This window comes from Polypterus senegalus, chromosome 2 (assembly GCF_016835505.1).
Source record: "Polypterus senegalus isolate Bchr_013 chromosome 2, ASM1683550v1, whole genome shotgun sequence".
NCBI lineage: Eukaryota > Metazoa > Chordata > Cladistia > Polypteriformes > Polypteridae > Polypterus > Polypterus senegalus.
In genome coordinates, this window is record NC_053155.1 from 79,585,020 (window position 1) to 79,729,198 (window position 144,179).

Genomic DNA, 144,179 nt, shown 5'->3' on the forward strand with positions numbered 1-144,179 from the left:
CTCAGGGATGCCCTCATACAGATCTGGGAGGAAATGCCACAAGACACCATCCGTCGTCTCATTAGGAGCATGCCCCGACGTTGTCAAGCATGTATACAAGCTCGTGGGGGCCACACAAGATACCGAAAAGCATTTTGAGTAGCAGAAATTAAGTTTTTGAAAAAATGAACTAGCCTGCCACATCTTAATTTCACTCTGATTTTAGGGTGTCTACACAATTGAGCCCTCTGTAGGCAGAAAACTTTTATTTCTATTAAAAGACTTGGCATCCTTTTGTTCCTAAGACATTGCCCTGTTGTTATTTGCATAGATATCCAACTTCATATTGAGATCTGATGTATCTAATGTGTTTTTTAAAGTGTTCCTTTAATTTTTGTGAGCAGTGTATATTATTGTGTTATACACTCGTTCCTGTAATTATTATTAAACTAGCAAAATACCCGCGCTTCAAAGCGGCAAAGTACTGCCTTAAAATTTTTATTAAGAAGAAAATTAAACCTTTTTAAACTGAGGGAAAATATACCAATAATTATTTGTTAAGGTTTTCTTTGTATACCACATTGTCAGTTCAGCCCTCCGGTTGTAATATGACCAAGTTGTGCACTGAGCTTACTCTTGAGCATGCAACATACAGTTGGCCATGTGAAAAGCAATCTTGTCTTAAATATCACAGATTGGATTGCGGCTGTCATAATCGGTTTGAGTTTCATGGTTTGTTTCAATTACGACAGTATTTGTAGGACTTGTGCTGAAGAGACGTTTGGCATCTGTCAAGCATTGTAAGCACACAACCAGCTTCATCGATAACTTCACATCCAGCTTTTGAGAGTTTAAACATTCAGAAACATCAAAGTGTCCACTACTGAAATCGTCACCTGTGAATCTAAGATGTTTAAGAGGCATTAGCGGTTGTCGAAAGGTGTAAAATATTTGGCCATTTTGGTACACTTGAAAGCAACAACCGAACAATTCAGCGGCAGCCATCAACATGCAGATCCATAGGTGAAGGGCTTAAGCATTTCACTCTTCTAGTGCTCCTGTGTAGAATAATTATCTCCTGTACCGTCATCAGTCCACACCTTGAACCTGTCCCAGTCATTCAATATATAAGACACAATGTTCCTCCGGATATCAAGAGTGAGCATGATATGGCCGTGCAATATGTGACAAAGACAAAGGAAAAGGTAGGTGCCATCTCCGGGCATGGAAACCACTCGGTAAGTGACAGTTCTTTGATCGATGGTGATCACCTCGATAGACATGTTAATAGGGGTACGGTTGGAATGATAAAGGAAATGGGTACCTGAACAATGTAAAGTAAGTCTAAAATACCTACACAATAATTATAATCATAATAAACAAACAATAAAACAGTGGAGAAGCCATGGATTAAATAAAAAGGCTGTAGTTATCAGCAGGAGACGTGATGAAGCAAGGAAGGGAATATAGAGACTGGAGCGACGGACAGCCTTATATAGGCAGGCAGCCAACAACGTGGGAGGCATTGGGATGGGGGACCCAATCCCAGCTCACACGGTGGCCGAGCTGCAGGCTATGGACATATATATGTGCGTAAGTAGGATTCAGTTAGCGTTGGGAACCCGCGTACCAAATATTTTGAAGATGGGCCCATAAGTAACAAAGACCGTTAGAAAGTTCAATATGGCGACTGACAGTGGCGTCATACCACCGAAAAAAGTACGTACATTGGTTTCGGTTAGCGCAGGGAAGCAGCCTACAAAATTTGTGAAGATGGGGCCATAAATAAGAAAGTTCAACATGGCAGATGTTGTCGACCGTTATGACCATTACGCGTAGAATTTCGAAATGAAACCTGCTTAACTTTTGTAAGTAAGCTGTAAGGAATGAGCATGACAAATTTCAGCCTTCTACCTACACGGGAAGTTGGAGAATTAGTGACATTGGAAAGTTCAATATGGTGGCCGACAGTGGCGTCATACCACCGAAATAAGTACATACATCGGTTTCGGTTAGTGCAGGGAAGCCACCTACCAAATTTCGTGAAGATGGGGTCATAAATAAGAAAGTTCAACATGGCGGACGTTGTCGACCATTATGACCGTTACGTGTAGAATTTCGAAATGAAACCTGCTTAACTTCTGTAAGTAAGCTGTAAGGAATGAGCCTGCCAAATTTCAGCCTTCTACCTACACGGGAAGTTGGAGAATTAGTGATGAGTGAGTGAGTGAGTGAGTCAGTCAGTCAATCAGTCAGTGAGGGCCTTGCCTTTTATTAGTATACAGTAGATTTACTGTCACAGTATTCTGCATTCTTCTATCTTTATGCTGCTACCTACTATTATGAAGAGCTTAAATGTTTCCTTTGTGATGGACAGTGCACATGGGCAAGTGTACTGGCTGAAATGGGGCAAGGTTCCTTACCTAGACTGGAGGCCAGCTGTTCTGATGTATGAGAAGAAAGGTGAGGATCATCCTGCCTCAGCTCAGAGATAGGCAGGAGATGCCAGGACAGAACTGGGTTTTCTGGCATCCTGTCAGTGTTGGACCAATTAGTAATAACCAGCCAGTGCAATGGAAGGACAAGGGGAGACAACCGGTCAGGACTAGATTTCCCCTAATACCTTAGGTGGCAGTATCTCTTAGTAATGCTACCTGTACAGACTCCCGTAAGGCATGCTGGGAACTGTAGTCCCATTGAGTAGGCTTGTCAGGTTTCGTTGGTGCCCCCAGGGGGTGCTGCAGGGATCCATGATACCTAATTTGTGGGGTTTTCAATTGACCCAAATATGCTTCCAACAGTCTAGCCATAACACCGGAAGGACCCTCTGGTCTAAGATAAAAGATACCACTCAACCTAATCCAGGCGAGTTGAAGTTGAGTGGAAGAGGACATCACTTGCCTAGAGGAGTGAAGGTGAAGAAAAAGAAAGAAAAAGAGAGTTGAATCTGTGTTTATGATTACAAAAAGCCTTTTGTAAGTTATTTGTACAAATACACCTTTTATTTGAACCCAGGACTTGTGCCATGTTTGTTGTGGGGTTTGGGATTCTATAACACCCCCCTACTGGTCACACCTTCCACCATTATACTCAGGTATACCCATCCATGACGCCATGATGCTATGATTGACTTAGTTCTTTGTTTGACTTCATTGATGCCATAAAAGGCTGGATGTCTCTAAACTTTCTATAGTTAAATGTTGATAAAACAAAGAGTTTCTCTAGCTGTGAGACAGCAGTGTCATCCACTGTGCCTCCGCTCCCAATTGAACTAATCATTTAGAAAATACTTGCACATAAATTTAAAAACTGTAAAGTTTTAAGTTAAGGATGAGTTAAGGATGGTATGAATACAAGTTATCATAAGCAGGAGTTTTGTAAAGCCTGGAAAGTACCAAAATAAAAAATACACACGCAAGAAAACAACATGATGCTAAAACAACAAATATGAGCCTGGTGAATTTGATGTAATCGGTGCATAAGTACCAGCCACGCAATAGAAAAACACCTGGAGTCAGGCAAATGCTTCATGGAGCTTCAAAAGGATTTATATTAGGCAAATCATTGCTTCCAATCATGCTCTTGAAGGTATTACTACATGGGTGGAGCTTGTTACCGGACCAAAAGGAAATCTTTTAATGTGGCACAGCATGTTTGTTACATATGTACAGTATTTGAAGTGGAACCATATTACTAGCAGTACTCAAACACTTTGTCCCCCATTCACGAAGAGGTTCCAGTATGGTACGGTACGCACTGGTACACTAAGTGCTGTTATGGTGTATGGGAGAATAATTTAGAGGTAACAATAGTTAAGTAATTTGGTTTGCAGTGCACATTAAAATACATAAGCATTTGTTTTAGAAATGTAATTAAGAGAACTATTGAAATGGTTAAATGAATAAAAGACAAGGGGTAAGATTTATGTAATACACAAAATGTATCAGGAGATGATTAAAAGATCAGCAGATGTCCTGTAAAAAATAAAACTGACCAGTTGTCACATACACAGAGATATCAAGGTGTTACACACGTGTGCATGGGAGACAGTTTACGGACTCAAATAATTGTGTCTCCCTGTCGGACCAGGGGTTGGTGCTGATCTCTGACACTATCTCCTCTTTACCTCAGCAGATCATCAGAGCAAGGGTCTCCAACTCCTGGAGAGCTACTGTGGCTGCAGGTTTTCATTCTAACCCTTTTCTTAATTAGTGACCAGATTTTGCTGCTAATTAACTCTTTGCCTTAATTTTAATTGATGCACATCTTAAGACTCAGACTCCTTAATAATTTCCTTTTTACTTAATTAGCAACCAAACAATATTAAGACACAAAATGTACCAACACATAAACAACAACCTGCGTCCATTACACAATAACTGAAAATAAAGAAAGGTGAAGGCCTCCTCAGTCATGTTGATCTGCTCATGTCCACAAAATACTTTGACAGAGCTCTTAAAAAAGAAAATCAACAGTTTTGGAAATGTCTGCCATGGCAGAATGAGCACCATGGAATTAAATAGCAGGTTTAATTAACAAAGAAAATTGGCTTCAAATTAAGAAACTGAATGAAATGAAGTTGGTTGGAGTTTGAGGCCCCAATTTAGTTGGTCATCTGTTGGCTCACTTCACATCAAATTTATGTTTAGGTGCCGTTTAAGGAAAAAATAATCAATTCAGCGGTCAGAGTCTCAAGAAAAGTCAATTAAATTAAAGGGAAATCGTTAATTAGCCACAAACACTTGTCACTAATTAAGAAAAGAGTTAGAATGAAAACCTGCAGCCATAGTAGCTCTCCAGCCCGGAGTTGGAGACCCCTGTCCTAGAGACATCACTTCCACTTCTGGTCCCATAGAGCCTTCTTGTTCTTGGCTGCCAGACATACTATAAATGACCTTCTTGTTATTTCATTTTCATTTCTGTTCTGTTCTGTTCTCAAGTCTGTAAAGATATATTATTGCTTTATTTTAAAGTATAAGGTGTGGAATTCCCAACTCTTTAAGACTGTTGTCTAGCAGTCTTTGTTTTACAAAGGATAATAGCTGAATGTAAAGGATATAAGAAGAATATAAAAAGAGTGTAATAGAATAAATTCAGTTGTTTATAAAACAGACCTCTGTCCTTATTATTCTGACCATGATGTAACAGACTGCTGTGATGAACGCTTCGTCTTCAGCATTCCTGCCTGGTTTCTGACACAAGGACATTTTATCAAACTTGTCCCAGTAGAGGATAAGTTTCTTTCTTTAAATAATATGTTGATTTCTTCCGTAGTTTTGGTGCCCAAATGAGGGATGGTCCAATTCCTCCCAGAGAAATAACACCCAGCAGATTGGAATCTCAGAAGCAAGGGTAAAAAAGTATAGTGGGACATCATCCAAAGTTAGGACTGCTCTGCTCCCATCCACCTGGGACCTGACTCTGGAGGATGCGACTGTCGAACCTGAAGGGGTGTTCATTTGTTATTTTGGGGATAAGGCAATGGGTTTAACCCCAAGCCATTAGAATACGTTGATTTGGGGGGATATTGTGTATCTCCTCTGTATTGTCACTACACTTGCTTTGGCAGCGGAGTCAAGGAAATGGAAAATTCACGATTTCCGCACCCAGTAGTTCTCCTTCTTATTACTTGGTTGGTACTGCCAGTTGAGTGGGTCTTCTTTTTGTTGCTTGGCCAAGGAGGAGGGGATTCTTCTTGTTATTTGTTCACCAAAGGGGAAGGAATACTAAAGTGGCAGGGTGTTAAAGGTTCCAACCAGTGGGAGGATGAATCCTATGGAGATAAGGTATAAATTAGAATGAGTGTGGTGTGAGTTATAAAGACAATGTAAAATAGTTGTATAGATTTAGGAATAAGATGAGATCACTGTATAATTGTAGAGATTTATATTAAATGCGAGATGGGAAGGTGCCATTAAGGGTAGGGCATTAGAGGGCCATGCTGTTCATAAAAATAGCTAGGTGATAGTCCTGCTCTGTGGTAAATACTGGGTTATCAGGTTTAGTGTTATAAGAGAAGAGTATGTGAGACCTTTTGTCTGCCAAAGAGAGAACCTATGTTGTCTCAGGGATTTGCTGGCATGCATTGGAGACTGCCGGTGAGTATGAATAGTGCTGGCACTATTGTTTGGGGGAGTTCCATCGATTTTGCTCTGGGTTTGACTGGAGGTATCAGTAGAAAGTATGTGGAAAATTGAATTGGTCTTTAGTGTATTTTTGTATATTGAATAAATATATAGTAACACTTTAAAAAGAACTGAGTGCACTGCACGGTTACACAGGTGAATGATTGAAAGTATGTTTGAAAAACAAAATGGATGGTGCAACATACAGCTTTAGTTATTTTATAAAGTGACACGGTTGAGGAAGAATGCTTTGTGCGCTGAAATGCATTGAAAAAACACTCCATGATTTTGAAAATGCTGTTCTCTGCCTCAGAAATGATCTGTGAATAGGATTTCTTTTTCTGAAATGTACTTGTATTAAATTGAATGTTCAAGCAACTTTCATGCAAGTGATGTTGAGATCGAAAACAAAAGTGAGGTACCTGGATCACCTGATCAGTCCCCAGATGATCAAAGTGATGAAGACGTTCACGTAGATGATGTGCCTATGGCAACGTTTGCCTGGGAGGACTACTCAGACATAGATCTATGGGAGGCAAGCTGGCTGCAGGACCAAACGTCATGCTAGTGTACGCTACAGATTACTAGCCAGTCCATTACTTCAAGCTTTTTTTTCCAGAAAGTGCCTTTGAGCTTATGAGTGATGAAACAAACATATGCTGAAAAGTTCTGTGATTATCTGGCTGAGCTTTTACCGTATTCTCGTGTAACACATACTACAAGCAGTGTAACATGGCAAATCACGTCATTGCCTGCTTTGAATGTTACCATATCTTGCAGGACTATGTTATGTAATAGGTATGTGAATTCACATACTGTAGAGGCTCACAGAATATAAAACACACTGCCATTTGTCATAAATAAGCATTTTATATTGATTTATGTATGAAACCATTGCTTTGTGTGCTTTCCAGAAAAGTGTTTTTGGAAAAAATATTCTGCCTTGGGCCAAAAAAAAAAAAAATTAGCTCTAAAGAGTTAATGAACTGCTGGGTGTACTTTAAAATACCCCTGTGAGCTTCACTGTAGTACGTCACAAAAGTACTGGTTTTACCAGGTCAGTGGTTTTTCAAACCACAGAGATGGTAATTACTGTAATGTTCTAGACATAAGTATCTCATTTCCCAACAGTGAGCTTTATACAAGGCAAAAGTATCTGAAAACCACCCTGTCAGGGTTTCTTCCCCGCCTGGGGTTAAGCTTAATTCTTGTCAGTTTTTTCAATTTTTAACTCTTTGATTTACGTATGTTGTTTATGTGTTACGTATGTTTTTACTTTAACATGGCCTTTTTATAACTTCACTTTAACTTAATCCTGATACTCTGTATGTTCAATTCATCATAATAACTATTCATAGTGGCTCCAAAATCCATACTGACCCCAACTCTCTCTTCTGTTTCTTTTTCCGGTTTCTTTGTGGTGGCGGCCTGCGCCACCACCACCTACTCAAAGCATCATGATGCACCAACATTGATGGACTGAAAGCCAGAAGTCTACGTGACCATCATCATCAGGTCCTTCCATGAAAACCCTAAATACAAAGAGGACTGTTTGACTTATGTTAGGTAGATTGCCCAGAGGGGACTGGGCGGTCTCTTGGTCTGGAACCCCTACAGATTTTATTTTTTTCTCCAGCCTTTGGAGTTTTTTTGTTTTTCTGTCCACCCTGGCCATCGGACCTTACTTATTCTATGTTAATTAATGTTGACTTATGTTTATTTTTTATTGTGTCTTCTATTTTTCTATTCATTTTGTAAAGCACTTTGAGCTACATTTTTTTTGTATGAATATGTGCTATATAAATAAATGTTGATTGATTGATGTGCATTATTCTTGGTTTTTGATTTTGTTGTTGTATGGAGGCTGCCTGTGTTATGTTCCATGTGTTTTGTGGTTGGTCACACAAGAGGTGGGGCCACCTCCCCGTCACCATTAGGAAATGTCTTCCACCATATAAATCCAGAGGGCCTTTTGTTTTCCATAGGAGTTTCATTCTTAGTACAAGCAGTTTTTTTTTATTTATAAATACTCTTTGTTTGTTTTATTACTAACTGGAGTTTGACATTGATATTCCCCTCTAGTGCACATTTTTGGAAGTATTTTTGGGACTACGTGCTTTTGGACTCCTAGTTCACAACACACCCCATTCATCCATTTTCTCATTCCACCTGCTCCAAATCAAGTTTGGGGAAGTCTAATTCTCCTTTCACACCAATACGAAGAAATCAGGAACCCAACCTTGATGGGAGGCAAGTCCATTGCGAAGCACTACATCCTCTGGTCATGGTCAGAAAGTAAAATGTTTATCCGCCAGTGCACTGACAAAACAATAAGACTCTGACCTAGGTGAAAAGACGTATAGTAATATTTTGTGGAAATTCACATTTAGGTTAGTGTATAATCCTTTCGGGGTAGCTAGACCCTGGTGGGTATTCTTCAGTCCTTTTGGTTGAGGAAACTGAAAACAAGATTGGTCTCATTTAAGAGGTTCAGCAGTGATAGAGTGGAGGCATATTAACTTTAATAGAATATAGTCAATATGAGTCAGATATTCCAAGGTGAACATTGTTAAGAAATATTTACTGTATTAAAGACAGTAGACATGCGATTTGAGAAATTAAGTAGAGGTGTAGTTAGGCTAATGGAGAATATATCTGCAAATAGTGGTGAAGTGTTGAAGTACAACACTGTATGCCCTCAAGAGAGCTTGCATTGAGTTGCCTCGATGAAATGTTTCTTTCTGTGGCATGCAAAGTAACACATTTTCATGTACTCTTCTGGTAATAAGATATGCATACAGCTGTGTAAACGCACCACAGAATTATTGCAAATGTTGTGGAGCACAAGCGCAGCTCTTGTTGAGCCTTCATGATAATTTTTCCCAGGATAACAACATGTTGCTGTCTGATGAAAGATGTCCATGACACCCACAGGGCGTTTACTATTATTACTTCTGGCTCACTTGAAAATTTGCTGTGTGGAATTGGAGATTGAACCAAAATAAATAATCATCTTCTCAATTAACACAAAACAAATGGACTATGAACATGAACACATCTTTAGTAGAAGAGAAGAGTGTCAACAAGTAACAAACAAATACTTTGGTACTTCCACTGAACCAGAAATCCAAACGTGCACTCTGCTGCATTCTTTAAGGCCAAAAAATGCTAAAAGACTTTTTAAGCAGCAAAACCATTCAACCTAGTAATGCTCTCGTTCCTGAAATAGATAGTGTGACAATACGGGTTGGCTTCATGCTCCCTGTTGCATTCGGTAGCTACTTGAACCCAACATCATCGATAGTCATGACTGGGATGAGCTTTGCAGATGAGGACAAACACACGCTAAGTAAGGGATAGGTAAAACAGTGATATAATGTTTTTATTAAAACAGTGTCCAAAGTGCAGTGCTTCAAAAATTCAATAAATAAATAATTAAAAAACAGAAAGTGTTCTGTGGAGGTTAAAAGCTAACAAATAGAGAAGCCATTGAAACGAGGTTAAAACACAGCAGGAAACTATCCTTAAAAACATGAGACCTGGTACACTCCTTTAAAATAGCCATCTCCTCAGCTTATCCTGACCAGACGTTGTAGCTGAGGAGACAGCTATCTAACAGGTGACTACCATCCTTATACGTGTCCGGCTCCCTGCCACTCCATGGCTATAACACAAGGCTGGGGTCCTCAAAGGCCATGGTGCTCACAATGGGGCTCCCCGTCCGACCTTCACTAACTCCCACTGCCTTCCCGGATTTCTGCTGTGAGCCACCTGCAACACCTGGTCACTCCAGCTCCCTAAGTCGCTCAACTGGAGTGATCCTCTGCGACAATTACCTGAGTGGTGGCCAGCTGCTCCCTTGAGGGGCTCTCCTCATAGCTGCCTGCTTCCTCATTCGCTCTCTTTTGCACCTGCGCTGGCCCTCTCTCCTGTTTGCGTGCCTGCTTCTTTTTCCTTCTTTTAACCTCTGCTTTGTTCTCCTCCCATTTGCCCCTTGCACTGCCTTTTTATATGCTGAGAAGCAGCTGCAGGTGTGTTCACCTGATTGCCACCCCAGGATCATAATAAGACAATCAGACTGTCTGCATGTGCCGGCAAGCCAACGCACAGTCGGCTAACTGCCTCCCACCATCTTCTCAGACAATTCCTTGCACCTGCTCCACTCCCCAGTGTGAGCGCATCCAATTATTTATTTATTCAAAATTGGTGCAGCACCACAAACCACTCATCACAGATAGATAGATAGATAGATAGATAGATAGATAGATAGATAGATAGATAGATAGATAGATAGATAGATAGATAGATAGATAGATAGATAGATAGATAGATAGTGTACAGGTTTGCAGAATTTATAATGAGTAATTGGAATCAAAACAGGTCAAAAAGAAAGCTAAAGTCAAAAGTAAGCAATGAGGAATCTAGATGATATAAAAGAGTTCATAACCAAAGAGGGTTTAAATTAACCACACAAACAGAAGAGGAAGATTTCTTTAAAAGTCCACAAACTTGGACAAACTAGGAAGTGTCCAATGCTGACATGTATACCTTTGATCCCATTATAACAACATGTCTTTATATAGCACCTTCCAATACAAAGTATAATTCGAGGTGCTGTACAAAATGGTACTAAATGGAAACAAAGAAAAACAATAATCAAATAAACTAATTATACTAAAGGTCTGATGGTCAGTGGGAAGACAAAAACCTCTGGGGTTCTGGGATCAAAAACCCACCAAAAGCGTGCAGAGAATTCTATTGCATATTATATATTGTGACAGATTAGGTCTGTATCGCTCCCTTGAACCCCTGTCCACGACTCTAGACACCAGGTAAAAGTCCAATAATCGACTTTATTAATTTGCCACAGTGCACAAAGCACCCTCTCCTCCACTATATTTATACAAATCAATAATCAATAACAATAAACGATCCTACTCTCCCAGACGCGTTGCCACCCTTCCACCCAGCTCAGCTCACCGTCTGGGAGCTCCCACAGTCCTTTTATCCTCCCTGACCCGGAAGTGTTCCCAATCTCCAGTCCACTTGATTCTTTATCACTTCTAGGTCAGGTACAAGTCCTTCTTCTCACCCCGGAAGCACGTTGCTCTTCCTATGACGCACTTCCGGGTTATAGGGCACGAATTAGTCTTCGGTCCTCCCTGCAGCTCCCTCTTGTGGCCACTGTGGTATCCAGCAGGGTCGTGTATAAAAACTACATAGTCCATGACTCCCTGTTGGTGTTCGGGGCACCTCCATACTGCAGGGAGAGCTCCATCTGGCGGCCTGGGGGTATTGGCTGGGATGACAAGCCGGCCCAAGCCCACAATATCTAAGATACAAAATAGAAAAATTCAGTCAGTGTCAGAGTTAGAGTTAGCCAGTGTAGTCATCGTCAAGGACCAGATCTCAGTGTTCTTCTTCTTCCTTAGACGTCACGTGCCACCAGCCTGGGATGTCACACGTCACACACTCCTGTTTGACCTTACCTGGCAACTGTCTGGCAACATAGATAACAAGGATCACCGTACTGAGGCACTCATAATAAAACCAAAATGGGGTGGCAAGAGAATAATATTCATTTTTAACACAACGAAAAACTGATCTGTTCTAAAAATAAATAAAATGACTAGATTTCTTGACCTCTAAAACTCCTAAACAATGTCTCAAATATTTTTAAAGGCCAAGGAAACTCTATGAAAACTTTAAAAAGAAAAACCAAGTAATGATGGATCAGTAGATAGAGATGAAAACTAAATACACCAACTTTCAATTGCATGCCTTTAGATGTCAGGATATTTACAGTAACTAACATTCATCTAGACCTTACCAGTCCCTAAACTTAACTAAACCGAACCTCAGGTGATAAACAGCACATCAATTTAAGGGCTGTTTTATTGTTTTGTTTTCTAGTCTTTTTTGTTTTTCTTTTGCAAAAGTTTGTTTGTGTTATTTGTATTTTTTCCCAGATCTTTTTCCCTAAATCACTCCAGGACCTTCAGGTGTTACATGATAGCTCTGTTTAAGGCACCTGTTGCCATTACTTAAGTTGTGTGGCATTGGCTAACTTGTTCTTCAGCTCTCTTTTGTGAATCCCCATTTGGACATCTGTTGGTCTTTGGACTGCTTTAATTTTTTCAGGTTTTTGATTTTGGATTTAGTGTACTTGTTTTTTGTTCTTTAGTTTATTTTCTTTTCTTTTTGCATTTTTGTAGATAGTTTTGTTTCTTTGTTGCATCTATAAATATTTTAATTTTGGTTTGAAATTTCTTTATTATACTGTACATTAAATATTAGTAGTTTTGGGGTGTACAAAAACATGTTCAATCTTATTACTTACATATAAGCTGAAAGCATAATTAGATCCAAGTGCTTCTAATCAAGTGCACTTGAGTAGTTGATGATCAGTTGTAGTGTTACCAATAAATAAAAAGGTGAACCTATATCAGTTCAGTCTACAGCACTGAGATTTATGGGAGCAACATGGCAAATACAAAAGCAACAATCTCAGAGAAGCATTTGTACCTGCCATAAGTCTGGGAAAGGTTGTAAGGCAAACAATCAGAAGGATTACTTACAGTAGAAATAGAAATTAGTTGGGGTTGTTGTAAATGATACAATTCATGACTTTGCCATCAGCAAAAAATTGAAATGGTATGGCTTTCATGGAAAAGTGAAAGAAAGAAAACTCTTTCTCTCCGTAAAGAACAAGCTAGCACCGCTTAGGTTTGCAAAATTGCTCTAGATCAAGGGTCCTCAATCATGGTCCTGGAGGGCCGCAGTGGCTTCAGGTTTTTGCTCTAAACCAATTGCTTAATAAGAAGCACTTGTTGCTCAAGTAACACTTCTGATTCACTTTAGTTTCCTCACTTGTTAAGATTTTGAATCCTTATTGCTAATTTTTAGTCTTAAACAGCTGTATTCTTGGTTTTTAATTGCTTCTAATTAGCAATAACATGCAAATGACAAAAGAGACCAGCATTTCTCCATTTAGCTAGTCTCCATTTATACCTGTGTGTATTTATCATGTACTATTGGGTTTAATTAAATACTTGGAAGGAAAGTGAAGAGAAAAAACTGAAGGACTGAGAATTACTCATCCATTTTAGCCTTCAAATCATTTGGATGATATTCTTAGAAAGGGGAAGAAAAACTAGGATATGAGAATGACTTGACATAGCAGAGTTAAAGCACTAACAAGCCATGAAATCAAATTATTGGAAAGAATTGCTTTCTAATCAAGCAACCGGGTTAGAACAAAAACCTGTAGCCACTGTGGCCCTCCAGGACTGTGACTGAGGACCTCTGCTCTAGATTCATGCTCTCTGAACAGGCAAGACCAAACTGGAATGGTCTACTTATTTTGCACAATGACACATCGGTGAAAACCCAAACAGTGTGTATCACTAGCATAGTACTGACAGAATGATGGTTTTGATTTGTTTTTCAGACGCTGGACGTGGCTGTTTTGCAATTACTGAGTCCAGGATGAACTCTTATCTGTACCAGAGTATTCTGGATAATGCTATAAGGACACCTGTCTAACAGCTAAAACTTTGTTGAGTTCAGTGGGATAAAGAATCTGAATGCACCAGTCAACCTACAACTGAGTGGATATAAAAGAAAAAGATCAACCCAGATCCAGGTCTGGATGTTAACATCATTAAGATGTTGAGGCAGAGCCTTGAGAGAAGTGAGTATAAAGAAAGGGTCTTCAAGCTGCAATGAAATGTATGAGTGTTGTATGGAGGATTGAGCTGAAATTTCACCAGTATTACATAAGGGACAGGAGCTTATGTAGAGGAAGGATTACTTCAAGATATTGCTGCTAATGGTGGTTCTACCAGTTATGGTACTTTCTCAAATGTTGAATCTGTATTTAGATTATTTTTGTTAAATAAAAAATTTTCAAGTAGAATCTGTGTTTTTAGTCACCTGAGATTAGATTTGAGGACTATATTATTAACACTTATGTTGTGATATGTAAAACTACAGTTTTCAAAGAGGGTGAATTTCCTTTTTCACATCATCATAGACTTAAAAGAAAAATATCCAATATAACTTATTTTTGCTTATTAAGTGGTTGCATGGTGAGGGTGGGTGTCTGTACACAAAAAGTATCATTATTCATCATCTTCATTTTCACTCTGCTTATCCTTATGAGATTTGTTGTACCAACACGATTAGCTGAGCCACCCTAATTTCAGCAATTTCTCCCAACCCCTCATAGGGAATTTCTAGGCATTTCCTAGACAACCCAAGAAATATAATCCATCCCATGTGTCCTAGGCCCGCCCTGCCATTCCCCCAGACCTTCTCTCGGCAGGCCATGCCTTGAACACTTGCTGTGGGAGGTATAAAGGAGATATTCTAACTACATACCCAAACCACCTCAGCTGGCTCTTCTCAGTTCAGGTAAGTAGTGGTCTACTCATGTATTGTCTTTATGTGGCTGGGTAAGACCAGCAGTCATGCACAGGGACTTCATTTCAGCTGGTTACTCTTGTAGTCTTATTCTTTTGGCTGCAACCTGATCACAGATGAATGTGAGAATGACTTACTGAATGCTTTGCCCATGGACGTAGCTGTCACTTGACCAGTACAATTTGGTGCAAGTCTACAAAATTGATGCTGCTGGCCTGATCTGCTGGATCACCCCTCACTCTGACATCTTCTCTCAGTCTTGTACTTTTTCTCTGTGCTTTTTGTGGTAAATTAATAATGTTCAGGTTTTCTTCTTACTGAAGTAGGTAGACAACCTCTGGGAGTTCCCTAGATAATCTTTCCCACTGCACGTGATTTAAGCAGTAGTGAAATTCCTACTGGGGTGTTGCCTCAAATATACGTAACCAGGATGTATTTAAAGAAGAAGTTTCAAGTTCTGCTACTTCAGTAGTAACAGACAGACAGAAAAGAATGCAGCTACAGCGGTAAGGAAATGGGGAAGATCTGTGTATTTGTCATGTGCAGTCCTATCTGCTCTTCTCTCTTTTAATGTTTTTCATCTTATTTATTTGAATGTGATTGTCCTTTTCCACCCCACAGTTCAGTTTTAAACTTGAGTTGTTGCCCTTTCAATATAGACAGCTCATAGCCAGTAGATTTACTTGAGTGGGTGGTTGAGAGGCTGTCACTGTTTATTGTAGCATTTAAATGTAAATGGCTGTATTTTGTCAGATGATTACAGTGTGAGAGGGTTTGCTAATGACCTTATGCCAATTGAGATGGGTCAGGCACCAGCATCCTAATGTCTGAATTTCTTTGATGTTCAAAATGTAATAACTTAAATTTTGAGTGGGTTATTATCAAAACAGCAACAGATTTTATTAATTTGACAAGTTAATGTTTATAAGAAGTCTGCTGACATAACGGAAAGTTCTGGCATGGCCCTACCAGGCTATTCATGTTAAAAATGCCACTGGTAATGATGTCTTCAAAGTTCATTTAGAAATGTGAACTTATTTGTTAAATCTCCAAATGTGATGATAAGTCTTGATTGAAATGGCTGAACACAGATGGAGTAAGGTGGACGGTTGTTGTAGAATCAGTGAGTTGGACAAGAGGACGGTGGGTGTACAATATGCCACTATAGGAGTGAAGGGCAGTACACCCACCTTCCATGTTTTGAGCTGGCAAGAGTGAGCAGTATTCATCTTCTGTGGGAGGTTACTCTTTATAGTATTTCACACTCAAGTACTAGTGATTTCCAAAATTTGCACAGAAATGCCATGGCCACTGTATCATTGCCCAGATGGCTATTCATTACTTTTAGTAAATGAGATCCAAACTAATCAGCGCTGAGAGATTTTCCTGTCATTAATTTGACAGGAAATTCTAAACTGTCATGTGATCTTTAGGCTTTAAGTTTAACACAACATGGAGAAGAATGAAAATGCACTGAGGAAATCCCCAGCATATATTGCTGATGCAGGGCTCAACTCGTGTGCATACAGGTCTTCTGGTCCAAGGGGAATTCAGAAAACGGTATTATTTGTTCTTTGGTAAGACGTTCTTCATATGTTTCCTGTAAAGAGTGTCTTACACTAAAGGCTGCCCGCTTGTCTAGTTAAAAATACTGTACATTTAAAAGCATCTGGGCATTTAATCAAATCAGTAAGAGATATAAGAGAGAAGATGCAGATAAAGAGAAAATTAAGTGGAAGGAGCACAAATCCATTTGCTCTGATAACATAAAAAGTAAGTTTATCCCACTGTGAAAGAGATCCATAATTTGAAAATGAAATTGGTATGGTTTCAGCCCAACTCTTTCTAGATTTGATTTACAGAAGGAAAGCTCACTGTGCAATTTCCGGTTTCCTGAATATCTTTCTGGGCTGTTCTAATCCTGTTCTTTTTTAAATTTAGATCCACGGCCCGGGCTTTCATCCAGTCCAAAAAGTGTGAACTGATCAGTTGCTTCCAGAATGATTCCAGCTATATCCTCCAGAAAGCCCACTCCAAGGATCTGCTTGCCCAACATGAATATCAGAGGATTAAGTCAACAGCGGACCCTGTGGAAAGAGCTACTGATCTGCTAGATGTGATGCTGGTTCGGGGTGAAGACACCTGCAAGGTGTTCCAGGATATGCTAGCAGAAGTTCTCGACACATACCCACAGCTCTCCAACCTGTTGGAGCAGCCACCAGCCCCACCAGGTAACAGGCTTAAGTCAGTATAACATGAAGGTTCGATTGGGAGGTTAAAGAGGCAATAATCAGGATGCCATTTGGCCATACTCCTTGCATAGAACTTTGGCTGTGATACAGGTGGTGCATCTCCAAAAGTTCACATCTAAATGTTCTACCTTTTGACTTCTTTGCAGATCCTTCAGATGCTTCATGGATTCCATTTCCTACAACTCAATTTGGTGTAGGTAAGAATCACCCTATAAATTAATGATTCATCAGGATTGTCCAGACTTGACCAGTAGCTTTAATCTGTGTTTTTATTGTGGACTTCTATGCATTTTTCTAGATTCTGTATTCTATATTGATGTCACACCTGAAAGTTGCCAGGAATCCCTGCTTCATTTTAACGATTCTTCAAATTAATGATTTACTTCATTTGTTTTCTGGGATTTTAACAGTCAGCTATTAATAAAAAGATACAGGTTCTAATCACAATGAACACACACAAATACAGATGTTTGCTCTTCTGTATTAATTGAAACTTCCAACTAACGTCACTTTATTTTCATGATTATTAACTTAATCGCAAACAAAATATTAAATTCCTAACCTCATAGGTTTTGCAAAGTCAGTAGCTCTGCTAATACCCCTTCAAGCTTAATGTAGAGCAGACATAATCAGACGTGGGATTTAGCTCATATGGCAGTAGTCTGTCTCTGATTAAGCAGTTAGTTTGAAATTACAGTGCAGTTGCTCTCTGTAATGTGCCAATCAACCACCACATTAAAACCACAGACAAGTGAAATGAATAGCATTGGTTAGTGAACAGTCAGTTCTGGAAGGTGATGTGTTGGAAGTATGAAAAATGGGAAAACTTAAAGATCTGAGTGACTTTGATTAGGGCCAAACTGTGATGGCTAGAAAACTGGGCCAGAGCAGCTCCAAAATGGTAGGTCTTGTGAGGAGTATTCAGTATGCAGTAGTTAGTGTCAACCAAAAGTGGTCCAAGGAAGGACAGCTGGTGACCTCTGACAGGGTCATGGGCGCTCAAGGCTCAGAACAGCTACTGTAGCACAAATGTAAAGCTGGCCATGACAGAACACACAGTGCATTGCAGCCTGTTGTGTGTGGGGCCTTGTAGTATAAATCATTATAGAATATAGCTTGTTATGCTTTGAATCAAACAACCTTTCTGCTAACCTTCAATCTATCTCCATATCCCTAGCCCTAAAAAACACTAAAACAAATCCCTCATTAATAATCAAAAATAAAGAACAACAACCAGCTTTGAGAAGAGGACAAACATTTGCAGCTCTAAATGATCACGTATACTGAGCACATAGGCATGGCATATACTCCAGTGGCTCCATTTGCACAAGACCTTTCTCTCATGGGGGATTCTGCATACTTCCAAGAAACACTATTCCCTCTGTCTGCAAGTAGACAATAGCAGTTTGAAAACTGAATATTCTAGAACCACTGGAACAGTGAGTTGGGAAAACAGCTTGTAATAGTATCACACTGACCTTAAAAAAATTACAGGATGCACCCTGAAAAACTCTGCATGTGTTAAGGTTTAGCTAGAGTTCCCTTCCCAGCTTTATTCTCCATCTTTGTTTCTTTACATTTTTTTACAATTTATTTTGGACAACTCATTAACATAAATCCATCCATCCATCCATCCATTATCCAACCTACTATATCCTAACTATGGGGTCACGGGGGTCTGCTGGGGCCAATCACAGCCTACACAGGGTACAAGGCAGGAAACAAACTCTGGGATGTATGCCAGCCCACCGCAGGGCATTAACATAAATAGCATTGTTAAATTATTTGTATTAGTATTTTATTTATTTTTCCTTGCTCATTTTCTCTCTTTTTTATATTTTTTGTAATTTTCTTTGAGTCTTTTATTTATGACATTGTTTTTTGTAGCTGTCGCCCTCAGCTTCACATAAGGCCAGTGTTGCTGCAACGTTAGTTTCCACTGCTGTTGTTCAGTTCTCTTCTTGGGAATCATCTTATGATTTTTGTATGCTTTTTTTATATAGTGGACTTTTGGCTTATTTATGATTTGCTAACTGGTTTTTGGCAGTATGTTTTGTGTTTTTCATCTTTTTGAATCATTTTATTGAGTTAACATTCTTATCATCATTTTACCAGTTATTGTTTTTTAGTGTTTTGGCCAAGGACTTTCATGATTATCTTCTCTTTCTTGAATTTGTAGGCTTTACAGACCAAAATGCCTGCTTCTTTAATTTTTGCAGCTAGGCTTACTTTTTATTGATACGGCCTACATTGACTGTGTGGAAATACCGGCCTAAATTTGGGTTTGAGGTCTACTTCTGTGTTTTGGCAGCTCTGAATTCTAACAGTATGCTGTTTTAAACATGGCTACACCTGTAGCAGCTCTCCTACACATTCCTGACAAGACAGGCAAACTACACAAAAACATCAGTTTTATTAATCAGATGAATACAAGGGAGGGATTAACAAAAGGGAGATTACACTGTGTAAATAAACAAAAGAAACAACATCACATTGCCATCTTTGTCAAATAGGGCAGCTTGTTCACTTGCATTCCTCTCCAGGTCCATAAAAAACACTCACTTCTGTCAAATCCTATTTGACTGTCTCAGTTCTGGCTTCTTTTAATTACATTTTTCTTCAGCTTTATAATTTTTTCTTAGAGACTCCACCTAAAAACAATATTTTCTTTTTGATGTTACATACCCTATGTGCTTTATAGTGACAGTCAAGGAAAATTTTTAATGTCATATTTTCCTGCAGAAAGGAGGTAAGAAAGTTTATGTGTCAATGGCCACGGTAGGTGACCAATGTAAGACAAAGCAAACAATACCAAAACATCCATGACTCATGTTGCATAATTCACTTATCAGGCCATCCACTCATTTGCTCACAATGTTCCAAACATGTCATTTTACTTATATATTTTTAAATAAACCTCTTACGGAAAATGAGGAAGAAACATGCACACGTATACAATCGAGCGTCTGAATTGAAGACTCACCTGCCTCTCCCCCTCATTTATTGGCCAAGCACAGAATTATGGGAATGTGTTGTACTGTTTACAAAACATGCTGCTTTATCCAAAAGTAAATGTTATTAATATTTGAGTAATAAATATGTATTTTTAGCATGGTTTGAGCATTCAACTGGAATAACGGACACGTGGATTATGTAAAATGAGTAACGAGAATTTTTTTGTTTCCGTGCATGGTTTTCACATCATTTGTTGTTGTCTGCCATTGGCATCTATTAGGTTTCATTATATGATAATATTATTTTTCTCTATTCTGCATGAAAACATGAGATTCAATTTATTTATTGGCCATCACTATAAACCACTTGGTGTAAGTAACATTTAAATAAACCATTGTATTACTTTTAAGTCTTTCCTAGGGTTTTAAAGACTGCACTTTTTATTTCACTTTTATTTTGTTCATCTGTTTTAAGACTTGCTCTTTTATTCATTTCTGTGCCCAACCTACTAGGATTGTGTCATATGATGTCATTGACATGACATTTCTTAACCTCCTTAGCGTTAGACTTGAGCATCACTCAGGCAGCAAAGAAAACAGAGCTAAAAGCGTTAGTCCCAAGGGTCACTCGGGCAGCTGTAAAGACGCATCTCACATAAGCGTTAGACCCGAGGGTTACTCGGGCTGTAAAAGTGCCAACAACATCAGTGTTGAGTGTTGCTTGGGAAACAATATAAGTGTGTCCTGCATAAATGATAGGCCCAAGTGTTAAAGAGCAAAGGCGCAGACATGTCTTCTCCTAGGCTGATAGTGGTGTCTTGTAAGAAACGTTTTTTTAACAGCCCAAGTGTTGCACGCTCTTGACAGTGATACGAGTAGTGATGACAAAGTGAATCTGCCATCAGGCAGTGAAACTGAAATGGACAGTGAAATCGAAAATGTGATTTTGATGACTCCAAAAGTGATGCTCGTGTCAATCGCATGCTAAGGAGGCTACACCAGCATTGCACCTCTTTCAATTGTCCGAGCGAACATTTCTTAAAGAGTCTAATTCCTTGTTCTTCTTAAATTTCTGGCTTAGGTATTTTGTATGACAATTGATCGTCGCTCCTTCCTATTTTGAACGTGGCCTGCTTTCTTCCAGTCCTATTTACTCTGTTTCCTTCATGGACGGCTAACTCCATCTTGGCAGAACACTTTTCCACTCACAAGGTGATCCTTTGCCCGATCCCACCTCTAGATTTACATTGTAAATTTTACACTTTCTGGCTTTAAACCTTATCCCAGAATCATTTCCAGGGTCAGATTTGGCTCTTCTTTTGGAACTGTTTGACCAAGCTTTTGGTCCCTATAGATTCTCCTAGTGTTACTGCACCCCTTGGCCTTCAATTGTCTTAATAAGTCCAGTACACATCATGCAGCTCTGCCCTAATCTTCTCAGCATGGTTCTGCCCTCTGTAGACCTGGAAGTCTTTTAACTTTACAACCCTCTATGCCTCACTCTATATATGAATGGTCAGATTCACTTTATTTCTACTTGAGTCGCCCACCTTGTAATGTCCTGAAGAAATGCTGCTGATTTCCTTCCAGGTCACTGTTCATTATCTCTTTCTGTTCTTCCCATTCCCTTAATTCTTATAGGACATCCATTAAATTTTCAGGGTTTACTGTGACTCTGCACTTCCTTCTGTACCCCACTGTCGATCCATGTTTCCTGCTCCATGCCTTGTCCACCAGGCAACACATCGCAATGCTTCAGTACTTTTGTTTCTTGCCAATTGTTGCATGCAGACCTAAACACGGAACAAAGAAAGAGAACTATGCAAAAACTGGAATTTACATAAGGCTGTAGCTAAAAAGCTGGGCTTGTCCTGATGTAGATGTAGAAGCTACTCTGTTTGTCATCGACTATGTGGTTTCTGCAACCTGACACAGCTTGAGCAGTTTTGCAAAGACCAATGGGAAAACACTGCAGTACCCTGATGTGCAAAGATGATAGATTCCTGTCCACACTGACTCAAGGCTGTAATGGCTGCCAAAGTTGCATCTATTAATTACTGATATGAAGGGGGGTATACTTATGCAATGAATTATTTAGTGTTTTATAGCTGTAATTAACTGAGCGATCTGTTTTCACTTTGACATTAAATCATTTTCTGTTGATGAATGCCAAGAAAAGGCAAATTAAATCCAATGTAATTCAATTTTATATAATAATAAAATGTTAAAACTACCAAGGGGTTGAATACCTTTTTATAAGCACTGTTGGCTTCAGGAAAACCATGTGTATTGTGACTATAAATGTTTCCAGGATTACAGTGCTGTTCAAGCCAGCTATGTGTGTCTTCTTTGAAATATTGTTTTTCACTTTCCATTTTCAGCTGTTTCACATACTGTACTTGGTTTTGTATGGCTGAAATAATACATCATCACAAATTTAAACCTTAAGCTTTGCATGGCTATTATTAATTGAATGTTTTTCTTTGTTCCAGTTGGGTGCTCTTACACATCTTCAGGTCTGAATATTACAGTTCAACCTGCCATCCAAAAATCGCAACGATTTTCATGCTCTGACCTGTTGTTAGATCATCCCCCAAGAAGCGATGAAGAGTTGACCACTCTGAAGCTCAAGAACAAGCCCTTAACACCAAGTGGTTGGATAGTTTGTTGCTTGACACAGTGCTTCTATAAAAATGACAATGATTGATGCAGTGGGAATTAAGCAGCCCTGTTCACATCCTCAGAGTCTCAGTCAAAGCAGTCTGTAACAAGCCACAGGTCTGAGAGCTGACAACCAACGAGGATGGAAGTACATTTCATAAACTGTGGTCATAAGGAAAAAAGGGAAATAAGTGTCTTTCGACTGTGATAAGAGAAAAAAGGCTTATCTGTCCTTTGTCTTGTGTTTACTATACCATGACAGAATGGATAAAGAAAAAACATGGACGGGGACTGCAGATGAACTCACCATACCTGGAAACCATTTGCATAGGCATCAGTTCTGCCGGGCACTGTGTTAATTGGTTGTAAGAATGGAGTGAACTTGTGTTTGAAAATCTGAGACTGGATCGAGGAGTCATATGGCAATCATGTAATTTGTCATCCCCTGTAACTCCTAATGGTTTACTCTGACATGCTCAAGGTGACAAGATCTAGCAGTTGACATGCTCTCAGACAGAATCATGTTGTAGGCCACTGACTGGCCTTATACAGTAAGTGATATCAAGTCAGAATTTCAACAGATACTAAAGCACTACATTTCAAGGAGATGACTGAGTAGCTGGAAGATGCAGAATATGGACATTAAATTAGAGATGTATACCAAGCAACTGTTGTGGTGGGGGAATATTCTACTCTAAAATGCAGATTTCCAGTAATGCCAGTCCTCCCTTTATTTTGCAATTCTTTCCTCGGCACAACTAACCTCACGGGCACTGAAGCTATCTCATATTTGTGGCTAACTAAATGGCCTTTCAGAATTTGTATTATTCCACTTGAGATTCTGAAGCTTATATCTAATGACTGGGAACTTCACTGTGGTTGCAGGTTTTTTATCCCAGCCAGGTCTTCAACTGAAGTGTTTCAATTAAGCACATTGTTCAAATAGATTTTTTTTTTCTGCCAGGTAAATCAGCCCTTCCATTTATACAGACAATGCTGATTTTGTATTACTGACAGTAATTGGTGGAGGAAATGTAAATAAGAATTTCATTGCTCTATGTACAGGATGGGAGCATGTGCTGATAGCACTTTGCCACTTGAGAATAAATTTGAATTTCAATTAACTGCATGTCAGAGTCTAGTCATTCAGACTGAGAAAAAAATGAAAGACTCCTTTCAACCAGACTGGTATGTCTTTGGGAAGAAAAGTCCTTACATGACCCACAAAAAAAAGGGTGTTTGGATGAAAGCACAATTTAGAAGTCCCTTCAATCGAGAAAAGAGCTATAATTCAGCAGCACTAACCTCTGCACCGCAATGCTGCTCTAAATTAAAATAATGAGCATGGAATATATTCTTAACCGTCCACCTTCTCCTCTGAAATGTTTATTTTAATATCAATATCTGAGAGACAAGGAAAGTATTCTAGCATGCTATAGTTGCTGAAATATTTTATACAAAGCCCTAAATGTGGCCTAGACCAGGGTACTTATTGGAGTCTGAAGACTTAGATCTGATACAAGACAATCATAAGGATTGAAAAGACATTGAGACATTGTTCTAAAGTACCAACCTGAGATGAGAAATGGACTCCATTGCCAGTGAAGACAGGAAGGTATTCACCTTCCAAAGCCATGGTGGAAGGCTTCCCATTTATCCCAGTTTCTGAGACGGAAGTTCTGATAGCTAGTGTATGAAACTTTACTGTAAACAAATCAGTACTACACCTGTGTAGGGAGGTCCTTGTTCTCCAAAGATGAAGAGAGTAAAAGATGCTGGGCATTCAGTCTGTGACATACAATATGTAGTGCATGAAGCAGTGGCCTGATGGGGGCAAATTTCAGCCTTTAGGAGAGCGTGTAGAAGTAACTAATGGATCACCTCTGCTTAATTAACTTCCAACAAAAATTACAAAGTAGAGGGTAAAGAATCACAATTTCTAACTTATTAATATAAGTATTAATATATATTTAATATATATTGTAGCGACCCGGCAGTCAGCGCTGCCGGAGTGATGCATTGTGGGAAGGTTGTACGTTCACTGATTTTGTTAATGTTTTTCCTGTTGTATTTATTAATTTCTTAACTTGTAAATAATGTTGTGTTTGTGTTCAATTAGTTGGGTGGGTTTGGGTCATCGCCGTCCGGGTTATTTATTTTGTAAAAAGTACGGTTATGTGAAATGTGTCTTCGTGCATGACCTTGACAATGGCCGTGCAATAATGTCGAGCTTTGTTTACTGGCTATCTGTGAATAAAGAGATACAACAGGACAGAGCTGTATTCATTGCTAAGATTTCATCTAAGCAATTAATGCCAAGACACTCGTAGTCGTGCGGTGTATGGGACACGAGTGCTCGTTACTTAAAGAGCTGGGTACAGCTGCGTGCATAACGCTGGCAATCCGCTAGCCGACAGCTTGGGAGAGGTGCACGGCAGAGATCGGCTTTAAAAACTTCAAGACTCGACCACGGGTCGCTACATTGGTGTCAGAAGTGGGAGACCAGGCTGTTTAGAAGACGCCGTTATGGAACAGAGTCTTGAAGAATTAGAGTGCCATCTTAGAGAACAGCGTTACGTTAGAGCGCCTGATCAGCGGAGCTGTGCGGAGGAAAGCGGCAGACCGGCCTGATGGTACCAGTATTCCCCGGACAGTGTTGCGATCTTCTGAGCACGGCCAGAGGGGGCCGTCGGCTGCCGCAGCGATACCCCAGGTTACCAGTCGGACGGTCCGCTTCTCACGGTCACCTGCTAAGCTGCCGCGATACAGCGGATTGACTCCTTTAGAACCATACCTCGCACAAGTGGATCTGGCGCGATACACAATGAGTGGAACGCGAGGAAGCCTCGACACACTTGGCCCTTGCCTTGGAGGGTCCCGCACTTCAGGTACTCATTGATCTGTCATCGGAAGAGTGTCGTGATCTTCAGGCTCTCACCGCTGCTCTCACCCGTCGCTTTGGACAAAGAACTTCAGCAGAATGCAGCAGAGAAAAGCTGACTAGCCGACGTCGGCATGAAGGTGAGAGTGTAGGAGCCTTTGCCGCTGGCGTCAGGGTATATACGAAAAGGTTACCCTACTTTCTCGACAGCAGTGAGGGAAGAACTCAGTCTTCATGCTTTCCTGCGGGCCTCACACCAGAGCGTCTTCGCCAGCATGTCTGTCTATCGTCACCCGAGATTTGGCGAGGCACTAAAAGAGGCTGGCGGGTTGAAGAAGTACTACAGGCTGAGTCACCGACAAGGCGAACGCCACACCGAGTCTACTAACAAGAGCAGTTGAGCGAAGGCGGAAGGGGACCTGTCTGAGGTAGTGGAGGTCAGCCGCCCAATCAACATCAACCCCGACAGAGACAACGAGTGGACTGCTGTTTTCGATCGCGGAGAACCAGGGCACTTTGCCAGGGATTGCCCTGCCCCAAGTCCGTTGCCTCGTACAGCATCACCGCGGGAAGCGACATCGGGGTGAGGCCGTGAGGGGACCCTCGCTCCGTTTTCAGCACCCCTCAACAGAGACTGCTTCAAAGTTGGGCTGTGGATTTTCCACTGGACTATACCTAGACTGCACTATTGATGGACGGCCATGCAGTGCTTTAGTGGAAACGGGGTCCACTATTTGTTTGCTAAGAAAAGGAGTGTTGCCAGAAACAGCTAGTCTTCTTCCAGAGGGCTGGACCCCCACAAATAGCGAACTACGCACTGTTACGGGTGAGCGGACAGTAATGCCCGGAAAGAAACTGTTATCTGTGTTGGTAGGGACGAGCCAGACCAACCACGAATTCTGGCTTTGGACATTAAAGATCAGTGCATTATGGGGTTGGACTTGGTGGCCCACTGGGGAGCATGTGTTGATGTGTCTAGGGCTGTCCTCTGCCTAGGTAATGAGACTGTGTCGCTCCAATCGGGCTGGAACCGTCCTGGAAGGGCTGCTGGCTTGGATTTGCCTGGATACCACGGCTCACTGGCTCCCGACCGTTGTTGGAAGATGCAGAGACTCAAGAGGACCCCCAGGAGAATGTTGCAGCTCAGACCAGTGCTTCCCAACGGTTTTCCTCACGCGACCACCCATCAGCTGAGACAGTTGCGCTGTAGAGGTGGGCGTCGAAGTGGGGAACATCTGAGCAGCGCCACAGCAGGAGCAACTTCAACAACTTTTGAGAGACTTTGTGGACATTTTGCGGCTCGAGAGGAGGACTGTACTAGAGCGAATTTAGTGAAACACCACATAGACACTGGCCATGCGCTCCCATTCGTTTGCGCCCCACCGATTGCCTCTTGCGGCGTCAAGCTGCCGAGGAAATGATTTGTGAGATGGCAGCCAAAGACGTTATTGAGCCTTCGGACAGCCCCAGGGCTGCACCAATGGTCATGGTACGGAAGAAAACGGGGGGTTGGCGCCCCTGTGTGGACTTTCGGAGGTTAAGCGAAGTCACTCGAAAAGACTCATACCCACTGCCACGCATCGATGATGCATTGGATTATGTGGCTGGATCCTGTTGGTTCAGCACCTTGGACTTGCGCAGTGGGTATTGGCAAGTGGAACTGGCATCAGAGGACCGACACAAAACCGCATTCACCATCGGACAAGGGCTGTGGCAATTCAAGGTGATGCCGTTTGGACTGTGTAACGCACCGGCCACCTTTGAAAGACTGATGGAGCGGGTCCTAAAAGACATTCCCCGAACCCGATGTGTGGTCTATCTGGACGATCTGTTAATCCATGCCAGAGACTTTGATCAGGCTGTCCACAATTTAAGGGAAGTCTTGACAGCCATTCGTAGCGCCGGGTTGCGGTTGAACCCCGCGAAATGTAACCTCCTCTCCCGACAGACTCAGTTTCTGGGACATGTGGTTAGCGAGAGTGGAGTGGCTAACGACCCAGCGAAGGTGACTGCCGTGAGCAACTGGCCCCCACCAGCCAACATCACCGAGCTGCGGAGCTTTCTGGGCTTAGCCTCATACTACCGGAGATTCGTGAAAAACTTTGCAACCATTGCTAGCCCCTTGCACCAGCTGACGAGTAAGGGCCAACAGTTTGGGTGGACGGAGGACTGCGCCGCCGCTTTCCAACAACTAAAAGCTGCTCTCACCAGTGCACCTGTCCTGGCTTACCCTGACCCCAACCAACCCTTTATTTTGGACACTGACGCTAGTAATGTGGGGGTTGGCGCAGTACTCTCACAGAAGGGGAGACCGAGAGAGAGTGGTGGCCTACTATAGCTGCAGCCTCAGTCGACCGGAGAAAAATTACTGCGTTACCCGGCGGGAGCTATTGGCAGTGATCCTGGCAGTACGACACTTCAAGCCTTACCTTTTGGGCACTAAGTTTACGATTCGAACTGACCATGCTAGCCTTACATGGCTGTTAAATTTCCGGCAACCTGAGGGCCAGGTGGCAAGGTGGATAGAGATACTTCAGGAGTATGATTTCGAGGTGCAACACCGACCAGGACGGCAGCATGCAAATGCTGATGCCCTCTCCAGGCGACCATGCATACTCAACGACTGTCGATATTGTCGTCGGCAAGAAGAAAGGGGTATGGGACCATCATCAGCAGCAGCCGGGCTAGAGGACACTGATGGAGCAGGGGAACCATTCACCATCGACCAGTTACGGCAACTACAGGCAAACGACCAAGTGCTAGAGAAGGTAAGGGGTTGGCTGGAGACCCAGGAATGCCCGATTGGCAAACCGTGTCTTCCCAGGGGCCGGAACTCAAGTTGTTACATTCGCAGTGGGGCAGCCTGGAGTTGCACGATGGTGTGATCTACAGAAGATGGCAGGCACCAAGGGGGGGAACTGACCGTTTGCAACTTCTGGTTCCCCAGGCTTTACGTACAACGGTCCTCCGTTGGGTTCATGGAGCAGCTGGATCTGGGCACTTTGGAAATGCAAAGACAGTGCGTCTGCGGCAGCGATTCTATTGGCCGGATGTCGACAAGATGCGGAGATGCACGTCCACTGCTGTGACGTTTGTACTGCGCAGAAAGGACCTGGCCAACGCTCTCACGCGCCACTACAACAGTATCTTGTCGGGGCTCCCATGGAGAGGATTGGGGTAGATGTACTGGGTCCTTTCCCTATCACCGAGGCCGGAAATCGTTTTGTTTTGGTGGCGATGGACTACTTTACTAAATGGCCGGAGGCATATGCCATTCCAGATCAAAGTACCTCCACAGCCGTTCAAAAATTGCTGGATGAAATGTTCACTGCACAGCGATCAAGGGCGGAACTTCGAGAGCTGTTTGTTTAAAGAGGTGTGTCAGTGGCTGGGGTGAAGAAGACCGAACCACTCCCCTTCACCCTCAAAGCGATGGACTGGTCGAACGGTTTAACCGCACCCTGGCCGCCCAACTTGCAATCCTCACTAGTCAACACCAGAGAGACTGGGATCAACATTTGCCTCTGGTCTTGTGGGCGTATAGGACGGCCGTTCAGGAATCGAGTCAATGCACACCGGCGGGGCTGATGTTCGGAAGAGATGCGCACGCCGGTGGACTTGGTGTTTGGCTCGCCCCCTGAGCCTGAGCTTGTTGGCGGTCACGAAACGGACTATTTCCGACGATTAAAAGAGCGGCTGGACACCGTGCATCAACTGGCCAGGAAGGCCCTAGTGGGAGCTGGAGCCCGTCAGAAACGGGCATATGACATTCGGGCTCATGGTCCAACTTTCAAGCAAGGGGACAAAGTGTGGGTCTTTTGCCCACAAAGGAAACGGGGGTTGTCCCCAAAACTGACACACCATTGGCAGGGACCGGGAGAAATTCTGGACATGATTTTGGAAGTTGTTTTTCGAGTCCGAATGCCTGGACGGGGCAGACGGGTGGTGCTACATAAAGATCGTTTAGCACCATACCACCCATTGGCCCCAGCACCAGAAGGAATTGGAACTCAAAGTGGCTCTCCAACCTCAACACTCGGTGTCGAGACAGACATTGAAAGTCTCCAGACTGAACCTGACACGAGTAGTGGAGAGTCAAGCAGGCCAAAGCGTGTTCGTCGCCGACCAGGATATTTATTAGATTTTGAATGTAACGACTAGGGTTGTGAGGACACTAAACCCTCTTGGAAGGGGGCTATGTAGCGACCCGGCAGTCAGCGCTGCTGGAGTGATGCATTGTGGGAAGGTTGTACATTCACTGATTTTGCTAATGTTTTTCCTGTTGTATTTATTAATTTCTTAACTTGTAAATAATGTTGTGTTTGTGTTCAATTAGTTGGGTGGGTTTGGGTCATCGCCGTCCGGGGTTATTTATTTTGTAAAAGTACGGTTATGTGAAATGTGTCTTCGTGCATGACCTTGACAATGGCCGTGCAATAATGTCGAGCTTTGTTTACTGGCTATCTGTGAATAAAGAGATACAACAGGACAGAGCTGTATTCATTGCTAAGATTTCATCTAAGCAATTAATGCCGAGACACTCTGAGTCGTGCGGTGTATGGGACACAAGTGCTCGTTACTTAAAGAGCTGGGTACAGCTGCGTGCATAACGCTGGCAATCCGCTAGCCGACAGCTTGGGAGAGGTGCATGGCAGAGATCGGCTTTAAAAACTTCAAGACTCGACCACAGGTCGCTACAATATAATAAAATCAGTTTGTGCTTTCTCTCATTGCCTATTTTATATTCGACTCAATTCATTTAAAATTTTACCGTCATTGTACATTGCCTGAGCATCTGTACAATGAGAAAATAATGCATGCTAAAAAATAACCAACAATAAAAAAATAATAATACAGTAACTCTATTATAATGAAAATATCATGGGTCGAGTCATGCTCTTCTTGGAAGACACTTTAATGTCCCGTGAGACAAGGCAGTGAGACAAAAGGACAGCTGCTGTATAGGCTTTTAAATGATCGACGCGCTGTGTGACAAGCAGAACACGCAGCTCTGCAGCAGCAAGCCAGCAGCTGATCCGTCCATATCTCCTTAGCATGCGTTCAGCCCCCTCCTTCACAACGTGAGCAGCAAGGACGCGAAGTGGCTGGCACGTAGCGTGCCCCGGGTGGTGTATGGCCGAGGAGCAAAGCGAGCACCTTAATTTAAGGAAAAGTGTCTATTTGGTAGTCTGTGTGTCCATCCGGTTGCTGTGTTTCTGTTGTTCGAGAGGATGGCATATCACAAACATTTTTAGTAATAAAACGTGTTGTATTTGTCATTCCAGCAGAAGGTGCATTACAAACATTGACACTGCTTTTACAAATCCAGCACCAACCGGCAAATAACAGAGACATATGCATACCATTTGTCACTCCAAAACATAGCCCATCACAAACAATAACATTGCTTTTAACTGTCCTATGCCAAATCGCATATAGCAGAGACATATGCATTGCATTTGTCATTCCAACAGATGGCACATCACAAACAATAACATTGCTTTTACAATTCCCATACCAAATACCTTATAACTGAGACATATGCATTGCTTGGTGCACTGCAAACATTAATGCTAGAGCTTATGGTGATTACTTTGATTTCATCCCTTCTTAGATGGGTAGCACAGCTAATAAAAATATAAAAAGAGAACAAAAAACAATAAATGTGCAAGTATTAGCAGGTATAGACAGTACAGAGTTCCAAGGAGTTCCTGTTAGCCATTGTTTAGTATTTAATTATGTTGCAGTCCTGGGAAAAAACGCTATTTCTTAGTCAAGAGGATCAGGCCTGAATACTCCTGTAGTGTCCTTGTGAGAGACAGAATGAAAACAGTACGTAGTGGGCAGAGTGGGTAGGATTACAAATGATACAGATCCCTCTCAGCAAGCAACACTGTGTAGGTCCCTTCACAGATGAAAGTGTGATGCAGTTTTAACAATCCTTTGCAGGGCTTTCTGATCAGAGACTGTGCCAAACCACACAGTTATGCAGCTGGTTAGAATGGTCTCTGCTGTGCATCTGTAAAAATTGACAAGCAATTTAAAGGACAGATGAGTTTCTTTCAACTTCCTTAAGAAGTGAAGACATGGGTGAGCCTTCCTTACTAAGGAGGAGGTGTTAGTTGTCCAAGTTAGATTCTCTGTGATGTAAGTGCAAAGGAAATTAAAGCTAGACACCTCTACTTCAGCTCCATTGATGCAAACAGGGTTGGTGTACATTTTATGGACTTCCTAAAGTCCAAGATCAATTCCGTAGTCTCTGAGATGTTTAGAGTTAAATTGTTATTTGTGGTCCATGCCACTAGATGATGAACATCTCTGTAAGCCATCTGATTGTTCTTTGAAGTTTTGCCTACCATAGGGTTGTCTCCCACAAATTAAATGATAAAATTAGATTTGTGAACAGGGACACAGCAGGGGGCTCAGCACACAGTCCTGTGGTGTATCTGTGCTCAGAAACAAGGTAGAAGACATGTTTACCCATCCTAGAATTCTGGGGCTTGTTGATTAGAAAGGTCAATATCCAATTTAGACTTAAGGAATGGAGTTTGCTAACCAGTATGTAGGGGATGATTGAATTGAATGCAGAACTATAGTCAATTAATAGCACAGCTGTTTTGGAGGTCCAGGTGAGTCAAAGCAGAGTGAGGTGTGGTAGATATGGTATCTTCTGTAGACCTATTTAGGCAATAAGCATACTGGAACTGGTCAAGTGTGACAGGGATGCTTGCTTTGACATGGGACATCATGATCCTTTCAAAACATTTCATTATAATTGGTGTATATAATGTTTATTAAAAAGTGTATAATTATGTAATTTAAAAAGGAAACTGAAATCCCTTTGAACCCTTTTAAACTGGGAGAACCATCCTGGAATATTTCACTTGTCAGGAATACCCCTGGAACTTCTGGGGAAATCTTCATAAATTTTCTTCTATCAACCCCTGTTGTTTCTGCAGCCCTGAACCTCTGCTCAACTGTAAAGTATCAAGTAGCAAATCTGATATACTCTGCCCCCCATATTAGGTATCACAGTGCCATACTTAATATTATCGGTCTCCCTCCTACTGTCTCTTGGGCTGAATGACTAAGTTAAACTTCACCCCTCTTTGTTATACATCTGCATCTGTTTCCCTATAATACTAACTGCTGGTGCATTTACTATAAATTATTGACCTACCTCCATATGTCAGCACTTTTTCTATTATACAGTAGTTTTCTTATTGTAATGGTATTGTTTGGTCCGGCTCCTATTTTGTATCATCATTTTGAACCTAACTTGATACGTCCCTACTTAGTGAAATTCTTGCTGATTCAACCAGCTTCACCCAAAACCTTTGAAAATGAAGGTTTTCTCATATCTCATCTAATAGTTAAATGTAATTCTTTAACAGATGGGCTGCATGGTGGCACAGACTTAGTGTCCTGAGTTTGAATTCTGCACCAGGTCATTTTTTGTCATGTTTGCATGTCTATGTGGGTTTTCATATCCTTAAAGATATTCAGGTTAGATTGATGAGCAGCTCTAACTTGGCCTGAATGACAGTGTGCACATGCGTGTGCCCTGTGGTGTCCTATCCTATTTTCCACCTTGGCCAGAGCTTCCAGGATAGACTATGGCCCCTGCTATCCAGATTTGAATTAAGCATGTTTAAGAATACATGTATGTATTTAGCAGGTGCTTTTATCCAAACCATTTACAAGTCGCTGCTGCACTGGACAAGCAAGACATGGAATACATGAGTATTTAACCAATTATAACTAAAGTCATAAGATTTTTCTGTAAGAGCATCCACACACAGTGGGATACTGTCATATCCAACTATTTATAAAAAAATTGGACCAAACAGTTCTCAACATTCACCACAAGAACCCCTCTTTCAGTATCATATCAGCCTTTACTCATAAACATGGTTATGGAGAGCTTTGTCACATTGCCTCCTCCATTTGAGACTTACCACAGTACAGACATTCAGTGCAAAATAAATGTAAAGATGCATTGACAGCTTTGGTTTTGAATGTAGCCAGAGGGCAACAAGGTGGCATGATCAAGCACAATAAAACAAGAATAGCTTTTAAAATTTGTCTCATCATAAGGGCTCAGAATGATTAAAGTCAAATAACTAAGCACACTATAGCAATTCTGAAATCAATTTGCCTTGACTTAGCAACATTAAAGGCAATGCGTTGCTAGTTACAATAAAATCACAGCATAAATAGGACCTTAAAAGTCATGTTCTGAAAATAGGAAATTCAAAAGCTCTTATACAGAATGTCAGTATTAAACCTTCCATGTTGATTTATTTGTACACCAATAAACACTATTTTAGCCCACCTGAATGAGTACTGTCTTAAGGCATTCTGGATAGAGTAAAATTGTTTCTCCCTAAGCTATGTCATTCAGTCAGACATGAGTTCTAACTAAGCTATTTAATCTGTTCTCTCATATGTATGCAGAACCTTGACAATTTTACTGAAAGCTGGGTGTCAATTTTGTCTTGATAAACCTAATATTTTAATTTAGTCAAGAGCAATCTAGAGTAATTATTGCTAAGCACACCAAAGAGCTAACTGCTAGCTTTAGTTTTCTTATTAACCCAAGTCAAATTTACAGAAAATATGTCATTTGTTACCCAAAAGTTTCTGACTAAGCTTGGAAGTGAGGTTAAGTACATTTCCTTATATTAGATAGATAGATAGATAGATAGATAGATAGATAGATAGATAGATAGATAGATAGATAGATAGATAGATAGATATGCATACACAATAGTCTGACCACACATCAGAATGACTAAAAAAAGGAAAAAAACAAAATGAAAGAAAACCTCTGACTTGGCAGTCACAGTCACAGTCTCAGTCCCAGTGAGGCATTATTGAGACGTATTGCTGTTGGTATAAAGGAGCCACAGTAGTGTTTTTTGACACACTTCTGCTGATTTGTTGGCTGAAAGTCCTCAGTGTTAGTGTGTTAGAGAGAGGATGTGTAGCATTGCTCATAATGGCACTCAGTTTTGTTTTAATTCTCTCCTTTGCTATAACCTCCTGGGGATCCAGAGTGTGTCCTAAAACTGAGCTTGTCCCTTTAATTAGTCTGTTGATTTCAGTGTGCCCCTCTTGAAGTAATGTCATCAGCCCAGCACACTACAGCATAGCAAATCACACTGGCAGTTCTAGTAGATGTGAAGGATGTCACTTTCCACATTAAAGGAGCACTGTCTACTAAAAAACAAGTGTCTGATCTGCTCTTTCTTATACAGTTCTTCTGTCATTGGTGCAGACCCCCAAGTACATGTAGAAGTGGACAACCTGTACATCCAACACCTGAATAGTGACTGGACATAGAAGTTCTTTGGTACGGCCCAAGTCCATAACCAGCTCCTTGGTTTTGCTGATGTAAAGATAGAGGCAATTACCTTTGCACCAAGATACAAAGCTCTCCACCTGACTATTATACTCTGACTCATCCTCCTTATCAATACACCCCATAAATGCAGAATCATCTGAGAATTTTTACAAGTGACATGACCTGGTATATTTATATTTCATGGTGTATAGAATGAAGAGAAATGGAGACAGGACTGTTCCTTGTGGTGCTCCAGTGTTGATCACATCCTATCAGAAACACAGTCCTTAAGCCTCACACACTGCAGTCTTCCTTGACAGGAGATTATCCTGGACAACACAGGCTCATCCACCTGCATATCTCTGAGGTTACCACTTAACAGGGATGGCTAGATAGTATTGAAGCCACTGGATAAATCAAAAAAATATTATCTTCACAGTGTTGACAGCTCCAGGTGAGAATAAGTGTTGTTGAGCAGATAGATGATTGCATCCTCCACTTAAGCCTTTGTCTGATTGGCAAACTGAAGTGGGTCCAGGTGGTCTACCACAAAAGGACATGTATAGTTCAGGACCAGTCTCTCAAAGGTCTTCATGATATAAGACATAAGTGCCACTGGTCTGTAGTCATTCGGTGAAGAAACATCTGCAGTTTTTGGGATTTTAACAATGCTGGATGTTTTCCACAGCAGTGGCACGTTCTGGACTTTTAGGGCCAGCTTGAACAAGGTGACAGAGGATACCACAAAGTTGGGCAGCACAGGCCTTAAGAACTCAAGGACTGGGTCTTTCGGAGCCTGCAGCTTTTCCTGTGTGTAGTTAATTTGTCTCCTTACTTGTCCTTCAGTTATGGACAGCACTTACTGATGGTAAGAGGAGGACCCTTCATTGACCATACAGTATATATTTCAACTCATCTAACAAATGCTAGTATTAGGAATAAGTGCTTTCAGAATTTATACTGGTGTCTAAGCATTAGAGGTGATGAGATAATGTTTTAATTTAGTTTTAGTAATTATGGAATGGTTAAAGAGCTACTAGTTTTGAATGACAATCAGAACTGTATACTTAATAGTTAATATTAGTTTAATGGTTGCAGAAGCTTACTACACTACATGGTTTACTATCTGGTTATGTTTTTGTCTGATTAAAAACAAGCATAATCAAAACCAGATACTGAATATGAACAATTTATTAATTTTTTAAATATTTTCTGTGTCATTTGTGCTGAACAAACGTGTGCTAACTGTTGACACCTTTCATTTTTTCCTTTAATTGCTCAGAAAGGGTCAATTTGTAATGAAATTAGATGAATTTTAATGTTTGAGGTTTTTTTACTCTAAATGTCTATAGCACACAACATATCCTGCTCCAAGACAATGTGCTTATAATGAATGCCTTCAATATTGCATTCAAAAATCTCCCATACTGGGTTTATTTATTTTCTACCAGCCATATTGATTGTTTTATAGGCAGAATTTTGCCACCTGCAGGCCTGAAAAGATATAAAAAATCAGAAAGTAGATTGTACTGTGTTCCACTGAGCCACCGTGCTGCCCACACATAAGAACAGTAAACCTATAACAGCCACAAATCGACAGAAACAGCATCTGAGATTAGGAAAAATATATACATTATATAAACCTGTTTATCCAGAGCAGGATCGCAGGAAACCTGAAGCCTGCACCAGCAGATTTGAAAGCAAGGCAGGAAAAATCCATAATATGCAATATGCATGATATGGCTGATGCAAAGAACAAAAAGAATATATTTCATCTATCTGTTTTGAGAGAGAGAGAGACAGGGAATTTGAAAAAGGGGACAGACATTTTAAAACAAGATGCTGCTACTGGATTATTTTCACAATATCAGGTATTTTAAGCTGTGAATATAAACTAAAAAAACATTAATGAATAAACATTACAATGTTTAGTTTTTCAGCAGTTGCCAGACTCTTTTCGCCTACCTATCTGTAGTTTAGTAGAGACATTGCCAGCTCAGAAAATTTACATGGTTTGTGTCGCTTTGTTGTTAAACGACTTTTTAATGAGCAAAAGTGATTAGTCAGCAACAATATGCTGATCTTGTATGATGACCTAGTCAGTCTCTTGATCAGTGCCATTTTATTTTCAGAAAGGATGTTTCCTGTGCAAAGTGGCAGCTAAATTATTTTGAATAAAATGCAGTCACCTGAGAAGTAAACTGAAACATTACTCACTCGTGATTTTTCTATCCAATCCATACAGTAAAGGTTTTGTTGACCAGCACATTCCGATTTTAAGCATTTGAATTACATGTTGATATACAAGAAGCGCAAAGAAAGGCAGCATGTAAGTCGCTTTCTATTTCATTCGCTTTACGTGCCCGTATTCAGCTTACTCTGTCACCGCAAAAGCTGTGTGAACACCCGCCCTCTGTCACCAGCCGCCATTCACTTGATAAATATATGCGGGAGGCTCGTGAGGGATGACTTTCTGTTTTAGAGTCAAAAGTTACAAGGGCTGAAGACTAACAGCAAGAATATTCATTCAAAAATGAAAACTAAAACTATTTGTAGTAAATTATTCTTTTATTTCAGTTAGTCTTTCCAGCTACTTTAATAGTTTAATTTAGTAGATTTAGATTTAGATTTTATTTGGATTTTGGTAATTATTTTATTTCAGTTTACGACAATGTTTTTTTAGTAATAGTTTAGTTTTAATTTTAGTTTTCGTTAACTTTAATAACCTTGGAAAGAACCCTTTTAAAATGAGCTGGAGCAAATGCCTGCAGCTGCCAAAAACCCAAGTGAATGAGTCCCAGCAAATGCTACCAACTGGATAAACATCTAATATGAACTTCAGGGTTCCCATTAGCATGTTTTTGTTAAATATCCTGCCTTTCCAAAAGTGGTTAAGATTAGTTAATAATGATATTAGTCTTTACTGCAAAGTTCAAAGTTTCTAAAAAAAAGAGGCATCTCCATCTGCATGATTGGCTGCACATACGCTAATCAGCAAGCGGAAGCACAGAGCGGATCAGCAAGCAGAAGCACAGAGAGAGCAGCGGCATCTCCCACAGGCACGCAGCCCTTCACAAGCACCCGAGCAAGTTCACCTGGCAGCTGACCAGTAGAAATAACCGGCAGTGAGAAATTAAAGTTGATTGCTCAGCGGGTGGTGGAAACCTAAAGCCGACGGTCTCGTAGCGATTCAGCTGAACACGGAAAGCGCGAAGCACCTATAAAACGGCAAAGATGACTTCAACATTTAATGTAAGTTCTATCTGCTCTCTGCCCATCGAGGGCACGTTTATATGTTGTGTGTCCTGCAGTATGTACAGCTCAGGTTTTCCGGCCGACAGTGCAGATAGCTTCACCTGCCAAAAATGTTTAGTTAATTTAGAGTTGGTGGGAAAATACGCGAATTGGAGGACCGCGTTAGGAATCTGATAGCGATTAGGCAAACCGAAAATTGGATCGACTCGGTCTGTTTAGACAATTCGCTACATCTGATTCGCTTCAGTCTCTCCAGGTCCCACTGTAGTCAGTGCGGGCGAAATCAGCAGCACCAATTCAGCCACAGGGCAGTGGGTAACAGTAAGACGGGGTCTAAGAATCCAAAATTTAGTCCCCAGCACCCAGGTCACCAATTTGGACCCAGAACAGGTTCTCAGCTCTCCGCAGCGCGCCTGTGGAAACTGAGAATAATAAAGTGCTCATAATTGGCGATTCCATAGTGCGGAATGTTAGAATTCCAAACTATGTTAAACCAGCAGTTAATGTTAAGTGCCTTGCAGGGGCCAAGATTTCTGGCATAAAGGCCGATTGGACCGTGTGCCGACGATGAAGTATCTACCTTATTGCTGCATGTCGGCACTAATGATATTTATTTACAGCAATCTGAGGTATTAAAGCGAACTTCATCTCTATGCACCAAAGCTAAAACAAAATGTCGGAATTTAATTGTATCTGGTCCCTTACCAAGATTATATAGAGGGATGTGATTTATAGCAGATTGCATTCCTTTCACTGCTGGCTAGAAACCTGGTGTGCAAATAAAAGCATAGCATTTGTGAACAATTGGGATGATTTTTGGGAAAGGCCTGGATTTTTCAGAAGAGATGGTCTTCATCCTAACTGGAGGGATCTTATGTATTATCCCAAAATATGGCAGCAAAACTGCCTGGTTGACTGATTAGAGCACCATCCAGGCCGCAGTCATGTGATCTTAAATCACAGGCTGTTGTTTATCCCACCTGTTATTTTCCTGAAGCTGTTACCCATAATCCCTGTTGTGGGGCATCCAGTAAATTTAGTCTTGATACAAACCATAAATTAATTGATAACCAAAAATAAGGTGTATAATTAGACCAAGGGATAAAACCAGACACTCCACCAGGGGCATCTGTAATAGAAATTTAATTCAAATTAAAACAAAAATATATCAGCAGTTCAGAAAGAACCATGCAGTTTTAAATGCTGTTTATTGAACATTCGTCTCTTGGCACTAAAGCTGTTTTGGTAAATGATATATATTAAGTACAAAATCTGATCTGTGTCTTCTTACTGAAACCTGGCTTAGTAAATGTGACACTGTTCCCTAGCTGAGGCGTCACCAGATGGATACGTTCCTTCATAAGTCTAGAGATTCTGGTCGAGGAGGAGGCCTTGGAATAATTCATTGTAACAAAATGCAAATCACTCCTAAAAATTTAGGCAACTTTACATCCTTTGAGGCATTCATTTTAAATATTAAAACAGATTCCAACACAATTATAGTGCTAGTCTACAGACCACCAGGGCCATATTCATTGTTCATGACTGAATTTAGCAACCTTCTGTCTGATTTGGCTATAAATTATGATCACGTAGTTCTGATGGGGATTTTAATGTACACATTGATGTGGAAACTGACACTTTTAGCAAATGTTTTACTTATTTGTTAAATTCAGTAGGATTTTGTCAGATTGTCAAAGGTCCAACTCATAATCATAACCATACATTAGATTTAATTATAACTTACAAAGTTCAAATTCAAAATTTAAATATTACTCCATTAAATGTAGTTATTTCCGATCACTTCTTAATTACATTTGATTTAGTTCTGCCCATGCCAACGCACTCATAGATTAAAACAAAGACAGTGTGACATCTAGATTGTAATTCTGCTTCAAAATTTATAGATACCTTGAGTAAGTCGAGTGTAATTGTGGAAAACCATTTAGATCAGTTAACATCAAATGTAAACGTGGAAAACAATTTAGATCAGCTAACATCACATTATAATGTGACCTTGAGAGATGCTCTGGACACAGTGGCTCCCCTAAAACAAAAGTGATCAAAGCACATAGAAACTCTCCCTGGTTTAATGAAAATACTCGAGCTCTTAAATTAGAGTGTCGAAAACTGGAGCAGATGGAGAACAACAAAGCTACATGTCTTTCAAATTGCATGGACAGAGAGTGTTAAAAAATATAAAAAAGCCCTCTTTAAAGCTCGCTCAGAATACTATTCTACATTAATAGATAGCAATAATAAAAATCCTAGGGTACTTTTTAGAGCAGTGGCTAAATTAACAAATGGGAATTCAGATCAACAGTGCAAAATACCAACAGATATTAGCAGTACAGACTTTATGAACTTCTTCAATGAGAAAATTAAAAATATAAGATCCCAGATCTCAGCATCACAGTACAAACCAAATACTAGCTTAGCAGACCCTGCTCACATTGCATTCAGCACTTTAATAATTTTAATCCTGTAACTGAGCAGGAAGTCTTAACTTTAATTACTAAAATGAAGCCCACTACTTGTTCCCTAGATCCAGTGCCAACAAAACTAGTAAAAGTGCAATGGATGTTCTTGCAGCCTATTCTAACCATTATCAATAGTTCATTACTGCATACCTGATGCACTAAAAGTGTCAGTCATTAAACCTTTACTTAAAAAGTCAGACCTAGACCCACACATACTAAATAACTATAGGCCTATTTCAAATTTACCATTTCTCTCTAAAATACTAGAAAAGTAGTCGCCAGTCAGCTTCAGTCACACCTTACGCATTACAATTTATTTGAGAAATTCCAGTCTGGCTTTCGACTGGTCATAGTACAGAAACGCACTAACACGGGTTGTAAATGACATTCTGATATCCTCTGATGAAGGAAATTCCACTGTAATTATGTTGTTGGACTTAAGTGCAGCATTTGACACCATTGACCATTCTATTTTACTGCACAGGCTAGAAAACGATGTTGGGCTTACAGGCCCGTGCTGCTTGGTTTCTTCTTATTTATCAAATCGATTCCAATATGTACAGAAATGTGCTGACAGTACTCCATCATTATACACAGAAGTTCAATATGGTGTCCGCAGGGCTCAGTACTGGGACCTTTACTGTTTTCACTTTACATGCTTCCACTGGGATCTCTCATTAGGAAACATAATGTTAATTTTCACTCGTATGCAGATGACACCCAGTTATACCTTTCATTTAAATCAAATGAAGTTTCTCCGATGTTGTCTTTAATTAGTTGTGTTAGTGAATTAAAGGAATGGATGAATGAGAACTACTTGTCTTTAAATACAGATAAAACAGAGATGTTAATTGTTGGAGGGAATGACGCTGATCACAGCAATATTTTGTCATCATTTAACTCAGTTGGAATCCCAATTAATTTTACTGAATCAGCCCGCAATCTAGGAGTTATCTTTGACTCTAGCATGTCATTTAAAGCACATATTACAAAGTCGTCCAAAACATGTTTTTCCATCTTAAAAATGTTAGGAAATTAAGGCGCTTTCTAAATAAACAGGATTGTGAGAAATTAATTCATGCATTTATCTCTAGTAGGATTGACTACTGCAATGCGGTGTTCACTGGCTGTTCAAACTGTTCTCTATACAGCCTCCAGTTAATCCAAAATGCGCTGCAAGAATTATTACAAGAACAAGAAAATATGAACACATAACCCCAGTTCTTAAATCTTTACACTGGCTCCCAGTTAAATTTAGGGCAGATTTCAAAATCCTCCTTTTAACATATAAAGCATTAAATGGCCAAGGTCCGCTTACTTGTCTGAACTTATCATGACTTACAAACCTGAGCACATTAAGATCTCAAGATGCCGGTCTGCTTAGGATTCCAAGGATTAATAAAATAACAGTGGGAGGTCGAGCTTTTAGTTACAGGGCCCCTAAACTGTGGAATGGTCTTCCTGCTTCCATAAGAGATGCCCCTTCAGTCTCAGCCTTTAAATCCCGGCTGAAGACTCACTACTTCAGTTTAGCATATCCTGACTAGAGCTGCTGATTAACTGTACATACTGCATCTCTGTTGTTAGTCATTAGCACTAAACATAAGTAACATGATAATTATATTTGAATACTAACCCTCACCTATTCTGTTTCTTTTCGGTACCCAAATGTGGCCATTGGTGCCACGGCCCACCTGCCAAGTTGTTTGCCTGCCTATGGTAAAGTCATCCCTGATGGAGGATCACAGGAATCATGGGAAGAAGGGGTCCTTTCATCATGGAGCAATGTTTCAGCCGTGGCATGGCCAAATGGGGAGGCAGCTAGATGGATGAGGTCTCCAGGACTCTAAAAATATCCAAACCTAATTATGTCATATCATCTACTGTTAAACCGTACTTCTAAAATTTTTATTATTATGCTGTCTTAAGGAATTGTTCTGTTCTGTGTATTGTATTGTATTGACCCCCTTCTTTTGACACCCACTGCACGCCCAACCTACCTGGAAAGGGGTCTCTCTTTGAACTGCCTTTCCCAGGTTTCTTCCATTTTTCCCTACAAGGTTTTTTTTTGGAGTTTTTCCTTGTCTTCTCAGACAGTCAAGGCTGGGGGGCTGTCAAGAGGCAGGGCCTGTTAAAGCCCATTGCGGCACTTCCTGTGTGATTTTGGGCTATACAAAAATAAACTGTATTGTATTGTATAAGTATTGGAATGCTGAAAGTCTTTGTGGAACACACTGCCTTCTTTTGATTAGCCTAGTTGTCATGTTTGTTTTCAAAATGTTAGCTTATCCTCAAGGCTCCTAGCAGTTATTCTCTAAAAGCTTGAAAGAATTTAATCTTAAAACCAATGCTTGCTTGAAAGCTATAAAAAGGTGTAGACCAGCTGTGCATTTAACAAGGAAATCATGACTCGCTTGTTCTCACTGCACGTCATGGGAACCTGGAGCAAATTGACCCATCCTATTATCTAATTGTTGAAGAAGCAATTTAACCATGCCTTGAGAAGTGATGGTATGCGTTAAGGGGACAGCTTGAGTTTTTAATTACTAACTAAACCAGAAATCTTTCAGAAGCATCCGTACTATTGGCATTTGAGAAAGTTATAGTTAGACATGGAGATTACCTACTTAATGTTTTTTTTTTGGAATGACAACTCTTTTTTTTCTCTTATGTTTGTCTTCTTGTACTTTTCATTCATGATTCTTCTTTTTAATTTTCTTAATGGATCACTTGATTATTGGAGACTCTGCTTAGTTAACTAGTGCACAGTACAATCACCAAAGCAGGTGCCCACTCACTGCACTGCCCTTTTCTTCAGCTACTAACCCCTGTTGGAATATGGTGACCACCCACACCAGGTGGAAATTCCTGTTTTGGTTCACCTGTGCTATAGTAACTGTTAACTCAGTTGTTTATAGGTGCTATATAAATAAAATGTATTATTGTCACATATTATAGCGCCCAATGTGTACAGTCTTACCTGTATGTGAAGAGCTGCCTAAAGCAAAGAGACCTACTAGCTTGGTACAAACAGAAGACATGACTCTGTTCAGACATAAGCTACAACTATGCCAATCTCCTCAGCTGCTAACCCCAGTGGGAATGCAGCAATTACCCTCACCAAGTGCTCTTAAACAATATATCTTGACCCAAACAAACAATATAAAATCAATACTACTATAAAGCAAAATTAATAATACTCAGAAATATATTTAAACATGTATTTAAAAAGAGTTTTAAAAGATTAGGCAAAGTATCTGTAAAGGATCCAATAAAAATACTTGTTAAAATACAGGTGTTGGAATTTGAAATGTTTTCATATCTTGGTGCTTCTGATTTTTCTTAAGTCTGCAGAGGTCTAACTAGTTGCTTTGAGAACTCAGATGTCCTGTCTGGGTGATGATCTTCTCTCTCCTTCTTTCATTCTGTTTCCCTTGTCTTGTGCAGCATGTATCCAAGACTCAAAGGCCCCACTTTACACAGAATTAACAATGATTATAATGATAATCAATACTCTTACAACTGATAACATGTTTGCATTACATCTGTGTTTCCTTTCCCAGCCTCATGTCCTTCCAAATCCTAATCTGGCTAAAAATATCTCTAACAAATCTTTTTTTAGGATTTTCAAAGAATGATCTAAAATAGGGTTTCATGGTTCAGTCCTGGAGTGCTACTGTGGCTACAGGCTTTATTTCCAATAAGTTCCACAAATCTGTGGGTCACTCTTATGTCACATCAATCTAATGGTTTAGCTGGCCTTTTTTCTTTTCATATATTAATTTGCATTTGGATGAAATTTAGAAATGTGTTTTCTTTGTTATAGTTTTAAGCACTTAACTTTTGTTTCAATTCACCTTATTTCAGTGGAGTTTGCCCCTTAAATTGTATCCAAATACTGACAATTAGTGATGAGCAGTGCAGACAGAAGTGCAAATGACACTGAATGTTAAAGAGGAGCTGCTACTTCAAAGTTATATTCATTTGTGTGCTAATTAGTAATAAAAGCCTTAACTAAGTGGTCCTCAAGTTCACTCCTGTGGACCACCTTAACTGCAGGAGTTCATCCCAACCACCTTCTGCTTTTAACTACACTCCTGCATTTACTAAACACATGGTTATTTCACAGTTTGTGCCTTTTGTGTCAATACAGTAATTACAAAATGCACTTCCTAAATCATTTTGAAAAGGCAGAAAAAAAAAAAAAAATGGAATTGGGTGTCTGCTGGTTTGATTATTAAAAAATGCTTGCATAATTATTGCCAGTTAGGTATGGCATATTAGAATTAGAATTAGAATTAGAACAATCTAGACGAGAACAGGCCATTCAGCCCAACAAAGCTCGCCAGTCCTATCCACTTGCTTCCTCCAAGAAAACATCAAGTCGAGTTTTGAAAGTCCCTAACGTCTTACTGTCTACCACACTACTTGGTAACTTATTCCAAGTGTCTATCGTTCTTTGTGTAAAGAAAAACTTCCTAATGTTTGTGCGAAATTTACCCTTAACAAGTTTCCAACTGTGTCCCCGTGTTCTTGATGAGCTCATTTTAAAATACAAGTCTCGATCCACTGTACTAATTCCCTTCATAATTTTAAACACTTCAATCATGTCACCTCTTAATCTTCTTTTGCTTAAACTGTAAAGGCCCAGCTCTTTTAATCTTTCCTCATAATTCAACCCCTGTAGACCTGGAATCAGCCTAGTCGCTCTTCTCTGGACCTTTTCTAGTGCTGCTATGTCCTTTTTGTAGCCTGGAGACCAAAACTGCACACAGTACTCAAGATGAGGCCTCACCAGTGCATTTTAAAGGTTGAGCATAACCTCCTTGGACTTGTACTCCACAGATCGTGCTATATAACCTAACATTCTGTTAGCCTTCTTAATGGCTTCTGAACCCTGTCTGGAAGTTGATAGCTTGGAGTCCACTATGACTCCTAAATCCTTCTCATAAGGTGTACTCTCGATTTTTCGACCGCCCATTGTGTATTCAAACCTAATATTTTTACTTCCTATGTGTAATACTTTACATTTACTGACATTAAATTTCATCTGCCACAAATCTGCCCAAGCCTGTATGCTATCCAAGTCCTTCTGTAATGATATAACGGATTCCAAATTATCTGCTAATCCACCTATCTTGGTATCATCTGCAAACGTAACCAGCTTGTTACTTATATTCCTATCTAAATCATTTATATATATTAAAAATAGCAGCGGCCCTAGCACTGACCCCTGTGGAACACCACTCTTAACATCAGCCAGTTCTGATGAGGTTCCTCGCACCATCACCCTCTGCTTCCTCTGTCTGAGCCAATTCTGCACCCATCTAAAAACATCACCCTGAATTCCCACTTCTTTTAACTTGATGCCCAACCTCTCATGTGGCACCTTATCAAATGCTTTCTGAAAGTCCAGATAAATAATATCATAAGCTCCACTTTGATCGTATCCTTTGTTGCCTCCTCATAGAATTCCAACATGTTAGTAAAACACGACCTCCCTCTTCTGAACCCATGCTGACTGTTCAGAATAACTCCTGTCCTTGTCATGTGTTGCTCAATCTTATCCTTAATAATTCCTTCCATTAATTTTCCTGTGATGCTTGTTAAGCTTACTGGCCTATAGTTGCTTGGATCTGCCCTGTCACCCTTTTTATATAATGGGATGATATTTGCCATTTTCCAGTCCTTTGGAATCTCTCCAGTGCACAGTGACTTCCTAAAAATGTGTGTCAAGGGTTTATATATGTACTCACTAGCCTCCTTAAGAACACGAGGATAAATATTATCTGGGCCTGGTGATTTGTTTGATTTTATCTTATTTAATCTGAGCAGCACTTCTCCCTCTACAATTTCCAAATCCCTCAGTACCTCCTTAGTAGTTGCGTTTACCTCTGGCAGGTTATCCACTTGCTCACTTGTAAACACCTCAGAAAAATGTAAGTTTAGGGCATCTGCTATTTCATTGTCTGTATCTTTTAATTCCCCTTTACTATTCCTGATGAACTTGACCTCCTCCTTAACTGTTCTTTTACTACTAAAATACTGAAAGAATCTCTTGGGGTCTTCTTTCGCCTTATCTGCTATATTCCTCTCCAACTGTCTTTTAGCCTCCCTGATATCCTTCTTAATGGTTGCCCTCATTTTCTCATACGCACGGTTCTCTTTGCAGTCATTAGTCTTATATGCCTTATACAGCAGTTTTTCCTTTGCAACTTCTTTTTTAAATCTTTATTAATCCATCGTGGAGATTTTTTTAGTTTCCTATTACTTCCAAATTTAGGTATGTATCTGTCCTGCATTAAATGTAAAACATTTTTAAACCTGTTCCACTGCTCCTCGACTGTCTCCACATTTAAAAGCTTATCCCAGTCTATCCTACTTAGACTTTGTCGCATCTGCTCAAAATTAGCCCTACTAAAGTTCAACTTAACAATTTTAGTCTTTGCATCTGTACTCTTACAAAATACTGAGAATTGTATTACATTATGGTCACTTGACCCTAGTGGTTCAATCACCTCTACACCCTCAATTCTATCCTGATTTAGGATATGATTATTAGGATATTATGAACACATGACCTATAAAACTTTGGGTCTTTAAAATAAAAATGCTATTGTTTATGTAGAAAAATAGCTAATTCAGATTATTTTCTGTTGATCTGAATGCTTTATTGTTAGGATATATGTATTTAAGACGATACTCACTGTAAAGACATTGTATTTATCAGATACAGGCATTAACCAGTTCATCCAGCTATTTCATAAAACCACTACACTTTTATACTTGGAATCCAGGGCAGTGAACTGGGCTTATTCCAATCCCATTGGGAATATGAGAAAACAGCACTGGGTTTACTTTATCATTATTATTGAAGTAGTTGAACATTTAAATCTAATCACAAATAGTCCACCTTTCATTTCTATGGTTCTTATAATAATATTTTTTAACAATTTTATGGCACATATGAAAGATTTCTGAAAACTATTTTCAGATTTTGTTCTCAAAATACATCCCCTGAATAGACTATCCACTATGGCCGGCCAATACCCCCAGGCCGCCAGGTGGAGCTCTCCCTGTAGCATGGAGGTGGCCCGAATGCCAGCTGGCAATTATGGACAATGGAGTTTTCATCCACAGACCTGCCGGATAACACAGGGGCCCCTAGAGGATGCTGCAGGGAGGCCCAAGGAGTGTTACGTGCCCTATAACCCAAAAGTACGTCTTAGTCACAGTGACAGGAGGGATGACGTACTTCCGGGATGAAAAGAAGACTTTTGATCTGACCCGGAAGTGCTAGGAAGTCACATGGACTGCGGGTTCAGAACAAACTTCTGGGTCACGGACTATAAAAGACTGGGAGAGATACCAGATGACGATCTGAGCTGGGTGGCAGGGTGGCAACACGTCTGGGAGAGTGGAGGATTATTGTATTGCAGAATTGATTTATTATATGAGTACTGTGCAGAGGAGGGTGCTTTGTGCACTATTGTGTTCTAATAAAGTCAATATTTGGATTTTTACCTGGTGTCTGACGTATTGTCTGAGGGTTCAAGGGGACGATAGCGCCCCCTATCTGTCACCACACTTACATTGATTTAGGGTTGTTGGGGTTCATAGTCAATCTCAGGAAGAACAGCCACTTAAGTGACAATGCCATTTAGTTGCGGGCACACTCACAAACATACATTAACCTTCTATGTCTTACACCTTTTCATTTTAGAACTGACATAGCAGCTGCAGATCTTTTCAGTGGTAGAAGAAACTGGGAGACTGTTTCCTGAAGAGGCATTAGCTCTCTTGGAAATGTGTTCTTTTGAAATTGTGGCATATTAAATAACTAAACAATATCATAATATACCAGAAAAGGCGATATCCCTCCCATCGTGATTACGGCGGTACAAGAATCACATGAGAAAAAATCTTTTAGCTTACATTTACTGACGGTTAACGCGGTTACAGACGGGGAGGCATATGGACAGACTTTATCCAGGTGGGAAATCTGGATCAACACAGTCAGCCATTTTCTCGTCCCCACGCTGGGAGGTTTTTTGAACTTTGTCGACACCACCTCCAAGGGTTTGGCTGTTGACCAAGCCTTTATAATGTCTTGCTTCACTTGCTGGTCTTCTCTGTCTCCAAACAAGGGCTGAATTCCTTCTCCACAAAATACAGAAATATCATAGTGCTTACATGCTGGTTCTCATTCTCCCAATAAGGAAAGATGGTTTTGTGCTGACAGAGGACAGAAATACACTATGCTGTGTTTAAGCTGACTATACAAGCCTCCAGTTGTCTTTGGCTATTTAATCCAATGCTTGGCTAGCAATTCTAACTGCTGAGCCCCTGTGTGCCAAATTTAACATGCACATGTGAACAATTAGTGGGGCAGAAGCTGAATCGCTGTCCTATTTTTACACCCATAGGTATCAAAAGCAAGGGAATCTAAATATGACAGACATCACTGAAAGATATACTCTCTTCCTCTTCTTCATCTTTGGGCTGCGTCCGTTAGGGGTTGCCACAGCGGATCATCTTTTTCCATATCTTCCTGTCCTCTACATTTTGCTCTGTCACACCCAACACCTGCATGTTTTCTCTCACCACATCCATAAACCTTCTCTTAGGCCTTCCTCTTTTTCTCTTGCCTGGCAACTCTATCCTTAGCATCCTTCTCCCAATATACCCAGCATCTCTCCTCTGCACATGTCCAAACCAATGCAATCTCGCCTCTCTGACTTTGTCTCCTAACCATCCAACTTGAGCTGACCCTCTAATGTCCTCATTTCTAATTCTGTCCATCCTCGTCACACCCAATGCAAATCTTAGTATCTTTAATTCTGCCACCTCCAGCTCTGTCTCCTGCTTTCTGGTCAGTGCCACCGTCTCCAACCCATATAACATAGCTGGTCTCACTACCGTCCTGTAGACCTTCCCTTTCACTCTTGCTGATACCCGTCTGTCACAGATCACTCCTGACACTCTTCTCCATCCATTCCACCCTGCCTGCACTCTCTTTTTTACCTCACTTCCTCACTCCCCGTTACTCTGTACTGTTGATCCAAAATATTTAAACTCATCCGCCTTCTCCAACTCTACTTCTCTGCATCCTCCCCATTCCACTGACCTCCCTCTCATTTACACACATGTATTCTGTCTTGTTAGTATTGACCTTCATTCCTGTCCTCTCTAGAGCATTTCTCCACCTCTTCAGGGTCTCCTCAGCCGGTTCCCTGCTCTCGCTACAGATCACAATTTCACCAGCAAACATCATAGTCCACAGGGACTCCTGTTTAATCTCGTCTGTCAGCCTGTCCATCACCATTCCAAATAAGAAAGGGCTCAGAGCCAATCTCTAATATAATCCCACCTGCACTCTGAATGCATCCGTCACTCCTACCACAGACCTCACCACGGTCACACTTCCCTCGGACATATCCTATACCACTCTTACATACTTCTCTGCTACTCCCAACTTCCTCATACAATACCACAGCTCCTTTCGAAGCACCCTGTCATATGCTTTCTCTAAATCCACAAAGACACATTGCAACTCCTTCTGTCCTTCTCTATACCTCTCCATTAAATTCTCAGTCAAACAATGCATCTGTGGTGCTCTTTTCCTGGCATGAAACCATACTGTTGCTCACTAAACATCACCTCCCTTCTTCACTTAACTTCCACTACTCTTTCCCATAACTTCATGCTGTGGATCATCAATGTTACCCCCCTGTAGTTACTACAGCTCTGCACACCCCTCTTATTCTTAACTATCGGCACCAGTACACTTCTTCTCCACTCATTCAGCATCCTCTCACTTTCTAAAATTCCATTAACCAACCTAGTTAAAAACTTCACAGCCATCTCTCCTAAACACCTCCATGCTTCCACAGGTATGTCATCAACAACCTTTCCATTCTTCATCCTCCTCATAGCTGTCCTGTCTTCATCCTCTTCATAGCTCCTTGCTAATCTGTTGTGCTTCCTGGTTCACTACTCCACATCATCCAACCTTCTCTCTCTCTCATTCTCTTCATTCATCAGCCTCTCAAAGTACTCTTTCCAACTGCTCAACACACTCTCCTCACTTGTGAGTACGTTTTCATCTTTATCCTTTATCACCCTAACCTGCTGCTCATCTTTCCCAGCTTAGTCCCTCTGTCTAGCCAATCAGTACAGGTCAGTTTCTCCCTCCTTAGTTTCCAACCTCTCATACAATTCATCTTATGCTTTATATTTAGTCTTCGCCACCTCTCTCTTCACCATACGCCTTATCTCCTTGTACTCTTGTCTACTTTCTGTATCTCTCTGACTATCCAACTTCATCTTTGCCAACCTCTTCCTCTGTATACTGCCCTGTACTTCCCCAATCCACCAGCAGGTTTCTTTGTTCCCCTTCCTCTGTCTAGATGTCACACCAAGCATTCTTCTAGCTGTCTCCCTTACTACTTCTGCTGTAGTTGCCCAACTATCTGATAACTCTTCATTGCCAACCATTGCCTGTCTTACCTCTTCTTGATATCCAACGTCATCCTACAGACCACCTTCTTATGCTACCTAACAACGCTTTTCTCTGCCACCAATTTGCAGACTCCAATCTTGCTTTTTCTAGGTTTTATATGCTTATTATTTTTTAAATCATACTGCATATTTCGCTCTACATACAAGAAAAACATCTACATATGAACAGCAAACTGGACTGATCTGACAACACACTGGCATTGTTAAAGAAGGGACAGAGCCGACTGTACTCCCTGAGCAAACTCTGATCTTTTGATGTGTGCAGCAAGCTACTGGAAATGTTTCACCAGTCTGTTGTAGCCAGTGTGTTGTTCTATGCAGTGATCTCCTAAGGACCAACTTGAGTTCAGGTGATTGAAAATGCGTGAACAAATGTATTAGTAAATCTAGCTCCAACAGGTCTCACTCTGGAAGATGTGGAAAAGAGGATGGTAGCAAAATTGGATGCCATCCTGAACAATTCTGCCCATTCTCTCCAGGAGCTCTTTCTTGGATTATTCTTAGCCACAGGCTCATACCTCCACTCTACTATAAGTAGCGTATATGTCTTTATTCTATTGTCTTATATTGTACTTTGAGTTGTGTCAGAGATGGCTGGGGTGGCAACCCGGCCGAGACACCCAGGAGGACCGAAGGAGGGCTTGTGCCTTTCCCAGACCATGTGGGGGTGACCGTCCTGGTACATTTGAGGGCCACGGGTACAGAGCTTTGAAGCTCCACCCTGTAGGGGCCCGTAGTCACCGCCAGGGGTCGCCCCTATGCCTTTGGAGCCCTGGACCTCAGCACTTCCACCACACCTGGAAGTGCTGGGGGGGAAGAGGTGCAGGGACACCAGGAGTGCTTCCAGGGATATAGCCGGCACTTCCGCCACACTGGGGAGTGTCGGTGGAAGATTGCCGGGAAACACCCGGAGCACATCCTGGTGATTATAAAAGGGGCTGTCTCCCTCCATTCGATAGCTGGTCGGGTGAGGAGAAGGACAGAGCTCGGGTGGAGAGGGAAAGAGGCAGCCTGAAGAAAGGAGAAAGGCATTTGTGTTGGCCAGAACTTTGGGGGAGTATTTGGGGTTGTTGTGGTGCACTTATTGACTTGTAAATAATAGAAATATGTATAATAAACGTGTTGTGGGTGACGTCAACGTGTCCGCCTGTCTGTGTCCGGGCCGGCTTCCACAGTTGATATCTGTGTATTTTATGTTTCTGTGTTTTTTGTTTTGCTGTGGAAGGCATTTGAATTTCTTGTTGAGGATTAATAAGGCATACAGTATCTAATCTAATCTATTCAGAAGTGAATTACATTCTTCTGCACTGTATTAGCAAGAATGAAACATTAACTTATTAAACTCACTTTGTTCAAGGTTTATAGTTCACTGTTTCTACTGGACAGGCTGACACTGATGTATATGTTTGCAATAAAAAATATAAAATGACACACAGCACAGACAGACATTCATCTACACACTTAGACTTCTTGGTGTAAGTTTTTAATGCCGGTTCACAACAATATGAGCCCCAAACCACAAGACACAATTTTTTAATTTGTCACCAACCTTTCCAAGTGAACACTCACAGCAAAATGCTGTTCTACGCATCCGTCCCCCTGGTGAGTGTCACTCACTGACTCCAGACTATGACTCACTGAGGAGTTGCGGTGGGATTCTTTTAAACTGGAATTCGGAATGCATCTGGTATTACAACAGTAGTCATATGGAGCACTTCCAGGTCATACGGAAACTAGGGCAGTCTTCCCCGAGCAGCGCCCTCTTGAGACACCCAAGGACCCTGACTGGGCTGCTCTTCTACACTACAGTTCCCATGCAACTTTGCAGGTGTCCTAACTGAGACCAGACTAGAGGGACGCTGCAACCTATTGTGTGGGGGAATTAACCTAACTCTAGCATCCCTGTTTGCCGAGTCCATCCATTAGCTTTTTACCCTGACTAGGCTTAGGATTGCTAGCCATCTGGCTGGATTGCAGCTCCTTCCATGCTGTCCTTTCATTATCGCCTCCTGTCTCAGTAAAAATTCACTCTCTGTCCCAGTGGATTGCCAGTCTTTTCACCTTGGCACCTATAGTAGCAAGAGGCAAATTAGCAACAAAGAAAATGAAAATAAAACTCCAGTGTTCACGAGTCTTGGAGAAGGTAAACCCAGAAAATTCCAAGAATCCCTGCTCTTGTCCAAATGGATTGCTGAACCTATATCAGTTCAAACTACAATGGACTGTGGTATAAGGAAGAGTTCATGAATTTGATGGAATACAATGTAGGTTGGGCAGCATGGTGGCGCAGTGGTAGCGCTGCTGCCTCTCAGTAAAGAGACCCGGGACCTCCATGTGTGGAGTTTGCCTGTTGTCTGCGTGGCTTCCTCTGGGTGCTCTGGTTTCCTTCCAAAGACATGCAGGTTAGGTGCATTGGCAATCCTAAATTGTCCCTAGTGTGTGTGTGTACTGCGGTGGGCTGGTGCCCTGCCCGGGGATTTGTTCCTACCCTGTGTTGGCTGGGATTGGCTCCCGTGACCCTGTGTTAGGATAAAGTGGGTTGGACAATGATTGACTAAATGACAATGTAGGTTCAAGTTAGGTGCATTGTTAGTTTTAACAGTTAGTTCATACAGGTGATCAAAAAGAGTTGAGTGGCTGTACATTGGAAGTCCCGAATTCTGGTATCTTCACGTGCATCTTATTAATATCTCCTACTACACTTCTTCTGCTTCTTGCTATTGCCACTTATCTATGCCTCCCTACCCCTCTCACCTTCTCCGCTATACTGTGCTCCTTCTCTGCTACTATCAGATAAGTATTGTGCTATGCTAAAATACGCTTGTGACAAATTCCTTCATATTAAACAGTTTGTCCAGAACAAATGGTCAGACTGGAATGTCCTAAAAGACACTGGCATTGTGCGGCGCCCAAAATATTTACATCGCAGGTCAGGTTGTCACCACCACTAGGCTGCAAATGAAAAGTTCAACGGCAACATTTGTTCAGGAATATGCTGTCCTATTCCTGGCCTTGGAATTTGTTGAAATAAACTCTGATCATGGATCTGTCCACAATGAACCCTTGTCAGCTAACATTGTTTAACTCAAGATCTCTTAATGGCAAAGCGTTGGCGCTTTCAGAATCCATTACAGACTCCAAACTTGACATGCTTTGCCTAACAGTAACCTGACAAAAACGAACGATTTTACGCCTCTCAGGGCGGCAACACCATCCAGATACATTTACTTCAAAGAGCCTGCTCAAGACAAGGAGGAGGTGTGGCAGTAATTGTTAGAACTGAACTAAACATCACAAGACTCCCAATTGACTCCCTATTGTCTTTCAAGTGTCTGGCTCTGAACCTAACAACAAAATCAGGTCATATCTTATTCATTGTTCTCTAACATCACCCAAAATACAATCTTTCTTTTTTATCTGATCTGACTGAATTATTAACCCACTTAAGTTCTCTGTCGCAGAGAGTCATTCTTCTTGGTGATTTCAATATCCATATTGACATTACTACATGTAATCTGAGAAGTCCTTACTGGACTGTTATGACTTGGTGAAACATGTTAATTTGCCTACTCACTCTGGTGGTCATATATTGGACATGCTGGGTATCTCTGGCACTGCCCTCCAGTGGTTTAAGTCCTACCTGATTGACATGAAAGAGTTTGTTAGTCTTGGCAACAGCAGATCCAGCTCAGTGCCAGTCACAAAAGGAGTTCCTCAGGGCATATAGATGCAGGCTTGCTCTTCTGCATCTATATGCTTCCCCTTGGCCATATTATTTGAGCTATGGATTGGGTTATCATTTTTATGCAGATAATACTCGACTCTATTTAATGTTAAAAGTGAAATTTCATCAGAGCTTTGTCAGCTCACAACTTGCTTCAGTGAAATTAAAACCTGAATGAAGCAGAACTCTTTAAAATTAAATTGCAACAAAATTGAACTCCTGCAAATTGGCACTAAAGCACAACTTAAGAAAATGAGCTTCTTCTCAGTCACTCTAGACGGTGATCTTATTAGAGCTTCTTCTAATGCTAGAAATCTTGGTGTCATTTTTAATTCCTCCCTTTCTTATTCCACCCACAAAAAACACATTAAGAAAGTTTCCTACTTTCACCTCTGTAACATATCCCATGTTTGCTCATTCCCCTCCTTTCCTTTTGCTGAGAAACTTGTCCATGCTTTTATCACATCCCACATCGAATATTGTAACTCCTTACTGGCAGGTGCCACTTCTAATCTTATATCACAGCTCCAGTTGATTCAAAACTCATTGAATATAAAATTCTATTATTAACCTATAAAGCTTTAAATGGCGTCACACTGAACTACATCAGTGACTTTCTCCATCACTATGCTCCTGTTTGCCCACTAAGGTCTACTGATACTGGCAATCTTGTGTGCCCCATACTAATTTGCAACCTATGGGTGACAGGGCCTTAAGCTGTACAGCACCCAGACTTTGGAATGACCTCTCAAAATGAATTGGATCAGCTGACTCCATTCATTCTTTTAAAAAACAACTTAAAAGCCATCTGTTCAGGAAGGCTTAACCTGACATTCTGCCTCTTCTTTGAGTCTTCTTCACTGTCTAGATGCTCAGGATAATTTGTGTGTGTGTGTGTTATATCACAAATGATGCTATTTGCTAGGCTTTCTTTTAGTATAGAGTATTTTACTCTGGTTTATTGTCTTTTATTCTATTTAACATCTTTGTATATCCTGTATCTGTTTTAATGTTCTATTCAGGAAACATCTGTATCCAAAGTTACATATACCTGCTGTTTCTTCATGAGACTCTGTGAAGCGCCTTCAATTGGAAATGTGCTATATAAATAGAAATTATTATTATTATTATTATTATTATTGGGAGGGGCGCCAGAAGCTGGACGCTAAAGGTTCAAGTCCACTTGGTGGTCTTAATCAAAATCAAAAACAAGGCAGGATAACTTAGTCAAAGCAGCACTGAAAGCAGCAGTTTGACATTAACTATTAAAAAACATAAATTACAGTATAAAATTTTACTGACATTCTCCAAATATAAAGATATCCATACGTTGCACATCTTGTGTAGTTTTTATCCACACCTGCAAATCACTGAACCCTAATATTCTACTCCTGCCAAAATAGATTCGATGAACACAAAGACGCGTATTAACTCCTTGTTACAGATGACCTGTGCAGGCAAAAAATTTAGTGAACCACGTGGAAGCAAAACAAAGCAGGAAGATCAATGTGTCACATAGCCATTGAGTAGCCCAAAGCCTGCGATTTAACAAAAAATGTGCGACAAAGCACTGCCACCTTAAATACTCGTCCTCTGCTCACCTGCATTTGCGTACCAAAACGGCTGCAAAACATTAACATCATATATTGAGTCGCGGTTTATGTCCCCATCCTCCATATATTAATCTGTTCAATTTACCTTGAGTGGCAAGACTTCGTGTAAAACAGCCGGCCACCCCTCCTCCCCCGCTACTTTGTCGAGCCCTTTCCGTTATCACCAGTCAAGCGAATAGCCTTGAAGAAAGGATGAACTTTGGCCCAAATCGCGATCCTTACTTATTGCGCTCCTCTCGAAGGCCGGAGTGTTTCTCCTCCCATCTCTTTTTTTCTCCCGCCCTTCTCGCGTTGCACTTTACTGATTAGAGAGTTTATTTACATCTCTTGTTTTTCATTCGCTAGCAAGTCATGGTCTATTTAGTATTGTCTCTGCATCTTTCAGGTTGGTGATGCCAGGATTTCCGCCGTCGTGTTTCAGGTAATCAAGTTTTTGATCGATTTCAGTAGCCAATGGCATTATGTACTTGTTGTTAATTGCGGTAAATGTCTAAGGAACGGTATTTATTGTAGTAGGTATAGAAAGAGTTGCTTACGTGCTGAACATAAAATACTCGGCTGCAAATTTAAGTGGGTAGTGTGATGGGTTCTGTGGATTTCAGAAACGTCCAGTTCGTGGGCTTGGATTCTTTAAGTGTTCAGAGGTATTTGTGACCTCGGAAAGTATATTCAGGCTACAGCCTTTGCCTCTTGATTGAAGACTCCGCAAAGTCCGAAACTGCGTGTGACATTCTAGTATTTAACATATGCCTCTGTCGTCCACTAATCGTTTTCTAATATAGCTTTACTTTTTGCGCGGTTATTCAAGATTGCACATGTAACAACTAAGGGTGGTCTTCGAACTGGATACTTAGAAGCAAAAGTAAGGTAATGCATTGATGAAAAATAATATATTAATCACCTGAGAGGAATCCCAGGCTGAAGGCTAACTGCCCTGCCACGGACCGCACACTCGAGCAGCTTAAACGGCCGATGTAAAGAAGAACCTCTCATTAGGCATTGTTTCTACTAATAATTCTAAAAGGCTTAGATTTCTACAGCAACTCCGGCTTAGTCTCGCACCTTCTGAAGACGTAGATGTTAGGTTACCTGACAATTCAACGTTGGCCCCTTGCGAGAGTACAGGATCTTTGATGGACTGGTGCCCTCTCTGGCCAGGGCTGATTCCTGCCAGGACAGACACTGAACCTTTAAACCCATAATTAGCATTCGTACAATAATATTCATGTCTGGAAAGTGATGAATTTCTAATTTTAAATGCTCGGAAAAACTTAACTGACGATAGAGGCATATGCATGACATATTCGCTGTACAGTACACGTTTAATATTGATTTAAGTTCTGTGATTATCTATTGGCAATTCTCTTATTACTGTTGTTGTTTTGCTCATTTTATATGAGGCTGAATGCAAGTGTTTAATTTTACTGTTGTAGATATGGGTAGACAATAAAGGTTTCCAGAGTGGTTTAAAGAGAAATGTGTAGTGCGGATGATTCCCGAACTTTACAGTCCTGGGTTCAAAGTCCAGGTCTGGGCACTACTTGTGTGGGGTGTGCTTGTGCTCCCCAGTGTCTATGTGGATTTTTCTCTCACCTTCCAAAGATGTGGGGTTAGGTTAGATTGGTGTGTGTCTAGGTATTAGGATGCCCAGTGAGTGACTGGAGCTCCTGCTATTGCTGGTCTTGCCTTGTCCATGATGCTGGTGGCATAGGCATCACCGTTCTGTGACCCTGAATTATCCAAGTGTTAGAATATTGGGTAGCTTAGGTACTCCTTCTTGCCCGAAGAAGTGGCCTGAGTTGCCTCAAAAGCTTAGATATTGTAATCTTTTTAGTTGGCCAATAAAAAAGTCTCATTTTGCTTAGCCATTATGGATGTAATGAGAGGTTAACACGGTACAACACCCCAGTATTATAGGTACTCCAAAAATGCATCCATTACTCATTCACTCTTATGTAACAAGACCTTAACAAAGGCTTTATTGGCCTTCGTGACAATTATAAAACATTAGTAGATCGGTTATTCATCTCTGTGCCGAGTGGCATATTGACCTGATGATATAATGACTTATTAATATGTAGGATTCACAGGTCTTGTACTAAATATGTAAGAGTGAAGTTTTATTAACAGGTCACATTAAAGAGATGAACACAACATTTTACTGATGCTTTGTAAAGACCCATAGACATGTTTGGTAAGGTCTTATTACATAACAGTAATTGAGTAATGCATTTTTACAGTACCTCAACTGAAGTGTTATCAAATGTTAACGGATAAAAAATATAAAAAGCAGCTCTTTTGATTTTAAATCTGATTCTCATTGTGTGTATAGAAATGCAAAACAATTAATTAGAATGTACTCTTGTAGAAGTCAGTAAAACATTTACTAAAATTACATGTCTTATAAATATGAAGGGTGTGCCAAAATATGTTGTTTCACTTTTATTCATTCCTGAAGTGTATAATACAGTATTGAAAGGAATTCCTCTTCCTCTAATATTAAAAAAAAATACATGTTAAAATGCTATAATGATTGTAATGGTTAACTTTTTTTTTAATGTTTGCTGGCTTTTTTCAGTAAAATACACTTTTTGAAATCCCTTTGTAATATATGAAAATTTCCAAAATGAAACATTTGCACCATCTGCTTGATTAATTTGGTTTATAATCACAGAGTGAAATGCAAGAGTTCAAAACTTTGTACATTTTCAGTATTTCCGTGATAAATTGTTGGGCTTGAGGATAATCATTATGTTAATGTTGGACACCGGTGAAGTGGCTTGTAACCTCTGCTTATTATTAACTTAACATTCTGAAACCTGCTGAATCTACTTGAGGGTTGTGAATTGCTAGCGTCTATCCCAGCTGGAAGCTGCTGTGGGCATTGGCACCAGGAAGTCACGTTGCTTACGCCAGGCCCAAGTCACTATTAACCTAAACCTTCATGTCATTGGGCACGTGGAAGGAAAGCAAACATGGTTCAATGGCCAGGTGTGAGATGTGAACCCAGGATGTTGGATCTGCAGGATGGCAGTGCAATGCACTGTGCCAGTATGCATCTCTACTTATTTTTTCATTATTTAAGACGGTTAAAATTATATTTTTTACACACCACCTACTTATTTTCTTATTTGTATTGATGACTGATATAATCTAAAACTGCATTCCCTTAAGGCAGATTTAGCTGCACACGTTTAATTAAAACTAAGCACAGAAAATTCTTTTTTTCTTCTGCCATTTTTAAAAATAAAGTCTTTCAAAGTGTTTGAACTAATTTTATTCAATTTCTTGAGATAATTGGATTTATTTATTACATTTTACTGTTATGGGACTTGAATGATGAGTATGGTTAATTGATCACTGTAGTCATTAAATATACTTTTTTGTTACAGAGCAGTATACATTCTTGTGCTGCTTGTCAGCAAATGTATTTTCTTTCATGCAGGGTTACTGGGAGGCAAGGTGTGTCTTTAAGCTGAAACAGAGCTTTCATTTTATTTATTAAAAAAGCTTAACATTTTGCTATAAAACAATGTGTGCATTTAGAAATGGGCAGAGTCACAGAAGGTGAAACGGGCTTAGTTGCTGTCTGTAAAGTGATGTGGGGCCAGGTAAAAGGGAACGATCCTTCTACTATTGTTTACTACTGCTGTTTAATTCACCATTTTCTTTTTTTTTCCTCTGGGCATTGTGTCCTTCATATCAATGTACATGTAACATACAGTACAGTATATCTTTCAAAGGATTGAATTCTCCCTTAATGCCTGCCATGGCTCACTGCTTACTTGGGATCAAAGCTAAACGCTTGCAATGAATCAGACACGCAAGTAATTAAACCCATTTGTATTGTGCTCCTGTGCCAGAAGCGGGTCTGTTTAGTAAGAATTAAAACAGTGCCATCAATGTGTAAACTAAAATACTTTCTGTAAAGTATGAAGTGATTAGTAGGTGAGCTCAGGGGCCTAGGTTTAAAGGTTAGCTGTATTTCTGTTTGATTTTCAGTGATGGCTATTACCTTCAGTGTAAATGAAATGAAATCACAAGAAACTATGGTGGGACAGCTAAGTCAAATGAAAGCTGGAAGTGATTGAAGTGTATCTAAAGTAAAGAGCACAGAATTCAGTCTGATTAGAAATATAAACTGACCTGTGAGGCTCCAGCTTAATGTAAATTTTTAGCACAGAAATGTTCATTATTTTCCAAATGACGAATAATAGTAATAATAGCTTGTTATGAAAAGCACCACTACATCTTGGTTTCAAAGAGCCTTGTATGACTGAACTGGGAGTGTCTGAGCAGCAAGCACACCAGCTGTACTCGCTTCAGTGCTAACTTCAGAGCAGCTGTCCACACTTGGCATACTGTATGACCTTTAATGTTAAAGCCACAGATTTTGCTATGGTATTGTTACATATGATATGTCTGTGTGGTGTGAAAAGTAGCAACTTGCATTGGGTTAACATTTGGCCCACAGACTGACCATGTCTTTTTTTTAGGCATGTGAAAAAGAGAGCTGGCTGAGGTAAGACGTAACAGAGTTGAACTAATTCAGTAGAGCAGGCACAGATTTCCAATAGGCAGGAAGAACAGTTCTGTAGAATTACTGTACTTCTTTGGCAGAGCTTGGAGATGTTTGAATTAGTACTGCTATGCTGAGGTACAAACTTTATAGTAGGTGGCCTCGCTTTAGCAATATATCTAAGGTACATACGTAACCGTTTCACTTGACAGAATGGCATAGAATTGTAAGACCCTAGTTCTGAGGTTGTTCATCACTATTGCCCCGGTATAACTTGTAGTCTTGTCTGTAACATATCCGATTTGTATGCATCTTGAGCCCTTGAGATTCAGTTCCAGCAGTGTAAGAGGGGTGGTTTTGGGGCATTATGCAAACTGATTGCCACTCAGTGGGAGCTTGTAGAAGGGGTTGGTGGGTGTTGGGTCACAGCTTTTTGCAGATATACACTGGCGTAATGCCCAGAGGTTAGTATGCATCTGGCATGCCGTCAGGGTATCTCATAAAGGTGCCTTTGTTTCACAAGGTCAGTCATGTTTATGGATCTCCTGTGGTGTGTGCCTGAGCTGCAAGAGATACTTATTGTGAATTGCAGCCATAGTCTAGGTCTTAGAAGTATGTAACTCTCGTCTTGTACCTATTTTTGCCAGAGTTGTCTGCAGCCTTCAACAACATGAAATTTAGAACGTAAAGTTTAAACAAACTAGTGAATGGACAAAAGTATAACAAAATCTGTGCAATTGTGTTTACGTTAGACACATTTGATGTACTTCTTGCCTAGCCCTGTGGTTGTTTTCAGCCTAATAAAATCAGTCCTACCTTTTTAGCAATTTCCCATGCTGTATCTAGTTGAAAAGTGTGCTGTCCCATGTGCTGTTTTGCCGTCAGGCAGACCATTGATCAGTTACTGGTGGGAGTTTGCTCAGTCTGTCTTTTATACAGTGCCTTTTGCGGAGTGCACCATCACAAGGTGGTTTAGCCCACAGTACGGTTTTCACTGTGATAAAAATGTATTACCAGTGTGGCCACAAGGGAGCTCCCCAGAACCCCAAACACCAGGTACTACTCAGTCAAACACAATTTTAGGTTAAATAAAATGATATTTATTTTACAATAATACCTTCCCATGGTTTAAGGCAGTCCAGCACATATAACACACAAATCAGCACCTTCCCTCCTCTGTGTCCTTTTCCTCCTGACTCTGACTCCCTGATGCAGATGAGATTGATTCCTTTTATGGTGGACCAAGGAGAGCTTCCGATGTCACAGCATTGTATGATGGAAGCCCTTCTCGGTAATGCAGAAGTTCCCCAAAACAGGGAGGTTCATTCCTGATAGCACCATTCCATGGCACTCAAGGACCTCAACACGGTTGTCTTTCCAAACTTCAGGTCACAGGCAACCTTGTGAGTGTCTAAACTGGGACTCAGAGGAGCACTGGAACATCTCATGTTGGGAGATGAACTGAATCCTGTTGTCCCTTGTCCATCTATTATTTGTTGCTCCTGACTGGGAGAGAAATCAAGGACCCTCCTAGCTGGGTTACACTGTGATTGCAGTGTTTCCTTCCATTATGGTCTCCCAGCTGGGTAGGAAAATATCCTCGATCCAGGCTGCGATGCCAGACCATTCACTCCATCACTCAGACCTGACAAATGTGTTCTGTTGAAAGGGGTAAGCATAACATTTTTAAACCTGCTTTATTTAGGAAGAAATAATGGACTTGGACTTTTTAAAAAAAGTCTCTGCCTCTTTTGCACGTAGAGTTGCCAGCCAGACCAGAATTGTCTACCGCTATGTGTAGCATTAAATGTGAGAGAAAGACTTAGATACCCTGTGCCCCGTGCTCATACTTTGTATCACCCACCATGGCACACAAAGAAGCACTATGTTCTCCTGTGAAGATCTTGCGTGTCTACCTATGAGTTTTGTTAAACAGGGCTCTTTTGTAACTTTGATTGAATTTGGAGTTAACAAGATGCAATGTCTGCTGAGTCACAGAATTATATTATTTTATTTAAAATTGTTAATGTACATTCATATTTGAAACTATTGATGTACATATCAGACTTTTTTCTCCACTGTTAGTTCATAGTGCCATGTAGTGGCAACACATGACAAGCCAGAGTAGTGGCAGGCTGGAAAATTGCTGTCGTACAGTCACACTGGATATTTATAGCAGTACTTGGGATGTAGATAGCCAGCCCAAGCCACAGATTATGATACTGAAGAGCTGCCTAAACTTGCCATGTGGAATGTGTAGACAGCCACGGAGGTGGGCAACATAGAAAAAATCTATAATGGGCTCCTAAAATGTAACAATAACCTCCCTGTCTTGACCTAGCTAAGAATGCAAGGCCCTGGCTTTAAGGAACACTTCAGTGCCATTGATTTACTCTGTTGGAGTGCAGTGTCACTGAAGATAACTTCAAAGCATGCAACATATCTCTTGCACTTCTCTCAGGTCACAATGTGGTGCTCACTTTCTTCGGGACTGCCCCTGTCACTGATGAAAAAGGATGAAAAGGACCACCTTTACACCAAACTCCAATGGCGCCTTTCCACTGCATAGTACGGCACGACACGGTTCAGTTCAGCTCACTTTTGGGGGGTTTTCCACTGGGAACAGTACCTGGTCCTTTTTTTAGTACCACCTCAGCCGAGGTTCCAAGCGTGCCGAACCGTTACCAAAATGTGACGTGTAAACTCTGCTGGTCACTGATTGGCCGGAGAAAATCGTCATTACTGCGTCACTGGCTATACTTTTCTTTAAAGGTACACACACGCGGAAGTCTGTGTCCCGTCTCTCCATCGCTGGACGCAGTTTGTTGCATAAGTGGATGAATGTTTCTTCAGACATTCGAAAGTTCTCCAGCCACTGAGTGTTTGTAAAACCGGGAACAATCACATCCCACCACTCTGAAGCACGGTTATATGTCCAAACAGATGGTCTGTTGCGGCGACTTTTTTGCAAAATGTGGAAGATCTGTAATATACAGAATCAGCATTTTAATGTTACACTGGCAGTTAAGTTCATTTTATGCTTTGCAACAGTGATAAAAGTTAGCTAGTGATGTGCTTTTTTTAGATGCTTACCCTTGTGCGTCGTCGAGCTAAAGTGTTGTCGTTGTCTGCGTGTTGTTGTAAAAGTTCCACGGTGTCACGGCAGTAGAGGCGGCGCAACTATAATGACACGTGAATAATCCCGCCCACTCTAAAGTGGTACTAAACTGCAGTCGAAACGCAAACCGAGCCGAACTGAGCCGAACCAAGGTGAGCTGTACTGAACCGTGCTGTGCCGTACTATGCAGTGGAAAAGCGCCTCAAGATATCACATATGACTTGCCAAAGAAAGGTCCTATCACATTAAAAGGAAAATTCAATGACCAGTCCAGCAATCCAGGCTTGGGAAGAGACCTTGGTTAAGTCTGGGTGAAGCATCCTAAATGACGATGGAATTCATCTGTTTATGTTCATTTTGTAAAAAATCATTTGCAGCCCTTGGTTTAGGTACAAGAACCGGGTCCGCTTCCTGGGTCCTCCCTGCATGGAGTTTGCATGTTCTCCCCGTGTCTGCGTGGGTTTCCTCAGGGTACTCTGGTTACCTCCCACAGTCCAAAGACATGCAGGTTAGGTGTATTGGTGATCCTAAATTGTCCCTAGTGTATGCTTGGTGTGTGGGTGCCCTGCGGTGGGCTGGCGTCCTGCCCTGGGTTTGTTTCCTGCCTTGCGCCCTGTGTTGGCTGGGATTGGCTCCAGCAGACCCCCGTGAACCTGTAGTTAGGATATAGCGGGTTGGATAATGGATGGATGGATGGTTTAGGTACTGACCAGTCCACCACCAACTGTACTGGTAGTCTTTTGCACATTTGAGGCTATCAAACTTTCTGTGCACTTTGAAGAGCACACTGCAAATAATACAACAAAGGAATGCTGCCAAGCTGTTGCATCCAACAAAAGTAAAGTAGCTAACAAAACTGGTCTGCCACATGATAAAAAAAAGTTTTTGGAACACTACAAATGTGTATATGTTAGTAGCTGCTGGCAGTGGCGATCAAAAAACTCTTGTCTTGCCACTGAAAGTGTTCTCTTTTAAGTACACTTGACTAAGTGCAACCATCTGGTATTACATGGGTTGAGCTGTAAAGACTAAAGAGAAGGCTGTAACATGGTGGAAACAATACTTCCATTTGCTTTTAAACTTTGAACCACCTCTAGCCTTGGACCAGGAGGTTGACAATCCAGCCCCATCTGTAGCTATTATGAATAAAGAGGAACACCTCAAAGATAAGACTCTTGGATTTATAGGTTTAACTCTCCAAGGTCCTTTGCAGTGATTATCTACAACAAACTTATATTGTCCCGGTCTTTAAGAAAAATGATGCAGACAGCTGCCATTGTCATGTTTATGAATTGAAAAGCACCTTCGACAGAGTTTCATTCGCATTCAGTGAGTAAATCAATATCCTAGTTGATAAGTCAATCGCCAGTTCCTTGATTTTGCAAGAATGCTTCCAGCATCTAACAATACAGAAGAAGATCAAAGAGATGCAGCTTCTGTATAGTGTCAGCATGTATGCCAAATGGACACCACAAAAAGACTTTTACAATGAAAGCACCCACAGGGTTGTAAGGTTGCCAAAAACTACCTGACCAGCTGTTCAACACTGAAGGAAAGAGGTTTTGCTAGAAATTGGAAGAGTTTGCCCACTTTACCCTGTACTGACTGCAGTGGAAGGTGATTGTTGGAAATGCGCATGCCATGGCCACTGCAGCACCTGTGGGACTGTCATAAAACTTACTGATGCTAGAGAGACGATTGTATGGGCAAAGTCTAGTTTGCTACACTTTGAGGGCAATGCATATCCAAGACGAGGAAAATGTTGAACACAGTTTCTGATGGGAGTAGACATACTGTATATATTGTTTTGTTTTTTTAACCAGTGAAGGGAATAGATACTGTATCTATTGGTAGTGTACCAGCAGTGAACTGAGGTTGTGTGGCACTCGTTTGGTGAGGACTGAACTCTGTGTCAATTTCTAAATCAACATGTGCAGTATACATCTTTTGGATCTTTGCTGGTTTGTATTTATTGCAGCAGCAGCCAATGTATTATTAGTCTTAAATTCATCAGTATGAATGCTCTCGACCTATGAAATTACTGACTTGTTCTGATATCTGTGTGGTTTAGGTTGGACTCTTTTAAACTATTTTGGTGGTTAATTTTTTTTTATTTATGATTGAATGTAGTTACCAAATCCTATTTTACTAACCATTGTTGCTGTCCAATATTTTTGTTAAATGTTTTGTGCAAGATCAATTATAAGCAACAAATGCATTTTCTACACCATCCATAGAGAAATACAGCAGGCATATGGTAAAACACAAAGAGGAAATTAAACCTTGAATTTTGACACGTGAACAGTGTATTTGTGCAATACTAAAGTTAATGTTGAAATATATTCTTATGCTTGTAATTTTTTTCCTCATGAGTTTCAGTTTGCAATGCAGACTATGATTTTTTTTCTGTTTAAATAACATGTTTGTATTACTCTTAGGCTGGAACAAACAAGACTTCAAAGCATACCCCAAAGGCACTGTACTGTATATGAGCAGGAATTTAATTTGGTTACCCCTAAATGCACACACACACATTGCCAACTGTGGTGATTTATTATCTATTTACTGGCTTCATTTTTAAATAGGTTGTGTGTGGTTTTGCTGACTTTCAATATGTTCTTTAAATTTGTGTACTGTAACCTTTATGTTCATGTTCATATTTATGGGTATATTTAGGTTTTTGAGCCTTTTATATCCCATTTTTCATCATTTATAGAAGTCTATTTCAATACCTGAACAATATTTGGTGCATATATAAAATGTACAGTATGTCCAGCACATAACTTTTCCCACAAAAAGGTGTGATTTGTACTAGTAAAATATTGAAGGTGAAAAAGAAGAATTATCTTGGAAACAAACACAAAGACAGAGATCACTCCAAAAGTGATCACATTGTATTCAGGAAGCCTACAACATATACATATAAATCCATTAAAAAGTCAAAACTAGGGTGTTGTACCGTGTTAGCCATTATGGATGTAATGAGTAGTCAAGAGAAATGACACGTTTTATTGGCTAACTAATGCAAGCTTTCGAGGCAACTCGGGCCCCTTCTTCAGGCAAGATGTAATAGAGAGACTGGAATTCATTCTGTTTATGTAGACACTAGGACAGATACAGCATTGGAAAACCTTTAAGTGAGACATCTTAGGCCGGGGTTATACTTCATGAGACGCAATGCGTGCAGCAGCGGACGCAAGCGTTGTACTGTTTATACTTGCGTACATACTTTACGTACATCTGGAGGAATCCACCAGGTGGCAGTGCGAGATATTATCACTGTGAGAACATGTTCGGCTTCTCTGTGTTGTGAATTGCCTAGAACACCCATTAAATTCCAATGACACCTTACCGCAATGTCTCTGAAAAGGATGTTAATTGATTAAATCCATCAATCCAGGGACGTGTCCATTTCAGCAAGCATTGGGCACGAGTGAGAAACAATCCCTGGATGGGGCCTCAGCTCATTGCAAGGTGAATACAAGTGCTTACATACACCAGCGTCATTTTAGCTGCAGCAAATCTGCATATCTTTGGAAGGAAACTGGAGCACAGTGTGGAATCCAAGCAGGGGATACCAGCGTTGTGACTCCCTGTGAGACAGCAGTGCTACCGCTCCACCACCGTGTTACCCCCATGTATGTAATTATTAACAGTATTCATTATTTAAACAAAATTAACTATTTATCTGTAAAATGTAACATACTCACTTTAATGCATTTCATCATGAAAGTGATATCAAGTATAAATCTAAAGATTCTAAATGTGCAGGAATATCATACATTTAATGTGTTCTGTGTGGTAATCTATTGCTGCTTGCCATAGCGATTAAAAACTGGAATGACGTTTACAACGGTCTGCTTTAATGATAAAGTAAACTACGAGGTTAAAGTGGACATTTCGAAATTAGAGCCGAAATTTCCACTTTAATCACAAAATAAAGGTTTTCACCAAGTCCTTAATTTTTTTCCCAGAGGCTCAAGTACAGCGCTGTACGTTATGTTGCTGTTGTGAAGTTGCAAAAAAAAAAAGACGGCACAAAAGACGGTATGTGAGACTTTTAAAATGTATCGTGTCATTACGATAGGGAATATGCAACGCTTGAATATAAAAGCACCACGAATGCATCTGTATGTTGGCATTTTGCTTCACCACATTCGAACCATACATTAAACATCGAAGTGCGCACATCGATCTCGTAGGATCCACAAAGCGGCTTTCTGTCACATGTAGATAGTAAACAGAGACTCTGATATCACATTCCGACTTTTAGAACACTGCGCCCCCCACCACCCCCCCCGACTTTTTGCTGGTACTGCAACTCGCGCACGCGTTGCGTTAATTTCTGAGGACCTGCTCAGAGGACACGTGAAATGAACGCTGGGAACGTGTGGCAGCCATGATGCGGGAGCGTACGCATTCTGAGCGTAAAGTATAAACTGGCCCTTAGATGTAAAAAATTAATAGACCCGTCAAGGCTAAGATTCATTTAGTGAGAGATGAGAGCAAATGTATAGTTAAGATGTTTTGATAAGATAACTGTGCAAAACAGTCTTTTGAAGTTTTTGATGGCTTTTTCCATACAAAGTGGATTGGTAGTCAGGTTGTCTTGGACAGTCAGAAAGATGTAAACAATCCTCATATCTGGCCATAAAACTCATGTCACAGTGCATATGGGCAACTTTAAAACAAAGCAAGAGAGAAAAGAATGGGAAGTTAAACTTATGCTAAAATTTAACACATTACAACATGGTTTAAATAGAGACAAGAGTTTTATAACCAGATATGAGGATTGTTCGCTGACTGACATCTCTTTGACTGACCCATAAAACCTGACTACAGATCCACATTGTATGGAAAAACAAATCAAAAACGTCAAAAGACTTTGTTGGACAGTTTTCTTATCAAAAGATCTTGACCATACATTGTTCTCCTCTCTCGCTAAATGAATCTTAGCCTGGAGAGTTCTATTAATTTTTTACATCTAAGATGTCTCACTTAGGGTGTACTCAAACTGGTTATTCGTTATGTGCCTGAGCATGCTTATCCGCATGTAACCCCACAAAGTCTAGTTTGTTTGACTATTGCGATCCCTCTGTGTCAGGTCAACTGTACCGCGGCCTTGCCCACAGGTGGGCCCGAACACGGTTCAGTAGCATTCTGGAACAACTTGATCGCTAAATGTGCCTGAGCACAGAAAACAGACATGACGTCAATGATGTGACAAGTCAGATATTGCAATTCTCATTTCATTCAATGCATTTTTGAGTTAAAAACGCATAAACATGAATTGTAGTTTGCAAGAAAAGCTGCAAATTCCTCCCTCATCATTTGTTACCGTAAAAATCTTCTCATATGTGCAGCATGATTAACAGCAAAATGCTGCATTGCACACTCAATAAATCTGTAAGAGGATAGTGTGTTATCCTGTCATACACAAATCTGGAACAACCACAAAATACGAAAAATTGTTTTTACGTGCATGCTGTCAATCCGTGTTCGGATCTTGTTTTGGCTTTACATGAAGTTACATGTCGATGACGAAAGCATGCCCAGACCCAGAACATTAAATGCAGTGTGACTGCAGGCCAGCGGAAGAGTAGGGAGGGGGGACAGTTGCACTTGGGCACAGTTCGGAACAAACGTGCCTAGTGTGAGTACACCCTTAAAGGTTTTCCAATGCTGTATCTGTCCTTGTGTCTATATCAACACAGGGAATTCCAGTTTCTGTATTGCATCTTGCCTGAAGAAGGGGCCTGAGGTGTCTCGAAACCTTGCATATTGTAATCTTTTTAGTTAGCCAATAAAAGGTGTCCATTTGCTTGACCTCTCGTTAAAGTCAAAACTAAAATTCTAACTTTGTCACAAATCTTTCCCTTTGTGTTATATGTATATACAAGCATTTGCCAAGTGCAAAACCTGTTCCTCTAAGGCCAGTTTCATCAAAAGTCACTAGGCCTGTCATTTTAGCCAAAAAACTGAGATTTAAAATTTTATTTAAAAAAATGTACATTTTACATATATTTAAATGAGGGTAAGGGGTGGTGGTTTGATTGAACACATTTTTTAGACTGTGATTGCCTGTCAGATCTTTAAAGGAAGAAAGTGTGTGCAACTTGTAAGGAGAGAATTAACATACTGTTCTGTAAATTAATTATTTAAGTAAGAGCACTTAAACAAGAATAAAGTACTTATTTGTTCTCATTACTGGCAAATGTCTTAACAGTATATTAAAAAAAGTTTAATTAAATTGTTAATGGAATTTTCCTGAACTATGTAAGTTGCCACGAACACTCTGGCTGGACTTGCACTGCACCATGCTATGAGCAGAGTGCACCATGGCTTGAAGGACACTGAAGAGAAACCAATACATAAACCATCTTGGGACTACTTAGGATTTGTACAGTGGTGTGAAAAACTATTAGCCCCCTTCCTGATTTCTTATTCTTTTGCATGTTTGTCACACAAAATGTTTCTGATCATCAAACACATTTAACCATTAGTCAAATATAACACAAGTAAACACAAAATGCAGTTTTTAAATGATGGTTTTATTATTTAGGGAGAAAAAATCCAAACCTACATGGCCCTGTGTGAAAAGTAATTGCCCCTGAACCTAATAACTGGTTGAGCCACCCTTAGCAGCAATAACTGCAATCAAGCGCTGCGATAACTTGCAATGAGTCTTTTACAGCGCTCTGGAGGAATTTTGGCCCACTCATCTTTGCAGAATTGTTGTAATTCAGCTTTATTTGAGGGTTTTCTAGCATGAACCGCCTTTTTAAGGTCATGCCATAGCATCTCAATTGGATTCAGGTCAGGACTTTGACTAGGCCACTCCAAAGTCTTCATTTTGTTTTTCTTCAGCCATTCAGAGGTGGATTTGCTGGTGTGTTTTGGGTCATTGTCCTGTTGCAGCACCCAAGATCGCTTCAGCTTGAGTTGACGAACAGATGGACGGACATTCTCCTTCAGGATTTTTTGGTAGACAGTAGAATTCATGGTTCCATCTATCACAGCAAGCCTTCCAGGTCCTGAAGCAGCAAAACAACCCCAAACCATCACACTACCACCACCATATTTTACTGTTGGTATGATGTTCTTTTTCTGAAATGCTGTGTTCCTTTTACGCCAGATGTAACGGGACATTTGCCTTCCAAAAAGTTCAACTTTTGTCTCATCAATCCACAAGGTATTTTCCCAAAAGTCTTGGCAATCATTGAGATGTTTCTTAGCAAAATTGAGACGAGTCCTAATGTTCTTTTTGCTTAACAGTGGTTTGCGTCTTGGAAATCTGCGATGCAGGCCGTTTTTGCCCAGTCTCTTTCTTATGGTGAAGTCGTGAACACTGACCTTAATTGAGGCAAGTGAGGCCTGCAGTTCTTTAGACGTTGTCCTGGGGTCTTTTGTGACCTCTTGGATGAGTCGTCTCTGCACTCTTGGGGTAATTTTGGTTGGCCGGCCACTCCAGGGAAGGTTCACCACTGTTCCATGTTTTTGCCATTTGTGGATAATGGCTCTCACTGTGGTTCGCTGGAGTCCCAAAGCTTCAGAAATGGCTTTATAACCTTTACCAGACTGATAGATCTGTTACTTCTGTTCTCATGTGTTCCTGAATTTCTTTGGATCTTGGCATGATGTCTAGCTTTTGAGGTGCTTTTGGTCTGCTTCTCTGTGTCAGGCAGCTCCTATTTAAGGGATTTCTTGATTGAAACAGGTGTGGCAGTAATCAGGCCTGGGGGTGGCTACGGAAATTGAACTCAGGTGTGATACACCACAGTTAGGTTATTTTTTAACAAGGGGGCAGTTACTTTTTCACACAGGGCCATGTAGGTTTGGATTTTTTTTCTCCCTAAATAATAAAAACCATCATTTAAAAACTGCATTTTGTGTTTACTTGTGTTATATTTGACTAATGGTTAAATGTGTTTGATGATCAGAAACATTTTGTGTGACAAACATGCAAAAGAATAAGAAATTAGGAAGGGGGCAAATAGTTTTTCACACCACTGTATATGTTTTCTGTCTTTCTGAATCTACCTGTACTGTTCTGTTGAACTCTTGATTAGATAGCTAGTTTGTATCAAGCCTAACTGTAATGGTAGACTTTTCTGATCTGGTTTACAATGTTTTCTCTGCCTTTTAATAATTTTCCTAATTGCTCAAATATACTTAATGTATTTATTTTATTTTTAATTGATTTGAATAAAGGATCATACTAAATGTGGACGAATCTCTAATAGGTCATTGAAATACAACACAGTACACTTATTTGTCCCATTTGTGAAACAGATAAAATCTTGGAATGTCCATCTTTATAAACTATAAAGAAGAGACTGGCAATGAAATAAAGTGCAAGTGCATCCAGAGCGAACTGAACATAAGCATCAAAAACTGTTGTTTGTAATGTGTTTTACAGATCACAACTGTTTCATTGTGGGTTCTTCTCCATGCATTTTGGGCAGCCTCACAGTGTATGACGTGTATTAAAAGATGTATAGCCCATTGCGTGTGCTTCTGTGCTTTCTCTGTGATTACAACAATTTGCTTGTTTAGAGAAACTAGAATTTTATAAAGCCAGCATTTAATCGCTAGCCGTGATGTGAATTTGCCCTTGGGATTAATAAAGTATCTATCTTATCTATCTAGAATAGACAGATGCATTGCACTGAGTGTTGTGTGCCTCTTTAGTTGTATGATTGTAGAAGGTTACAAGTAGTGTCTAACTTTTGAGTTTGGGTGTAATTACTAGAAGGTATTTGGCTTAAACACAGTTTCAAATATTGAGAACTATCCAAACTGCTGTAGTCATTTTATAATAGTAATGGGTTGAGCCAGGACCAGAGCATGGTTAATGAACAATATGGGAGTTCAAAATGAAGGTGTTCATGAAAAAGCAAGAGTCTTGTGCAGGGTGGCAGACACAAGCACATCCAGGTAAAATAACTGGCCATTCCTGAACAGGGAGATCCTGTCTTAGTGAATGTTACCCAAATGTACTAATTAAACCTTTTGTTACTTTTTACCACCTAATTTTAAACTGTGGTATTGGTAATCTGTATAATTGTCTGTCTTAGTTTTCAGAGTGAGGAATGTAGAGTTTTGGTGCACTTTCATGGCTGATTTGTTTTGGTTGTATTTCAGCTGCAAGTGTGGAGCTGGAGAACAGCAATGAACACAAAAGCCTTGAGAACAGTAATCGCACAAAGAATTAGCATGCAGCTGAACAAGTTTCCAAGAGGCTGAATGCTTCCTTTCACTGCACATCATCCCTATCTGCACTTTTATGATGGTTGAGCAACATGTCAGCCTCATCTGGAACATCATGTGTAAAGTGATGGTAGAGACGATCCTCCATTGGGTTTAGGAGCCAAGTTCTTGTCTCTCCTGGGCAGTATGGGCTGTCTTCCTAGTTTCTGCAACCTCTCCCGGAGGGTGAAATTCCTACTCTTCATTGGCATCTTTGTGGTTTTCCTGACATGGATCTCTTCTTTAGGCAGTCTTGGTGAAATTCGAGATGCTACACAGCTTGTAAAAGAGCTGTCCCTGACAAGGAAAGTTCAGCACACAGGCCTGTTCAGAGCAAATAATGTTCAAAGTGTTGAGCCTTTGGCTGTTACCACTGCAGTTCCGCTGCAGTCCTGTCCCCTGCAGTCACCTTACCTGAGTAAGTAGTTTGTCTACATTTGTAATACATCGTTTTTTTTCAAGATTGACCTCATCTGTTTGACATCTTCCTGTTTTCTCCAGGCCGATAGAGTAAGCGCATTTGCTGATTCCTCAAAGCTAAGCCAATGTTGAATGTTGCGGGAATTGCCAGGAAGACCACAAAACAATATTATCACAATAATTTGGTATTTTATGATCATATTGCAAATTTTTAAGTCTTGCAACATATTAAGAAGAGCTTGAATTTCAGTGCATGCATTGAGGGAGTTGTATCTTTTTGTTTTGATTTTACATAAAGCAGCCAAACAAGAAGGGTTTTCTTTTTGTCAGTTGTTCCCCATTATGGTGAACTCAGAAACAGAGCATGATGATGTGACCAGTCAGTTGTAAGCTACAACTGTCTTAGTTTGTAGTGTCTCACATTGGAGTGGGGGAATTAAATTAAACAAATGACACTGAGTTGGACTACTGGCCAATAAAAGCACAATACAGAGCTCAGACAGGGAAACTTAGCATCTGCGTTTATCCACTTAATGTAATGATTATGGTTTCAGTTGTCGGTTTGTCTACCCACTTTCTAAGCTGCCTGTTACAGCAGAACTGGGCACAAGGTAGGAACTGGTCATGGATATGGCAAAGCTCCATCACAGGGCATACTTGCGCATACCCCCACCTATACATACAGGGACAGTTTAGAGTTGCCACTTAAACTAAAGAGCACATTTTCGGGATGTGTGAGGTAAAGCTACACAGATATTCGAGTGATTGTGAAACCACTACATGTAAATGATAAATAATAAAATGAGAAATGTGAAAGAGGAAGGAGAGATTTGGAAAGCTTAAAGCCTCAGTAGCTCATGACAGTTGACATTTGAATTAATTTGACTTGTGTTTTTAATGCTGTATTCCAGTAAGTCTTTGTCAGTAGTTTCCTGCATGTGGATATATAGCACTTGATTTGTTCCCGGGGCAATTTGGCTTTTTTCAGAACCTCTTTAAATAGATGAATAGATAGATATTACGTAAATATATATATATATATATATATATATATTGTAAGAAAGGCACAGACTTGACACGGGAGGCACATATAAAAAAAAAAAGACTTTTATTTTTCTTTAGCTGGAGGGCACGTCTTCCCCGTAATCCCTCCAGCCGCAACACAGTCCCAAGCACTGAAACTACACCACAAAAACACTCTCTTCTTCCACCACCACCACCACAGCTTTGTCCTCCTTCCACCTGACTCTGGCCAATGAGTGGTGGGGTGCTGGCTCCCTTTTATTGGGTACCCGGAAGTGCTCCAGGTGCTTGATTGGCGACATCCGCCTGCACTTCTGGGTAAGTCGAAACCAGTGCCCAAAAGGGGCCAGCCGCTCCTGCTACAGCACCCCCTGGTGGCGCCTGCGGAACTCCACAGAGCTGCACAGAACTCCAACCCCCACAAAGCCCTGAGGGAGTCCGAGGCACTGCTGCAACCCAGGCAGGCTGCCATCTAGCGTCCAGGGGGAGATACTGGGCTTCCCACCCATGTCCCCGGCCATCCGTCACAATATATATAATGTATGGAAGTGGAAGTTTGTGATACAGTTTGCATATTTGTAGCTAGAGATCCACAAAGGGAGAAAGTGAATTGCGTATCTTAAAATAGTTTTTTATTCCTAAGCTTTTGTCAACCTGTCAGGTGTCATCATCAGAGGAAAATGGTTACACATACAGGAATCAAAGGCTATATAGCAGGTGAAGTGTGGGGGGGATGGATTCATAAGTTGGGGTTCGGAAGGTGTTGGTCATCAAGTCTTTTTTATTATTTATTTGGATTTTCTTCTTTTTAAGCCTGCATATGCTGAGTTCAAGTCCAAGTGTCCGTTAATGGCGTTTTCATTAAAGAGCCAATATTCAGCCAGCTCTGGCCTTGAATTTTACTTTCACAGTGTCCTCCCAGTTAAATGTGTGTCCGGTGGAACTGGTATATGTGTAAACTGGAGACCTTGGGTCTTTCCTTCTGATGGCACTGCATTGTTCTTGCATACGTGTTGCGAGTGTTACAGATGATTGTCCCATGTATACTGCTAGGCATGCATTACATGGGATGCTGTAAACTGTGTTTCATGTCTCTGGAGTGAATGTTTTTCTTTTTTATCTTGTGGTATTGAAAAATACAGTTGGTAAAGTGTTTGCCAGTTTGTGCGTTATCTTGATCCCAGATCTGGACAGGACACATGCTATACTTTCTGACACGCCACAATAAGAAGGGAGCGTGTGGTAAGTGTGGTGAAGGACTAAGTTGAGTCGAGTGCTTGCTGAGATCTGGAGCGTCTCATATACAGACATTGTTCAATTACTGTGTTGGGGTAGCCATTTGATGTTAACAGACAAAAAGATTACGTCTTTCATTCTTTTCGTCTGCAGCCCTGTTCATCTGGTCTGGTCCAATTTTGAAGTGCCCAAAAACTAACTAGCACTGTATACAGTGGCACTCTTTGGAATTATTTTTCCCTAAAGTAAAAACATTTGCTGACTCACTTCATTCTTTCAAAAGACAACACAAAACATCTGTTCAGGAAGGCATTTAACTAACACTGACATTTTTCACTTTCCTCTCAGTTCAACCCCTCTGCCCCGTTTCATATGATGGGACTTTGTGTCATAAATAGTGTTATTTGTTGTCTAGCATTGTGTATTTTTATTTCAGTTTATTGGTTTCTTGTGCTAAAACAGAACTTTATTTTTATTTGTGGTTTCATGCTTTTATGCTAGCTCATATCCAGTGTTTCTTATTGAACTTTACCAGCTCTTCTAACTCTATTGTGCCTTCACATTTTTGTGAAGCACTTTGAGTACTGAGAAGACTATATGAATAAACTCATCTCGGATTTGCAGTGCCTGCATTTGCTAAGTCCTACAGGTTGGTATACACTTCATAATGCATGCAGCAACATACAACACACTGAAAGCAGTGCATTTTATTACTGTCTGCGTTAAAGCAGTGCAAACCAACAGATGGCATTTAGTAAACATTAATATGGCCTCTCAGATACCCATACAAAAACATGGCCCAGGCACAAAAACACATCCTTGATACTTTTCCTGAGTCTCTTGATGACGTGTCACAGAAAAATACTGCAATGCTTAGCAGATGTAATCAACAATAGAGTTGGTGTGGAGAGATGTCTGACCATTACTTAGCCGCATGGATTGGGAGAATCCTCAGACATGATTAAATTTTGATCAGTGATACAAAGCACACTGACAGAAAGAACTTCTGCACAGATGTGGTTTTTGGATAATGAATGCTGCATTAAAGACAGATTGTGTTTCATCTCAAGCGAAATCTTTTTATAAATTGATAATGCTAGTGAACATTCAAATAAGCTCCGATGTGCTTGGCATTACGAATTCTGACTTAAAGGCAGGAGTTCCACAGCGCTTTCATGAGTTTTCTCCTTTGTAGCTTTGGGGTAGCTTTTGCATTGCACAGCACGTGGAAGTAGAAATAGCATCAATAAGCAATTCCTTGTGCAGAGGTAAACTCAAATCACACTTTACACTTCGGTTTTGGACAATCTCTGACAATCATGTAGTGTGACATTGCCAGGGACTCGGGCATAGTGGTCAGTGACAAGCCACAGGTTTGATGCTGTCTTAAGTCACTAAAGTGGATTCCAGTGCAGACAAAAGTTGACACACGAGAAATGTGAAAGAGGCGATTCAATCATTCTGATTTGCAACATAGGGACAGGCTCCTGTGTATGGGAAACAACCAAGGAAAGCTCAGCCAGAAGTACAATGCAATGCGTGTGTGTGTATGAGTGAGTGAGTGAGTGAGTGAGTGATGCTCAGCCACAAGTACATTATGCACAGTGCCAACCAAACAATACGAGCTTAATCAAACCTACAAGAAAAAGAAGAACAGGGTAGAGTGGTGATGGCCTCGATAAATGAAGGAAAATGGGTGTAGTGGACTTTGCAAATCGAGGAGAGCTGTGTGAAACTTTAGAGCCAACCCAAAAATCTTCATGTTGATTGGTTACCTAAATGTGTCAAGTAGGGGTTCTGATCTAAATTGGCGATTTTCATTAAAAAATACTTAGTCACAAAAATCGACCTTTTCAGGCCGTCTTATTTAGATGCAGTGCTCCTTCGTGCAAGATATTATGGTAGTTGAGCTGGCGGCATGTCTTTTTTTTTTTTTGGCAGCAAACTTCCTGCAGTGTAAACAAAAGAGTTGAGGCTTGTTTTACATTTACTTTACGTTAAAGAAAGTGGAGCAATAAACTGAGAAAACAGAATCAGAGGGGTCATTTTGGGCAATTAGACAAATGGCAAGAAAGGGTACTTTAAGTAATTTAAACCTTTTTATTTTAGCCTTTAAATTAAAACAGACACTGTTTGAGTTTGGACAGCAGATTTATTTTAATTGAGGCATCTTACATTTTTAGTTAAAAAAGGAAAAGATAAAAGACAAATTTGAAATTGCTGCTTAGTAAACATTAGGCTTGTTAGCTTAACAGCAAAATGCATCTTTTACTTATAAACATGTTTTAAGGATGTTAGTCTCGTGTCTTCTTGATAAACAACTTATGAACATTTGAACTACTTTTTTTTATTAAGCTTTTTTTTACAGAATTATATATTACAGAAATATTACAGAAAAAATAAACAATATGACAGCTTGTAATTATAAAAAGCATTTTATTTTCATCTTTGACATATGTATTATGGATACATTTTTTTGTACATATTTTATTAAAGTATGCATTTTAAGGAAATGTTATTTATTTTGGTATTTTTATGATCACTGAACAATAAGCTTAATAAAAATGAACATTTACCACCTGTGGTCTGTAGTTTAACTATAAAAATACACTTTAATATAAAACAAGACTTCTGTTTGTCTGGTTATTCAAGAGATTAGCGTTAAAAGATTTTAAAGGGATAAAGGGAAAGAAAATCCGTATTGGCCTTAAAAAAAAAAAAAAAAAACTTGATCGGAGCATCCCAAATCTTGTAATGTGTTCATGGAGCAGTAGGAAATCTGAAACAGTGCTGACAAGTCGTGGGGCAGACTTGTCACTTGTCATCCCTGCTATTTCTAGTTCTGTAATCTGACATCCTCAGAGCAGTGAGATCCACCACCTGTAGTCATTAAGTGTGACATACTCCTGACCTCGAAGTTGTGTAATGTTATGCCAGCCTTTAAGGCCCACGGCAAGTGAGAAACTAAATGTAAATGGTGTCAGCTCTATGTTAAGCAAGGGTCATATTTTTTCTGAGTGTAGGTAGTCAGCTGATAGGTTTTCTTGTGAACTGATGGCTTGGGTATTTGGTGGTGGTGGGGAGGGCATTGGGGTCACAGTAGCTGTGACACTTTTTTGTTTTTTCTTCACTGCACTAGTATTCAGTAGAGTACAAATGTAGGTGCAGTCCCATAGGACAGTGGAGCAGCTCAAGATGGAGCTCAGCCTGCAATCCTTTTTGTCAAGTGTATTAGACTAGTAGTGAAGCCTACTTGCTGCAGTGAGCCTATTAGTCCTCTACCATTTTTTGGCTTTTTTATGCTGTTGGTGTATGCAAGCATTTTCTCTGATGCTATCCCATAATGTATTTGTGCAAGCACTTGACAAGTTTATTTCTTCAATGTACACCTTTGTGTGTTTATATTTCCAGGGGGAGCTATTGCCCTGTCTTTCAGGCCATCATTGACTCTTCATGATGTGGAGATTGAAAACCCAGAGGTATCAAATGGGCAATACCAACCAAAGGAGTGCCACCCTTTGCAGAGTGTTGCTATTCTCATCCCACACCGGAACAGAGAAAAGCATCTTCTCTACCTGCTGCAGAATTTGCACCCTTTCTTGCAACGGCAGCAACTACACTATGGCATATATGTTATCCACCAGGTAATTTCTGAAGGGGAATATGTGGATCGGGAAATTGTGAAGTATGTCTTGTGGTGGGTGGTTTTTTTTTTTTTTGGAAATATTGGTTTAGAGGTGATACCTCTGTTTGGGTTGTCTGCTAACCAAGACTGGTTCTGAATATTCGAAGAGACTATTAGGATTCCATCTTACTTCAAAGTTTTTGTTTTGTTCCAGGCTGGTCATGTCACTTTCAACCGAGCCAAGCTACTTAATGTAGGCTACCTAGAGGCTTTGAAGGATTTTGAGTGGGACTGCTTTATTTTCCATGATGTTGATCTGGTGCCTGAAAATGATTACAACCTGTACCAGTGTGACCGCCAGCCCAAGCATCTGGTGGTGGGAAGGAATGCTACAGGATATAGGCAAGTCCAGAGCCAAGACCGCATGAGCCTATCTGTGGGCAAAGTTAATATAAGCTGAACAGGATCCTGAAACAAAATAATTCAGTCATCTGCTGAAGTTAGCAGAGACTGTTACAGTCAGAGCTCCTTATTTATGGAGCTTTAGTTTACTTAACTAGCATTTTAGATAAATAATTTATTTTTCTAAACAGGTTGCGGTATAAAGGATACTTTGGGGGTGTTACTGCAATGACAAGAGAGCAATTTTTAAAAGTGAATGGATTTTCCAATACATACTGGGGCTGGGGTGCAGAAGACGATGACCTCAGGATAAGGTAAGTGTTTTTCTTTTTATTTTTTATTAATTTTTGATCCTACATTCTAAAGTACAAATTCTGGTCTCAAAGCAGAACTGAGAGGAATAGTGGCATAGTTATTTTGGTTGGTAAAGGCTTCGGTATTATTTATAAACTGTGCTTATTATATCAACTGTACCAATACGTTTAACAGCACATTCAGTCAAAAAAGATTGTAGTGTGAGCGGATGTCTGCACGGCGGCCTTTCTGTGCGACTCGACATTGGTGGTAAATGTTTTGTGTTATTGTCTGTGTTCTACTGATGTTTCATTGCCTGAGTGTTCTTGTATTGTATGATCGTAAAATTCTTCTACAATGCTAAAAATGGAACAAAACAACACTAGACGCAACGGTCCTGAAAAGCATGTGAGAGTTCCACTTACTTTGCAGAGTGGGCCACGGGACCTTGGACCAGCGTGGGACTGCTAGTCTGTGGAAGTTCACCTGAAAACAGTGTAACCTAACCCGAAAGCACAGAAAGGGGGCAGACATTCATACTAAGCTAAGAGTAAATCCAGCAAGACCCGCTGTCCAGTTGCTTCTACTAGTAAATACGTGATCTTTGCACAATAAAATGGATTATTTAAAGGGACATGAAGGACTGTTGTGCTTTGATTTTTACTGAAACTTGGTTGTACAAAGGCATTGTGGACTCGGCAGAGCAGCTGGACGGTAAGAAATGAGGTGTGCATTTATATCAACAATGAGTGGTGCACAAATGTTACAGTAGTCTCTAGATACTGTTCGGCTATGGTGGTGTTTACAGCAGGGGTGATAACAGTTTAGACCATGTTTACACCAGCATTAAAGACGCTTACCGAGCTAAGCCCCATCCCCACTTCAGTAACTCCGACCAAATCCCTGTGAAAATGATCCCAGCCTACAGTTCTCTGCTCAAACACACTAAACCGGTCCAGAGAGACATCAGGGTGTGTCCTGAGGGGGCGGTCTCAGCACTCCAGGACTGTTTTGAGTGTACTGACTGGTCATAGTTTAGAGAGGCTACTACTCCAGTGGGCTGCATTGATGTAGAGGAATACACAGCAGGCTATACAGGTATTCTTCGACTTACGACCTATGTGTCGTACGACCATTCGATTTACTACCCTACTGCATCTCACGGGCAAACAACAGTTTTCACCACGCCAGCTGCATATACCATGACTCATTAATCTCAATCTCATTTTATTACCTGCAGTAGATTTGATTACGTTCAGTTACATCTGCCTTGCAATTACAAGAAAAAAGGCAATTGATCTCAACACAAAAATACAACAACAACAACATTTATTTATATAGCACATTTTCATACAAATAATGTAGCTCAAAGTGCTTTACATGATGAAGAAAGAGAAAAGAGACAAAGTAAGAATTAAAATCAGAGAACACTAATTAACATTAATTAAATTAATGTTAAGGTCTGATTACAAGGGAGGACAGAAAAAACAAAAAACACTCCAGACGGCTGGAGAAAAAAAATAAAATCTGCAGGGGTTCCAAGGCCACAAGACTGCCCAGCCCCCTCTAGGCATTCTGCCTAACAGAAATGATCAGTCCTCATTGTATTCAGGGTTCTCTTAGAAGAACTTGATGATGACGGTCACGTGGACTTCTGGCCTTTAATCCTTCAATGTAAGGACATCATGGTGCTTTGATTAGGTGGTGGTTGCGCAGGTCACCACCACAGAAAACCGGAAGAAGAACAGAAGAGTGAGGCTAGTACGGATTTTGGAGCCACCATGAATAGTTATGATAATTAATTAAATATACAGAGCATCAGGATTAAATTAAAATGAAGTTATGAGAAAGCCATGTTAATGTATTGTGTTTTTAGCAGTTTTTTTTTAAAGCGCTCCACCGTATCAGCCAGGCGAATTACTATTGGTAAACTGTTACAGTTTTTAGGTGCATACTGTAGCAGCAGAAGGCCGCCTCACCACTTCTTTTAAGTTTAGCTCTTGGAATTCTAAGTAGACACTCATTTGAGGATCTAAGGTTACGATTTGGAATGTAAGATGTCAGACACTCTGATATATAAGATGGAGCGAGATTATTTACGGCTTTGTAAACCATAAGCAGTATTTTAAAGTCAATCCTGAATGACACAGGTAGCCAGTGTAGTGACATCAAAATTGGAGAAATGTGCTCAGATTTTGTTTTCATAGTTAGGATTCTAGCAGCTGTATTCTGCACTCGTTGCAATCGATTAATGTCTTTTTTGGGTAGTTCTGAGAGGAGTGTGTTACAGTAATCTAGTCTACTGAAAACAAAAGCGTGAATTAAGTTCTCAGCATCTTTCAATGATATAAGAGGTTTAACTAACAAAAATGAAGGTGATCAAGCAGAATGGTGGGTTAAAGGAAAGTGAATGTGATCACTTGTGCCTATAAGTTATCCCGTTGTAACTGATGTTCACTGCACTTGCTGTACTGCTGTGCTCCAGCTTTGAATCTGGTTAACCTCTGAAGCTCACAATGTTTCACTTTTTGTGAACTGCCACAAAAGGATAATGAAATCACACAGAACTCCTTTATCTGTTAATGTTTATTGTTAACAGGCTGAAATGTTAAAACAGAAAAACAAGAGAGTGCTGAAACTCTGCTGGTTCAACTTCTCCTCTCACAGTCAACACAATGAACGCTGGGAGAGGCTCACAAATATGACGTAACATAACACAGACAAAGAAGGGATCTGTGAAGCTGTTCAAGGTTTGGCACTTATGTGAGCAACAGTAATAACAAAACTAAATAATAAAAGAAATAATTTACAAAAACGTGCTAAGAATGATGATTAAATAAAGGACATAAAACAAACAATATGGCTTAAGGGACTTATACAGTAATGTACATATTGTCATGTTTGAATACATATACTAATCCATCTTACATCTAGATAGACTGGTTTGTCAGAACTGAACGTGGTCATCAGTTGACAACTATCTATTAGCAAATAGACGTAGGATGTTACTGTCTCCAAGAGGATAACTATAAGAGCCAACCAGAAACCCTGGATGTCTGTAGAGGTCTGAAGGATTCTGAAAGTTCAGGATACTGCCTTCAGATCTGGAGACGAGGCTACTCTCAAAACTGCAAAAGTCAATCTGGCTAGGGCAATCAAGAAAACAAAGTATGCATATTCTCAAAAAAATCCAAAGGCACATTCAGAACATCAATGGTGCTCAGAGCATGTGAAGGGGCATTCAGGTCATTGCAGACTATAAACTGGTACCTTCTCTCTGAAACAGTGATGCCACCCTCCCTGACACTTTGAATAATACCTTCGCTACACGGTTTGATGCTCTGAACAGTGAGCCCACAAGGAAATCCACCCCTCTTCCACATGAGCAGGTAGTACGTCTGATCACAGCCACAGTGAGGCAAGCTCTAATAAGAGTAAACCCACACAAAGCTTCTGGTCCTGACAACACAGGAGTGTGTAGACCAGCTGGCTGACGTTCTCACTGATGTGTTTAACATCTCCCTGTGTCATTGTGTTTTAAGACCTTCACAATCCTCCTAGTTCTAATTAAATCATCTGTAACTTGCCTGAATTACTACCGCCCGTGGCACTTTTATCAGTCATCATGAAGTCCTTCAAGAAACTAGTCATGAGTCGCATCAAAGCCGCCTTCCCCAGCTCACTGGCCCCTTTCATTTTGCTTACTGACCCAACCAGTCTATCACCGATGCCATAATCACTGCGCTTCATCTGTCACTGACTTACCTGTACAAGAGGGATTCTTATGTAAGAATGCAGTTCATCGACTTCAGTTCAGCATTCAACACTACCACTCCACACAGACTGTTCACTAAGCTCAGCTGACTGGGCCTCAACACCCCCCTAGTAAATTTGATTTTAGACATCCTGACAGAATGGTCTCAGTGAGACTGCATCAGCATCAACATCTCCAGAATCATCACAGTGAGTATAGGAATACCACAGGGCTGGGTCATTAGCCCTTTGCCCTTTACACTTCTGACACATCAAACCAGATCATCTAGTTTACAGAAGACATGATGGTGGTACGTCTCGCTATACATGGAGGAGGTACCGAGAATGGCTGCCTGGTCAAATACACCAATCTCTCTCATAATGTTGAAAAGACAAAAGAGATAATAATAGACTTCAGGAAATCCAGCACTGTTCATGCACCTCTCACCATCAACAGTGCTGTTGTTGAGAAGATCAAACATCCCAAGTGCCTGGGCGTCCACATCATGGATGACCTTTCTTGGTCCCTCAACTCCGCTTCCATAACCAAGAGAGCAGGGCAGCGTCTCTACTTTTTGTGAAGACCGAAAAGAATGAGCCACCCCCCCACCGATCCTTGCCATGTTTTATAGGAGTACCATTGGAAGTCTTCTGTCTAGCTGCATCACTGTCTGGTTCAGATTGCAACACAGTACAGCGGATAGTGAAAGTAGCTGAGAAGGTTATCAGTTCACCTCTACCTCCCTTGAAAGACATTTACCAAACCTACTGCCATAACAGAGCCAGTAACTTTGTGAAAAACCATTCCCACCTGTTACACGGACTCCGCTGTCTTCTACCGTCTGGCAAACAGTATCAAAGTTTCCACTCTGGTTCTGCAAGACTGAGTAACCGTTTCATACCACAGGCCATCAGGATTCTGAATGCACAAGAAGGTCTAATTCCTGTCTAACTGGTGTCATTCCAGTGTACTACCTCAATTTATTATTTATATGCTTATCATATTACAATTTGGACTTTTTCAATAGCATCTGCACTTTATCTTCTGTTCAGTGTTACAACAGGTGCACTTATGTCCTGTTTGATAACTTTATACTTATCACTCACTCAATGTGGTTTAATGATGCAATTTGCCTTTATACAATATCTGACTTACTGTATAGTGCAATATTACTTTATTCTGGATGATTTAAATCTCTTTCACGTTACTGTTTTATGGTTGTATCACCTATTTATGATATTGTTTCTATCGTACCTTGCACCTTCTTGTATGTTGCTATATGCTGCACCAGGCCTCATGGAGATACGTTGTCTCATCTCACTATGCATGTGTACACAGCTGCTGATGACAATAAAGTAACCTTGACCATAAAGTTGTTTTTTAATTGCATCCTGCATTTGTTGTTTAAGGAAACTTTTATATCTAACAGGGAGTGTTAGCTGCACAGTTCCATGCTGGGAAACATATTGTGTGAAGGTTGCTTTGCTCATAGTACAGTACAACCTCAAAGTTACATTGGTGGCAAAATAGCCATAACACCACAAAAAACACGGCAGCATTTTATACATACAGTGGGGGAAATAAATATTGAATGCATCTCACATGAAGGCTACTCACATGAAATCCCCACCAGACATTGGCATTAAATCAAGAAATCCACAAATAGAAAGAATTCACAACATTAAAGGCCATAAATAAAGTAGGATGACACAGGAAAAAAAGTATTGAACACATTAAGAAAAAGAAGTACACCAAGGCAAGGAACCAGCTAAAATCTGTAAGTAGTTAGAAAGTAATTCCACCTCCTATCTGTGCAAAGTTATTATCGACTGGGTTAGAACATATTGATGGGCTATAAAAAGGTTTTTGCTACCAAGGTGTCACACAAGAAACATGATCGATAAAAGCAAAGAGCTCTCCCAAGACCTTTGCAACAAGATTGTTGCAAACCATATCAATGGAACTGGTTATAGACGTATTTCAAAACTTCAGAATCTTCTAGTAAGCACCACTGAGCCGAAAACATCCTCAGTGTTGCTCCAGGCAGAACCCAAGAAATACTTCTCACAGACTGATGCAGCATACATAGCATTTAAAAAAATTCAAGACTGTACAATAAACAGAAAAACAAGCAATGTACTTAATTTGTAGAAATAAAATACAGTGGTGCCTCGGTTTGCGAGCATAATTCATTCTGGAAACATGCTTGTAATCCAAAGCACTCGTATATCAAAGTGAATTTCCCCATAAGAAATAATGGAAACTCAGAAGATCCGTTCCACAACCCAAAAATATTCATATAAAAACGATTACTACAAAATATAAAGTAAAAATACATAAAACAAATTAACCTGCACTTTACCTTTGAAAGGAATCGTGGCTGGTATGAGGGAGACGAGAGAGAGAGAGAAGAGGAGGAGGAGGGTTATTGTGTAGGACGACTTTCACTCTAACTAACGGAATCCCTGCTGTCTGTTGGCTCACTGGAATCTTTTTCTTTTTGTGCGACTTTTTAAAGGAAGCCTCTCCAATGACAGTTGCTTTTGCCTCCTTTTGAGGATTTCGCAGAAATGTGACATTGCATTGTCGTTAAACAGATTTATCGCTCGCACACAAAATAAAAAAAATGCTTTACGCACACACACACACACGGTCACAATGCTATAGTAAACAGTGTCCGTTTGTACGGATGTTGACTATATGAATGAGGCACGCCGACTGAGTGGGGCCTGCCTTGTAGCTAGTGCTGCCAGGATAGGCGTCATGACCCCCCACAACCCTGTATTATATTGAATAGGTTTTAGAACGTTCTGTTCCAAAATGTCACTGGTATAGTTTAGGAAGCCCATGCCAAATGCCAATCTACCAAAAGCCTGAAGCTAAGCATGTTTGGACCTAGCCAGTACATGGATGGGAGAACATCTAGGAAAAATGTGGGTTGCTGCTGGGAGAGGTGTTGGTGAGGCTGTCAGTGGTTGCTTACCATGTGGTTTGTGTGCGGATTCCATTGCCCTACTGTAATGACAGAGACATTGTGCTGTAAACGGTGGCACTGTTTGTCCTCACAGGTGGCGCAGTGGTAGTGCTGCTGCTTTGCAGTAAGGAGACTGTGGAGCACTGTGGGTTCGCTTCCCGGTTCCTCCCTGTGTGGATAGCACTTTGAGTACTGAGAAAAGCGCTATATAAATGTAATGAATTATTATTATTACTGTTCTTTAGATGAGATGTAAAATTGAGTTCTTGACTCTCTGTGGTCATAAAAGATCTCTTGGCATCTTTAAAACAGGGTTTCTAGATAGCCAGGCCACATTGCCCACTGCAGCCTGGTCATTCTTCTCCCGTTAGGGGTTGCCACAGCGGATCATCTTGTTCCATATTTTCCTGTCCTTTGCATCTTCCTCTTTTACCCTCATCACCTGCATGTCCTCTCTCACCACATCCATAAACCTTCTCTTAGGCCTTCCTCTTGCCTGGCAGCTCTATCCTTAGCAACCTTATCTCAATATACTCATCATCTCCCCTCTGCACATGTCCAAACCAACGCAATCTCCATCTCCCATCTGTTATTGGCCAGCTATCTCTCTCAGGCTTTCACCTCTTAATAGCTAATGTGTGCTGAACATACTAATGCAAGAATGGCTGCTGTCTCCTCATCCAGGTGGATCCTGCCCATTGGTGGTAGTTGAAAGTGACTCCAAACTATCTATGGAAATCATTACCAGGGAAAACTATCAGTATTTCTTTTTAAACACCATCTATCTATTTATTGTAGTAAAGTATTATGTTGTTAACCTCGAGAATGAGCACTAAAATTCAAATATTTAGAACAAGGAAGAAGGCCAATGGTTTATACTCAACTGCAACCTAACAAGAGATCATTTTACTTAGTTTCTGTTGTAACCTAAAGTGAAAGTTAATGTGGTAAGCTATTGTGAAAAATGTGAATTTGAAGACATCCAATAAAAACCGTGCGTAAAAATGTAAATTTTCAGCTTGAAGAAAGAAAAGGAAAAATGCAGTTTTAATCAGTGTGACAGAAATAACTGAACCCCTCGTTCTTTCTTCCCAAGGCTAATATACAGTACATCTAGACTGTCCAGTTTCTGTCCATACTCCTTGACTGTGCCAGTATGGCCTACATCCTTAACTCTACATAACCAGCTGTCACTCTTTGTGCCCTGTGTATCCTAAACTTCTCATTTCCCTACTTAGGGTGGAACTTCAGAGGATGAAAATTGTGCGGCCTCCACCTGAAGTGGCCCGGTATACCATGATTTTCCACACAAGAGACAAAGGCAATGAAGTGAACAAAGACAGGTGAACTGAAAGATATCTGAAGGCTATTTGTTTTCTACAAAACAGCGGTTAACTGTTGAATTCCTTTTTGCATTGCAGAATGCGCCTCCTGAACCGAACACCTAGAGTGTGGAAAACCGATGGCTTGAACTCGTGTTCCTACAAGAAGCTGTATGTGGAGAAGCAGCAGCTCTACATCAACGTCACTGTGGACATTGGCCGCCCTTCCCTGTGGCATAACTAACTTTTAGGCAGAGAAGGGAGTGTGCCACGTAAGAGAGAAACAGACTGATGAAAGCTCACGCATCTAGTATGCAACCCATTTAGCAACTTACTTCCAGTTATTAATTGTACTCTTTCTGTGGTGATGTCTGCTTACTTGAACCCCTGAAACCACAAGACAAGGGGGCTGAGATATACAGAAGGTTGAACGTCATGTAGTTTGTTAGACTGGGACCATTTCCAAACAATGCATGAATGTATAATATTTATATAGGATCAGAGACTTGCCTTGTGCACTGGTGACTGTCTTTATAGTCACTGAAGGACAACCTAAGACGTTTTAGGACATTTGCCCAAATCTGGGATGTTGATTCAGATATTTTTGTTTTAGAAATGTTTCTTTAAAAAAAAAGAAAAAAAATCTAAATAAACCTCAGATGTCCAAGTCGTTTTTAATTTTAACAAAGAAACTTTACATCAGTAATAAGATAATCCTGACACTTGCAATACAGTAGAACCTCAACTTTACCCAAATTGGCAAAAGAACATACAAATAAAATGGAAGGTAAAGAATGCAATAATTGAAACGATGTAGCTTCATGGGTGATTTTGTTCCTTTTTCCTCTCATCCCATTGATCTGTCTCCCACTGTTTCCCATATACTTGCACATTCAGACAGCAGTGTTAGGAAGGAGGAAGCACCCACTGGCTACTCTCACCAGTGCAAAATGAATCCCTAACCCTAACCCTAACCACCTAATTTCTTCCTATGGTTCATCCACGGGCCCCTCTTGCTCTCTCACACTAAGGGTGGCACAAACAGGTGTGAGGAAGAGTGAAATTCAGGCTGCTTGTACACTCATCTGGTCCCATCTACAGCAGGATAAGAAAAAGCAAGATGTGTACTCTCACACTGTCTCAATCGGGCATACAGTGGTGTGCAGACAAAGGAGTCTTCTGCCTTCTGTACACTCAAAAGAGTGATGTGAATGAGACAGAGAAAGAGAGAGAAAAATGAGACACGGACCTCTCATGTTCTCAGCAGTCAAACGTAGTGTGCCAGGTACGGATGCTCTCTCTTACTTGCTGCATGCAGTCTAGTTATCATTTGGCTATCGTGTTTGTAAAACGATGTTCAGTTCTGAAGCTGGCTGGAGTGGCCTGCTGTAGCAAGGTGCTGGGTCTGTCACCCATGGAATGACATTATTGTATGTGGGATGTTGTAATCAAAACTACTGAGGTGCATTCATATGTGACGTAACTGATGTGTAGTATATACAGTCAAGTCCTTCAGTATTTGGACAGTGACATAATTTTCATAATTTTGGCTGTCTATGACAACACAATGGATTTGAAATAAAGTAATCATGTGATTGAACTGTAGACTTTCAACTTAAATTTAAGGGGTTTACCAAAAACATTGTACAAACCGGATTCCAAAAAAGTTGGGACACTTAACAAATTGTGAATAAAAACTGAATGCAATGATGTGGAGATGGCAAATGTCAATATTTTATTTATAATAGAACGTAGATGACAGATCAAACGTTTAATCCGAGTAAATGTATCATTTTAAAGGAAAAATATGTTGATTCAAAATTTCACGGTGTCAACAAATCCCAAAAAAGTTGGGACAAGTAGCAATAAGAGGCTGGAAAAAGTAAATTTGAGCATAACGAAGAGCTGGAAGACCAATAAACACTAATTAGGTCAATTGGCAACATGATTGGGTATAAAAAGAGCTTCTCAGAGTGGCAGTGTCTCTCAGAAGCCAAGATGGGTAGAGGACCACCAATTCCCACAATGTTGCGCAGAAAGATATGGAGCAATATCAGAAAGGTGTTACCCAGCGAAAAATTGCAAAGACTTTGCATCTATCATCATCAACTGTGCATAACATCATCCGAAGATTCAGAGAATCTGGAACAATCTCTGTGCGTAAGGGTTAAGGCCGTAAAACCATACTGGATGCCCGTGATCTCCGGGCCCTTAAACGACACTGCACCACAAACAGGAATGCTACTGTAAAGGAAATCACAGAATGGGCTCAGGAATACTTCCAGAAACCATTGTCAGTGAACACAATCCACCGTGCCATCCGCCGTTGCCAGCTGAAACTCTACAGTGCAAAGAAGAAGCCATTTCTAAGCAAGATCCACAAGCTCAGGCGTTGTCACTGGGCCAGGGATCATTTAAAATGGAGTGTGGCAAAATGGAAGACTGTTCTGTGGTCAGACGAGTCACGATTCAAAGTTCTTTTTGGAAATCTGGGACGCCATGTCATCCGGACCTAAGAGGACAAGGACAACCCAAGTTGTTATCAATGCTCAGTTCAGAAGCCTGCATCTCTGATGGTATGGGGTTGCATGAGTGCATGTGGCATGGGCAGCTTGCATGTCTGGAAAGGCAACATCAATGCAGAAAAATATATTCAGGTTCTAGAACAACATATGCTCCCATCCAGACGTCATCTCTTTCAGGGAAGACCCTGCATTTTTCAACAAGATAATGCCAGACCACATTCTGCATCAATCACAACATCATGGCTGCATAGGAGAAGGATCCGGGTACTGAAATGGCCAGTCTACAGTCCAGATCTTTCAACTATAGAGAACATTTGGCGCATCATAAAGAGGAAGGTGCGACAAAGAAGGCCCAAAACAACTGAACAGTTAGAGGCCTGTATTAGACAAGAATGGGAGAGCATTCCTATTTCTAAACTTGAGAAACTGGTCTCCTCGGTCCCCAGACGTCTGTTGAGTGTTGTAAGAAGAAGGGGAGATGCCACACAGTGGTGAAAATGGCCTTGTCCCAACTTTTTTGGGATTTGTTGACACCATGAAATTCTGAATCAACATATTTTTCCCTTAAAATGATACATTTTCTCAGTTTAAACTTTTGTTCCGTGATTTATGTTCTATTCTGAATAAAATATTAGAAGTTGGCACCTCCACATCATTGCATTCAGTTTTTATTCATGATTTGTATAGTGTCCCAACTTTTTTGGATTTCGGTTTGTATTAGTCATTTAGGAATGATGGCCATTTTTATACATGGTCCCCGTATTTTCGGGGGTTCAAAGGTATTTGGACAAACTAACAATCATAATAATCATTTACAATATTTGGTTCAAAATCCTTTACAGTCAATGACTGCCTGAAGTCTGGAACCTATGGCCTTCTCCAAGTGCTGGGTTTCCACTCTAGTGATACTTTGCCAGGCCTTTACTGTGGCTGTCATCAGTTGCAGCTTGTTCATTGGACTTTCTGCCATCAGTTTTGTCTTCAGCAAGTGTAATGATGTCCATTTGGGTTGTAGTCAGTCGATTGACTTGGTCAATGAAGAATAGTCCACTACTTTGCGTTGAAAAGCACTCATCCATCTGTACTGTGAAGTGTTGTCCTCTCGGGTTTGCAGCATTTGGTCGAATCTGAGCAGACAGTATAGCCCTGTACGCTTCAGAATTCATCCTGCTATTTCTGCCAGCAGTCATATCATCAATAAACACTAGTGATTGACTTCCCTTTGCAGCCATCAATGATCATGCCATAAAACTGCCTACACCATGTTTCACAGATGAGCATGAGCAGTTTCTTCTTTCAAACATTCTGGTATGTATTGATCTTAGTTTCCTTTGTGCAAAGGAAATTATTTCAGAATTGGACAGGCATTTAAAAAATATCTAATCTGTTTTTCCAATGGTTGAGGTATACCAGTGGTTTGCACCTTGTGGTAAACCATCTGTTGTTACTTTCATGAAGTCTTCTCTTGATTGTAGACTTTGGTGTACCCTCTGGAGAGTGTTCTTGGTTTGGATAAATGTTATGAAGGGGCTCTTCTTCACCAAGGACAGAATTCTGCAATCATCCAGCACAGCTGTCTTCTGTGGTATTCTAGACCTTCTAGTGTTGCTGAGTTTGCCAGTGCATTTCTTTTTTTTAAAGAATGTATCAAATGGTTGATTTGACCACTCCTGGTGTTTCTGGTCCCTCTCTAAAGAGTTTGTTTTGTTTTCTCAGCCCTTCACAGACAGGTGTGTCCAATCATGAGTGGTAAAAGGTATTTAAGGTGTTCAGTTGCAAGTTGTGCTTCCCTTTGACTCTCCTCTGAAGAGTGACAGCATGGGATCCTCAAAGCAACTCTCAAAAGATCTGAAAACTAAGATTGTTCAGTATCATAGTTTAGGGGAAGGCTACAAAAAGCTATCTCAGAGGTTTAAACTGTCAGTTTCAACTGTAAGGAATGTAATCAGGAAATGGAAGGCCACAGGCACAGTTGCTGTTAAACCCAGGTCTGGCAGGCGAAGAAAAATACAGGAGCGGCATATGTGCAGGATTGTGAGAATGGTTACAGACAACCCACAGATCACCTCCAAAGACCTGCAAGAACATCTTGCTGCAGATGGTGTATGTGTACATCATTCTACAATTCAGCACAATTTGCACAAAGAACATTTGTATGGCAGGGTGATGAGAAACAAGCCCTTTCTGCACTCACGCCACAGAGTCGCTTGTTGTATGCAAATGCTCATTTAGATAGATAGATAGATACTTTATTAATCCCAAGGGGAAATTCACATAATCCAGCAGCTGTCACTGAAGCTACTCCTCTGCCTGGAGATGACAAGCCAGATTCACTTTGGAGTGATGAGACAAAAATTGAGTTATTTGGTCATAACAAAAAGCGCTTTGCATGGCGGAACAAGAACACCGCATTCCAAGAAAAACACCAGCTACCTACTGTCAAATTTGGTGGAGATTCCATCATGCTGTGTGGCTAGTTCAGGGACTGGGGCCCTTGTTAAAGTCGAGGGTTGGATGAATTCAACCCAATATCAACAAATTCTTCAGGATAATGTTCAAGCATCAGTCACAAAGTTGAAGTTATGCAGGGTTTGGATATTCCAACAAGACAATGACCCAAAACACAGTTCAAAATCTACAAAGGCATTCATGCAGAGGGAGAAGTACAATGTTCTGGAATGGCCGTCACAGTCCCCTGACTTGAATATTATCGAAAATCTATGGGATGATTTAAAGCAGGCTGTCCATGCTCGGCAGCCATCAAATTTAACTGAACTGAGAGATTTTGTATGGAAGTATGGTCAAAAATACCTCCAACCAGAATCCAGACACTCATCAAAGGCTATAGGAGGTGTCTAGAGGCTATTATATTAGCGAAAGGAGGCTCAGGCTCAACTAAGTATTGGTGTAATATCTCTGTTGGGGGGCCGAATTTATGCATCTGTCTAATTTTGTTATGATGCATATTGTTAATCCAATAAACTTAATGTCACTGCTGAAATACTACCGTTTCCATAAGGCATGTCATATATTAAAAGGAAGTTGCTACTTTGAAAGCTCAGACAATGATAAACAAAAATCCAAAGAATTAAGAGGGGTTTCCAAACTTTTTCATATGACTGTAACTCTTGCATTAGATAAGATTCTACCCAGGCCCAGAGTTCAACACCCCTGCTCTAAGTGAATACAAGCATGTACTTTTTCCCTGTGATCTGTTCCTTTTAAATTTTAAATGCAAGTCATTAACTAAGAGGGGGCAAGACATTAACTGCTGGCGTGCTGGTGTTAACGGGCAATTGGACAGCAAGCTGAGCAAGCGAAACACGAAAAAAATACTAGCTGTAAAGTAGTTAAACTTGGTATTGATCTTGTTCCACTGTTCACTGCAACAGCACTTAGACATGAGGATCATCTCTTAGTACAATACTACATAGTCTGGTCTTGATCTTCAGCTACTGTATCATGATACTCTCTTGGGTACGCTGCAACTGACCCTACAGATCTACCAATCCAATCCCATGTGAACAAAGAAGTGCAGGAACTCCCAGTTGATTAAATATTTTTGTGAGAACATGTTTGAGATGAGAAAAAGAGTAGAAGCCACAGAAAAATAACACATTCCTCACCTGTTCCAATGAGAAGGATAACAAAAATTTAAACTGTGTTTAAATAATTTAATCAAGTTACCATACAAATGGGAGACAGTTTTAATTTACAAAAACAATTTTTTCTCCTCAATAAATATTAAAAAAAACTGAAAGATGCGCAAAGCAAGAGACTGCCTGGACTCGCCGAGCATCACCTATGTTTTTTTTCCAGCCTCAAGATGGTGCAACTCATGAGGTCCAATTCCTTTTTGATGGTATACTGGGATAAGGTGAACACTTTGTGTCTTCAAAATTGTAATTTCAGGCAGAAGGGAGTACTGGCCAGATTCAAATCTTTGCACTCTTGTATATCTCCCTTTTTCCCCTCAACACAAACATTTTAAATTTAAGTGTACAGCCTCTTTACACCATTTCTTCATTCTTGTGCTTGGCCTCTGGGATTGTGGGTGCAGGCTATAGTTAATTAATATCCATAAGTAGTAACCACCATGAAACATTGTGCTCCAAATGAAATGTTGAATTTTGATCAAATAAATAAATATTCACAGCAACCATGCCTGAAATGGATTACGAAAGAAGACAATGTTCCAAGTCCCAGGCAGACCAAGGAGCGTCAAGGGTCAAGTATGGCGTTTTGTGTCTCAGGATTCTGGGGCACTATTTTTGTCTTCAATAGGAGCTTCCCCAATATCAGCAGTAATGTTCGTATACAAAGATGTCAACTGCTTTGAGATGCATTTGTATTCCAGGGAGTTCATTCCATCCACTTTCCAGTATTTATATGACTTTGTTAACATATCAAACCTGCAAAATAATACAAAGAAAATTAATATGCAGCCATAAACAGTTGGATGAGTTGTGTATTTAAGGAAACTACCTGGACCAATTACAAACCTCAGTTTTGCAAGCAAAAGCCCACAATTTGGTGGCCCACTGTGCACTTGTTCAAAACATTACTGTGTGAAACTGCCTTTTCTATACAAGCTTTTAGCAAACAAATTTGGGACAGCTCACTCACTGTATATGGAATGCCATAAAATTAAAAAAAGCTTATAAAATGCACCTGGACTTTTTAAAAGGTGTGGTAGAAATTTAACATCTATTATAAAAAAAAAATCCTGGAGAGAAACAGTAGGGTGATGATCTTATACGATCACGGAAGACACTTAAAAGACCCGCGAGACTAAAGAGATTGACCAGGGACTGTCTCGCGATGACGTAGAACATGAGATTCTTGCAAGACACGCCCTACTTACAACCAAATAATAGCACGGGGTTTTGGCTTTGGGCACACACAGATCCAGGGCTTTCAGTGTGTATAAAGTGTATAAGGACAATACGTTATAAATGAAACGTAGACGACTAAGCGAAGAAGAAAGCAGCACGGAGAAAACAGACTCAAAAGCGTTGGAGAGACAAAAAAGTAAATGAATACTCTAGGTGCAAATTCAAAAAATAAGGAAAGTAATTATCAGCCCGGAACAAGTGGAATTGAAAGAAAGCACGTCCAACCCGGACGTTGGCGCTATACTCATGCAGAGCAGGTTAGAGTTTATGAAAGAAGTAGAATTCGAAAGGCTCAAAAAAAAAAAAAAAACCAAAAAAAAACCACATTGGCGCGATACACATGTGGAGAAAGTTAAAGAATATGAAAATAGGAAAATTAGAAAGTACAAAAAAAAGAAAGTAAAGATTGCAGTAGCGCAAACAAACGGAAATAATTACTCAAAAAGGGGAAAGTAATCATCATGGACCAGGTGTCACTGAAACAAAAGCAGGATAAAGCGAGGTCAGAAATAAAAGACAGAGTAGAAAACAAACTACAGTAAAACGTCATAAAGAGCTTAAAAAACAAGGAGCCAAACACATGCAGAGCAGGTTAGAGATAATGAAAACTGGAATTCAAAAGACTCGTAGAAACACAAGCAGAGCAAGATACAGAATATGAAAGTTGAAAAAAATGACAGTGTCAAAACAAAGACAGTAAACATCACATTAGCGCAAAGAGAGAAATTATTACTCGGAGAAATAACGAAAAGGCAAATAGAGATCGAACATATGGACATAGGTGATAGTATGTAAATATCTGTAAGGCTTTGAAGTTTAAGTCAAGAGAATTTCAAAAAACAGAGTTTACCTCACATGCATTTATTGGTTACTTTGCAAAAAAATTATTAACTGCTGATGATGTAGCTCGTTTTGTCTGTGCTGAAATCCCAAACAGAGAAAACTATCCTGAATTATGGTACAAAGTCATTAAACACATGTCTCACTGACCTCATTAAAAAGATTCAGCACATTGGGACTCGCAAGATTCCAAATATTGTTTTTACAGAAGTTCTGAAATAAACGTGAAACTAATGAAATAGCAACAATTCAAAGAAAAAAAAAATCTTAAAAGTGTGTATCCGGAAAAACAAAAATGGGGGTTGGCGAGTGAAGCCCCCTAGTCTTATTAAAGAAAGAAACATCCTCTAACAGGACATATCAGTTATCAGGCAGGAGAAAAGCTGTTCATGGTATCTTTTAATGACTCCTCAGCAAAATGCCTTGGAGGGAGTATTCTTCAAAAGCAGTCCGTTACAGCATGGTCAGAATGATCACAGAAACAAAGAACAGGAGTTCATTTTATAAACTACTGAATTTACATACAGTGTCAATCAATATACATTTTACTCTGGTTGGGTTGTTGGTTTACTCCCAAAAAATAAAAGTCTATTATATTCTGGTTCTTCTTTTATACCTTTTGAGATGAGCTACCACCCTTGAAATTTCTGTGCATATAACAACTATCCATTCTGTTGTTTACGGGACATTCGCTGATTTCTTAGTCATCTTTCAGGACATTTTGTCATTCATTTGACCCCTATCTGGCTTCCTGACATGGCCACAAAGGTTTCTGACATTCATTAACTCTTTATGCCATTTCTTTAAGATATAAGCTATGTTACCCTAGAATTATTCTTCCACAAAGGCCACCACTTTATTTTATACACATTTCCAAGCCTCACAGAAACAGTGCTTATGTAAGCAGCTAAAGGCTCTCAGATAGAATGAAAAGCAAATGATTTGAAGCACTCCCTAGTAGCTCTCCATTTACCTTTTTTCATTGGCATTATTTCCTTCATCTGGTCCATGTTTGATCATCTTATAGCGGCCAATGTCCAACGGCACTCTGACAATATTCATTCCTGCATAATGTACTCTATTATATCAAAATAAAAAAAAGCAAATTGATACAATTAACCAAACAGATAACACCTATAGAAGCAGAAGCGGGTCTGAAGAATCACTTGTAATTGGTATGGAAACGTGGAGATTTTTTTTTTTAATTACATACAATAGTAAATGGCAATAAAAATATCAAAGTATAACAAATTTTAATTCAGACAGGCAGTATGACTTAAGTTTTACTTCTGTACCATTACAGATCCCATGAGCAGGGCACACTCTGACTACACACAAATATTTTGTATGAAATATTGCAAAGAGTGTTGCAAAGGCTCCCCTAAATTGGCCCAAGAGAGGGTGTGTGTGTGCAATGTGCTGCTTCTGGTTCTGCACCTAATGTGGCCTGTGGACTTTTAATTATTTTACTTATTGATAACTCTAATAATAAGTAAGAGAGATAAGGTACCAACAGGCAGTTTGGGTGCAGTCCACTAGTTCTCCACTGGAATAATTCCAATCAGCCTCAAACTCAAGTCAGCACTATTAACAATTAATCGTCAACCTGCTGTGACACCTAACGATTTAGAAACAGTACTTTTCAAAAATAAAATGTAAAAATCCACAGCAAAAGCTACTGCAAGTAGTGGATGAATTGTTCAGCAATATTTTTTTCTTATTGTTCTGTATTTGTTATATTGTGCCTGCCCCTCGAGTCCATCTGGTGATAAAGGCAGGACAGAAGAAAAATGTAGAATTTGATTTTGCTTCAGTAAAATGAACAAACTAATTCTCCGAGCTTCCAGTTTCATCTTAACAAAATTTTTGAGGATAACAAAAGGTACACTTTCAAAAGACTGTTGGATTTTTGGTTTTTACTTTCTCATATATGAAGTATAGGAAAAGTATTGTAATCATCTACAAATTCAATGCCAAGATTTTGATGAATCTCAATGTTTTAGACCTCCCGGAGTCGGAAAATACAATTTTTGAAATTCTGTCTGTGTCTCTGTGTATGTAAACACGATGAGTACACTTTTTTCACTTAGGTCAACCAAAGTTTACTGTATATACAACTTTTGGGCTATTTCAGTTTACCGGAAGTGGTATTTTACCTTTTATTCATGCAGCTGCAGAGTCTGATTTATTCAACTTTACTTTTATAATAATTCAATATACGGTATTATTAATTTGATTTGTTGTTGATGGTTCTTTAATGTACATAATATAAAAATACAATCATTGTCTTGTGGTTTACTTCTCAAATATCCATCCCTATAACTGAGTATATGAGAAAGTCTAGGGGAGACCACTTCCGATTTTTAATTGTGGCAGCTGAAAGTTACCCAAATAAGGGATACAGTAAAAAATTTATGGACCACTGCTGAAACCACAAGTGTCTAGGAGAAAACCTTAATACAGAATTAAATATCAGAGCAAAACACCTACCCAGGTCTATAGGACTGAATAAATACACTACTCATCTAAATTCTCCAGCCATGATGGTGTGAATTAATAGTAACTGAATGAAGGCATGCACACACCTATTAGCAATTTCATCATCCTCCCCACCCCAGCCCCAATAGGAGTTGGGAAAGCCATTCATCCTCAAATACTGTTCAGGTGTTACTGCAGTTACTCCTCCAAAGAAGTTTCGGTATGGTAGCCTAAAAAATACAAAATTATCACCGTCAGGATCAAGTAGAGAACATGGCACAGGAGTGATTTCATGACAGAAAAGTCAATAATAATTACATTATATGGTTTCACTTGGTTATATGGTTTTCCCTTTTGCCTCAAACACCAAGCCCAATTATAACAATTCTTAGATGATATACCTGAGTTATGTCATAGCATATGATAAAACAAAGCTTGGTTTATACATTTACACTATACAAGGAAAAAATACATAAAGCACAAAATGCCAAGTCAGCAGCTCTCAGCATATATATTGCATCAAAAAGCAAATTAACTGACACTGTAAGGCTCGTGATTTTACGATCAAATGTTTAACTTCTATATTATAAAAGTAAAAATTCTGTTTTTTCCTGTGATCTATAATATGCGATTCCTTTGGCATGTTCCCTGTAAATATTGTGAATTTCTAGATGACATAAATCAACTCAACTTAAACATGGGCACCCAGATTGAAACATTTATATACAGTATATATATGGAGCCAATGAATCACGTATCTTAAAATAGTTTAAGCTTTTGATTCCTACCAGGAATCATCATCAGAGGAAAATAATTAGACTTACAGGAACCTAAGGCAATATATAGCAAATAAGGAGGAGAGGATAGATAGATGGAGGGGAGACAGTTTGGGGGATTGATGGGGTGGGGTTCGGAGAGTGTTCGTCACAAACCGCATTTATTATTTGCATTTTCTTCTTTTCAATCCTGCATCTGCTGGGTTTGTGTCCAAATGTCTATTAATGGCATTTTCATTGGATAGCCATGTTTCAACCAGTTCTCTGCCACTTCTTGTATTCTTCTTGAATTTTACTTGCACTGAGTTCCCTTTTAAAGACATGTCCGGTCAAACTTGTATGTGTGTAAATTAGAGACCGTGGGTTCCTTTCTTCTGACTGCATTGTAATGTTCCTAAAAATGTGTGGCGAGTGTTTGTGATGTTTGTCCCATGTATACTGCTGGAAATGCATTACATAGTATGCTGTAAACAGTGTTTCTTGTCTCTGCTGCAGATTTCTTGCTTTTAGAATTAAAAAGGACTGTGAACAGCGTGTTTGTAGGCTTGTGCACTAATGTGATGCCTGCTCAGGGCAGGATACGTGCTGTACCTTCTGATACCCCATGATTATAAGGAAGTCTCTGCCAGGTGGGATAGGGTCAGGTTGGAGTCGATTGTTTGCTGGGGTCTCTCGTATCTCCAATGTAAGCATTGTCTGATGAATGTCTCTGGATAGCTGTCTGATGTGAACAGTTGGTTAAGACAGCACCTTTCATTCTTATTAGCCTCCTTGGTATTACAATGGGTGTGAACTCATCTGAACACAGCTCCGTTTATGCGATGATGGATGATTGCTAGCAAAGTGTAATATTTTCTCTGTATAACATCCCTTACGATAAACACCTGTAATCAGGGTGGTGGTGTTACTTCTTTCAATGAATATGTCCAGGAAATTGATGCGTTGATTTATTTCTTTTTCCATAGTAAACTGGATCGCAGGGAATATCATGTCGATGTGGTTATGAAAGTCATTCAGCTGATCAATTTTTAATATGACAAATGCCTTGTCAATGTAACATACCGTATATCTTCCAATAGTAGCCCTGGCGTTTATTCAAAAAATTATTCGGACGGCCCGGCGTTTAAAAGACACCAGCGGTTGTTGGAGACCGGCTATTATTCGCCTCGCAGACGGAATGGTGATGGGTAAAGGGGATTCATTTGGCAGTAAAATACGGTATGGTACCGTATTTACGGTCACAAAATGTAGGCAACAACACCGGATGAACATTTCAGGATTTAATGAAATTATCAGTACAGCAGCACGGTCTTATTAAAGCAATATACAGTATGGTACTACCGTAAGCATGAAAAACAGGTACGGTAGACGTAAACTTTCTTGCCAATGATGCCACCAACACTGGCCTGCAACAGTCCGAATTTCGCACGAAAGCGCTCATCAGCCCGACAAGTCCCATGCGGAACATAAGGAAATGCAATAAGTTCCAAACTCACGCATATACGTATACATTACGACAGAAGACTGGATAAGATACAATAAAGTACAGTACTTACCATCTACTCGTCTGAATAGGTAATGATTGCTTTGTTATTTGCGAGTTCTTCTTCATCTTCCTCTTCTTGTGATGGCAATGCAGGTACTCCCATTGCTTGTTGTCACGCAGTAATCAGTCTTATCAGGATTAACGTGTCGAAGATGGCATTTTCATGTTCTTCCCGCCACCTCTGCCCTCCCTGTGGGGTTATGATTGACGTGGAGACGAAAGGGCAAAATGTACACAAAGAAATTTCTTTTTGACTTTCTCGCTTCCTCGATAGCATCCGACGACAAAACATTTTTGACACGAAAAGGTACTTACCGTATGATTCACTGCAGGAGGGCGGTAGCCCAGGTGGTACGAAAAGAGGATTAGCATACAAAAAACGCAGTGGGTCATTAGAGATCGGTGTTTACTACAGACCGGCGCTTAAAGGAGACCGGCTACTATTTGTCACAACATCTCTTCAAACCCGTCATTTTTATTGGAAACGGGCGTCAATAAGAAGCCGGCCACTACTAGAAGATATACGGTATCCAAACTTCCAGTCTGTACTGAGTTAGAGCCACCCTTTCAAATTGCTGCATCATTTTCCTCTGATAATGATTCCTGGTAGGAATTGAAATCTTAGAAATAAACTATTTTAAGATATGTGATTCATTGGTGGGCGGAACGGTGGCACAGTGGGTAGCGCTGCTGTCTCGCAGTTAGGAGACCCGGGTTCGCTTCCCAGGTCCTCCCTGTGTGGAGTTTGCATGTTCTCCCTGTGTCTGCGTGGGCTTCCTCCCACAGTCCAAAGACATGCAGGTTAGGTGCATTGGCGATCCTAAATTGTCCCTAGTGTGTGCCCTGCCCAGGATTTGTTTCCTGCCTTGCTGTGACGATGTGGGTTCGGCTCCAGAAGAACTTGAACCCAACACCGTCGATAATGTCACCGAGTTGAGCTAAACAGTGAGACAACATTTGAGCAAGGGGATGGTACAAAGTGCAAAAGCACTTTTATTCAAAACAATAATCAAATAAAAAACAGTGTTCAAATAAAGTGCAGTGCTTCAAACTTCTTCATTAAATAAATAATCCCATGAAAGAAATGTGGAGGTTAAAAAACAATAAATAGAAAATCTTCTTAAAACAACGAGGTTAAAACTTTCATCAGGAAACAGTATTTAAAATTGATAACAAGCCCGGTGTCTTTCACTCCAGCATCTCTCCTGCTTCAACCATCTGAGCCCCGCAACAAATGAGACGCTCACCCTACAGCTGACCTTCTTTATACCTGCTTCTGCTACTACTGCCACTGTCAGTCGCCTTCCCGATCCTTGGCTCCGGTTGGCTCCCCCTGACAGTGACTTGGGAATTCCACTGCGACCAAGGCTCTCACACAGGGAACACCACGTCCCAAGTCCCGACTCCCGCTACCTTCCGCGGAGAGTCCTGTGCCTTCCGGTCACTCACGCCCTCCGAAGCAAACTCTGCGGGAGCGACCACAACCACTTCTCCCAGGTGTTGGCCAAACACCCAGGCCGTCTACTCAGCTGCCGCAGGCTTGCTCTCGCTCGCTTCCTGCTACACCGACTTGCTCGCTCTCTCTCTCTCCTCACTGTTTCCATCTCTTTCTCTGATCTTTCTTTTCTCTCTCGTTTTTTTTTTTTCCGCCCCCTCTATCCGACTCGCGCTTCTTTTTATATAGCAAGGGGCCATAGCAGCTGCAGCACATTAGACAAGGGAACAATCACGGATGTGGGCAGTTCCTCACCTGTGCATTCGGTGAGAAACGCCCACACCGCAGATCACCCAGCGGCTTGCTTCAACCACTACGCCCCCTCACGAAGCCGCCTTGAGTGCGGTGATTATTTATTTAAAAACTGGCCCTTACTAAGAGCTGTGGACCCGCTATACCACACTTGCGCCCTGTGTTGGCTGGGATTGGCTCCAACAGACCCCCGTGACCCTGCAGTTAGGATATAGTGGGTTGGATGATGGATGGATGATTCATTGGCTCCCTTTGTGGATTTCCAGCAACAAATATGCAAAGCGTATCAAAGACCATCTCTTCTATATATCTAATTGTTAGGTTTCTGAACTCTTTTAGGACTCCCTCCAGTGGTAAGACATGCCAAAACGCAACTGTCGCATCTGTGGAGGACAGCTTTTCCGTCACCGAGGCAACTGCAGGTTCGCAGCATAGCGCCGTGGAAGTGCGAACCAATCGCGGTCGCGCTATAAGCGCCTGTCGCCAATGGGTGATGCATGGAACCATATAAATGCAAGGAACAGTATAGCTTAGCCACTGACCTGGCCCCAACTATGCCCGTTTGCTGTGTCTGTGTATAGGAGAGTGGTAGCTCCCACTGCAATAAATAACCCTGCTGTTCCTGTTTCAAGCTGAATAAAGCTGGTTTGGCTAAAGTACTGAGACCCAGCCTCGTGTTTTGGGGTGCAAGACAGTGACTCACGCATCATATGGTACCAGGAGTGGGGTCTTGCACCAATGGAGCCCTATATAAGGACAGATCCAGGGCTTAGTGGACCCAGTTCAAAGCTGGATCCACGGAGACACTTTCAAGCGCATTGTAGAGAAGCTCGCTATTGATGCAGTCCTGTCAGGGATAGTTGAGACCCTTTGTGATGAAATGCTACGAAACGATGTCCACTTGCTGCTAGATCTGACCCACAAACAGGAGGGCGCACAAGTCACCTGGAAACAATATGGCTAACCAGGCTTGACCCCGATTTCAATCAAGCCAGTACAGACAGGCGTAAGACGCCATCATGGGAAGACTATAGTGTGGACTTAATGCAGCTGCTTTCACTGTGATGGACTGGGACATCTGTGACATCTCCCATCTGCGCTAACCATGGCCTTCAGTCTGGCCCAGGTACTTGGCTTGCAAATGTCCCCCAGAATGTCAAAGGACAACAATTCTAAGGTCACTATGATGTTTGCTGGATGGGAATTCTCAGCACTGCTGAACTCTGGTAGTGATCTCTGCGTAGTCCACCGTGACTTGATCCGGCAGACCCCTTATACTGTAAGACCACAGACAAAGTGAACATCCGCTGCATCCATGGGGACATTAAAACATACAAGACTATATTATTCCCCCTGAAATTTAAAGGTAAAAACTTTTAAGGTTTGGACTGCCATATCAGACACCTCACCCCAGCCACTCCTAATAGAAAAAAAGGAATGCCACAGGAGCTGCCAGACTTTTCCATGCTGTCACACACACCAACAGCCTCCCCAGACTGGACACCCAATTCGGACCTGGACGAAAATGAAAGAGGGAGGTGAGTGTGATGTTGCATCGGACACAGAGGAAGCAGAGACTGCCATTCAGACAGAGTTTGCTCGCCTGCAATGAGCTGATAGAAACTTGGATTTTGCATTCAGACAAGCCCACATCACAAATGGCTCTTACTATCTAGAGAGAGAGGATCTGAATTTTAAAACACCACATTCTTTACTTCAGGAAGGTTTTCTGTACTAGGCGATTTCTGATTGCATGGGTGATGGGCACATCGAGCAGTTGGTAGTGCCAAGTGGGTACAGATAGAAGGTTTTAAAAATTGCTCACAGTCATGTTTTGGAGGGTCACCTCGGCGCAGAAAAGACGAGGGAACACATTTCGAAATGCTTTTATTGGGTGAATATGGGCCAGGATGTGCAGCAATTCTGTAAGGCCTGTCCCGACTGTCAAATAGTTTTTGCTCACATACCTGCCAGGGCACACCTTGTATCAATACCTATTTTAGATGCCCCTTTAGAGGGGTGGGATTAGATATTGTTGTGCCCGCTTCCCAAGAGTAAAAGTGGCTTTTAGTATGTGCTTGTGTTAGTTGATTACGCCACAAGATAGTGTTGCAGAACCACTCTCAGAAATGTATGCACATTGGTTTCCCTCACAGGATTTTGACTGATCAGGGCATGCCCATTATGTCTCACATCATGAAGCAGATATGCAAAACAGTTACACTACGGTTTATCATCCACAGACGAATGACCTGACTGAACGATTTAATAAAACCCTAAAACAGATGATTCGACGAGTCACTCATGACGACCCGAACTCGTAGGATACAGTAGTGCCCTTCCTCCTGTTTGCTGTTTGTGAATTTCCGCAAGCGTCTACACCGACAACTCAAGGGGGCAGGTTGGTCGAATGAATTGTGTCACTGCAGGAACAGATTTCCAGACTATCCGCTATTGTGGTGGAACATCTTCAGTGTGAGCAGGAGGCACAGAAACATGATTACGGCAAGACAAGTAAACTTCTCGTGTTTAAGAAAGGGGATCAGGTGCTGGTGTTGATTCCATTGGATCCACATAAATTTCAGGCTGAGTGTTTGGGTCCGGCAGTCATCGAAGAGGTCTATCCCCCCATGAATTATAAAGTTAGGATTCCAGGGTAGTGGGAGCCCATACAGGTTTTGTATTAATTTGCAGGAGTGGCATGAACCATACAAGGTCATGGTCACGTCCGCAGAGGTCCCTCAGACGGAGGTTGCTACAGGTGAGGATTTAACTGACACTAAGAAAGCGGAATCGTTATCGGTGATCAAGAGGAACTTCGACATCTTTTCGGCCGCGTCTGACCGGGCAACGATTGAGGAACACAAGATCGTAACTCTGCCCAGCATTACCATACAGGTACCCCTGTATCGCCTGCCAGAGGCAACAAGGAAAGTGATACGCCAAGAAGTGCAGCAGATACTTCAGTTAGGTGTGATTGATCCAAGCAGAAGTGAATGGCAGAGCCCAGCTGTACTTTTCTCAAAGCCTGATGGTTCAGTTCAGTATTGATTTTAGGCATTTCCAAGTTTGATGCATACCCAATGCTGCATGTGGACAAGATGTTGGAGAAGCTTGGGTAGGCCTCATATATTTCCACCCTAGACCTCACAAAGGGATATTGGCAATTACCCTTGGAGGAGTCCAGCTGCAAGAAAACCATGTTTGCCACTCTGAAATGGGCTTTTGGTGTCCATGATGCACCGATGACCTTTCAGAGGATGATGGACCAGATCCTGCGTCCTCATTCCATGTATTTGGGTGCCTATCTTGACGATGTTGTCATTTTCAGTAATGACTGGGAATCTCATCTCATCTGTCTTTGACAGTTTACGGCTGGCAGATTTGATGGTTAACCCTAAGAAGTGCAGGCTAGGTATGTCTGAAACCTATTATCTGGGATATTCCATTGGGAAGGGTTTGCTCAAGCCTCAAATGGACAAGGTGGGGAAGCTGCTTGCATATTCACGTCCCGAAATACAGAGGCAGGTTTGTGCCTTCCTCGGGCTCATGGGGTACTACAGGCAGTTCATTCCCTAAAGAAAGAATCGTAGTGTTGTTTAGACCGACACCTGTTACAGAGCCTTCTTAGATCTAAAAGCCGCTTTATCCTCATTTAAAGTTCTGTGCAATCCAAAATTTTTGAAGAAATTTATCCTGCAAATGGATGCAAGCACTTTCGGTTTAGGAGCGGTGCTCTCACAATGTTTTGAAGGGGATGAACACACCATCATGTTTCCCAGCAGAAAGCTGCTACCCAGGGAGCATAATTATTTGACCATTGAAAAGAAGTGTTTAGCGATTAAGTGGGTGGTGGAGGCCCTCCGTTACTACCTCGCCCCACTTCAGTGGCTGTACAAACAGAAGGATACGAATGCCTGGCTCACTCAGTGGTCTGTTAGCTTTATCTTGCAGGATTTTGCTTTTGATGTTCACCACCATCCTGGAGCTGCGCACACCAGTGCCTACATCCTCTCCCGCAAGGCTGAGCCTGGCTTGGACGGCTGCTTTACCCACACCGGTGTGGACAAAGCTAATTTTTTGGGGGGGTGGGAGAATGGGGTTTAATGTGAGGTTTCTAAACTCTTTTAGGAACCCCAAAACGGGATGTCACACCAAAGTGCAACTGCCGTGTCTGTGGAAGACTGCTTGTCCATTGCGGAGGCAACCACAGGTTTGCAGCACAGCACCGTGGAAACAACTGCAAGCCGGTCACAGTATAAGTGCCTGTCACTGATGGGTCATGCAAGGAACATTACAAATGCAGGGAAAAGTATAACTTGGCCACTGACATCTGTCTGCTTTTCACAAGAGAACTACAAAATGGATTTAGATGTTTTTTTTCCTCTATAATTTGTTTGAACATTTCGGTTGATTTTGCGACTTCTCTCATCGTGTTAAGTATTATAGTTTGATTGCGGCACCAATTTATTCACGTGAATCCGACAGACAGGCTGCAGGTCGACGGGAGGGTGAGGCAGGACCTCAGGAGTAAAGAACCAGGAGGGGCCATCCTCACTCATGTGCCAGCCTCCATTTCGAGTGGCTCTACATCTCGCCACGTGTTGGAGCATACCTTGCCTCTGCTTAGCTAACGATACACGTTTGTTCAGCAGACATTATCATCTAGAGATTGTTAAAGTAACGTTTGACGTTTTTGAGAAAGAGATCACAGCTACGTGTGTTTTAGACTGTACCTGCTCATTGACAGAGATATCATAGCCACAAGCTCTTCTCCCCACCTGGGGGAAGCTCTCCCATCAGAGCTGAACACATTCAGATACAGTGGCAACATCTGACTTTGGAGTGTACCTACCTTCTGCTTGGCCAGAAATAACTTGGCAAATTTTTACATATTTGGCAAAGAGATCACAGCTACATTCTCGCCCCTGATATCAAAACGAAAAATATTGTTTATCATGGGGCCCTTGGATACGAAACCTATCAATATAAATTCTTCTCAATACAAATCAAACATCTATATATCTATATCTATATATCTCTCTGTATATCTCTCTCTCTCTATATATATATATATACACACACACACACACGCAGCGTGTGTGTATGTGTGTGTATATATAAGATTAATTGATCCTTCCTATAAAATAGGGGGCAAACTTGATGCCACTTTACTCCACCACCAGGAAGCAACACTCTTCCACCCACAAGTTTTGTCTGCTTTCTTCTCATGGCTCTTCTCAAACACAATGTGTTGCAAATCATGAGGAAAGAGGTGTGGTGTGGCCAAAATAAATATATCCTAAAAAAGCTGTCCTTTCCTGTTACACATTTTAACCAAATAAACTCACTAACTGCAATACTCACTGTACACTTCAGTGCTGGAATTTCCTCGAAATATTTAGATATCATTCAGAAAAATGTGAAGGAAAAACATAACATTCATTGTAGTTGTGATACTGCAGTTGCTCTTCTCTTTGACATGGCAACAAGCACATTTACTAACAAGCAGTGCAAACAACCAATGCCGAAATTACCATCAATCAGGGATATTTATTGAACAGTTATCATGAAGTTAAAATCCCTACATATCTAACAGACAGTCTAACACGTTTTGCTTTTCGTTGAAAATTCAAGCATTAAATTTTCGTCTTAAATTGAGACAGAGATTAAAGACATTGGAACAAAGAGAAAAGTAAAACAACACAAATTAAGAATAAGAACTTTTAGTGAATAAAAACTAACAATACAACAATGATCCATCATGTATATATTAAATAATGCAGCCTGTTAGGCTTCAAAACACAAAACCTAAATATTAAACCTTAAATCAAACTGAAGTAATTTAACTACCAATGTCATTCAGGGTAAGTTAAGCACTGACCTAAACCACATTTTATCATTAATACACTAATTCTTAAATTGCATTTTTTAATTTTTTTTTTTTAATTTATTGCCACACTAAAACAGCGGCTATCATTTTCAGATTCATTAACCCACTTCAAAAGGTTTGTACAGGACAACATGATAGGTAGATGCAGAATGCTGGACAATGCTAATAGCAGAAAACAAAAATAGATTTCAAGGGCTAGCCTACCTGTAGTTGAATTTGTTCATGGCACTGGACACATGCTTGGGGCATAACTCGTCACACACATACAAGTTGTAGTCATTCTCTGGGATGAGGTCCACATCATGCAAAAATAGACAGTCCCATTCATCATCTTTCAGTGCCTCTCGCACACCAATATTGAGTAGCTTTGCCCGGTTAAATGTGCCATTACCAGCCTGTTAAAGCACAGAGCAAACAAAACTTCCAGGGTTAAGTTATGTGCAAGAAAAATATGACATATTTAATTCCATTTTTTATAACAGTGTTCGCAAAATGGTTCAGTCTGACAAAGATGCACTTAACCAAGGAATCAGTTTGCCCTTCACTCCACTAGATGTGGCTTCTGGTACGAAATCTACTTAACCCTTTTGAAGCTTAGTTGTCATTAATATTGACAACTTTGAACTGTGGCTGTGTCACAAGCCATTTTATATAAATAAAAAAAAAAAGTGAATTCATGCAATACATAAAAGCCACAGACTAAATGCAATAAAAGAGTATTGAAAGGTTTTGGTGGACATAAAATAGAACCAAAAATGAAAAAATAAATGCTTAGATAAAACTATACTTGACATTCAGTTAATGCCAAAGAAGAGCATGCTAGGCTGAATTTCAACTACAACTGATTTCTCTCATGCTTCAGTCAGTTTCTGAATTATTTATTATTATAGAAATGATTAGCTATGGTCGTAGTGCTTACAAGGAATTGAAACTCATCCATTTTATTGCACAGTGACTGGAGCTTTGAAAGAAACATACCTGATAGGTGTAAGAAAAAAAAAGTTATATCTCCTAAAACAAAAGGGCCCAATGACTGCACTTTTTTCTCCTGAGCTTGTGTATCTCCCTGTTACAGGTTTCCTGCTGTATTGGAACTAGATGTGTGAGGAAGAAGTTCATGGAAAATTCCCACCCTGAGTATTACATTTTACATGCATTTTCAAACACACAAAGTATTTATTAAATCAGTTTAAATTGTTAATTTATTATTTCTTCTTCTTTATATATGAAATTAAAATAATTAAATCCATACATAATTTTTTTCATAAAGTCCATAAAGTATGAAACTAAATCAATATGATAATGGAAAATAAATTCTTAAGTTCTTTTCAGGACAACAAAAATGTTTACATAAAAACAATTGATCCCAGATAAATATTTCATGAACCCTGTAAAGTCTTTGTCTTTATTAAAGCATAAATGCTAGATGTTACCAAAATTATATCCATCTCTGAAGATGTGGGCTTTTCAACTCATAAACTATAATCTTCAATTGCATAATGATTCATCAGTAATGACTTGATATATGACCATTTTAATCAGTGTTTGTACTGCACAGATGACAGTTTTTCTGAAAAGTTAGAACATTACAAAAATCTGCATTTAAAAAAAAATGTGCCCTGCCCTATCAGCATAAAACATGGCAATTGTCAAGACTTTAGTACCTGATTGATGACATAAATCCTGTAATGAAGCTGCTGCCTCTGCAGGAAGGGATGGAGGAAATACAGAAGTTGACGAAGGTGAGTCTCTCGATTACGATGAGGTACTAAAATGGCAGTCTTGTACTGTGCCACACAGTGTCGTGGAGTGTACAAGCCTCCTCGCTGAACATACGGGTTCTTCCTTATAATTCTCTTCATGTTGGGCACATTATGAAAATTTACTTTTATTGGGCCAACTAGAAGAAAAAGACAACACATCAGTCAGAACACTAGAACATGCTATCTAAATGGTGCTATTTTTTAACCAATATGTGCACATTAAGTTGAAAATTTATTTTCCTAATTGAATCTTTTTCCCCCCTTGTTGTGTACTATGCTAATACCCCTCATGTCAAATTTTATTTAAAATTAAAATGAATTGTAATTGTCTGGTTTACTGAAGAGGAATGATGACCAAGCATCAATAACTAAGACCATTTCCTTCCCCAAGCCCATCATTTTCATCATTTGACTATTTTTAACAACATCAAGACCTAAATTTAAGAAACATCTGTGAATTTTCTTTTGACAATACAAAACTAAACCTCGTCAATTAAGGTCACCAGAGGTGCACTGCAATCAAACTGAACAGTTTCAGGGAATGTTAATAAATTTATTTTCCATCTCTTATTTTGGCATGATTTTGACAATAAATAACTAATTCATATTTATGTTTTATAAGTGTAGTTACAATTTAAGCTTCCTCTATTGTAGAAACATAATTAGAAAGAGCAGAGTTTAAACTGAACCGATTATACTTTAGTAGGGGTGTATCATCTTTACTGAAAATCCAGGAATTGCGTGAAAAATCATCTCAGCAATATATAATACATCCTTTTGTCTTACAAAAAAAAAAAAAAAGATATCTGTCAGTATTTCCACGACTCTAGTATGCTAAAAATTTAAGAAAGAAAACTGGAATATTTTATTATTTGGGAAATAATATGAAAAACATGTCATGCTATTTTCACAAAATAAGAATTATTTTAAAAAATGCCATTGCCCTTATTAACAAAAAAATCCTTTATCCTTTGGTATACAAATCGTGGGTTGCTAATATATCGTTTTACGTTATTATGGAACAATAAAATTAACATGATACCTTACTCAGTTTTATCCTACAGAATCAGAACGTAAATGGAGTCAATAACACAACACCACACTGCTCTGCAAACTGATTAAACACTTTTAAATGTGTTTCACCTCCACTCAGTTCCTGTGATGTTTAAAACTCTTCCTTAATCTTCAAAACTTTCTGTTAAAAAGTTTAGAAAATATTTCAATTTTTATTTTGGAAATTGAAAAGATTATCAAACTATTCTCATATTTTTCAGTGGAACTGCACTCCACTGTTATTAGATCATTGGATGAAATGAATTATATTTGTTGATCTATTGATTACTTATTTCTGATTGTTCGCACAGTCAGAAATAACTTCAGCATGAAGGGTGATGTTTTACGGATGCACCTGTGCTGTGTAAATGGTTGCAGTGACTCTTTAGGACAAGAATGACACTAAGGCATATACTAGGTCTACTTTAATCTGGATATGCCGAGATAAAACTGGAATTTGTCTTTAATAATGTTTTCAGTAGCATGAATAGTGTGTCAGACAGACATTATAGCCTGATAATATTCACAGACATAAGTAATTCAGCATAACAAGAGCAAATTTTGAACTTCTCACATTTGAAAAATAAAAATCATTCTGATTCTGAAGCATAGCCATGCATCCCTAAATTGTAGGAGTGTGCTTTTGTCAAGAATTGAAATTACCCATCAATACTTTAAAAGTTTCCAATAAATAACATGCATATTACACAACAGGAAAAGATCACAAGAAGATTACTTGAGAATAATCTTAGAACTCTCTTCACTCTTCCAAGAAGATTTTATACGTCACTGAAAGAAGATTATACTATGCTTTTATAATTAAACTCTTCATATAAATCGCCAATGGCAGTTACTACTATTGCAAAGCTTCATAATGCATTTATTCATTAACAGTCTTTGAGCTTTGAAACTGCTGTTCAAACTTCCTTGGAAACATGACAAAGTACATCATACATACCGTAGATAAATTATTAGGGTCTCATCTTTGAGTGCCCTTGGTGTTTGTGAATGAATATGGAAAAGTATACTTTTATCCATAACTATATAATCCTCTCTGACAGTCTCTTTCATTTTATATTCAAGTATAATTTTAATGCCAATGCACAACTAAATGAGTAAAGCCAGAGGGCTACTACATGACTGCAGACTCCAGGCTGCATTTTAAAAATGGCACTAGGTATTTATCAAGTAAATATTATAGTTAACAATGCAACAAATTAACTAATTGAGACAATAAAATTCTGATTTGTTAATAAAAAGAAAAAAGCAAACCTATGTAATACTATTTTTAAGTGTTCCACTTTGAAAGATTTGTCAAGCACATGGAAACTAACCTACACATTATGTATACCAATATGGTATATTTACTCCAGAAGGGAGTTAACTCCACATTGAAAATTAAAGTTGGTGACACAGGTTATAGTGTTTGATCTTTTATCGATGTCACAAGCAAATATGTAAGATAGTATCTCTCTAGACATATATTAATGTCTAGTTTGAACATTTGCCTAATCTCATCAAGATCTCATAAGAATGAAACTGTAACTCAGAGATATGACAGACCAATTCAGGGAGGTAAGAGCTAATATTACAAACAAAACGTACAGAAAAAAACAAAGGTAAATTAAGGAGCTTGCTACTATATCTCATTGTGGTCCTAGAACAGGCATTTACAAATACAAGAAAAAAAAAAAAAGAAATTTAAATTACAAAACTAGAGATTCCCAAATTAGCGCTGACTAAGAAACCCATTTTTGGACAGGTTATATTACAGAACTACAAAAAAGAATCACTCAACAGAGATCATTGCTTAACTAACAATCCAAGCCAGGTGCACTATATCTATACTATTTATAGTCAGGCTTCCTTACTACCAGGATATAAAGAAAAACACCAGCATTGGGCATTTGTCTACATGCGGTAACCCGTTAAATAAAAAAGGGCATGAAATGATTATTTAAGATACTAATCACTTTCCATACTTTAATATTCTTTAATGTAAGGGGTGCCTTAGAAGGGTCAATGTATAGTACTTAAATTTAAAATTAGTTTTAAACTAGAAATAATCAACTGATCAGTGGGTATATCACTTTAGATCAAGGTTCTGACTCAACTTAAACCACAACCATTCAGCTAGCCACAAACTTATAACATCCTTGAGGCTTGTTGAAAGACGCTTTTCAATCACTTGGAATTACCAGTCCTCTTCACTTCAACTGATATTTATGCCTGATTTACGAACAGCTTTGACTGTTTAACAACATCAAGACCTAATATTAGAATTACCTGTGTATTTTTGGAATTTTCTCTGGATCACTACCACCACTGTCCATTTGTGATTAATGTGAAACATGCTGGACCTTACTTGACTTGGCAGACTCCTCGATCTGCTGGTTCTGCATTTTTTTTTAAATGCATCTCGTATTATATTTCTGAGTATTTTACCAGACTGCTACTCATTTAACATTAGCTCACGTTCCCTGCAGAACTGTGGACACTTTTCAATTGTCTGTGGTTTTATCCCCAGCTACATACTCAGGCTTGCTGGCTTATTCCTATAGTTTTCTGTGCATCTTATATAATTATTCCAAATTTTTTACGGGATCATAACTCCAATAACATCAGTTTGTGTTTCCTGTTGTAACTTGCTACACTAGTGCCAGTGCTCATCTTTGCTCCCTCCTTCTCCTGCCTGTATAGAACATGGATAAAGCCCCATTTGTGACAGCTAATAGAAGTGATGTTGTGCATTACCAGTGCATTTAATACTCATCAGGATATGGGAATCTTTAATTGAATAAAGACAATCTATTCTATTTCAATACAGATCACAACATACTATGTTCAAGTTGGAGTGTAAAAGAGCATTAGCAAGTGGTGTATTCCCTTTTTAATCAGCACATTTATGCTTTACCATTTTTACAAAGTACATTATATCCAATATCTAAAAATATGTAACCATATTAAAGGGATGAGTGTATTTTTTGCAGGTATAACAAACATAATTTTCATCCGACATTCAATTTTAAATCAGGTATTCTTTTGTATGTTACACTTATAGATCCAAAAGTGTCCTTTTCTCTGGTAGGAAAGTATTATTTATTATTATTAATTTATTTATTTATATTATTATTTATTATTTATTGGTTATTAATTAACCAAAGTTTTTTTATTTTTATTTTTACAAAACACAACACCACACTGTTAGCTTTGTTCACATATGGCTTGTGTATAATGTTATTTGGTCATCTTAAGAATGAACTAACCAATGGATAAAACTTGTATCATGGTAACTCTTCTGCTTTCTCCAAAAACATCATTTTTAAGGGGCTCACATTGTAAAAGATTTCATAGATCAGAGCTGGGAGCCACCAGTATGACAACCATTATGTCCACCACTTTGTTATGGAGGACAAAAGACCCAGCAAAGCTACCCAAAATATTAAACCCAAAAAACATCAAATTACTTCTACCACAGTACACTTTGATATTCTGGTTCTCAAGTACCTCTGTCACTGCTAATTTTCTTTCTCACCAACGTACCTATGAGAAACATGCTGCTACATCTGCACTTCTTGTTAATTCAACATCTTAGCTTTTCGGTGTTAAATCTTTTTTAACTCCTATATTTTAAAGAAGTTACCTTAGCTTTTCTCAAACTGCATGTCTCCTAATCAAAGAGAGCGAATTTACTCACTGTTGAATCTACCAATGGGACTGACTATATTACTTGCAAATGCAGTGAACCTTTGTACACCTGGACTATGATATCATACTGACCTAGATCCAAGATCATCTTTGGATGACTTTAATCATTATATTTGAGAACTGACTTGGGACCAACTGTTGATATAACAATACATCTGATTCAGGCCAAGAAATTCCATGAGTTTAACACTAGAACTTTGCCTGCTTCTTAACCATACTAATGAACTAAGAACAGATGTCAAGCAATTGGGATGTATATTTCCCTTCTCCCATTTTTATTACCAGGACTGAGAATGGTATGGAGCGCAATCCAGTTATAGAAATTGTAATACTATCTACATATATTTTTAGCTATATTTTTTATTTGTTGTCTTTACAAATAATTCAGTGTTGATGTTGGGAGTATTTGTTAAATTTAGTGGACACTATACAACAATATATATGACTAAAAACTCAAAATGCACATTGATGTTAAAATAATTAAATTACAACCTGGTCTTGCCAGCAGCACACAATCTTAAAGCAAAACCAAAGAAATTTTAATGCAAGATTGAAACCAAAATTCTCTTAGACATTCAACACTTGTTTCCTTTTTTACAAATGTTGATTAAAATTGTAAGGACTGGATCAGAGTCTAGCATTCTGTTTCCTTGCCTGAAAACTGTTTTGAATGTTCATCTGGTCTATAAGGGCCATTAACAGGATTGTAGTCCGAGTCATTAGCATCCTCTCAGACACTATTTTAAATCACAGTATTCAATGTGAAGCTTTCAGCCTACCAATTCTCGCATGACTCTTGCTTTATAATGCAGAATTAGGAATACAACTCTAAACAGGACCAAAGCATTAGAAGGCACACCTACCCAAAAGAGGTGACTTGGGAGGACAGTAGTGTAAATCTTCAGTGGAGGCTGGTGAAAAAAAACTAAGGTTGAAATAGACATCGTGCAGTTTTGAATAGTCCCATTTGTCAGGTAGTTTTTCCATAAATGCACCTGACCAACTGCTTGAGCTACGTTGGTACATTAGCAACAAAAAAAGCAGCTGAAGGCAGGCCATGGCAAAGCAAAAATATGGCCCTTCCAATGTTCTCACAGAAAACATTCTTTCAAAAAGACACCTAGTCTGACACAAAAAGGCCTTGGAAATTGCCTTGTAAAGTGAGTAAAGTTTAGCAGCTGTACATGATGAGTAGCGTATCATTTGCATCTATGACACTGGCTTCCAACAGTCATCTTCATTTCCATACTGAAGAGCAACCAACCGTGAAAAAAACTAAAAATAAAAGAAATGTAGGTATTACAGTGTCATAAAAGTACATTTAAAATGAAACAAAAACACATGACATCAAGCTACATTGCATGGTACACGGTGATTTGCACTTGCATTTGTCAATACTGTTTTTATAACATTCATGATGAAAAACAGCCCTTGGTAAGCATGTATAAGGAGGGAATAGACTGTGAAATATAACTTCTCCCAAAAAAAAAAAAATCACAAGTTGTGCACAACTTAAACATCATAAAAATAGTAAGTAAGCCAGAATTAAAATGGGAGTTAACTTCTAATTCATAAAACAAATGTTTTATGGTTTGTCAGTGACTCCAACATGATAAACATTAGTCCTAAGTACAGAAATGGTGCCTCATAAGGTATTAATGATTGTTTATTAATGACCTTCTAGTATTAGAATAGTTAACTCATTTGAGAAATTCACATATTTCTTTATTTTCCCTTTCACTGTAGAATATACAGTAAATCAAGGGACATTATGCTCAGACTATACTGTATAATGCACTAGTGAGACAGCACCTGAAGTTTTGTGGGCACTTTTGGTCACCACACTACAAAAAATGGCAGCAGCACTTGAAGCTGTGCAGAGGAGAGTAACCAAATGCATCCCAGGACTTAATAACATGTTGTATGTACTCTGACAGACTTTGAGCAGATCAGATTGTGGGAACCTAATCCAAGTTTTCAAAATTCTCATAGGCATTGATAGAGCAGATACTTCAGAATTCAACTTAAGAGTGATTTATATACTCATGGACACCAGTGGAATTTAAGGAGAAATGCAGTTAGAACTGAAGCTAGAAAGAACTTATTTACGTAAAACGTTGTGGGAATCTGGAGCAAACTACCAAGTCATATAGCTGAAACAAAACATTGACAACCTTTTACGAGGTGTCTAGATGCGATATTGGGACATCTCAGCTATTATCTAAACAAATGAGCCTGATGGATTGAATGTTCTCTTCTGTCATTTGTCAAATTTGTTATGCTTTTATGTCAGTTTAACAATGTAATGCAAAAAATAATAGCATCAAATCTAACTAAGTTTCATTTGCAACTGTGTGCTCATTCATAAAGTTTCTCCAAAAAAGTTCTTAGAAATGGGCAATACCATGATATTATAAACATCTGATGTGGCACAATGAGAATGCTAACAAGTCACATAATTAGACACTGTTCATTAGGAAAGGACTGGCTTCTGATTTATAAATTGACTGGGCAGCTACCATGGCCCTCCAAAAGTCAAGTCTTACTCCCATATATGCTTTCCTATAGCAGCCCACTTTCTCATAAAAGAAAAGAGAATAAATTTTGATGTTCTTAACCTCAACTCATGTAGCAAATCAACATCAAATACAAAACATCTTATATGCAGTCTTATGGGTCACTTACCAACATTTATTTTTTGTAACGTATCATGGCTGCCAGCTTCTGTTCCAGTTTCTTACTTAATTTTTGAGACTCCACACACAAATACCAGTGTGCGATTCTCAGAAAATCAATTACATTACCTAGCTTATAACAATTACATCTTCAACATTGGTTTTCAAATTTGCGTTTTGTTATATACTTATGAATGCACTCAAAGTTGTGTCTTGCTAGTCTACCTACCAAACCAGCAGTTAATAAAAAAGCAATGAAAACATCCACATTTAAAAAAAAGGCTCAAAGAATCTGTACAAAAAAGCACTGAAATGGAAGATCATCATGTTGGAAAAAAAATTATTACCAACTGCATGACAATATGAAAAATAAAAAGATCTACAGAACAAAATCGGACAGAGTGCTCAAAATACAAAGGTTTCTACAAATTAACAGTATTAAAAACTGTACAAATTTTCATTTGAGTCAAGTGGTTAATTTTTTAAATTTTGCCGTCCATGGATGGGCTCACCTTCTTCACAGACGCACACCACTGTGGACAGTGGGCAAATCTAGGGTATTTGATAATTTTGCTCCCTGTTCCGTACTGACCTTTCTGGGACACCCAAAGTCCCGTATTTAGTTCATTTTCAAATTTCGTAATAAAAATATATTTTTACTACCTTCTTAGGGTACTTAGTTGTAACTTTATAAGCAATTATACTTTCTTTTCTCAGATTCTATTGATGAAAATAACCCAAATGTAATGAGGAAACTAGTTTTTGCTGTCTGTTTGCAACTTGTTCAGCTGCTATGGTTGGCTGAAGTCATCAACACTGTTACCGTTTTGCTCTCCAGACACACTGCTGTGCAGTTCTGCCTGTATTAAATAATAATATTTCTGTGTTGTCTGTATTAAATAAAATTTTCAAATTATTTCACTTTTACAGAATTTTTTTACCTTGTATTAAATAATTTTCAAATGACTTTACTTTTGTTTTCCTCATAACCCATTAAAATCCTTGCTTTATGTTTTTAACTTATGCCTCTACTTTTATATAATATATTGGTTAAGGTGTGTAGGGGGCATGTATAAATTTATATACTGTATACAGGTATAGTAAAATAGAGAGAGATTTTAAGAGTGTGCCGTATTTCTAATTTTCTAATCTGGCAACCCTAGGCAAATGTGTACTCTCAAAGTCGAAAATTCGACCCCATCAAAATATTTTCCCGCTATATGTATGTAAATTAATAAAACATGGTGATTTCAAACCTTGGCAAACTCTAAATGTTTGGAAAGCAACTAGTTAAGTTGGTTTGTGACTGCATTTGCAAAGATTACGCAAGTCCCGTGTTATAGATTGGAACCTGATCTACCAGTTTACGTTATTAACAATCCTGATCTGTATTAAACAGGTTGAATAAACTTGTGAATGGAAGCAACCATGAAAAAAGAAAGAATCAGAATGGTGTTAAGTAATTTTAAAACTTGAGACTATCGATTTAGAAATAGCTCCCTCCCGAAGATGTGCAGTTCTGGTTAGATGAGAGCATGGCATGCAAACCAACAATTTAAAAAAAAAGAACAAGACTAATAGACAAGAGGAAAGTTAGTACCCGCTTTACCGGTTACCCTAGTGTTTCGAGTTGTGCGTAAGGTTTTTAAGAAAGGAAAAAAGAAGGGAACCGAGGACTCCAAGATCTTACAAATGTCACATCAATCCACCCCGAAAGGTCTTTCCTGGACGTCACTTTGACGCCCACTTACATAAATCTAACTCGGGTGGCCTTACCACCAGTACCAGTACCTCTACATCCTAACAGAAAGTCGTGCCGGTTGGTTTCACTGCAATATTAAACGGGTCATCCACGTGGGTTTCGTTGTGGGGCCACCGCACCAGCAAATCCCACGAGAGTACGGGTTAGCAGCACGAAAACAACGTGTAGAAGAAAAAAAACAGGTGCACGGCTTTCTCACTTTTCCAGGAAGACACATGACGTAATTCGTCATCCGTCAGTGTTTGATAGCCGACCTTCCGTTAGAAACCGACCTTAAAAGTAATGCAACAAAAAGACTTCGAATAGCAGACGCTTGCTTTCCTTGTCATTACCTTCATATGTTGTCCGTAATCCGTAACCTTCTCGGTGTCTCAGCGTTTTGCTCACCATAGTTTCTTCCAACACACCACACAGGTAGAGTGCCGCTTAAAGTTCCGCCCCGCGCACCACCCTCTATCTCCACCCGGAAAGCCTCTCGTCACGCCTTTTGCGCAACCACAATTTCAGGAAGACTCGCCGCGCAGTCCCTCCCTGCGCTGCATTGATGCTCTTCGCTTTGATCTTCCTTTGATAAAGTTAACCAAAAAAAAAAAAAAAGAACAGAACCTTCCAGAATCCATTACAGGTAAGGCGACTAAAGGAGAGTTTACTTCGATATCAGTTACATAGAATTTAAGCTATAGAAAAATGGAAAGGGTGAATAAGCACCTAATTAAATAAAAGTACTAGTTAATACAATGTTCATTTCTATAATATGCTTTCCTCAATGCTGTTGATTCGCGCAAGATGCTTATTTCAACCAAGTACTGTGAAGTTTCCCTATTCTCTGGAAAAAAAAGTTGGAATCACTTAAATCTTGTGTTCCACATAACTAGCAGAATTAATGTAAAAGAAAACCTGTATGTCTGTTTTATGCATAAACTTACATTAGTCATAAGTTTTTATTGTTGTGTAGCTGCAAGCCTGCAAAATTCTTTGATTTGCTTAAACCTAAGAACCTGTCACTCCTCTTTTCACATCACTACACTGGCTTCCTGTTACAGCACACATTAAGCTCAATTCCTTGATTCTCCCCACAGATTAGTCAATGGGTCACCTATATACTGCATATTGAGTCTTTTGAGAATAATGACAACTGTCCCAGAGGTGGATTATCCATCCATCCATTATCCATCCAATCCTAACTACAGGGTCAACACAGGGTGCAAAGCAGGAAACAAACCCTGGGCAGGGCGCAAGCCCACCGTAGGCCGTGCACACACACACACACACACACCAAGCATGCACTAGGGAGAATTTAGAATTGCCAATGCACCTAACTTGCATGTCTTTGGACTGTGGGGGGAAACCGGAGCACCCGGAGGAAACCCACGCAGATACAGGGAGAACATGCAAACTCCATGCAGGGAGTACACGGGAAGCGAATCTGGGTCTCCTAACTGTGAGGCAGCAGCGTTACCCACTGCTCCACCGTGCCACCCAAGGTGGATTATGTTTCTGTCTAAAGCAACATAACCTGATGGCGTTGTTTAATTGTGTTATTGTGATACTTTGAGGTTTATTTCAATATGCAGTGGGTATAGAAAAGAATCACCCCCTTCGAAATATTCCCATTTTTTTTGCTTTACAGCCTTAAATGAAAACACACAAACAAATATTTTTTCCAACTTTACTTACTCAGTGCAACCTATAACATCCAAGTGTAAGATATCACAGCTACAGTTCAGAAAAATGATAAAAAAATCAAAAACAAGACATACCGATATTAATATAAGGATCACCCCCCAATGTCAATATTTTGTTGACCTCCTTTTGCTTTAATGACAACCTTGAGTCTGTTGGGATACTTCCCTATCAGATTTGCACATCTAGATTGAGCAATATTTGCCCACTCTTCTTAACAGAACTGTTCAAGTTTGGTCAGATTGGATGGTGAGTGTTGGTGGACTGCTATCTTTAAATCTTTCCACAGATTTTCAAAGGGATTTAGGTCTGGGCTCTTACTGAGTCACACGAGAACATTCACTTTTTTCACCTTCAGCCACTGTGTAATCAATTTTGCTGTGTGTTTCAGGTCGTTGTCATGTTGAAAGGTGAACATTCTGCCCATCTTCAACTTACTGGCAGAGGGTAGCAGGTTTTCCTCAAGAAATTGACGGTATTTTTCCCCATCCATTTTTTCTTCTACCCTAACGATAGCCCCAGGCCCTGCAGCAGAAAACCACCCCCACAACAGGATGCTGCCACGTCCATGCTTTACTGTAGGTATGGTGTGTTGTGGATGGTGAGCTGCATTGGATTTCTGCCAGGTGAACCGTTTAGTATTGAGGTCATATAGTTCGATTTTGGTCTCATCTGTACATAAGACCTTTTTCCACTTGGCATCAGAATCTTCAAGGTGCATTCTGGCAAAGCTCAAACAAGTCTTAATGTGGCCTTTCTTAAGAAGTGGCATTTTCCTTGCGACCCACCTGAACAAACTACAATTGTGGAGAGCTTGTGAAATTGTTGTCACATGCACACAATGACCACTATTTGCCATAAAATCTTGTAACTCCTTCAAAGTGGCCATTGGCCTCTTGGTAGCCTCTCTTACCAGTTTCCTCCTTGCTTTTCCATCCAGTTTGGAGGGACGGCTGGATCCAGGGAGGGTCCTAGTAGTACCAAACACTTGCCACTTCTTTATTATGGACTTTACTGTGCTCCTTGGGACTGATAAAGCCTTTGAGATTTTTTGTATCCATCTCCTGCCTTAGGTCTGTCCAGAACTCTATCCCTGAGATCTTTTGAATGTGGCTTACCACCCATAGTCAGTTGTTTGCTGTCAGTTGTACTACCAAGCAAGAGAATGCTCCAGGAACAGCTGTTTTTATGCTTCACTAATCACGCTGAGTACAATTGATCAGAGGTGGAAGCCAGTAACCATGGTCTACAATGGAAATGGTGCTTACTTACACCTGATTGAGTTTAGGAGGGGGGTGATCCTTTATTAATCTCATTATGTCTTGTTTTTGATTTTTTATAATTTTTCTGAACTGTAGCTGTGATATCTTAAACTTGGATGTTATAGGTTGCATTGAGTAAGTAAAGTTGAAAAAAAATAAGGGACTACAGTGGGATGCAAAATTTTGGGCAACCTTGTTAATAGTCATTATTTTCCTGTATAAATCGTTGGTTGTTACAATAAAAAATATCAGTTAAATATATCATATAGGAGACACACACAGTGATATCCAGTGATACAGAAAGTGTACAATAATTATTCAAACAAAATCAGGCAGGTGCATAAATTTGGGCACTGTTGTCATTTTATTGATTCCAAAACTTTTAGAACTAATTATTGGAACTCAAATTGGCTTGGTAAGCTCAGTGACCCCTGACCTACATACACAGGTGAATCCTATAATGAGAAAGAGTATTTAAGGGGGTCAATTGTAAGTTTCCCTCCTGCTTTAATTTTCTCTGAAGAGTAGCAACATGGGGGTCACAAAACAACACCAAAGACCTACAACATCATCTTGCAGCAGATGGAGTCACTGTGCATCGTTCAACCATTCGGCGCACTTTACGCAAGGAGATGCTGTATGCGAGAGTGATGCAGAGGAAGCCTTTTCTCCGCCCACAGCAGAAACAGAGCCGTTTGAGGTATGCTCAAGCACATTTGGACAAGCCAGCTTCATTTTGGAATAAGGTGCTGTGGACTGATGAAACTAAAATTGAGTTATTTGGGCATAACAAGGGGCGTTATGCATGGAGGAAAAAGAACACAGCATTCCAAGAAAAACACCTGCTACCTACAGTAAAATATGGTGGTGGTTCCATCATGCTGTGGGACTGTGTGGCCAGTGCAGGGACCGGGAATCTTGTCAAAGTTGAGGGACGCATGCATTCCACTCCGTATCAGCAGATTCTGGAGACCAATGTCCAGGAATCAGTGACAAAGCTGAAGCTGCGCCAGGGCTGGAACTTTCAACAAGACAACGACCCAAAACACTGCTCAAAATCCACTAAGGCATTCATGCAGAGGAACAAGTACAACGTTCTGGAATGGCCATCTCAGTCCCCAGACCTGAATATAATTGAAAATCTGTGGTGTGAGTTAAAGAGAGCTGTCCATGCTCGGAAGCCATCAAACCTGAATGAACTAGAGATGTTTTGTAAAGAGGAATGGTCCAAAATACCTTCAACCACAATCCAGACTCTCATTGGAACCTACAGGAAGCGTTTAGAGGCTGTAATTTCTGCAAAAGGCGGATCTACTAAATATTAATTTCATTTCTTTTTTGTGGTTCCCAAATTTATGCACCTGCCTGATTTTGTTTGAACAATTATTGCACACTTTCTGTAAATCCAATAAACTTCATTTCACTTCTCAAATATCACTGTGTGTGTCTCCTATATGATATTTTTAACGGACATTTTTTATCGTAACAACCAACGATTTATACAGGAAAATAATGACTATTAACAAGGTTGTCCAAACTTTTGCATCCCACTGTATTTCGAAGGGGGTGATTCTTTTCTATACCCACTGTAATTACAACTACTTTTATGTAGTTTAAACATCATCAGATTTTCACTCAAGTCCTAAAAGTAGATAAAGTTAAACAAATGAGACAAAAATATTATACTTGTTCATTTATTTCTTGAGAAAAATAATCAAATATTACATATTTGTGAGTGGCAAAAGTATGTGAACCTCTAGGATTAGCAGTTAGTTTGAAGGTGAAATTCGAGTCAGGTGTTTTCAATCAATGGGATGACAATCAGGTGTGAGTGGGCACCCTGTGTTATTTAAAGAACAGGGATCTATCAAAGTCTGCTCTTCACAACACATGTTTGTGGAAGTGTATCATGGCACAAACAAAGGAGATTTCTGAGGACCTCAGAAAAATAGTTGTTGATGCTCATCAGGCTGGAAAAGGTTACAAAACCATCTCTAAAGAGTTTGGACTCCACCAATCCACAGTCAGACAGATTGTGTACAAATGGAGGAAATTCAAGACCATTGTTACCTCCCAGGAGTGGTCGACTAACAAAGATCACTCCAAGAGCAAGGCGTGTAATAGTTGGTGAGGTCACAAAGGACCCCAGGGTAACTTCTAAGCAACTGAAGACCTCTCTCACATTGGCTGATGTTCATGTTCATGAGTCCACCATCAGGAGAACACTGAACAACAATGGTGTACATGGCAGGGTTGCAAGGAGAAAGCCACTGCTCTCCAAAAAAAAATGCTGCTCATCTGCAGTTTGCTAAAGATCACGTGGACAAACCAGAAGGCTATTGGAAGAATGTTTTGTGGACGGATGAGACCAAAATAGAACTTTTTGGTTTAAATGAAAAGCGTTATGTTTGGAAAAAGGAAAACACCGATTTCCAGCATAAGAACCTCATCCCATCTGTGAAACACGGTGGTGGTAGTATCATTGTTTGGGCCTGTTTTGCTGCATCCAAGCCAGGACGGCTTGCCTTCATTGATGGAACAATGAATTCTGAATTATATCAGAGAATTCTAAAGGAAAATGTCAGGACGTCTGTCCATGAACTGAGTCTTAAGAGAAGGTGGGTCATACAGCAAGACAACAACCCTAAGCACACAAGTCGTTCTACCAAAGAATAGTTAAAGAAGAATAAAGTTAATGTTTTGAAATGGCTAAGTCAAAGTCCTGACCTTAATCCAATCGAAATGTTGTGGAAGAACCTGAAGCGAGCAGTTAATGTGAGGAAATCCACCAACATCCCAGAGTTGAAGCTGTTCTGTATGGAAGAATGGGCTAAAATTCCTCCAAGTCGGTGTGCAGGAATGATCAAAAGTTACTGGAAACGTTTAGTTGCAGTTATTGCTACAAAGGGGGGTCACACCAGATACTGAAAACAAAGGTTCACATACTTTTGCCACTCACAAATATGTAATATTCGATCATTTTCCTTAATAAATAAATAACCCAAGCATAATATTTTTGTCTCATTTGTTTAACTGGGTTCTCTTTATCTACTTTTAGGACTTGAGTGAAAATCTGATGATGTTTTAGGTCATATTTATGCAGAAATATAGAAAATTCTAAAGGGTTCACAAACTTTCAAGCACCATTGTATACATAATGCATAGTTGACTGACTCACTCAATTACTTGCTCATCAATAAAAACACTATTTCCTGTTTATTAAAAAAGATGAAATTTGGCTGGATGGCATATGAAGGTTAGCAGGTATCCACTAAGAAAGAGTATTTTGATATATCACCATTTAGGGGTAAAAACCCACCCTATATATATTCACTTCAAGCATGGCTTTCCACGTTCATTCACATCTTCAAACATTAAAGGAGGACTACATACAACAGTGATAAATACAAAAAATACTGAACTTGAATGAACAAATTCTCATTACTCCTACTGGTTTACCTGTTTAAAATTCGAAAGAATACACTTTTTCTGTAAAATTTAGTTTTGCAATACCCATCAAAAAATCCAAGTCACTAGAGAAGCAGGAATTGATGTACTACGGGGTTATTTTTACTCATGTGCAATTGTGTATAGTATGCTCAAGAGCAGGCAGCTCCAGTGACCTAATAATATTATTGCTACTTACTGTTTGACTAATGCCTTTATCCAAGATGACTTACAACATTTTAAAAACAATAAGTTACATTTCTCTTGTTTTTCCATTTTTAAAACGGGCAGGAGAAGTGACTTTTTCATGGTAACACAGTGTCAGTAGCAGGATTTGAACCCACAACCTCAGCATTTGAAATCCTTGTTCCAAACCTTTAACCAATACACCACAATGCATGCCAATAGTATTAGTCCTTGGTAAAAAAATAGAAAGCTATAAATATTGTATACAGAATAGCACTCAGTTACATAGTACTTCTGATACATCCAATTAACCAACAACACCATATCTAAGGTCCATTGTATTACAAAATATCCCTAATGAAACCAGGTAGCACAACTAGTTAGATATAAAACATAAACATCCCCATTAGTTTATTTTTTTTCTTCATTATCAATCACAATTTATAAGTTGAGCTGAACTGTGGCATCACTGCTTGCACTTTGTCAAGCATCCAGTACAGCTGCTACTTAAAATACTGCTATAAAAACTAAGCAAATCGAGTGAAGTGTCTAAAGGTAAAATATTTAAATTTAAGTGAAATACAGTGTTCAGAAAACTGTAAGCAGTAACACTGTTGACTTTTCAATACCAACCAGACTAAGTGCAGTTCTTGTTTTGTTTCCAGTACATTCTTTGCAAACATCTCTTGCACACACTGATATTATTTCATTAGGATTATTGCTTGGTATTAATGTGAAACATATAGCGCAGCCTTGTACCACCTTGGTACATTATGGGTCACTGAATACTTACAACCCACGTCGTCATGCAGATAACGATATGTAATGGATTTAACAATATAGTTCAAATTGTCAATCCAATTTACCCCAGAAGTCATATAATTATCTGATTAAGATCGAACTGTGTGCACTTCAAGTATCACATGATCTGTCACATGATGTCTGTATAAATAGACATGTTCTGAATGGTCCCCGACTCTGAAACACCATTAAACAAGCAACTTGAACAGGTTTGAGTCCATCCATCCATCCATCCTCTTCCGCTTATCTGTGATCGGGTCATGGGGGCAGCAGCTCAGCAGGGCTGAGGAGTGTGGCTCTGTAGTTGGAACATATCCTCCAGTCCCCCTTCGTAAAGAGGGGGACCACCACCCTGGTCTGCCAATCCAGAGGCATTGTCCCTGATGTCCATGCGATGTTGCACAGGCGTGTCAACCAGGACAGTCCTACAACTTCCAGAGCCTTGAGGAACTCCGGGTGTATCTCATCCACCCCCGGGGCCCTGCCACCAAGGAGTTTTTTCACTACCTCGTTGACCTCAGTCCCAGAGATGGGGGAGCCCACCTCCAAGTCCCCAGGCTCTGCTTCCTCATTGGAAGGCATATTAGTGGGATTGAGGAGGTCTTCGAAGTACTCCCCCCACCAACCCATAACGTCCAGAGTCGAGGTCAGCAGCGCATTATCCCCACCATATACAGTGTTGACACTGCACTGCTTCCCCCTCCTGAGACGCCGGAAGGTGGACCAGAATCTCCTCAAAGCCGTCCAAAAGTCGTTCTCCATGGCCTCCCCAAACTCCTCCCATGCCCGAGTTTTTGCTTCAGCAACCACCGAAGCCGCATTCCACTTGGCCTGCTGGTACCTATCAGCTCTGATTCACTAACACAATGTCTGATTTGTATCTCAGAATGGATGAACAGTAACTTTCTCAAGTTAAATAAAGAGAAAACTGAAATCTTAGTGATTGGCAATAATGGATACAATGAGGCCATTAAAAGTAAACTGGATACATTAGGATTAAAAGTAAAGACGGAGGTAAAAAGCTTAGGGGGTAACTGTTGACTGTAATCAATATTTTAAATCGCATATTAATCGGATCACTAGGACAGCATTTTTTCACTTAAGAAACATAGCAAAAGTTAGACCTCTTATATCATTGAAAGATGCTGAGAAATTAGTTCACACGTTTGTCTTCAGTCGACTACATTACTGTAATGCACTCCTCTCAGGACTACCCAAAAAAGACATACGGTTGCAACTAGTGCAGAATGCAGCTGCTAGAATCCTAACTAGAAAAATAAAATATGAGCACATCTCTCCAGTTTTGATGTCACTACACTGGTTACCTGTGTCATTCAGGATTGACTTTAAAATTCTGTTAATGGTTTATAAAGCCTTAAATAATCTCGCCCCATCTTATATATCGGAATGTCTGACACCTTATATTCCAAATTGTAACCTCAGATCCTTAAATGAGTGTCTCCTTAGAATTCCAAGAACAAAACTTAAAAGAAGTGGTGAGGCGGCCTTCTGCTGTTATGCACCTAAAATCTGGAATAGCCTGCCAATAGGAATTCGCCAGGCTAATACAGTGGAGCATTTTAAAAAAACTGCTGAAAACACATTACTTTAACATGGCCTTCTCATAACTTCACTGTAATTAAAATCATGATACTCTGTATATCCAACTCATTATAATAACTATTCATGGTGGCTCTAAAATCTGTACTAACCCCTACTCCCTCTTCTGTTTCCTTTTCCGGTGTCCTTCTGGTGGTGGCTTGCACCACCACCATCTACTCAAAGCCCTGTGATGTTCTAACAATGATGGATGGATTAAAAGCCAGAAGTCTGTTTGACCATTAACATCAAGTGACTCCATGAGAACCCTAACTACAAAGAGGACTATTTCAGTTATGTTAGTTAGAATGCCCAGAGGGGACTGGGCAGTCCCGTGGCCTGGAACCCCTGCAAATTTTATTTTTTTTCTCCAGCCTACTGGAGTTTTTTTTTTGTTTTTTCTGTCCACCCTGACCATCGAACCTTACTCCTTTTCTATGTTAACTAATGTTGTCTTATTTTAATTTCTTATTTTGTCTTTTATTTTTCTTTTCTTCATTATGTAAAGCACTTTGAGCTACTTTTTGTATGAAAATGTGCTATATAAATAAATGTTGTTGTTGTAGCTGCCTCCAGAGTCCCACAGGACAAAAGGGTCCTGTAGGACTCCTTCAGCAGCTTGACGGCATCCCTGACTGCCGGTGTCCACCAACGGGTTCGGGGATTGCCACCACGACTGGCACCGACCACCTTAGGGCCACAGCTCCAGTCAACCGCCTCAACAATAGAGGCATAGAACATGGCCCATTCGGATTCAATGTCTCCCACCTCCCTCGGGACATGGTTGAAGTTCTGCCGGAGGTGGGAGTTGAAGCTACTTCTGACAGGAGACTCTGCCAGACGTTCCCAGCAGACCTTCACAATATGTTTGGGCCTACCAGGCCTGACCAGCATCCTCCCCCACCATCGAAGCTTACTCACCACCAGGTGGTGATCGGTTCACAGCTCCGCCCCCTCTTCACCCGAGTGTCCAAGACATGTGTCCGCAGGTCTGACGACACGACTACAAAGTCGATCATCGAACTGAGGCCTAGGTTGTCCTGGTGCCAAGTGCACATATGAACACCCCTGTGCTTGAACATGGTGTTCGTTATGGACAATCCGTGATGATCACAGAAGTCCAATAACAAACTACTGCTCAGGTTCAGATGGGGGGGCCATTCCTCCCAATCATGCCCTTCCAGGTCTCACTGTCATTGCCCACGTGAGCATTGAAGTCTCCCAGCAGTACAAGGGAATCCCCAGAAGGTACACCCTCTAACACCACCTCCAGGGACTCCAAAAAGGGTGAGTACTCCAAACTGCTGTTCTGTGCATACGCACAAACAACAGTTAGGACCCGTCCCCCAACCCGAAGGCGGAGGGAAGCTACCCTCTCGTCCACCGGGGTAAACCCCAATGAACAGGCTTCAAGTTGGGGGGCAATAAGTATGCCTACACCTGCTTGGCACCTCTCACACTACCCAAAAAAGACATAAAACCCTCTCAAGGTACCAGAGTCTCAGCTGTGTGTCGAGGTGAGCCCGACTATATCTAGCTGGAACCTCTCGACCTCACGCACCAGCTCAGGCTGCTTCCCCTTCAGAGAAGTGACATTCCACATCCCAAGAGCCAGCTTCTGTAGCCGAGGATCGGATCGCCAAGGTCCCCGCCTTCGGCCACCACCCAACTCGTACTGCACCCGACCTCCTTGGCCCCTCCCATAGGTGGTGAACCCATGGGAAGGGGTACCCACGTTGCCTCTTCGGACTGTGCCTGGCCGTGCCCCATAGGTGCAGGCCCGGCCACCAGGAGCTTGCCATTGACCCCCACCTCCAGGCTTGGCTTCAGAGGGGGGCCCCGGTAACCCGCATCCAGGCGAGGGAAAATGCCGTCCAAATTTTTTGTTCTTCATAGGAGGTTATGTTGAACCACTCTTTGTCTCATCCCTCACCTAGGACCAGTTTGCCTTGGGTGGCCCTACAAGGGGCATAAAACCCTGGACAACAGAGCTCCTAGGATCATTAGGACACACAAATCCCTCCACCACGATAAGGTGGCAGTTTGAGGAGGGGAGGTTTGAGTTATAATAAAAAATCCCAAACTTTGAATATCCCACAGGCACCAAAAATCCATTACAACAAAATGGAAAGTACAGTATATGGCATCACTACAAACCTGACAAGAGAAGGTTACCCACCAAAACTCACAGGCCAGACATTAGGGAATTAATCAGAGGTGCAACAGAGAAACCAAGGATAACACTGATGGAGCTGCAGAGATACATAACAGAGATGGAATACAAGTCCATAGGACCACTTTAAGCCATACACTTCACAGAAGGGGGCCTTATGAATGAGTGGCCAGAAAACAAGCCATTGCTTAAAGAAAAAAAATAGAAAACACGTTTGGAGTTGGCCTAGCAGCATGTGGTGGAAGCATGATACTGTGGGAATGTTTTTCATCGGCAGGAATAGGAAAAATATGTCAGGAATGAACGAAAGATGGATGGCACCATATACAGGGCTGCAAACAATCTTTTACAAACAAATAACACTTTATATGTAGTCAATATGATCAATCATAGCTCTAGAAATAATGTTTCCAAGCACCCTTTGCTCTTTTATCCACACATTTAAATTTTAAAAAGAATGCTCACAGTACATAAAATGTACAGATTCAGGTTAAAGGTTAAATAAATATAACCTATTATTTATTTTAAACAAGCAAGCAAACAACTCTAACAATTCAGGGCATAATTAGGCACTCTATTCCTCCCCAATTGTTCAAAACCTATAGCAACGCTGCCCTAAAACACCTTACACTTAAGATTGGCTTCTTGGTTCCTGTATATTTGAGAAGAAGAATAAATAAATTTGAAGACTTTTTAATAAACCCACAAAATACACATTTTTAACAATAAGATTGTGGGCAAAACAAAGTATAATTTTCTATGTGTCTGTGTTGCGTCATTTCCCAAGTTTCATTAGTATTTCTTGAAACCACATTATTGTTTCTGCTTGTACTGTAATGCTTCATTTATTTTTATGGTTTTCACTGTTTCTCATTTTGATGCTGTATTGTAATTTTGTTTGACACACACTAGTATAAAACAGCGATTTATTGGTTCTGAGTCCAGGCTTCTTGCTAATCCTAAATTCTGGTATGCATTTCCTACCAAATATTCTTTCAGCTTTGTGGCAACCAATTTGTGGAACTTTCCTTCCATAGGTTTCTATGTGAAGGTCTCTCAATCATAAAACTGAAACTATGTCTGAAAATACACTTGTTCTGCTGTATTTTATATAACATACTGAGCCTCAATCTGCACATCTCACTGATCATACCTGCTTTTATTTGATATTTAAGTACATTCTGTTCAGAAAAGCCACATACCTAAATTAAAAGGTTACATTCAATTCCTTTTTTTAAGATTGAAATCTTTTTAGACTAAAATTGGGTTTTACGTATTTGATTCATACATTTACTTAAACTGGCTTAAAAGTTTAAAATTAATAACTGTTCAGAAGTATTTGTTTTATAGGTGGAACATGGGTAAATTACCTGACTTTCTCAGAATAGCACTCACTTCATAACTACTGAATTAGCTACTTTTGACTCTTCCCAAGTTCTAGGCTAAATGACTAGAGTAAGGTGACATATAAAGTATGTGACCTTGCACCATAAAAAGATATAAGAACCTAGTGTGTAGCCGAGGAGTTAAGGACTGGGAGAGTCTACAAGTTAGTAATGCCTTTTTCTTGAGTATGGGAATTAGTAAGCAAAGGTGGATCTGGTTTAATGGAGTAGCAAGATATCTAATGCCTATCCACTGGGTAACCACTTATACTCATTTTTCTGGGGTGACCGCTTATAACATGAGAATGCCTTTGTAACAGGGCTAGGAGGCATCAGTGGGGTTGAGTACAATTAGTGTTAATGTAACAGGCTTCCCTTATGGTCTGGTAGAGTGTCCAGGGCTTGTGGCCATGAAAACGGATATAAATGCAGGGCAATGTAGGATATGGGTCATCTACATATCCCCCCTTTTGAGTTGTATGACAGGATTAGTCACTTTTTTCTGCATTAAACATCGTTCTGCAGTATGAAAAATATACAAAAATTGTATATCTAGTTTAGCAGCTTGAATGATGGTTTTACTCTCCTGCACAGTCTGAAGTGAGGAGTTTAGCATTAAAGGTCAGTCCCACTTGTCACCCTGCACATCCATGTGCTGTGAGGATAATAACATTACGTACCAGAAAATGAACCTTTGCTTATATTTTTAAGCCCTACAGTTTATTTTAAAAGTTAATTTTTAACATTTTTTATTGTATTAGTTTTATTCTTTTCATGTTTTGTATTTATCAAGAGTCTTACTGTTAATTACTTTGGTAGTAGCTTGCCTGTTACATTTGTGATAATAAAGCAAGCATTATTTTTCTCTGATTTCCAAAATCAAAGGTACAGCTCTTTTCTATATTGTGAATATAGTGCCTTTTCAAAATTATATTTTACAAATGTGTCTTAACTTCTCTTGCCTGGCAGTTTTTTTGATATTGAATCATCTCTTCCACATGGTCAGAATCTGCAGATCCCATTGATTCTAACAATACAGAAAAAGTCACAGGCCTCATGAAATGTTAGTTATCTGTTGTTACATGTTTTGAAGAGCTGACAATACTGTGGAGATACATAACTATAAAATGAAAAGTATGACACAGATAGTTTAGTCTAATACATAGAAAATAAATAAATGGAGAAATAATCATTACTTGCAACTCAGCATAAAGGATATTTTGCTTCTAGAAGTTTGAATATTACAGTTCAAGTTAATATAGTTTCATATTACCATTGTCCTGTTTTTAGATTTAAAATTTTGCATGAAGGGCAGTGTTCTTCAGGAGCATAACAAGACTGGTGACTATGCAGAAAAACTATTAAAAATATCAGCACTAAAAATAAGAGGAATAAAACTATCACTGTGTGTTTTAATCTTCTTCCTCTTCTTTCAGCTGCTCCCGTTAGGGGTCTCCACAGTGGATCATCTTGTTCCATATCTTTCTGTCCTCTGCATTTTGTTCTTCTTCGGCCAACAGTAGCCCAATTTCCGCCAGCACCCTGTTGGCTAACAGTACTGGTGGTGGTCGTTGTTAACCTGGGGCTCAACCGATCCGGTAAGGAAATTTGTATTGTTGTCTGCATATTGATTTGGCAAAATTTTACACCGGATGCCCTTCCTGACGTAACCTTCCCCATTTATCCGGGCTTGGGACTGGCACGAAGAAACACACTGGTTTGTGCATCCCCTGTGGCTGGGTTATTACTGTGTGTTTTAATAAAAGTTAGAAAAACTATAACACTAAAAGAACTTTTGTGCACAGTTTGTGCCACCAGTCATGTTACCTGGGTTAGCTGCAAAAACGTTTTAATATGCACAGATTTAGAGGTACTGAAGAAGCAATTAACTGAACTATTAAATATTGGAAGGCATAGTAGTGCAATAGTTAGTACTGTGCCTTGTATATTTAGAGCATTGGGTTAAGATATAGTGTTATTTTTACTATTTTGGGTACTTTGGTTTTCCTTCCACATCCCAAAGATGTGCACCATAGTTTATTGGCAACTCTTAACTGTCCCAGCATGAGTAGATATGAAGGAATGTCCTCTGTGCCCTTTCCAAAGTTGGTTTTAACCTCACAACCATTGTTATATGTGGTTGCTAGATTATCTCTTTGAAAGTTCTTTCTGGACTTATATAAGTCCAGGAAATACTGTATATGCTACATACACATGCAATGAAAAATTAGTCAAGTCTATCAATTTTCTTTGACACTAGGACCAGGCAGGCTATCTTCCACAGCAGATTCATCCTTTGCAGGATGAAATTCAGATTGATTATGTGCTGATAATTAACTGGCACACACATTGATCACATTAGTGTTAATTCCATCAGACCTGTATCCTTGCAGTGTGGAGTCTACCCAATTCTCTCTTTACCTGCTCATCAGTAATGGAAAATCTGTAATGGAATGATGAAAGAGAGAGATGATCATCTCATAGTGTGTACCAATGGTAGTAAAGAAGGAAACAGTAGGACAGAGGTGTGGTTTGCTTAAAAAGTTGGGGATATGTAGGAATAACTGCGATGGGCTGGCATCCTGTCCGGTGTTTATTCCTACTATGTACCTGCCCTGTACTAGCTGGGATGGGTTCCAGCAACCCCTGAGGTCCCATTCCGGGCTGAGCAGGATAGAAAAATGTGCCACTGAGACAGCAGTGATGATTTGATGGAGGTATGTGTTGAGGAGCTAATAGGGAGTTTTAAAGAATTCTTGTAACTTTTCAGGGTTGGCTTTGGCTTTTTTGTCCAGCCCAACTTTTCATAAAGTGTTACTACTGCTTAGTAAGGAAAATTCTTTTCATGACTGATTTTGTTTGTGTGTCTGCGCAAGGTATATGCATTTACCTTGTTAATGAGGCTTTGCAATTATTTGTTTGTAAATAATACTGTCCCATAAGTTAAAAAAGTTACAATAGACACTGTGAGGTAAAATTTCTATATTCATATATATATTTAAAAGCCAAATACCACTGACTCACTCATCACAAAATCTCCCGAACCATAAAGACTTGGGATTTGAAATTTGGAGTGTAGGTTGCCCTTGGCCTTTGTAATTACTAAAGGACTAAAAGCTGATGTAAAGCAGGTAATTGATATTGGTCTATCAGACCATTTTCATTTACTATTTAATATAGAAATAATGATAGAAAACATTCACGAGAAGCATATTGTTAAAAAATGCTTCTCTGATTCATCAGCAGCTTCAAACTTTGCAAACATTCTAAGCAACCAGTCCGTTTGTAGTGCTAACTACAATAGCAAGGATAATGTAAATAGTAAGGTGGAAATTTTTACTACTAAAGTGAGAGCTGCTGCTGACATAGTCACACCTGAAAAGACAATTAAAAAATCTTCTAGCATTGTTATACCATGGGAGACCCAAAGAGTGTCTGTTTTAAAGAGAACATGCCGGAGAGCTGTGCATATATGGAGAAAAACTAAACTAACTATCCACTATGAGATATTGAACGTTAAAATAACAAAATACAATAACACAGTCCATCTTGAGAGGCGCTGCTATTTCTCTAGAACTATAAATAACAATGCTAGTAATCCCATAGTCTTATTCTCTACGATTGATCGTCTGCTAAACCCAGGTAACTCAATGGAATGTCTCCAGAATACTTCCTGTGAAACTTGTGAGGCTATTGCTGTATTTTTCAATCAAAAAATTAATGATATTAAAAATAATATAGTATATCTCTCCAACACTGATCCTCTTAAGCCCCAGTACTCCATTATAAACAAATTAAATTCTTTCACCAGGATAGATTTACCTGATTTATATAAAATAATTTCTCAACTGAGACCCTCCACCTGCGTCCTTGACCCAATACCAGCAAGTTTTTTCAAAGAAGTATCAGGCGTGCTAATTGATAGTATTCCTGACATAGTAAACTCGTCATTAAATTCGGGGGTCTTCCCAAACTGTCTTAAGACTGCTGTAGTTAAACCCCTACTTAAGAAAAATAATCTTGACTCCTCTGCTTTTGAAAATTTTAGACCTATTTCTAACCTGCCGTTCTAAAGTAAAATTCTAGAGAAGGCAGTCATTATGCAGCTTAATGACTACCTCAATAAACATGCTATTCTTGATAAGTTTCAGTCGGGTTTCAGAACAAATCACAGTACAGAAACTGCACTCGTTAAAGTAGTAAATGACTTGTGGGTAAATGCAGACAGAGGCCGTTTATCTGTTCTCATCCTCTTAGATCTGAGTGCCGCATTTGATACCATTGATCACAATATTCTTAGAAATTGCCTTAGTCAGTGGGTGGGCCTCTCTGGCAGTGTGTTAAATTGGTTTGAATCCTACATATTCTATATTCTATATGGTGTTCCACAAGGCTCTATCCTGGGTCCACTGCTCTTTTCGATCTACATGCTTCCATTAGGTCAGATTATCTCAGGGCATAACGTGAGCTACCACAGCTATGCTGGTGACACGCAGCTGTATTTATCAATAGCACCTGATGACACCGACTCTGTGGATTCACTGACACAATGTCTTACTTGTGTTTCTGAATGAATGAGTAGTAATTTTCTCAAGCTAAATAAAGAGAAAACTGAAATTTTAGTGATTGGCAATAATGGATATAATGAGGTTATCTATACTAATAAAAGGCAAAGCCCTCACTCACTCACTGACTCACTCACTGACTCATCACTAATTCTCCAACTTCCCGTGTGGGTGGAAGGCTGAAATTTGGCAGGTTCATTCCTTACAGCTTCCTTACAAAAGTTGGGCAGGTTTTATATCAAAATTCTACGCGTAATGGTCATAACTGGAAGCAGTTTTTCTCCATTTACTGTAATGGAGATGAGCTTCAACACCGTGGGGGCGGAGTTTCGTGTGACATCATCACGCCTCCCACGTAATCACGCAGTACATAGAAAACCAGGAAGACCTCAAAAAAACGCTCAAGAAAACATGCATTATATAATTGAGAAGGCAGCGAAACAATAAGAAGCGAGCGAGTGAAATATATACTACCATATATTCATGAGTGTTGCCAGCTCGGAAAGAAAGCACGGTGTAAACCTAAACTTTAAATTAAGTTCATAGACAGGCTACCGCTGGCGTTTCACATACACACAGGTAATGCGGGATACAAGTTTAATGAGAGGACGAGGATATAAACGAGTTTTGATCACTTTGTAACTAAGTTAAAATTGTAGGTGAAGGGGTGTGCTTATGCAAATTCCAGAGACTGTGTTTGTGGGGGATTGACAGTTAAGGCGGGTGGGGGAGTCACGTCATCATCTCCCCTCCCACCTCATTTTGCTCTGAGCTGAGCTCATGGCTAACGCTGTCTTCCGAAGCAAATTCCTCAGACTGCCACCAAATACTCACAGAAAAATCCACAAGTTAATACACACGCTGTCTCTAGAGTTTCTACACACTGAATCCTCCAGGCACTACTTACAAAAGGTCACATTGACAATCGTGTTACGTTATTTTTAAAATCTTTCTTTTCTTAGCACAAGCACAGCCAAGAAGCTTCGATGCATGTGCTCCATAACGTTAAAAATAATGCATTTAATCACACTTTGCATTACAAGCAAAGGGAGCTTTTGTCAATGCATGATTTCCTGGTACACGGATTACATTGATCAGCGCATCCCGATTCATTTTACCCTCGCACCACCTTAGTTTGAGAAGAAGTCTGAAAAAATATGAGGTTAACACAGAAAAACAGATCACCAATTCAAGCTTTATGAATAATCGATTCGCCATCAATAATTGTTTTGGTAAAGCCATCCTCCTTCCATTTTATAATTTTTCCGCCACTAGCCATGATTAAATGAACGGTAAAAAAGTAAGAGCAAAGTGAGGGTGACTTATTTAGGCAGGCATATATATGACAGCAACACTCATGACAATGTCAATCATGTTACGTTATTATTAAAATGTTTCCTTTTCTTTTTCATTACTTCTTTAACACACTACTTCTCCGCTGCGAGGCGCGGGTATTTTGCTATATATATATAATATATGAATGACCTCCAAAGAGCGCTGAGACTTTTGATATCATGAACGTGTCTGCAAACTGGGGTCTCCTGCCCAGCAAAAGTCGAGCAGCCAGCGCGTGCGCATAGCTGTGCCGGCCTTTGAGACGCTGACTGCGCTTCTGCCTTAAGTCAAAGTGAGCACTTTTAATTTTTTTCATCCTCCCCCTGCGCTACAGCCCAGACAAGTGCAAACACGGGACCCCTTTTCTACACCACGGCAAAATAATATTAAGGCGATTCACAATCGAGGCGAGGCACAAATTTGAACGTTCACATAGAAAATGTAATTTCAATGTACCTGTACTTCTTAAAACGTTAATGTTTTACTGTTTAATAACTTATAGACTATAATTCATTATTTTCCCTTGCACTCAGTGACCAAAGCTATACACACACATATAGACACATACAAACATACACACAAGTATATGTATGTGTATATATATATATACACACACACACATACATACACACATATATATAATTTGTGTGTGTGTATGTATGTATGTGTGTGAATATATGATGTAGATAGGTATGTATGTATATATATATATATATGTATATATGTAGATATGTATATAGATATGTAGATATGTATATATATATGTATGTATGTATGTATGTGTATGTATATATATGTGTGTGTGTGTGTGTATATATGACAGCAGCAATCCAAGCTGTGAGAAAACAGTAAAAAGGAGTCGTGTCAGACGTCGTGGTACATTTTCTGATGCAGCTGCCGAAAACAACTTCGTGACGCTGCCGCCAAATACACAAAACAATTACTTTGACAATCATGTTACATTATTTTTAAAATGTTTCCTTTTCTTTTCATAACTTCTTTAACACATGACATCGCTGTGAAGCGCTGGTATTTTGCTATATATATATATATATATATATATATATATATATCATAGCTTACACTCATAACAGTGACAAAACAATTACATTGACAATCATGTTACGTTATTTTCAAAATGTTTCCTTTTCTTTTCATTACTTCTTTAACACACTACTCTCTCAAGCGCTGGTATTTTACTATATATATATATATATATATATATATATATATATATATATATATATATATATATATATATATATATATATATATATATATATATATATATATATATATATATATATATATATATATACGTATATATATACATATACATATATATATATATATATATATATATTGATAGATAGATATGAGAACAAACTTGATGCATTAGGATTAAATGTCAAGACGGAGGTAAACAATTTAGGGGTAACTATTGACTCTGACCTGAATTTTAAATCACATATTAATCAGATCACTAAGACAGCATTTTTTCACTTAAGAAATATAGCAAAAGTTAGACCTCTTGTATCATTGAAAGATGCTGAGAAATTAGTTCACGCTTTTGTTTTCAGTCGACTAGATTACTGTAACGCACTCCTCTCAGGACTACCCAAAAAAGACATCAATCGATTCCAATTAGTGCAGAATGCAGCTGCTAGAATCCTAACTAGGAAAAGAAAATCTGAGCACATTTTTGATGTCACTACACTGGTTAACTGTGTCATTCAGAATTGACTTTAAAATACAGCTTATGGATTACAAAGCCTTAAATAATCTCGCTCCATCTTATATTTCAGAATATCTGACATCTTACATTCCAAATCGTAACCTTAGATCTTTAAAGGAGTGTCTGCTTAGAAATCCAAGAGCTAAACTTAAAAGAAGTGGTGAGGCGACATTCTGCTTTTATGCACTTAAAATCTGGAATAGCCTGCTAATAGGAATTCTCCAGGCTAATACAGTGGAGCACTTTAAAAAAACTGCTAAAAACACATTACTTTAACATGGCTTTCTCATAACTTCATTTTAGTTTAATCCTGATCCTCTGTATATTCAGTTAATTATCATTACTATTCATGGTGGCTCCAAAATCCGCACTAACCCCTACTCTCTCTTCTGTTCTTTTCCCGGTTTTCTGTGGTGTCGACCTGCGCCACCACCACCTAATCAAAGCACCGTGATGTTCCTACATTGATGGATCAAAGGCCAGAAGTCCACGTGACTGCCGTCATCAAGTCCTTCCATGAGAACACTGAATACAATGAGGACTGATCATTTATGTTAGATAGAATGCCTAGAGAGGGCTGGGCGGTCTCATGGCCTGGAACCCCTCCAGATTTTATTTTTTCTCCAGCCGTCTGTTTTTTTTTTTGTTTTTTCTGTCCTCCCTGGCCATCGGACCTGACTTTTATTCTATGTTAATTAGTGTTCTCTTATTTTAATTCTTACTTTGTCTTTTTTCACTTTCTTCATCATGTAAAGCACTTTGAGCTACATTATTTGTATGAAAATGTGCTATATAAATAAATGTTGTTGTTCTCTCTTTCTGCTTCAGAAAGATAACAATTATCTTGGTGTCCAAGAAACCTAATGTCTGAAAGACAACAAACCATTGGACTGACTTTAGTCATGATGAAGTGCTTTGAATGAACTGCCTTAAATTACTTAGTTTGACTGTTAATGATGCACTGAAGTGAACACTTCACATTTTGTTTCTTGTCTAAAAGTCTCACCCCTTCCTCAGACGTCTGTTGGCAGCTTGTGTTTCTCCATCTGTTCTCATGAACAGGTGTGCAGTGGCATTCATCCTCGCTGGCTGGATCCTACCCTTGTACAGTACCTTAAGGTCATTAAGGGACTGCAGAAGGTGGTAAAGGAGGGAAAGAATAGTGATGACACTGAGCTGCATTCTGCTTAGGACATGCAATATGCAACACTTGCTGTCTTAGAAAGGCAAACTGTATAATATAAATTAAAGGAACACTTTGAAAACACATCAGATCTCAATGGGAAAAAAATCCTGCTGGATATCTATACTGATATGGACTGGGTAATATGTTAGGAATGAAAGGATGCTACATCATTTGATAGAAATGAAAATTATCAACTTACAGAGGCATGATATCAAAGACATCCTGAAAATCAAAGTGAAAAAATGATGCAGCAGAATAGTCCATTTTGCCGAAATTTTATTGCAGTCACTCCAAATCGTACTCAGTAGTTTCTATGGCCTCCACATGTTTGTATGCACACCTGACAATGTCGGGGCATGCGCCTAATGAGACGACAGATGGTATCCTGGAGGATCTTCTCCCAGATCTGGACCAGGGCATCACTGAGCTCCTGGACAGTATGAAGTGCAACCTGGCGACATCGAATGGACCGAAAAAATAATGTCCCAGCAGTGTTCTATTTGGATTTAGGTCAGGCGAGCGTGAGGGCTAGTCAATGGTATCAGTTCCTTCATCCTCCAGGAACTGCCTGCATACTCTTGCCACATGAGACCGGGCATTGTGCATCAGGAGGAAGCCAGGACCCACTGCACCAGCATAGGGTCTGACAATGGGTCCAAGGATTTCATCCTGACACCTAATGGCAGACAAGGTGCCGTTGTCTAGCCTGTAGAGGTCTGTGCGTCCCTCCATGGATATGCCTCCCCAGACCATCACTGATCCACCTCCAAACCGGTCATACTGAACAATGTTACAGGCAGCATACCATTCTCCACGGCTCCTCCAGACCCTTTCAGGGTGAACCTGCTCTCATCTGTGAAAAGCACAGGGTGCCAGTGGTGGACCTGCCAATTCTGGTATTCTATGGCAAATGCCAATCAATCCACAGTGCCAGGCAGTGAGAACAGAACCCATTAGAGGATGTCGGGCCCTCAGGCCACCCTCATGAAGTCTGTTTCTGATTGTTTGGTCACAGACATTCACACCAGTGGCCTGCTGGAGGTCATTTTGTAGGGCCCAGGAAGTGCTCATCCTGTTCCTCCTTGCCCAAAGGAGCAGATACTGGTCCTGCTGATGGGTTAATTACCTTCTACAGCCCTGTCCAGCTCTCTTAGAGTAACTGCCTGTCTCCTGGAATCTCCAGCATGCCCTTGAGACTGAGCTGGGAGACACAGCAAACCTTCTGGCAATGGCACATATTGATGTGCCATCCTGGACAAGTGGGACTACCTATGTAACCTCTGCAGGGTCCAAGCATCGCCTCATGCTACCAGTAGTGACACTGACCATAGCCAAATGCAAAACTAGTGAAAAACAGTCAGAAAGGATGAGGAGGGAAAAATGTCAGTGGCCTGCATCTGTTAAACCATTCCTGTTCTGGGGGTTGTCTCATTGTTGCCCCTCTAGTGCACCTGTTGTTAATTTCATTAACACCAAAGCTGCTGAAACCGATTAACAACCCCCTCTGCTACTTAACTGACCAGATCAATAGCCCAGAAGTTTTATTGACTTGATGCTGTACTCTTATTAAAAAGTGTTCCTTTAATTTTTTGAGCAGTATATATACTGTACATATGTCACATGCTGAATATATTTTTTATTCATTTCATTTTATTTATTTTATGATTGTATTTTTGCCAGTTGTTATGACAAGACATCCAAGTAAGATTTTCATTATTCTTGGTACACAATAGCACAATACAGCAGAATGAAATCCAGCAGGTGCTGCAGCCCTTGAAGCCTCAAATTTGATACATTTCTTTTCACCCATCAAAAGTGTTTGGAAACAAAGAAGCAATAAACCTTATCAAGAAAGGCATTCCATTCAAAGAATCAACCTCTGATTACAAGCCCTGAAGAAGAAGAACAGAACAAAACAAACAAACATTATTCAGCATGTCCTTTAAAGAACAGAAGGGAATTTGATACCTGTGATCTCAGACCTTAGCTGCTGCAGAATGGCATTTGTAGAGCCACTCAACAGAGCAGAAGTATGGCAGACAATTTTAAAACTCTCAGCACATGACAATAGCTACAGAACTTTCCTTCATGATCAGGAGATGCTTAATTCTGTAGTTCAAGGCAGTATCTTTTGCTGAAAGGTGCTTTAATTGTCATTGGCAAAAGTTAAAAACATTTTTGGTTATGGTCTGTTTTCTGCAACTTCGTAAACCTGGGCTGTTTTGTCAAAAATTAAAATTGTTCCATATGTTTATCTGTCTAGGCTTGTGACACTAAATTGGCATGTACTGATGTCTTCAATAAAGTGTAACATGTCACCTTATCTTAATTAACTGTGCTCTTATCAGATGGGGAGATCAGCTTTTGCTGTCAACTGTTTTTCTGCATGTTCAGTTACAAATGCATACCAAGAGACCAGTCATCCACACAGAAACAATCAACTTTTTTAGTTTTATAAGGAATTCAACCTGGCTCTTAAAAGTTGGTGTACAGTGTAAAGCACTGCTTTATGCTTTGTAGGCAGGTTTCTACAATAAAGGGATATTTTGTCAGGCTAAAAGTAAAAGACCCTTCTTGGTAGTTGAAGAAGTTGGTAGTGCAGTCACATGCCACAGAAGAGCCTAGCTATGTCACAGCTGTGCGTCTCTGGGGAAGATGTTCTAAGTGGTGCACAGTTTCAATGTTGAAGCTTATTCAACATTGTTTAGGGCATAAAAATCTCAGGAAAAGCAGAAATTCAAATTAGATGTGTATGTTACATAAATCCTGTAATGAGCTGTCAACCTGTCTAGACTGGGGTGCTGCCTTGCACCCACTGCTGACCTGATAGCCTTTGGACCCTATATATCTGAACTGGACTAACTGGGTTTGGCATTGGCTAGTTAGATAAGCTTTTCATGATTAAGTTCACAGAAAATTCTGGAAGAACCCAAACTCTCCTCTTTTAAGTCAGTGTGAAACTGATGTGTTATACTACTTGAAATTGGAAAAAATCAAATACTCAGTTAGA

The 144,179-nt window shown here is 40.0% G+C and overlaps 2 protein-coding genes and 1 long non-coding RNA gene across 6 annotated transcripts; 1 reads left to right on the top strand and 2 right to left on the bottom strand.

The window, feature by feature from the left end:
* Positions 1-11,398: 11,398 nt before the first annotated feature.
* On the bottom strand, positions 11,399-56,376 carry LOC120523100. Its single transcript, XR_005632557.1, has 3 exons — positions 56,301-56,376; positions 21,285-21,527; positions 11,399-11,436 (listed from the first exon to the last, which is right to left on the bottom strand). It is a non-coding gene; the product is annotated as an uncharacterized LOC120523100 (long non-coding RNA).
* Positions 56,377-56,547: 171 nt separating this feature from the next.
* On the top strand, positions 56,548-88,963 carry b4galt4 (UDP-Gal:betaGlcNAc beta 1,4- galactosyltransferase, polypeptide 4). Its single transcript, XM_039744074.1, has 7 exons — positions 56,548-56,636; positions 72,997-73,519; positions 79,192-79,424; positions 79,620-79,807; positions 79,999-80,121; positions 88,068-88,172; positions 88,251-88,963. The coding sequence occupies exons 2-7, from the start codon at positions 73,249-73,251 to the stop codon at positions 88,393-88,395; spliced, it is 1,065 nt and encodes a 354-aa protein (XP_039600008.1). The 5' UTR covers positions 56,548-56,636; positions 72,997-73,248; the 3' UTR covers positions 88,396-88,963.
* Positions 88,964-94,340: 5,377 nt separating this feature from the next.
* On the bottom strand, positions 94,341-120,293 carry LOC120523101 (beta-1,4-galactosyltransferase 3-like). Of its 4 annotated transcripts, none has more exons than XM_039744075.1 (7): positions 120,145-120,232; positions 116,239-116,650; positions 110,516-110,751; positions 109,056-109,246; positions 98,997-99,119; positions 97,385-97,489; positions 94,341-95,088 (listed from the first exon to the last, which is right to left on the bottom strand). In XM_039744075.1, the coding sequence occupies exons 2-7, from the start codon at positions 116,582-116,584 to the stop codon at positions 94,926-94,928; spliced, it is 1,164 nt and encodes a 387-aa protein (XP_039600009.1). In that variant the 5' UTR covers positions 116,585-116,650; positions 120,145-120,232; the 3' UTR covers positions 94,341-94,925. The 4 variants fall into 4 exon arrangements, with proteins under 4 accessions (XP_039600009.1, XP_039600010.1, XP_039600011.1 ...); XM_039744076.1 differs by lacking the exon at positions 120,145-120,232 and adding an exon at positions 119,842-119,958; XM_039744077.1 differs by lacking the exon at positions 120,145-120,232 and adding an exon at positions 118,061-118,394.
* Positions 120,294-144,179: the final 23,886 nt, after the last annotated feature.

What these genes read in the sequence shown, in the direction of transcription:
- b4galt4 (XM_039744074.1), top strand. Translation starts at nt 73,249, where the DNA reads ATGGGCTGTCTTCCTAGTTTCTGCAACCTCTCCCGGAGGGTGAAATTC. An exon ending in GACGATGACCTCAGGATAAG is followed by an intron (nt 80,122 to 88,067) that starts GTAAGTGTTTTT and finishes TTCCCTACTTAG; the next exon opens with GGTGGAACTTCAGAGGATGA. An exon ending in AATGAAGTGAACAAAGACAG is followed by an intron (nt 88,173 to 88,250) that starts GTGAACTGAAAG and finishes TTTGCATTGCAG; the next exon opens with AATGCGCCTCCTGAACCGAA.
- LOC120523101 (XM_039744075.1), bottom strand. Translation starts at nt 116,584, where the DNA reads ATGCAAATGATACGCTACTCATCATGTACAGCTGCTAAACTTTACTCA. An exon ending in GGATTTATGTCATCAATCAG is followed by an intron (nt 109,247 to 110,515) that starts GTACTAAAGTCT and finishes GTGCTTTAACAG; the next exon opens with GCTGGTAATGGCACATTTAA. An exon ending in ATGAACAAATTCAACTACAG is followed by an intron (nt 99,120 to 109,055) that starts GTAGGCTAGCCC and finishes TGTATTTTTTAG; the next exon opens with GCTACCATACCGAAACTTCT.